The 137,908-nt window shown below is 54.9% G+C and overlaps 6 protein-coding genes and 1 long non-coding RNA gene across 11 annotated transcripts; 3 read left to right on the top strand and 4 right to left on the bottom strand.

Annotated features, from left to right (window-relative positions):
• Positions 1–24,002: 24,002 nt before the first annotated feature.
• Positions 24,003–25,880, bottom strand: LOC144274617 (zinc finger protein RFP-like). The gene is made up of 3 exons (XM_077833599.1): positions 25,443–25,880; positions 24,992–25,087; positions 24,003–24,133 (listed from the first exon to the last, which is right to left on the bottom strand). The coding sequence occupies exons 1-3, from the start codon at positions 25,842–25,844 to the stop codon at positions 24,125–24,127; spliced, it is 507 nt and encodes a 168-aa protein (XP_077689725.1). The 5' UTR covers positions 25,845–25,880; the 3' UTR covers positions 24,003–24,124.
• A 2,459-nt stretch (positions 25,881–28,339) lies between these two features.
• Positions 28,340–43,587, bottom strand: VARS2 (valyl-tRNA synthetase 2, mitochondrial). Of its 4 annotated transcripts, XR_013347897.1 has the most exons (31): positions 43,528–43,568; positions 42,714–43,056; positions 42,063–42,144; positions 41,766–41,866; positions 41,291–41,412; positions 41,084–41,150; positions 40,537–40,634; positions 40,145–40,226; positions 39,884–40,003; positions 39,649–39,760; positions 39,244–39,332; positions 38,629–38,719; positions 38,381–38,508; positions 38,135–38,238; positions 37,862–37,943; positions 36,712–36,788; positions 36,255–36,342; positions 35,964–36,069; positions 35,383–35,453; positions 35,155–35,280; positions 34,919–35,023; positions 34,335–34,403; positions 34,159–34,237; positions 33,831–33,958; positions 33,336–33,488; positions 32,620–32,829; positions 31,773–31,884; positions 30,807–30,988; positions 29,935–30,084; positions 28,859–29,086; positions 28,340–28,535 (listed from the first exon to the last, which is right to left on the bottom strand). XR_013347897.1 is itself a non-coding variant. In XM_077833459.1 (30 exons), exons 2-30 carry the CDS (start codon positions 42,951–42,953, stop codon positions 28,982–28,984), a joined length of 3,279 nt encoding a protein of 1,092 aa, XP_077689585.1. In that variant the 5' UTR covers positions 42,954–43,056; positions 43,550–43,587; the 3' UTR covers positions 28,340–28,981. The 4 variants fall into 4 exon arrangements, 2 of the variants coding, with proteins under 2 accessions (XP_077689585.1, XP_077689584.1); XM_077833459.1 differs by having other exon boundaries at positions 28,340–29,086; positions 43,550–43,587; XM_077833458.1 differs by having other exon boundaries at positions 28,340–29,086.
• Positions 43,588–43,659: 72 nt separating this feature from the next.
• GTF2H4 (general transcription factor IIH subunit 4) lies at positions 43,660–56,651 on the top strand. Of its 2 annotated transcripts, none has more exons than XM_077833527.1 (14): positions 43,660–43,789; positions 48,130–48,263; positions 48,983–49,087; positions 49,611–49,742; positions 50,724–50,820; positions 51,290–51,378; positions 51,652–51,763; positions 52,009–52,077; positions 52,849–52,932; positions 53,182–53,314; positions 53,874–54,004; positions 54,503–54,550; positions 54,892–54,970; positions 55,549–56,651. In XM_077833527.1, the coding sequence occupies exons 2-14, from the start codon at positions 48,133–48,135 to the stop codon at positions 55,719–55,721; spliced, it is 1,383 nt and encodes a 460-aa protein (XP_077689653.1). In that variant the 5' UTR covers positions 43,660–43,789; positions 48,130–48,132; the 3' UTR covers positions 55,722–56,651. The 2 variants fall into 2 exon arrangements, with proteins under 2 accessions (XP_077689653.1, XP_077689654.1); XM_077833528.1 differs by having other exon boundaries at positions 51,655–51,763.
• Positions 56,652–60,546: 3,895 nt separating this feature from the next.
• LOC144274618 (uncharacterized) lies at positions 60,547–66,399 on the top strand. Its single transcript, XM_077833600.1, has 4 exons — positions 60,547–60,678; positions 63,215–63,517; positions 64,079–64,129; positions 66,089–66,399. The coding sequence occupies exons 1-4, from the start codon at positions 60,600–60,602 to the stop codon at positions 66,148–66,150; spliced, it is 495 nt and encodes a 164-aa protein (XP_077689726.1). The 5' UTR covers positions 60,547–60,599; the 3' UTR covers positions 66,151–66,399.
• An 8,169-nt stretch (positions 66,400–74,568) lies between these two features.
• LOC144274168 (protein S100-A16-like) lies at positions 74,569–84,092 on the bottom strand. The gene is made up of 3 exons (XM_077832802.1): positions 84,050–84,092; positions 83,115–83,284; positions 74,569–74,709 (listed from the first exon to the last, which is right to left on the bottom strand). Exons 1-3 carry the CDS (start codon positions 84,090–84,092, stop codon positions 74,569–74,571), a joined length of 354 nt encoding a protein of 117 aa, XP_077688928.1.
• Positions 84,093–113,113: 29,021 nt separating this feature from the next.
• On the top strand, positions 113,114–120,089 carry LOC144274630 (C-type lectin domain family 2 member B-like). The gene is made up of 6 exons (XM_077833617.1): positions 113,114–113,161; positions 113,552–113,810; positions 114,909–114,995; positions 116,088–116,275; positions 116,914–117,017; positions 119,738–120,089. The coding sequence occupies exons 2-6, from the start codon at positions 113,717–113,719 to the stop codon at positions 119,886–119,888; spliced, it is 624 nt and encodes a 207-aa protein (XP_077689743.1). The 5' UTR covers positions 113,114–113,161; positions 113,552–113,716; the 3' UTR covers positions 119,889–120,089.
• Positions 120,090–122,151: 2,062 nt separating this feature from the next.
• On the bottom strand, positions 122,152–127,155 carry LOC144274631 (uncharacterized). Its single transcript, XR_013347904.1, has 2 exons — positions 126,968–127,155; positions 122,152–122,347 (listed from the first exon to the last, which is right to left on the bottom strand). It is a non-coding gene; the product is annotated as an uncharacterized LOC144274631 (long non-coding RNA).
• Between the last annotated feature and the right edge of the window lie 10,753 nt (positions 127,156–137,908).

Consider the following 137,908-nt stretch of genomic DNA (forward strand, 5'->3'; position numbering starts at 1 on the left):
TGCTGGCGTCCCCACTGATGCACGCCCCTCCCCGCCACCGGGTCAGTGCCCTGCCGGCCCGGCTGGTCTCGGCTCTGCCCACTGGAGCTGTGTTTCCCCTTGTAGAAATACTGAAATCCGCCCCGGCTGGAGCATGGCTACCCGTACAGTGACTAGGCCACTCACCGCGGATGTGTGGAAAATCATCGGGAGGGCTCGATCTTCCGTCTGAGCATCTGAAACCCCCCTCCCCCTACGAGACCATGTTCTGGGTTCCCCCTTATGGCATCATCCCTTCATCTTAGCGTTACTGTCCAATGGTTAGAACAGGGGCAGGGTGGGTAGCCGGACTCCTGGGTTCTATTCTCTCCTGTGGGAAAGGAGTGGGGTCTAGTGGTTAGAGCAGGGGGGATTGGGAGTCAGGACTGGAGGGTTCTCTCCCAGCTCTGGGAGGGGAGTGGGATCTCGTGGGTAAGAGAAGGTGGGGCCAGGAATCAGGACTCCTGGGTTCTATCCCCAGCTCTGGGATGGGGGTGGGTCTGGTGGGTTAGAGCAGGGCTTGTGTGACTGTAGGCAGGACTCTCTGCCTATCTGTGACTCAATTTCTGTCTGTTGTAAGGGTTAACAGGGTTCTGCTGGGGCTCTGGGGCAAGCCCCACCGGCCAGGGGACAGTGCCCCCCGCTGAGCCCACTGCCCCATGCCCGGCAGTATGGCGCCGCCTAATGCCGCTCTGGAGCATTGGCACCAGCACTGACGGTGAGGGGAGGGCGCCCGTACCCTGCTCCCTGCAGCCGCCCATCTCCCCTCCCCACTCCCCTTCTTTCCTGTGTTCAGTATTGCACAGCTCCACTGTCCCGGCCTTGGACCCTGGGGCCAGCCCCAGGTTCCCATAAGGGTTCTGGTCTAGATTTCACAGCCTATAGGGGAGAAAACAGGGGATGACTGATGGCTGCTGCGTCTTTCACTGGAGCTCAGAGCCAGGCCCGGAGCTGCCATGAATAGCAAGGCAGGTTCTCTGCCAGGGCTGCTGGCCTTGGCTAACCCCCCCACTCCCACCCCGCCCCGGGTCTCCTCCCAGCCTGTGTCACCCCACATCGCCAAGGGATCCCTGACTCCTGCCCCGGAGCAGTCACGGTTGGGCCTATTATTAGTCTTGATTTGTATTATTATAGTCCCCCAGGAGCCCCCCTCACGGCCCAGGACCCCGGGGCACTAGGTACTGTCCAAACACTGCACATAAGGACAGTTCCCTGCCCCCAACCGCTTCCTACACTGGACACTAATTCTGGTCATAAATCCCTGGCGGTGTCCTGCTCTGTGAATCGCGCCTTGCACGGTTTCTGGGGTAATTGCGTGTACGGCTTTGCTGCCCTGGATGACGCTGTGTGATGATCTGTTTCTAACTGTCTTGGAGACAAACAGCTAAACAGCAGGCTGGGTGAGATTGACAGTCCTAGTTTCCTCCTAGAAAGAATAAAGGCAGGGCTGGTTTAGGGCAGGCTGATCTTATCTTTAAGGCAGTGGGACATAGGTGAGCCAGGTTTTAGTCCCAGTTCTGCCTGAGTGACCTCGGGGAAATCATGACATCACCCAAACAGAGATCAGGGCCCCGTTGTGCCGGGCGCTGCCCAGACACACAGGGAGAGACAGGCCCTGCCCCGGCTGAGATCAAGGCCCCGTTGTGCCGGGCGCTGCCCAGACACACAGGGAGAGACAGTCCCTGCCCCAGCTGAGATCAGGGCCCCGTTGTGCCGGGCGCTGCCCAGACACACAGTGAGAGTCTGGCCCTGCCCCAAAGATCTTACAAATTAAGTAGACCAGATATTTAATAATAATGGTAACAGACAAGGGAATTAATATTATCCCCATTTTACAGGTGGGGACAGACTCACAGAGAGATGCAGCGACTTGTCTGCCGTAAGTGCTCAGTATTAGCACAACGAGCTCCTGGTCCATGACTGGGGTTCCTCGGCTCTACCCAATAGGTGTCCTGCCTCTCACAGGCTGGGGAATTCCTCCCAGTGAGTCCAGCATGGAGCCCAGGGACCCGACTCCCGCCAGTACCATCTCATCAGCCAGCAGAGCCGTGATTTCCAGACTCTAAAAAGCTGAGCTCCCTGAGTCAAGGAAAGGAAAGCAGTCGGGTCCCCACTACAGACGCCATGTTTCTTAAAGACCCTGCTCAAAACGAGCTGCCACTCAGAGCAGACTGTGTAGGTCTTCCCGTTATCATCCTCTCTCTCCCTTCTGGCAAGAGCAGAGAAATAACGAGCAATGCTGAGATTTAAATGATCCTCCTTGGCATCCAAATCAGCAACCATTCAGATGCATGGGGCAGTCCCCCGCCCCCCAGAGCGATGGGCTCAGGCTCTCTGCAAACTCAGTCAGACGTCGGTTACACTCCGGCGTGTTTTCAAGGTTATCTCCCCAGCTATAACAGCTGGAGACTTCCTTTGTGTCTGAACTGAAAGCTGAAGACCCTGGCCAGCAAACGAGAGAGGTTCTGAACTTTGGGACACGCTGCCTTCGAATGTAAACAAAACCCACCCTTACCTGGGAAGTGTAGAACTAAAATCAGCACCGGCATTAGCCTGAGCACAGCCTGGGGTGAGTCTCACCACCACTGCATGCTGAACACTGTACTTAGCCGAATGCTTCAAATCCTCAGGCATCTTCCAGGCACGTCCCGGTTGCAGGCGGTTTAAGTATTGTCCTGCCTCGACCTATAAGTCACCCCGTCATGGAGGGAGATGACAGTTTATTATAGGATGCAGTGATGTAGCATTTCAGGTTCGAGGGTGAGGACTGGAACAACTCCCTCTGGAGCACTTTATTTTTGTCACGAAATGGCGAGGTTGGAGCCTCTGATCATGGACTTTCTCCGGCCACGCGGGTGCTTAGCGCAGGACAGGTTAGGACGGGGACACGGGGGAGTAACGAGGATGAGACAATGAGGGTGAATGTGATGGATGGGATAAAGGTGGAATGTAAGGTCCCAGTCTCCTTTCATCTACCCCGGTGTTACTCCACCAAGGTGGTCTAGTGGTTGGGGGGTGGGGGGGCTGGGAGTTAAGACTCCTGGGTTCAATTTTCAGCTCTGGGAGGGGAGTGGGGGTTAGTGGTTCGACCAGGGGGGCTGGGGGCCAGGAATCCTGGGTTCTCTTCCCAGCTCCGGGAGGGGAGTGGGGTCTAGGGGTTACAGTAGTGGGGCTGGGAGTCAGGACTCCTGGATTCTCTTCCCAGCTCTCGGGAGTGGTGGCTAGGTTGGGAGTCCTGGGTTCTATTGCTGAGTCTGTGAGGGGAGGTGGATAAATGGTGAGTGCTGTGATTGCAAATGCCTGTGTTCTGATTTGGCTCTGCTGCTGACTTGCCACGTCACCCCAGTGCTCTGGGCCTCGGTTTCCCCACCTGCAAAACCAAGATAACAACAACCACCCTCACCTCTCCCTGCGCTGAATTCCTATTTGTGAAGTGCTTTTGAGATTCCCTGCATGCAAGAGGCCACCAGCATGGGAAAGTCTTTGTTCGCAGAAGTCCTGGTGAACCTGTGGAACTCACTGCTACATGATTGCACTGAGGCCAAGCGCTTGGCAGGAGACAACAGTAAACGTGGACCTTGACACAGAGAATGAGAACAATTATGTGTGCCTACAAAAATACAAAAAATAAATCATATAAAATGATAATAATGAATTAACACCCCAGCCGCTAGTTATTAGGGGTCAGGAGGAAACGTCTCCCTTATGAGCTGGTTATTCCAGAAATTACCATGAGGGGGCATGTGGTGCCCCTTCCTCTTAAGCAACTGATGCTGGCGAGCTGTCCGAGAGGCGACTGGGCTACGTGGACCATGGGTCTGATCCCATCTGGGGCTTGCTATGAAAGTCCCACCGGGCGCGAGACAACGAGGGAGCGGGTGATGCTCCGTCCCCTCCTCCCAGGTTCTCCGCCAACGGCTCCAGGACACACGGCGTGGCTACCACGCCCAGTGCAATGGCCAGTGCATCGCAGGCTACCACCTGTGTGTCTGCCCTCTCCCTCCTGCATGCTACCCCCCGGGTGTCCTCTTATTCTGAGATGCAAGGAGGACGGTTGTGTTACCTTTGCTGCAGGGAGGGGGTAGGGGTGGGGCTCAGCAGGGGGCTCGCTCTCCCTTGGAAGTCAGCGTTGACCCCAACGCCCCGGTGCAGCACTAGGGGGCGCTGTGCTGCAGGAAGTGGGGTGGGGATGGCCCAGCATGGGGCTCACTCTCCCCTGGCAGTCAGCGTTGACCCCAATGCCCCGGTGCAGCACTAGGGGGCGCTGTGCTGCAGGAAGTGGGGTGGGGATGGCCCAGCATGGGGCTCACTCTCCCCTGGCAGTCAGCGTTGACCCCAACGCCCCGGTGCAGCACTAGGGGGCGCTGTGCTGCAGGAAGTGGGGTGGGGATGGCCCAGCATGGGGCTCACTCTCCCCTGGCAGTCAGCGTTGACCCCAACGCCCCGGTGCAGCACTAGGGGGCGCTGTGCTGCAGGAAGTGGGGTGGGGATGGCCCAGCATGGGGCTCACTCTCCCCTGGCAGTCAGCGTTGACCCCAACGCCCCGGTGCAGCACTAGGGGGCGCTGTGCTGCAGGAAGTGGGGTGGGGATGGCCCAGCATGGGGCTCACTCTCCCCTGGCAGTCAGCGTTGACCCCAACGCCCCGGTGCGGCACTAGGGGGCGCTGTGCTGCAGGAAGTGGGGTGGGGATGGCCCAGCATGGGGCTCACTCTCCCCTGGCAGTCAGCGTTGACCCCAACGCCCCGGTGCAGCACTAGGGGGCGCTGTGCTGCAGGAAGTGGGGTGGGGATGGCCCAGCATGAGGCTCACTCTCCCCTGGCAGTCAGCGTTGACCCCAACGCCCCGGTGCAGCACTAGGGGGCGCTGTGCTGCCAGAAGCAGGGTGGGGCTCAGCAGGGGGCGCTCTGCCCTCACAGTTGGTGCTTATTGCAGTGTCCCAGTTCGGTGCTAGGGGGAGCTGTGCTGAAAGGGTGGGGGGTCCAGAGAAGGCACTTTGCCCTCACAGTCAGCGCTGACCCCAGTGCTCCATTGTGGCGCTAGGGGGCGCTGACCTGCACGGAGCCGGCTCATTATGGGGTGCTCTTCCCTGGCAATCAGCGCTGAGCCCGACGCCCCCGTACAGTGCTAGGGGGCTCTGTGCTGCGTGGAGCAGGATCAGTAGGGGGCGCTCTCCCCCGGCAGTCAGTGCTAACCCCTCCCCCGCTACACATCACACAGAGTCAAGGCAGGAAAAGACACTTTGTCCCTTAACTGTTAATGATGCTGGCTCCTGCCAGGCACAGTCACTGGTTTAATTACAGGCCAGGTACTAACCGGAGGAACTTGCAAAGGGAACGGCACGCTTTTTATAACCCCTCTGTGATCTCAGCCAGTGCGGAAGCAAAAATCTGGATGGTTCGGTTGCATTCCTAAACAGAGAGTCCGGCTTCTGGAGGGAGTCACAAAGGAGCGATGCTTTAATCAGGACTCTGGGAATCGTTCCAAGACTGGCCATTCACAGCCGCTTGAGTTCGTTTTCTTTTCGCACCTTGTGTGATTTTTAAACTCGGAAATAAACCAGGGAATGGAACCCAGGTATCCTGGCTCCTAGGCCCTAGCGGCTCTAACCACTAGCCCCCACTCCCCTCCCAGAGCTGGGGATAGAACCCAGGAGTCCTGGCTCCCAGCCCTCCTGGTCTAACCACTAGCCCCCACTCCCCTCCCAGAGCTGGGGATAGAACCCAGGAGTCCTGGCTCCCAGCCCCCGGGTCTAACCACTAGCCCCCACTCCCCTCCCAGAGCTGGGGATAGAACCCAGGAGTCCTGGCTCCCAGCCCTCCTGGTCTAACCACTAGCCCCCACTCCCCTCCCAGAGCTGGGGATAGAACCCAGGAGTCCTGGCTCCCAGCCCCCGGGTCTAACCACTAGCCCCCACTCCCCTCCCAGAGCTGGGGATAGAACCCAGGAGTCCTGGCTCCCAGCCCCTCCTGCTCTAACCACTAGCCCTCATTCTGGCCAGCCTTGTTCCCAGTGTCTATGCAAATGCACTGAAAACCCTGGAGCTGCTTCTGGGCTTCCAGCTGGTCTCATTCCAACCTAATACCGCAGAGCTCGCTTCAGGGGATCTCAGAGGCTCCCTTCTTCTAGTGGGCAGAAGTGGGCATAAAACTCATACCCTGACGTCTAACGCCTTTAGCCTTAAACCTTGGCAGCCCAGAGGAAACCTCTTTCTTATAAGCGTTAGGAGAACAGAGAGACGAGGGTTTTTGGGTGCTGTGATGATTTGTATTATGCAAGAAGCAGCCAGCTAACAGAACCATAGTTCCCTAGGGGAACTGGTAAGGAAAGAACGTCTTCTTATTGATTATTTACAACGACGGGGTTCAGCTCAAAAGTTTGACAAACTGTCATGAAGCCCGCGTGCCTACTGCTGAATTGTGGCTGCTTCTGGGGTGGGACAGCTGGGTAACACCCACACAGTGAGGCAGCACGGGGCTTGCTTGCCCGGTGCTTAACTGCAGCCACCTCTGGGGTGGGTTCGTGGAAGCCAATTAACAGCCACAAAGCAATGCTGCACATCAGGTATAGGACTCGCTGCACTGATAGTCTGCTCTGGCAGAGGCAGGACGCAGACCTGGGCTAGAGGGGGCCCGTTATTCCAAACCAATGAAGGATGAACCCATCGGTCCGCTCCCATATATGCGCCAGAGGTGGCATTAGCTGGGCCGTTAATCTAAACTGGCAAGGGCAGATGATGGGACCCCATTGCTCCGATTCTGTATGGACCAGAGGTGGCATTTGAGATTAGATAGACCGGTCCCATATACTTTCCAATCTCCTTCGTCCAGTTCCTGACACACTGCAATGCTGCGGTCTTCCCAAGGACAGTGCCCTCTGGAAACTGATTACCTCCGCTATTAAAGAGGGAAGCGTCTAGATGAGTGTCTTCCTCATACTCCCTTGCAGCCTATATGGGCATCTCACCCCGAGTCTCCTGCCTCCCTCCCGAGGTGGCACACTGGGGATCTGGGGGTACCCACCACAGAGAAGGACCTCAAGGGAATGAACTTGCCACTGACTCCGTTAAGGTGGCAGAGCTGATGGTAATGACCTTCACATAGCAGACAACCTGGAAGAGATACAATGATGTCAGTGGTACAGCCTGGGTAATCAAGACTAGACTCCACTTCCCTCCCAGAGCTGGGGATAGAACCCAGGAGTCCTGACTCCCAGCCCCTCCCCCCCCCACACTCTAACCACTAGACCTCACTCCCCTCCCAGTCCAGAGCTGGAGAGAGAACCCAGGAGTCTTGACACCCAGCGCCCCTGCTCTAACCACTAGACCCCACTCCCCTCTCAGAGCTGGGGATACAACCTAGGAGTCCTGAGTCAGCAGTAAGCATGGGAGCTGGGGTAGGGAAAGGGGCTCAGACAGGGCATTCCCCAGATCCAGACACTGAGGGCCAGGTTGGCTTCCAAGGCATCAAGTGGCCCCGCGTGGCCCTTACCGCGACAATCCCGCTGAGCAGGCCCACGGTGACGAAGAGACAGAGCAAGCTGATGAGCCCCATGGACCGGTATGGCCAGGGGGTCCGGGGCGCTGCAGAAGGAGACAGCAGAATGGGTGAGAGGTTCCTTCCCCAGATGGGTGGAAGCCGAGGTATCAGCGCCCTGGCCAGGGGCTGGGCTGCCCTTGGGCTCATGCGAGGCTTCCCCGCCCAGCTAAATCCCTACAGTGATGCCCGCCACCATAGCAACAGGGTATCTCCCAGGAGACAGTAGCTATCATGGCACTGGGGCAGGGAGGCAATTGATTTCCCTCCCTCTCTCCCCCTAGGGCAGCCGGCTTGTGGGCTTTGCGGCTACTTACTGGGGGTGGTGGACTCTGCAGGGGCGCTGGTGTCTCCTGGGCCGACACGGTCATCTCCAGGGGCGATGGCCCCTCCCGGGCCGTTGGTGGTGGTGTCTCCGAGGACCGTGGGGGTGTCTCCATGGGCGACTCCAGGAACTGTGGTATCTACAGGGGCAGTGGTGATGGCGGTGTCTTCAGGCGTGTCAGCAGAGTCATTGTCATATCCAGGGGCATCAGTGTCTCCAGATATGGTCGTGGCGGTGATGTTTCCAGGGTCAGTGGGGGTGGTGATGACTCTAGGAACCGCAGAGTCTCCGGACTCAGCGGAGGTGGTAGCATCTCCAGAGTCTGTGCTGTCTCGAGGGGTGGCCATGGTGGGGGTGGTGTCTCCAGGGACCGCTGCATCTCCAGCGGTGGTGGTTACGGAGGTGGCATCTCCAGGGGCAGCAGTGGTGGTGTCTCCAGGGACTGCAGCGTCTCCAGGGGCAGCGGTGACGGTGTCTCCAGGGGCAGCGTTGATGGTGATGATGGGGTCTCCAGAGACTGCCGCATCTTCAGCAGTGGCGGTGATGGTGATGGCGTCTCCAGGGGTGGCGGTGGTGGTGGTGTCTCCGGGGACTGCCGCATCTCCAGGGGTGACGGTGGTGGTGTCTCCAGGGACTGCAGTGTCTCCCGGAGTGGTGGTGTCTCCAGGGACTGCTGCATCTCCAGGGGTGACGGTGGTGGTGGTGTCTCCAGGGACTGCAGTGTCTCCCGGGGCAGCAGTGACGGTAACGGTGATGATGTCTCCAGGGGCAGCGGTGACGGTGTCTCCAGGGGCAGTGTTGGTGGTGATGATGTGGTCTCCAAAGACTGCCGCATCTTCAGCAGTGGCAGTGATGGTGATGGCGTCTCCAGGGGCAGTTGCATCTCCAGGGGTGGTGGTGGTGTCTCCAGGGACTGCCGCATCTCCAGGGGTGGCGGTGGTGGTGGTGTCTCCAGGGACTGCCGCATCTCCAGGGGCAGTGTTGGTGGTGATGATGGGGTCTCCAGAGACTGCCGCATCTTCAGCAGTGGCAGTGACGGTGATGGCATCTCCTGGGGCAGTTGCATCTCCAGGGGTGGCGGTGGTGTCTCCAGGGACTGCCGCATCTCCAGGGGTGGCGGTGGTGGTGGTGTCTCCAGGGACTGCAGTGTCTCCCAGGGTGGTGGTGTCTCCAGGGACTGCCGCATCTCCAGGGGTGACGGTGGTGGTGTCTCCAGGGACTGCAGTGTCTCCCGGGGTTGTGGTGTCTCCAGGGATTGCCGCATCTCCAGGGGCGAGAGTGGTGGTGGTGTCTCCAGGGACTGCCGCATCTCCAGGGGTGGCGGTGGTGGTGGTGTCTCCAGGGACTGCCGCATCTCCAAGGGCAGCGGTGATGGTGATGGTGACGGTGTCTCCAGGGGCAGTGTTGGTGGTGATGATGGGGTCTCCAGAGACTGCCGCATCTTCAGCAGTGGAAGTGATGGTGATGGCGTCTCCAGGGGCAGTTGCATCTCCAGGGGTGGCGGTGGTGTCTCCAGGGACTGCCGCATTTCCAGGGGTGACGGTGGTGGTGGTGTCTCCAGGGATAGCCGCATCTCCAGGGGCAGCAGTGACGGTGATGGTGATGATGTCTCCAGGGGCAGCGGTGACGGTGTCTCCAGGGGCAGTGTTGGTGGTGATGATGTGGTCTCCAGAGACTGCCGCATCTTCAGCAGTGGCAGTGATGGTGATGGCGTCTCCAGGGGCAGTTGCATCTCCAGGGGTGGTGGTGGTGTCTCCAGGGACTGCCGCATCTCCAGGGGTGGCGGTGGTGGTGGAGTCTCCAGGGACTGCCGCATCTCCAAGGGCAGCGGTGATGGTGATGGTGACGGTGTCTCCAGGGGCAGTGTTGGTGGTGATGATGGGGTCTCCAGAGACTGCCGCATCTTCAGCAGTGGCAGTGACGGTGATGGCATCTCCTGGGGCAGTTGCATCTCCAGGGGTGGCGGTGGTGTCTCCAGGGACTGCCGCATCTCCAGGTGTGGCAGTGGTGGTGGTGTCTCCAGGGACTGCAGTGTCTCCCAGGGTGGTGGTGTCTCCAGGGACTGCCGCATCTCCAGGAGTGACGGTGGTGGTGGTGTCTCCAGGGACTGCTGCATCTCCAGGGGTGATGGTGGTGGTGTCTCCAGGGACTGCAGTGTCTCCCGGGGTTGTGGTGTCTCCAGGGATTGCCGCATCTCCAGGGGCGAGAGTGGTGGTGGTGTCTCCAGGGACTGCCACATCTCCAAGGGCAGCGGTGATGGTGATGGTGACGGTGTCTCCAGGGGCAGTGTTGGTGGTGATGATGGGGTCTCCAGAGATTGCCGCATCTTCAGCAGTGGCAGTGATGGTGATGGCGTCTCCAGGGGCAGTTGCATCTCCAGGGGTGGCGGTGGTGTCTCCAGGGACTGCCGCATCTCCAGGGGTGACGGTGGTGGTGGTGTCTCCAGGGACTGCAGTGTCTCCCGGGGCAGCAGTGACGGTGATGGTGATGATGTCTCCAGGGGCAGCGGTGACGGTGTCTCCAGGGGCAGTGTTGGTGGTGATGATGTGGTCTCCAGAGACTGCCGCATCTTCAGCAGTGGCAGTGATGGTGATGGCGTCTCCAGGGGCAGTTGCATCTCCAGGGGTGGTGGTGGTGTCTCCAGGGACTGCCGCATCTCCAGGGGTGGCGGTGGTGGTGGTGTCTCCAGGGACTGCCGCATCTCCAAGGGCAGCGGTGATGGTGATGGTGACGGTGTCTCCAGGGGCAGTGTTAGTGGTGATGATGGGGTCTCCAGAGACTGCCGCATCTTCAGCAGTGGCAGTGATGGTGATGGCGTCTCCAGGAGCAGTTGCATCTCCTGGGGTGGCGGTGGTGTCTCCAGGGACTGCCGCATCTCCAGGGGTGACGGTGGTGGTGGTGTCTCCAGGGACTGCAGTGTCTCCCAGGGTGGTGGTGTCTCCAGGGACTGCCGCATCTCCAGGGGTGACGGTGGTGGTGCCTCCAGGGACTGCAGTGTCTCCCAGGGTTGTGGTGTCTCCAGGGTTTGCCGCATCTCCAGGGGTGGTGGTGGTGTCTCCAGGGACTGCCGCATCTCCAAGGGCAGCGGTGATGGTGATGGTGACGGTGTCTCCAGGGGCAGTGTTGGTGGTGATGATGGGGTCTCCAGAGACTGCCGCATCTTCAGCAGTGGCAGTGACGGTGATGGCGTCTCCAGGGGCAGTTGCATCTCCAGGGGTGGCGGTGGTGTCTCCAGGGACTGCCGCATCTCCAGGGGTGACGGTGGTGGTGGTGTCTCCAGGGACTGCAGTGTCTCCCGGGGCAGCAGTGATGGTGATGGTTACGATGTCTCCAGGGGCAGCGGTGACGGTGTCTCCAGGGGCAGTGTTGGTGGTGATGATGTGGTCTCCAGAGACTGCCACATCTTCAGCAGTGGCAGTGATGGTGATGGAGTCTCCAGGGGCAGTTGCATCTCCAGGGGTGGCGGTGGTGTCTCCAGGGATTGCCGCATCTCCAGGGGTGGCGGTGGTGGTGGTGTCTCCAGGGACTGCAGTGTCTCCCGGGGCAGCAGTGATGGTGATGGTGACGGTGTCTCCAGGGGCAGTGTTGGTGGTGATGATGGGGTCTCCAGAGACTGCCGCATCTTCAGCAGTGGCAGTGATGGTGATGGCGTCTCCAGGGGCAGGTGCATCTCCAGGGGTGGCGGTGGTGTCTCCAGGGATTGCCGCATCTCCAGGGGCAGCAGTGACGGTGATGGTGATGATGTCTCCAGGGGCAGCGGTGACGGTGTCTCCAGGGGCAGTGTTGGTGGTGATGATGGAGTCTCCAGAGACTGCCGCATCTTCAGCAGTGGCGGTGATGGTGTCTCTAGGGCCTGCCGTGTCTCCAGGGGTGGCGGTGGTGGTGGTGTCCCCAGGGTGTATGGTGTCTCCAGGGGCGGTGGTGTCTCCAGGGGAAGCGGTAGTGGCAGTCGTATCTCCAGGGTGTGTGGTGCCTCCACAGGTGGTGGTTGTGGTTTCTCCAGGGACTTTGAAGTCTTCAGGGACTTCGGCATCTCCAGGGGTGGCAGTGGTGGTATCTCCAGAGACTGTAGCATCTCCGGGGGCAGTGCTGGTGGCAGTGATGGGGTCTCTAGGGACGGTAGCATCTCCAGGGTTCGTGGTGTTGACCGTGACGTCTCCAGGGACTATGCTGTCTTCAGGGGTGATGGTGTCTCGAGGGGCAGCAGTATCGGTGTCTCCAGAGGCGGTGGTGTCCTCGGGGGTGGCAATGGAGGTGTTGGCGTCTCCAGAGGCGGTGGTGTCCTCGGGGGTAGCAATGGAGGTGTTGGCGTCTCCAGAGGCGGTGGTGTCCTCGGGGGTGGCAATGGAGGTGTTGGCGTCTCCAGAGGCGGTGGTGTCCTCGGGGGTAGCAATGGAGGTGTTGGCGTCTCCAGAGGCGGTGGTGTCCTCAGGGGTGGCAATGGAGGTGTTGCCGTCTCCAGAGGCGGTGGTGTCCTCGGGGGTGGCAATGGAGGTGTTGCCGTCTCCAGAGGCGGTGGTGTCCTCGGGGGTGGCAACGGAGGTGTTGGCGTCTCTAGGGGCAGAGGCAGTGATGTCCGCGTCTCCAGGGGTACGGGTGTAGGTGCAAGTGTCTCCAGGGGCAGTGGTGTTTCCTGGAGATTCGGAAATGTCTCCAGGAGCATTGGTGGCATCTCTGGGGGCATTAGCGGCATCTCCAGGGCAGGCAGCGATGGTGTCGGCGTCTCCTCCAGGAACGGTGATGTTGTCTCCAAGGGTGGCGGAAGCAACGGTGTCTTTTGAGATACAGGTGACAGCCATGGTGTCTCCGGTGCCGGTCTCTCTGGAAACACTGAGGCTCCCTTGAGTGCCCTCAGCTGCTGAGGCGGTGCCCCGGCCTGGGGTCTCTGTGCCCCCAAAGGGAGTGGTCCGACCATGGGTCGCGCTGGCCTCAGGGCTGATGGCCACAGCGGAGGTGGTGGTCTTCCTGGGGATGCTGCTGTCCCTAGGGGTGCCAGGCTGCCCCAGAGGACTGGGCTGGCTGGGAGCAGTTGGCTTGGATGGGGTATTGCTGCTCCAAAAGAGGTCAGCCATACAAGGGGTTGCTGTCTGGATAAGGATGCTGGTCTCACTGGGGACAGTGGTCTCACTAGAGATAACCGTCCCTCCAGGCGTAGGGGTGGCCTCAGAGGGAGAGGTGACGGTGTCTCCAGGAGCTGCAGCACCGGTGAGGTCTCCAGTGATGGTGTCCCTCAGAGCGGCGGTGACATCTCCAGGGGCAGCGTCTCTGGGGCCGGGGCTGGTGTCTCCGGGGACAGTGACATTATCACCTCCAGGGGCAACAGTGGCATCTCCGGGGGCAACAGTGGCATCTCCGGGGGCGATGGTGGAATCTTCAGGAGCAACGGTGACATCTCCAGAGGCGATGGCTATGTCTCCGGGGGCGATGGCTGTGTCTCCGGGGGCGATGGCTGTGTCTCCGGGGATGACAGCGGCATCTCCAGGGGTGACGGTGGCATCTCCAGGGGCAATGGTTGTGTCTCCGGGGTCGACGGCTGTGACTCTGTTGTTGGGAGTGGCACCATCGTCTCCAGGGATGGGACTGATGCTTCCGTTGGTGCTGGAGCTGTCATCGTCTCCGGGGGCGACGGTGGCATCTCCATCTCCGAGGACAGGGCTGATGTGTCCATCTCCAGAGGCAGAGTCATCGTCTCCAGGGATGGAGCTGATGCGTCCGTCGGTGCTGGCGCTGTCATCATCTCCGGGGGTGACGGTGATGGTGACATTGTCTTCAGTGGCACTGGAAGCATCATTGTCTTCAGGTTGGAGCATGGCAGCGTCTGCATCTCCAGGTATGATTGTACCATCCCCAGGAGCTGTGGGGTCCCCATGGGAGGTGGTCTCCCTGGGCTTAGGAGTGGGATCCCCGAGGTCGGTGGTCCCATCAGCCGTAGCGCCGTCCCCAAAGCTCACTGCCCCGTTCACACCATGAGGAACACTGTCTCTCCCAGCACGGACGTACCTCCCCAATCTACCAGCTGCGTCCATGGTCCTGTGAGTCAGACCTTGCTCAGCAGCGATGGACTGCAGTGGAACAATAACAAAATGCAGAAGAAGTCAGGTCATGGTGGGAAACATTCTTGTACCATATCCCAGCCTTGGGCACTGGTTAGTCCTGCCAGCGTTGGGGTTGGCCTCAGCTCAAGAGCTGGTTAGGAAACATAAAAAGAAACGGAGGACTTGTGGCACCTTAGAGACTAACCAATTTATTTGAGTATGAGCTTTCGTGAGCTACAGCTGTGCTCACGAAAGCTCATACTCAAATAAATTGGTTAGTCTCTAAGGTGCCACAAGTCCTCCTTTTCTTTTTGTGAATACAGACTAACACGGCTGTTACTCTGAAACCTGTCTTAGGAAACATACCCACTTTTCGGTACAAATTCAAATACCAAAATATTACAGTTTTGGGGCCAAAATCTTTCAGTTTTCAGAAGTTTGGTATTTTTGGTGAAAAATCTGAACTCTGCAGAAAAAAAGACACTTTTGGCCAAAAAATCTATTCATTTAATCGAAAACTCCGTTTTCAAAACTTTGCCTCAGCGGAGCACTAATAATTGCTAAAAGACTCGAGCTACAAAAATGGAAATCCACAAAGCAACCAACAGTTACAAATCGGAGCATAGACATCTTGAGCTTAACCACCACGGAAAGAACTGTAACAGAAACACCCAAGAAAAGTCTCAAACCATTCATATTGTATTGAATCAACCGTTTCAAATACAGTGAAAGTTAGGCAGCAAACAGTTAACACATTAGGAGAAGTTTAGGTAAAGTTTGTTTGCGTTTGTTTACACATGTATCTATAAAAAATGTAATAAAAAGTTAAAACTCAATTTTCTATTTAAAACACAGTTCAGCTGGAAAATTTGTGACCAGGAATTGAATTAACAGGCGCCTAACTTCTAGGGCTAGGAAACAAATAAAAATAAAAAATGACTTTCATTGCCATTTTGATGTCTTGAATTTGTCCCTGAAAAAGTTTCAACATGGACCAGTTTTTCCTTTGAGTACATTATTAAATGGTTTCAGAATAGGCCATTTTTTCAGCTGATCACCGGTTTTAAAAGGGCTCTTACGGATAGCTGATGACTGATGCTGTTTTCTTTCAAATTTTTCGAGAAAACGTTTTTGGTTTTTTAAAAAAAAAAAGAATTTTGTCCTAGTGAAAAACAAAGTGTCGAAGATTTTGTGCGAAAAATTTTGTTTACAAAAGGAGCACTCTTTAGATCACAAAAAGATCTTTTTAAATGAAATATTTCGACTGGTCCTACTCATTTCAAACCACCAATAATGAAGAGTTGTAGGAACGTATGAAGGGTAAAATGCCTGTGTCACACAGAACTCTGCATAGAGCTGTGTAGCTCTTTCTCGCTGATTCAGCCTGGTATCAGACCAGGGGCATTCTATTATTTATCAATTCATTACCTCCCAGCAGGAATATAACAACAGGATTGGAAGGACTCTCTCTGGCATAGGGAAATCTAGGGGCACTGGCAGAGCAGCCCAGCAAGGAAAAACAAATAAAAGCCCAGGAACAGACAATTCCAGTAAATGGGAGGAGATTTATGTTATTTAAATTAGCAAGAATGGTGAATCCCAGAAAAGGGGAAAGTTTCGCCCCATAACAGTATGTCTTAAGAGCAGGTGCACATACACAGATACAGAGAGAAAGAGTTGGATTATATACTTCGATTTGTAATTTTAAATAATAAGGAAGTGCCCAGACATTACAGTGATAGATAGAGATAGATAGATAGATAGATAGAAAGGGGGTGTATGGGGATAGATAGATAGATAGAAAGGGGGTGTATGGGGATAGATAGATGGGGCATGGGGGATAGATAGATAGAAAGGGGGTGTATGGGGATAGATAGATGGGGTGTAGGGGATAGATAGATAGATAGATAGATAGATAGATGGTGTATGGTGATAGATAGATGGGGCATGGGGGATAGCTACCTAGCTAGCTAGTTAGATAGATAGATAGATGGGGTGTATGGGGATAGATAGATGGGGCTTGGGGGGTAGATAGACAGATAGAAAGAAAGGGGGTGTATAGGGATAGATAATAGATAGATAGATGGGGTGTGGAGATAGATAGATAGATAGATAGATAGATAGATAGATAGAATCAAAGTGGAATGAAAAGATGGAAAGCTAGCTAACTAGCTTGATTAAATTAGGATCCAGGGGGAATGGACAGACAGACACAAGTATATTAGGATCCAGGGGGAGGTGGGGTTAGACAGACAGACAGACAGACCAGAGTATATTAGGATCTAGGGGGACAGACAACCAGACAAAGTATATTCAGATCCAGGGGAGATCAGACAGACAACAGTATATTTGGATCCAGGGTGATTAGACAGACAGACAGGAGTCTAGCAGGGCCTAGAGGACTTGGACAGACAAATGGATAGGAACAGAGGGGGGATACATAGAGGGGGGATACATAGATGGAGGGACAGTGACAGATAACATTAAGATCTGGCGATAGATACTTTCCGTTTCCCTCTGGCGTTCAGTCCAGCGGAGCTGGGGAAGTAGGGCAGTCTCTGGGCTGTGTCACTAGGAGCTAGTCGATTATGCCTGCCTCGTTACTATTTAAATCAAACTTGCTCGTCAGGGGGACGTTAAACCAATTATCTCCAGGATCCTGCTTTTTGTCCCAATGTCCCTGTCAAGGACGGAAGAAATAACCCTCTCCTTTTTGGAGCGAATGATATTGGGGATGGGGCCAGCTGAAGTGATAGCCAGCCCTGGGGGCTGTCGGTACCTGGCAAGGAGAGGGAGTAGATTGTAGGGGTGGGGGCTCTATCCCTGTTCTGAAATGGGAGTGGGGTCTACTGGTTATAGCTGGGGGGTGGTGCTCGGGAGCTGTGGATGGCTGGATGGAGGGACTGAGCTATGGTAGATGGATGGAGGGATGAATGGCTAGAGGGATGAATGGATGGAAGAGCAGTGGTCGATGGATGGAGGGAACTAGGGATGGATGAATTGATAGAGGGATGGATGGATAGAGGGAGGAGCTATGGGTAGATGGATGGAGGGAGCTATGGATAAAGGGAGCTGTGGCGTGGATAGATAGACAGAGGGCGCTCTGGCTGGATGGCTGGAGCTGTGATTCATGGCAGATTCAATGGTGTTGCCCCAGACAGAGCAAGAGCAGAATCCGCCTGTCTACACAAACCCCGACGAATGGCATCCCCCCGACAGCCCTGCAGGGGAGCAATTTGACACCCTTCTCCCCCTTCACAGGTGGGGAAAGCAAGAGCGGCTGCCCCAGACCCGGCTGGATCCCTGGCCTCTGCACACCAATAGGCAGCTTTCTATTGAGTTCCCTGGGCTCTGGGTCAGGGCCAGTCCTTCCAGACACTTAGCACAGGGGACTCAGTGTCTCTCGAAGGTGCAGGACCATCAGGAGAATTGGACTGTGCGGCTCGCTGTACTTTTTGCCTGCTGCTGACTCCTGGAGAGAGAACGACTTGACTAAAGATTTTATAGGATGGAGGAAATTTTGGCCACGCCACACAGGTGTGTCCCTGCTAAAAATTGATACACTGGGGTAGTTACACATAAACCAACCAGGTGATGCTGGAAGGCGAGCAAAATGTCCCCAACGAAGCAAACAAATTAAAATGCCGTTTCCCTCCCTGATGGGGTGGAAACCTGCCTGAGACATGAAGGCAGAATAAGCTGGTGCTTGTCTGGTGGCTCTTTATAGTTTCAGGTTTGAATCGATGCTTTTTCTGTCATCTCATTGCAGAAATGCAGCTGTCTCTGGGGTGTGGCGCTGCTTAACAGCCGCACTACACAGCGATCACTCGCCCACTGCCAAGAGGCAGCCACCTCTGGGATAGGACGCAGCTGCTGTTGAACAGCTGCACTCCACAGAGATCGCTCAGCCAGCGCTGAGATGCGGCCACCTCTGGTGTGGGACAGCAATTTAGCAGTTGCACAGCGATGCTGCTCAGGCTCATCTGACAGTCATTGAAATGCAGCCACCTCTGGGGGCAGGGCAGCTGGGTAACAGCCGGACAGCAACACTGCAGAGGAATCCCGCACTGGACCCTGAGATGCAGCCACTTCTGGGGTGGGGCACAGCACTTAATTCATCGCTGCACAGCAAAAGTATGGCTAATCCAGCCACTTCTGGCGTGAGCTGCAAGTTTACCAGCTGCACCGCAATGCTGCTCTCGTCCTGTCGGTGCTGAGAACTTGCAGCTCATGTCACACAGGTCACCCAACCTTCCCGCAGCAGCTAGTTTCCAAATTGGAGCTGGCGCCCTCTAGAGGAGAAAAGCCCCATCTCTCATTCCCCACCCCCGCTAAGCTCTCTGGGCCCTGTGATATGGGGCTAGATCAGAGTTCGCACCCTCGCAAGGCTGAAGACCCTGTATCCCATTCCCTACCCTCCTGAGCCAGCCAATACCCATCTGGGGCAGGAGCAGACCCGGTGCCCCCTGGAAGGGAAAGCCCCATATCCCATTCCCTACCCAGCAAAGTCCGTCATCACGCTGTTATCCAGGATATTTGTGGTTGCCATTGGCATTAATCTTCCTGTAGCAGTAAAAATGAAATAAACCCACGCTGCTGCTGCCCTGACTAATCCCTTAATTGGCAATTACCATCATCACCAAGGCTCTTATTAACAAAGGCGGCCTCCCCTTCCCTCCGCGGCAATTGCTTCCTCCTCTCAGCCAAGCACTACCAGGCCTGTTTGAAGCTTGGATGGGAGACCCAGGGGTTTACAGCGTGTTGGGCCTGGGGAGTCGTGTTCATTTCAGAGCAGCTCCCCAGTTGCTGTGAGTCCCTCCTGAGGTCCCTCCCACCCCTGATATTCGGTGATATTCTATTAATACTGCGGTGGCAGGACTCACAGACTTTAAGGCCAGACGAGACCATCGTGATCATCCAGTCGAACCTCCCGGCCCATCCCAGGCCACAGAATCGCGCCCAGCTACTCCTGTGATAGACCCCTAACCTCTGGCTGAGTTACTGGTCCTTGAATCATGATTTAAAGACCTCAAAGTACAGAGAACCCACCGCTGACACTGGTTTAAACTTGCAAGTGACCCGTGCTCCATGCTGTAGAGGGAGACAGGAAAAAAACCCCAACAACCATGGTCTCTGCCAATCTGACGTGGGGAAAATTCCTTCCTGAGCCCAAATGTGGTGAACAGTTAGTCCCTGAGCACATGGGCGAGACCCACCAGCCAGACGCCCGGGAAAGAATTCTCTGTAGTAATCCAGAGCCTTCCCCAGCTAGCATCCCATCACCGGCCATTGGGGGATATTTGCTGCTAGCAGACACAGATCGGCTACATGCATGGGGATGGTCATTGCTTGGCTGCTGCTTTTAACCATAGGTCGAGGGGTGCACAGTTCTGTGCCCCCACTGATTGGAGGCCCCCCCTTTGCCCATGCCCCTACCATAGGTGCTGGAATTAGGGGTGCAGCTGCACCCCCAGCTTGAAGTGGTTTCCATCACATCCAGGGTTTGCAGTTTGGTTCAGTGGTGCTCAGCACCCCGCACTGTACAAATTGTTCCTGCCCCCCCCCTCCCAGCTTTTAGCTCGGGTGTCCTGGCCAAATACTGGCTCTGATAGATACAGGCGTAAATGCTGGGTGACTGTAACCCACATGTGAGAGCGTCTCCCCCTGGTGGTGGTCCCCGCAACTACAAGATTGCTTTTGAAAGTCCTCTAGGGCAGTGAAGAAAATTGTTGATGCCCGTGACCCACGGAGCTGGGGATGAGGGGTTTGGGATGTGGGAGGGGCTCTGGGCTGGAGCAGGTTGTTGTGTTGCAGGAGGGGGCCAGGGCTCTGGGCTGGGGGTGAAGGCTCTGGCATGGGGCCAGGGATGAGGGGTTTGGGGTGCAGAAAGGGGCTCTGGATTTGGGGGTGGGGGGCTCAGGGCTGGGACAGGGGCTTGGGGCTTGGGGTTAGGGCACAGGCTTACCTTGGGCGGCTCTGGGTCAGTGGCACAGCGGGAGTGCTAAGGCAGGCTTCCCAGCCAATGGGAGTGCAGCGCCGGTGCTCAGGGTGAGGGCAGCGCGTGGAGACCTGTGGTCCCTCCGCCTAGGAGATGGACCTGCTGCTGGCTGCTTCCGGGGCGCAGAGTGGTGTCAGAACAGCTAGGGACTAGCCTGCCTTAGCCAGACAGCACCACCAATGGGACTTTTAATGGCCCATTCTGCAGTGCTGACCAGAGCCACCGTGACCCAGTGCCTTACATTCCACAATCCAGTACTGGCTCAAGACCCGCACTTTGAAAACCACTGCTCTAGGGGACATCTGCATCTTTAGGTGCCTAAATAGCTTTGGAAATCCAGCCCTTATTATATTCTTGTCACTCAAGCAATAGGGGATTGTGCTAAAGGTCGGAGGTTCGAATCCTGCTGGTGAACGTACTGCATGTGTGCAGACATGGTCCCAAGTGCATTAACATAGTGCCGTCGTGTCCTACTCCAGAAGCAGCTGCACTTCGTTACCAAGACTACATGCCATGCTGCTGTGTGGCCGTTATCCAGCTGCCACACCCCAGAGGTGGCTGCATCTCAGTGTTAGGTAAGTGATCCCCATGCAGCATTGCTGTACGGCTGTTGTCCACCTGCCCCATTCCAGAGGTGGTGACATGTCAGGGGTGGCTGACTGTGCTGTTACCCCAGAGGTGGCTGCATTTCAGCCCTGCCTGAGCGATCCCTCAGCAGCCTCGCTGTGCGGCTCTTACCCAGCTAAGTCACCCCCTGAGGTGGCTGCATTTCATTGCCAGGACAGCAGTCTCTGTGCAGCTGTTACCCAGTTGCCCCACCCCAGAGGCTGCTGCATCTCAGCGCTGGGCGAGCAATCTCTGTGTGGCTGGCATCCAGTTGCAGCCACCTCTGGGCTGGGGCATCTGAGCACTGGGCAAATGAGTCCTGTAAAGCTGTACCCAGTCCACCCCAGTCTGGGTCAGGGCCTTTTTGGCAACAAGCTGTAATACAGGAAAGCCGCGATTTCCTTGCCACGGGCTCTTCCCCTTTCCCGGGGCTCACTGAGCCCAGATCAAGCTGCCTTTATTATTAATGGACTTTGCAGTATGGAATAACCATTCCCAGCTCCCTGCTGCCACGCAGCAAAGGGGCCCAGTCCCTGTCCATGCATGAGGGGTTAAATTCCCTGCCATACGCCCTAGAGGGCATTACCACCTCCTAATGCTGCCACCGGCAGAATTTCCATTGAGGTCCCAGCCCCAGGCCAGTCGAAGCACTTTGCTTAGTGCTGCCACCTGCAGGACGGACTGGGAAATGCACGCAGCTGTTTGCCATAAGCTCTATACTGCAAAGAGCTGAGGTGGGGCTTCCCGCTGAATGCAAGTGTCTTTGGGAAATGAAAGCTGGGAGACAGAATTCCCGGGTTCTGCTCTAGGCTCTGGAAGGGGAGTGGGGTCTCCAGCTTACAGCAGGGTGAGGAGGGGCTAGGAGTCAGGACTCCTGGGGTCTCTTCCCACAGCTGGGTGCGGAGAGTTCTCTCACGGTGCTGGGACTCAGGATCCCTGAACTCCAATCCCAGCTTTGCCACCGACTCCCTCTGTGACCATGGGCAAGTCACTGGATCTCTCCGGGACTCAGTTTCCCCACCTAAAAATGGTGGTGATAATCCATCATTTGTCTATTTACACTTGAGTAGTTTGGAGAAGGGACTCTCTCTCCCTGTGTGTCTGGGCAGCGCCCCACACAACGGGGCCCTGATCTCAGCTGGGGCAGGGACAGTCTCTGCCTGTGTGTCTGGGCAGCGCCCGGCCCAACGGGGCCTTGATCTCCGATAGGTCATATAGGTGCTATGGTAACATAAACAGTAATAATAACGAGGCGATCAATTACTACAGCGACAGGCATGGAGATGGAAGAACTAGGATATCTCTAGGGGTTTGTTGACACAGATTTCTGCAGCAGTCCCGCTGCAGTGCTTAGCGAAGATCTACCTACACCGCTGGGAGGGCTTCTCCCGCCTCCTCGCTGAGAGGCACCTCTCCCTGAGAGAAGCCCTCCCCTCGACACGGCGCTGTCTACGCCAGGGGTTAGGCCTATATAAGGGTTGAGTTTGGTCACAGTAGAAGCAAGGGGAGGTTGGAAGGGGAAACAGCGGGTGGAAAGGAGCCCATATAAAAAAAAAACAGCCCCTGGCCCCTGCCGCCTAGACTTCAATTGCGTTAGCCAGGAGGGGTCTCTTGGGGGTCGTCTTCCACCCAAGTTCTCCCAGTGTTTAACAGCCCAGCCAGCTGGGACCCTCCCTTGGGGGGGGGGAGGACGCCGTGTGTGTCTCTGTCCCCCTTGCGGCTGTCTTTCTTCCCGGCCGGTCCCTCTCGCTCAGAGCCACGTGCAGGTTACACGCAGACCGACCGACAGCCAAACCAATTTCTCTCAGGTGGGCAGCGTTTGTCAGCTTCTGGTGGCCGCCTGCCCCACTTCCCAGCCCTAGAGAAGGGGATGTCATGGGTGGCGCATGACCCTCCTGTTTGGGGAGGCTAGCCCCCGGCCCCGCGCCTTCTGCCCGAGACCCCGCCGGAGCCCTGGGAGCCCCCACTGCGGCCAGAGGAGCCCCTGCCCCAGCCGCCCAGAGCCCCAGCCTGCCGGACAGCCCCAGCCACCAGCCTCCCTGCCCCAGCTGGGCTGCTTGACAACCCCCAGCCCTGGAAGGCTGGGTCGCCCCAGCGCCGGGCAGCCCGAGGACTGGCCCCAGCCGCTCCGAGTCCCGGGCTGCTGGCCGGCCCGCCCTAGCCCCAGCCCCAGCCCCTGGCTGCTTTGGGGAAGAGAAACAGCCCTGGCTGGGGCCACAAAGGAAGAGTGGGAAGCAGGAGGGGGGCTCGGGGTGGAGCGTGGGAAGGGCCACGCCTGGCTCTTTGGGGAGGCTCAGCAGCCCATGGCCTGCGATACCTGCTGCTCATGGGGGATGTCCAGGTTGCATCCACAGCTCCTGCTGTGTGAGCCGTCCAGGTGTCTCTCGGTGCTTACGAGGAGCAGTGTGACGCTGGCTTCCTGTAGATACCTTACATGGCACCTTTTGGCGAGCTAGGATAGAGAGAGCAGACCCATGGCGGCCTGGGAACTCGTACGGGTCACAGATAGGGCTGGGGTTATGGGCTGTGTCCCTGTTACCGGGTGGGGTCAAGTATGGGGGATTTGTAACCCATTAGTTCCTTTTATTATCCATTTATTGTTGTGGTGTGTGATGTTATGTTTTATACACTGTTACATATAATTAATGTATGCTAAGTAGATTTAAGTTGTAAGGTCACAGAGATATAAGTCTGATTAGGATTTAGGAGTGATAAGCATGCAGAAGTACATTACACAAGAATGAGGGGTCACCCAATGAAATTAACAGGCAGCAGCAGGGTCAAAACAAACAAAAGGAAGTATTTCGTCACACAACGCCCAGTTAACCTGTGGAACTCTTTGCCACAGGATGTTGTGAAGGCCAAGACTATAACAGGGTTCCAATAAGAACTTTATGGAAGATAGGTCCATCAATGCCTATTAGCCAGGATGGGCAGGAATACAAAACCATGCTCTGAAGTGTCCCTAGCCCATTGCCCAACAACCAGACTGGGTTTACAGTCTGTATCCCCCTCGCCTAGCAACCTGACTGGTGGGGCCAGGTGTATGGGATGCATCCCTGTTATCTAGCACTCAGGCCGTGGTCCTGGCAGGGTGGGTTTTCTGTCTCCCTCAGGGGCACAGAGTGATGCGGGTGCTGGGGGCCCAGAGCCAGAAGAAGGGGAAGAGCATCTCGGAGAAGGAGGCCGTGAAAGTGAACAGTAGGGTCAGGTTCTCAGCGTCGTAGAATGCCACCCGCCCCCCTTCATAGTCCAGACAAACCTGGATCCTGGGGGGCCTTTGGCTCGGGGCTGGTGACCATCGGAACAGGGGACAGAGCACGTACCGTCCCAGCTCCACAGCCCACACCCCGTGCTGGGGCTGCAGCTCCGTGGGGTCCCTCCTGCTCACAGACTCCCTCACCACCCCCACCGCCCAGCCATCCTTGCCCCCCACCTCCACCTCCCAGCGGTGCCAGCCGGAGGAGAAGCCCTCAGAGCCCAGGATGCAGGGGGCCGGGAAGAATCTGCGGTGGTCGCTGGGCGGGCAGCCCCAGCTGTTCCCATGCCACACGCTGTGCCGGTCTGGGGCCACCACCAGGCCAGGGTGAGCAGAGGCGGCATCCAGGGTCAGGATCTCTGCAGGGGCAGGGGAGAATTGAAGTAAGTCCATACACAACACAACAGCCCCCTTTCCTTTCAGAGCCAGTCTATATACAGAACAACAGTCCCCTTCCCTTCAGACCCAGTCCATATACAGCATAACAGCCCTCATGCCATTTAGAGCCAGTCCATATACAGCAGAGCTGCCCCCTTCCCCTTCAGACCCAGTCCATATACAGCATAACAGCCCCCTCCTCCTTCAGAGCTAGTCCACGGACAGCACAATGGCTCCTTCCCCTTCATAGCCAATCCGTTGACAGCACAACACCCCCACTTCCCCTTCAGAGCCCGTCCCCATCCAGTAGAACAGTCCTGATGCCATTCAGAATCAGTCCACACCCTAGGAAGTGGCCAGAACTGGAATTCCTGTTGCACGAGAAATTCCAAAATTAAAAAAGAAAATTATTTCCAAATCAAAACAAAAACTGGTGTTCTGAAATTCCCCACAGAATGGGGGATTCCCAAACGCTGCTTTGAACAAGCCAAAGTGACATTGCGGCTCCACTAATTAGGTGGGTGGCCCTTCATTCTCTCGTGTGCGGCTTCCCAGGTGTGCACCTTAGAGGAAAACTATCCACGGACCACCTGAATGGAGCTCGTGGACCACTGGTGGTCCACAGAACACAGTTGAGAACTTCTGGCATGAATAAATAGTTATTGGGCCAGAAAGAGAGAGACTGACTCTGTAGCTCTGGCCGTAGTACCGATAAGCAGTAGTAGGTTATTGCCTTCTATGAGGACCAGCCACTAGAGGGGGACATGAGATGGTGTTGCATCAGCAAAGTGCATGGGGAACCCCAAGGGAAGCCCAGGGGATGGGGAAAAAGAACTTACCAGCAGCATATCCAGCCTTCTCCCTTCGCTGATGGTGAAGGCCTCCTGGCTGAAGCTCTCATCTTTCAGAATCTGCAGGTGCCTTTGAAATTGGCCCTATCAACAACGGCAAAAGGATGGCTTGTTGTGGAGGGGTAAGCTGGGAGTAGGAAATCAGGGTTTGGCTCACGGAGAGAGGATTCAGGACTCCTCTGGGAGGGGAGTGGGGTCTAGTGGGTTAGAGCAGTGGGGACTGGGAGTCAGGACTCCTGGGTTCTAGCCCCAGCTCCTGGACAGGGGTGGGGTTGTGCTTAGAGCAGAAAAAGGACAACTCTTTGGCTCTATTACTGGTTCCAGGCTGTGGGAGCCAGGATTCCTGGGTTCTACCCCCGCACTCCCCTCCCTGCCATTCATGGAGGCCTCTCCCCTCCCAGCCCCACTGCTCCAAGTGCCCTGTGTTCGAGCCCGTTACCTTGTACTCCTGGGCGGCCTCCTCGAGGGGAGCCACCCTGTGAGCCCTGTGCTCCTTCGATCTGTCACACACCATGCGGATCAGGGCCTGATCCTCCTCACAGTACAGCTTGAGCCTCTCCTTGTGCCTCTGGCACATGCTGCCCTCTGCCCCCCACCTCAGCTTCCTGGCTTTCTCCACCACCTTCCCCAACTGGGGGTTTGGGTGCCAATGCCTCTCCTGGAATCTCTTCCCGCACTTGGGACAGGAGACGTTTTCTTCCAGTCCTTTCCAGACCTGGGTGATGCAGGCCTGGCAGAAATTGTGCCCGCAGGTCAGGAGTACGGGGTCTTGGAAGGAATCCAAGCAGATGGGACAGGCCAGGTCATCTTCCAGAGCTTCCACGGGGTGAACAACTGCCATGGCGCACAAGAGAAACAGAAACTTGCAAGAGGGCTGAGCTCCTTCAGGCCCAGCCACTTCCTGGAATCTTGCAGGTGGAGTTACGTCTGCAAATCAGCCTGTTTAGATTAATAAAGATAAACCAAGAGCGGCAGTGCGGGGTGAGGGGGTGTCCAGGACTCCTGGGTTCTAACCCCAGCTCTGGGAGGGGAGTGAGGTCTAGTGGCTAGCGCACCTGGGCTGGGCATCAGGACTCCTGGGTTCCACCCCTGGCTCTGGGAGGGGAGTGGTTAGAGCAGTGGTTCTCAACCCGAGGCCCAGTGAGCACACAGCTGCAGCCCAGCTCTGTGCTAAAGGCTGCCAGCCGGCCCAGCAGGGTCGGGGGCTGCCACAGGGCTTCCCTAGGTCCAGGGTCAGGGCTGCTGCTCGGTCCCGCATGGCAGGTTCCGGGTTTCCTGCTGCCCGGTCCCCTGCCCAGGGCTCTGCTCCTGGCCTCACGCTGTGGAGGAGTCTCTGGGTGGGAGGTGCTGGGCATAGGGGTCTGTGGGGCAGGTTGAGGGGAGCACGCTGTGGTTCTCAACCTGTGGTCCAGGTAACACATGCAGCCCACAATGATAAACAGGTTGAGAACCACTGGGTTACAGCATCAGTGTGTTTGTGGGTATTGTAATGGTTGCATTAGTAGGAGTTTGAGCACTGTAATTATTCCAGTATAAAATGATTTTTATTCCAGATTACTGCCGACTCAGGGAGCTGCTCCAGAATAGATATCCAGGTCAATTTCTCCGGTCTACTGATCAGTTTCAAACACGATCATTAGCAACTCTGCTTCCCACCACGTCATAAGCCAGTGGCCTGATCTCATAACCCTCAAGTCCCCTGCCCTAACCCAGTAGCCCCCACTCCCCTCTGAGTGGAGCCCAGGAGTCCTGAATCCCCTGTGAATCTGGCTGTTGCCCTTCTAATTAACTCATTGCCTTTCTAAGTGCCAAGAGCCGACCTCCAGATGAGCAACCCCGAGTATATTCCCAGAGCCGAGTCAGCCCCCACAACACTCCCTGCCAAGGGGCCTTGGATCTGGTCTGGAAAGAGCCATTGCTAGGAGGATATACTGTGTTGAATCAGTTTCATCCAATATTCTTATGTGTATTATGGTAGCACCCAGAGGTCCCAGCTGAAATCAGGGCACCGGTGTGCCGGGCGCTGCCCAGAGACAAATAGCGCGAGACAGTCCCTGCCACAAAGAGGCAGGGGAAATTCAGGCACAGAGCAATGCAGTGACTCAGACACACACACTGCCAAAGGTGGGAATTGAACCCAGATCTTCTGAATCCCACTCAGGTGCCTTAACTCCAAACCCATCCTTGTCCTATTAGCCCACTGACACTTATATTACTTCTCCAGCTCACACCTATTTACCCAGTGCAGTTGCCCTGCTAGGCTGAGACTCCAGAGACCCAGGTTCAATCCCCAGCTCTTCCACCGACTCCCTGTGTGACCATGGGCATGTCCTTTAGCCACTCTGTGCCTCACTTTCCCCATCTGTAACAACCTTGGACTGGGGAGCCAGGATTAGAATCCTGATGCTTCCCAGCCAGAACTCCCACATCTCTGTTTGACCTAATGGGGATCCTCTCCTAGTGGTGGGTCTAGTATGCTGTACACAGGGGCAGCGGCTAGGTGACAACACATAAGGAGACACACCCCCTTTCATACACAACAATAGTTATATCGTGCTGCTGTCTGAAGAGGTAGCGCCCCCCCGCACTGTAGCCTGCAGGTCTCGGCATAAAAACGGCCACAGTGGGTCAGACCAAAGGTCCATCTAGCCCAGGATCCTGTCTTCCAACAGGGCCAATGCCAGGTGCCCCGGAGGGAATGAACAGAATAGGGAATCATCAAGTGATCCATCCCCTGTCGGCCACTCTCAGTCTCTGGCGAACAGAGGCTAGGGCCACCATCCCTGCCCATCCTGGCTAATAGCCATCGATGGACCTGTTCTCCATGAACTTATCTAGTTCTTTTTTGAACCATGTTAAAGTCTTGGCCTTCACAACATCCTCTGGCAAGGAGTTCCACAGGTTGACTGTGCGTTGTGTGAAGAAATACTTCCTTTTGTTTGTTTTAAACCTGCTGCCTATTAATGTCATTAGGTGACCCCTTGTTCTTGTGTTATGAGAAGGAGTAAATAACACTTCCTTATTTACTTTCTCCACATGAGTCACGATTTTATTAACCTCAGTCATATCCCCCCCCTTAGTCATTTCTTTCCCAAGCTAAAAAGTCCAAGTCTTATTAATCTCTCCTCTGATGGAAGCTGTTCCATACCCCTAATCATTTTTGTTGCCCCTTCTCTGTACCTTTTCCAGTTCCAATATATTTTTTTTGAAATGGGGCGATCACATCAATATAATACATACACAATCAAAAGCCCAGGTGACAACCACAACACACACACACACAGGCTTGTGTCTTCAGGCTACGCTATAAAAGAAGCTCAGACCTCAGAGAGCAGATTAGTTCCCCATCAGTTTTAATGGGTGACCCAACTTCCCCACCGATCCGCTGGCTTATTTTCCCAGAAGCCCGAGGGGCCCCGCCTCATTTCCATAAAAGCCAGAGCCATTAGAGATGAATGTGCTATAGATCCGTGACATCTGCCCACCGGGATGCGCCTGGTTTGACAAACAGAAGCTGATTCTGGGGTGGATCCTGTGGGAAATCCAAGCCCAGAGGTCATTCAGTCTGAATTGCCCTGGGGGGGGGGGGGGGGGAGCAGCAGAGCCTGAGGGTCACGGCACCCCCTAGAGGTAAGTGAGCCCTGCCCTGAGGTTAGAGGGGGACAAGGGATGTTCCAGCACCCAGACAGGTCAGTTTCCTCTGCCCCTTAGAAATTGGCTTGTTTGCACCATCCGTGGCACGAGTGTGACCCCTGGTGGCCAGGGGAGAGCAGTCTGCACCTGTGCTCTGGTACTTCGCACCCACAGTCCTGCTCTGCAGCACGAGTGACCCCCTGCAGCTGGCCCCCTACATGCCTTCAAGACTCTTCGCATCTCAGCCACGTTGATCCTCAGCATTGGAGCCCGGCCTCTGGCTGCCCGATCGCCTGGGTCCCTTCCACATCCAGCAGCGATGGATCCAGTTTGCCCAGAGGTGACTCATTCAACAGCCGCTGATGGAGGTGTTCCCAACCCTGCTGCCATGCGGCCGAAGCTCTCCAGGGCCTGATTCAGCTGCGCCAGCTCAGTCCGGAGAGAGGAAATCTACCGGGGGGAGGGAGAGGGGAATCCAGATCTGATCAACGTAGTCACGTCCTCCATCGCTGACACCCACCCCCCCAAACCCTGACACCCCCCCACCTCCAAATTCACTCTTCATGGGGATCAACACACACACATACACCCATATCCACCCTACCTCCAAATTCACCTGTTATTTGTACATGGGCGCATGGACACCCTTCCAAATTCTCTCTCAAGGTCACCCCCCAGTGGCTAAAATAGGATCACACACTCCCCTCTAGTGCTGGAATGGAAAATACACTTACGCATACACACGGTAAAATATGTACACACGTATACACACACAGAGGAATATATGCGCTCGCAACACACCCCCCAACAGCTGGATCAAGCCTCTCTCTCTCTCTCATACATACAGAAGAAAAACGGTTGCCTAAGAAATTTTGAAAATTCAAAAATGGTTTTTCTTGCCCTTTTTGCCTGGTTTAAAATCGAATGTGTTCGTTTCTCATTTCCTAAGAAATCTCTCAAATGGTTTCTTTTATTCATCTGAGTCCGTTGAAATCACAGGGTGGGGTTAAAAAAAAATCCACTGGAAATATTTAAAACAAATGGGTATCGAAAAAAAATTGTTACTTTTGAAACTTGGGGAAAGCAAAGAGAAAGTTTTGATTAAAGATAAGCAAAATTTTCAGGAAAAATGTTTTGCTTTAAAAAATTCAACTCCCCCGCCCCCCCAATAGTCATAAAATAATAATCAAAAAGGTGAAAATGTGAATGTAGGAAAAAGGCTTTTTTTCCCCATTGAATAAATATTTTAAAAGCATTTCAACCAGACATAAACCCCACCAGCCACTGCCATCCATCACCTTCTGCTGACACTCTGCCAGGGCTCTCAGCGAGACCTTCTCCTGGTAGCCAGATGCCTGGGTCCGTGCTGTGAGCTCCAAGATCTGGTGCTCCAGCTTCTTCTTACGGGACGCTAGCCTGGGGAGCTCTGCCTCGGGGTCAACCAGCCCCTGGGATTGTCGGGAAAGGATGATAAGAAACGGCCAGGTGTAGAGTAATACAAGCGTTAAACGTGCGTGATCATGTCACCCTCTAGTGGTGACACTGGGTATAACGGACCCTTCCAGGAATAGGACGGACACCCTGGTTAATGTGTGACCATGTCATCCTCTAGAGGTGACAGTGGGTATAGCATCCTGCTGCCAACACCACAGTTTAGTGGTGCGCGGGGAGGAGTCCTTTAGCAGAAGGGCTTGAGGATGGATTTTTCAGATCCCAGGTTCAATCTCAGAGTATACCCATTACGGCAATTAGCCACAGTCCCACTAGGGAAATAATTTCCTCGAGGGATGTGGTGCAACCTCAAGCCAAGAGCCTAGTTAACCCCCTAGGCAATGGGAACTGGAGCCTGAGTTGTCTCACCATCAGGACATTCCTGACCAGCTCTGTGCCTTCTCCCCAACGGGCCCCTGATCTCTGAACACTGCTCCCCGGCCTCCTCTAACCCATCACCAAACGCAAGGTCCCAGGGACCCATCTAGCCTGGGATCCTTCCCTGCCACCCCAGATTAGAGCCACGGGCCCATCTAGCCCAGTATCCCACCTGTTGCAATGGCCAGAGGAAGCCATAACCTCTCCCACAATGCATCTCACTGAGCAACACTATCCAGTCCTGACCCCCTGCCCTCCATCCCACCTGCCCTGATGCCTGAAGTTTGTGTCTGGCTCTTACCTGCAGGTCCATATAGATCTCAGTGTGGTCGTTCACTCTCCCCCGCACCCAGCCTACAGGAGGCTCCGCCCCCTTGGAGGAGGGGCGAAGCTCCAGAGAGCCAGCCAGGGACAGGGTTTGCAGGGGCTCCCTATATTCCTCGTACACCCTGTGGGCAGCTGGCTCTGAGCACACCAGGTAGACTGCAGGGACAGAGAGAGAGAGAGCCCATCAGCCAATGGGGCAGGGCAGCCCTCCCAAGGCATGCTGGGAATTGTAGTCCTGATTGGCCATACCCACCGCGTTGGAGGGACCAAACAGGGCTAGAGCCAGGTTGGGGGCCAATGTGGAAAGGTTGCTCTCCCAGTGCATGCTGGGGAATTGCAGTCTCCCACAGTGGGGCACAGCCACCATCTTACCCATATGGGGCAATCACACAAGATAAGGCTAGAACCAATGAAGCTAAGGCTCTCCTCCCAGTGCATTCTGGGAATTGTAGTCCCCCCACAGGCCACACCCATCCCATCTGGTGGACATGATGGTGCTAGGGCAGTAGTCCTCAAACGTTTGTACTGGTGACCCCTTTCACACAGCAAACCTCTGAGTGCGACCCCCCTCATAAATTAAACACACTTTTTTATATATTCAACACCATTATCAATGCTGGATGCAAAGCGGGCTTTAGGGTGGAGGAGGACAGCTCGCAACCCCCCCATGCAATGAGAACTCCTGTGCTAGAGCCAGGGTGGCAGCCAATGGGATGAGGCTGTTCTCCCAGTGCATGCTGGGAATTGAAGTCCCCTATGGGCTGCACCCCAACACACCCCCACCCCCGTGTCCTGTAGGGACGAGGCAATTTAGCCAGGTTCCTAAACACCCACCCAGCCCAGGTGGCACTAACCAGTGCCTGTCATTGGCAAGCTCAGCCAGAGGCCATGGGGCATGAACTCCCTCCTGCCCCTATGGGCAGGGATCCCCCCTGCTCACCGGGCGGCCGGGCTCTCGTCAGCCGGTAGGTCACCCTCAGGGCGCGCGCCACCCGCACCACTTCCTGCGCCAGCAGGAAGTCGTCCTCATCCGCGGGGCGACACCAATGGGCCTGCAGCGAAGAGAAGGGAATTCAGTGGTTTCCGACATGCCCCACCAGGAAGCAGCGCTGCCTAAGGCTGCTTCCCACAAGTCCTACTGGAGTCCAGGGCTGGCTGTTCATGAGCAACCCTACAGTAACAAACCAGCACCTCTCACCCCCAAAGGGCTCTCTCCTGCTCTTAAAGTCCAGGAGATTATGGTCAACCCTACAATAACAAACCAGCATTGGCTCCTTCTTCTCCGGATCTACACGTGCCTGGCAACTTTACAATAACCAACCGGTGCCAGCTCATAGCTCTGTGGATCTACTGATAGTAAATATCAAGTGTTATAAGCAACCCCACAAAAACAAACCAGTGTTTCGCCCCCACGCCCAAACACCCCAACCTCTTTGTACCTATTGCTAGCAAAGACCATGGGTTGTGCCGGGCACTGCCCAGACACACAGTAAGAGACAGTCCCTGCCCCAGCTGAGATCAGGACCCCGTTGGGCCAGGCGCTGGCCAGACACACAGGGAGAGACAGTCCCTGCCCCAGCTGAGATCAGGACCCCGTTGGGCCGGGCGCTGGCCAGACACACAGGGAGAGACAGTCCCTGCCCCAGCTGAGATCAGGACCCCGTTGGGCCGGGCGCTGGCCAGACACACAGGGAGAGACAGTCCCTGGAACTGAACTCAGAACCCCCAGGTCCCAACCCCTCTCCACTGAGCCACCCCTTCCCGTTCGGCGCCCAGAGCTCACCCACCAGCTGCTCAGCACTGGGGTATCTGGCCACGCAGATGCTGGGAGCAGAGTCCGCAACCGGCTTGGGGAGCCGTTGCCACAGCTCCTCCGCCAGGTAGGGCATGAAGGGCAAGAGGAGGCGCAGGCCCAGGTCGGCGCAGCTGAGGAGCGTCTGGTGGGTCTGCAGGATCCGGGATTGATCCTTGCTCCGCAACACGGGCTTCACCGACTCCTGCCAAGGGAGGGAGAGGCCGTATATCAGGGTGGTGATAGCTTAGGCGGTAGGGTGGATAGGTTGTGTTGGATGGATGGGTTAGATAGGTGGGACAGGTGGTTGGACATGATGGGTTGGCCTGTGTTGGACGGATGGTCAGATGGCTACGTTGGGTTGGACGGACGGTCGGATGGCTACATTGGGGTGGGTATGTTAGAAAGTTGGGTGGAAGACTGGATGATGGGTGAGATAGGTAGGTTGGAAGGATAAACAAAGGATCTCATAGATGGGACCAAGACACTGGGACATCTCATTTGGTATCCCCCCACCCCGGTCTACCTGTACCCCTCAATCCTGACCCACAGGCCTCCCAGGCCCCTCAATCCTGATCTGCTTCTTTTTGAGCATATATTTTTATAAACAGGCAGAAACAGGGGCTAGGGCGAGATTGAACAAAACTCCCTACGCAGAGCCGGGCAGGCAGGATTCCCATCCAGACCAGAGGAGAACAGACACTCACTCACCAAGTAGACATCGCAGAAGTTGTGCAGCCAGAAGTGGTGGATGGTGGATGTGACCAAATGCAGCTCGTACTCCCCGAACCTCTGGCCGCAGTCCACTGCAGTGTGGTAGAGACGGCTAAGGATCCATCGGTCCATGGGGGAGCTGGGGCTGACCTGGCAGGGATAGAGGATTGACTCCAGCCCGAGTTACAGAAATCTCTGGGGCTCATTGCTGCCTCCCTGCAATACCACCCACGCCCAGCAGAGGGCACCACACAGACCCAGTATTTCCCCACCTCCCTGCCATGCACCTTGTACCCAGCAGACCGTGCCAGATACATCCATGTTCACCCGTTATACTACCCCCTGCAATACCACATGTGCCCAGCAGAAGGAGCCATTGGTACCCTGTGCCCCCTCCTCCCCATTATACTGACCCCTGGAGTTCCACCCACAGCCAGCAGAGGGAACCAATGCTGCTTGTAACTCCTCCCCACCCCCGAAACACCCCATTACCTCCTCCGGGGTCCGTGGGGCAAACCCTTCTCCCAGGGCCCCCAGAGTAAATCGAACGGCGTTCCACACCTTGTTGCAGAAGTGCCGGGAGCTCAGCACCGTGGCCACGTCCAGGTTAATGTCGTCCCCTGGGGGCAACATAGAGAAGTAGGGAAAAGCCCTGATCCCAGGCCCCGATCCAGCCAGTGCCCTGCCCTGGGGCTGGATCAGAGCCAGTGCTCCCTAGAGGAGAAAGGCCCCATGTCCCATTCTCTGAGCAAGCCAGTCCCCCAACCCGAGGCAGTGTCAGAGCTAGCGCCCCCTAGAGGGGAAAGGCACCTGCCCTCACCTTGGACTCGATGGGAGCACAGCGCGAATCTCAAGGCGTCAGTGCCGCATTCGGGGATCCCCTGGGGGAAGTCTCGTCTCTGGAATGGAAGGGTGATGATATGAAGGGGAGGAGTTGACTGACGGGAACGGGGGAAGGGGGTCAGTGGGGCAGGACGATGGAGGGGAAGGACCCACCTGTCCCTCCACAGCGATGGCCACCTCTCGGGGGTCCAGGTTCCCATCTCGCAGCCTCCCCTGCAAATCCTGCAACGAGGAGAGAGCCTCATCAGGGGCAGGCGTGACGGGGAGGGATGTGTTTTTGTAGGGTCTCTGGTGAGTGTAGGTCAGTTTGTTACTGTAGGGTCTCCTGGAGGGGCTGGGAGAGCCAGTTTGGTATTATAGGGGTGCCTGGAGCACGGATGTTGTGTTGTTTGGTTTTTTCTGAATGGTAGGGGTGGTGGAGAGAGATATGCAGAGGCCAGTTACTGTAGGGTCTCTCTTGGCGGGAGGGTGTGGGGGGCGGGTAAATGCAGGGCCCTGTTTTTCATTGCAGGGTCTCTCTGGGGGTGGAATGCAGGGTCCAGTTTGTTATAGTAGGGTCTCTCTTGAGGGGGGCGGGAAATGCAGGTTCTTGTTTGTTATTGTAGGGTCTCTTGGGGTGGGGGACGAGATGCAGGGCCCAGTTTGTCATCACAGGGTCTCTCTGGGGCTCTGTTGGCATGCTGCAGGGGTCAGTTTGTTGTTGTAGGGCCTCTCGGGGAGGGAGGCGGGTGCGGTACCTGCAGGGAGGCCCCGTGAATGACGTCCAGTGGGTCTACAACATTCCCCAACGATTTACTCATCTTCCGGCCATGGGCATCGCGCACTAGGGAGTGCAGGAAAACCTGGAAAGAGAGAGAACCGCAGACCCCATTATCCCAGGCATGGGTTCCCCCCATAGCTCTGCCGGCGCTCCTTGATCCCAACCCACGGCCCCCCTGTTATCTCAGCCCTGGGCTGTCCCTGCCCCGCATACCTGGGAGAACGGCAGCTCTCCGGTCAGCTGCTCCCCCAGCATCACCATCCGAGCCACCCAGAAGAAGAGCAGGTCGCTGCCCGTCTCCAAGAGGCTGCTGGGGTAGAATTCCTGGAGGTCTCCAACCTGCGGGGGGAGGAAGAGAAGGAGTGAGCCAACCCTGAGCAGAGCAATGGGCCCATCGAGCCCGGCATCCCACCTGTCCCCTTTGCTCTCTGTGTTGCTCACCTTACGGGGCCAGCCCAGGGCCGCGAAGGGGAAGAGAGCAGAAGAGAACCAGGTATCCAGGACATCAGCATCTGGAGACACAAACACAGAGCATCGGCCAATGAGCGACTTGGTAGGTTAGCAAAGGAAGCAGCACCCTGGGGACCCTACAATAACAAACGACTTCCTCAGTATTGGGTAGTTTCCTTTATCTCTGCATGGTCTCGCCTGCCTCCCTTAGGGTAGGGCACTACCCCAATTTCTCTGGGTATGAAACAAGTTGGGGTCACTACAGGAAACAACTCCGGGTTTATCTGCCCTCAGGAGCACCCCCAAAATTACAGGGCATTCCCCCCATTCCAGAATGGGGACACCAAGGCCTGCTCTGGAATAAGCCAAGCATTCTGGATAACAGCCTATGCAAATGGTTGAAATTTTGTGTATCCCACTGCAACCACCAAAAGAAGGTCCTGAAGCAGACAGGGGTGAAAAGTGAGTGCACGGGGGAAGTGAGAAGCTCTGGGGCTTTGCCCCATTTGTCACTTGAGGCTTTACCCCCTCCTTCCTTGCCAGAGTCATCCCCTAGAGGCCCTTCTCTTCACCTCTCACCAGCTCCATTTCCTCTTCTGGTTTCTTCAAAATCCCTGATGCTTTTCTGCGGGCTTCCGCCTCTGTCCTGCCCACTACCCACAATGCATCACTCCCATCCTGTTAATAAATGCGTGACAAGAGATGCAAGTAAGTTAGCTAAAGTCCCCCCTGTTGAGTAACCAGGAGCTTCCCCCGTCCCTCCCCGACTCCCCACAGCGCCCCCTGCTGGGAGAGGCTGGGGCTGGCATAGCCAGGAGCTTCCCCCCACAGCCAATAACATGCCAGATAAGCAAATATCTCACCTTGCCTAAGTCACATGACCCTGAGACAGAGACCTGATAGGCTGGAATCTGATGGCCCCACCACAGCTGTCGGGAAATGCACCAATCGCTACAATAAAGCAAATAACAAAGCCAATAAGGTTGTTTTGTTTAATGCCAGTTCCCCAGTTGGCCACAAGGGGTGATAGAGAGCCATTCCAGATTGAGCTAAGGAGCCAGCCTTCCCCTTGAATTATTGACAAGCCAGTTTGTGAGCAACCCTACAATAACAAACTAGACAAACATGGATCCTGCTCCAGAAAGGAGAGGCGCGGAGCCTGGGAATCAGGACTCCTGGGTTCTATCCCCACTTTGGGAGAGGAATGGGGTCTAGTGGGTAACAGCAGGTAGGGGTGGACACCAGGACTCCTGGGTTCTATCTGCAGCTCTGGAGGGGGAGGAGGGTCTAATGATTAGAGTGGGGCAGAACTCCCCTCACCTGATGTTGGACAGCCACGTCCTCCAGTTCTTCTCATGAAATTTCGGGGTGAGTTTCAGACGCCCTGACTCCACAGCCTGAAGGGCGAGACAGAGACGGATGAGCTAACCCAGGGGTGGGCAAACTACGGCCCGCGAGCTGGATCCGGCCCCTCGGGGCTTTGGATCCAGCCCGTGGGATTGCCACCCCCGTGGCGCTGTGCCGCTCTGGGAAGTGGCCACACCACGTCCCTGCAGCCCCTGGGGGTGGGGCGGCAAAGCGCTCCGCACGCTGCTCTTGCCTGTGAGTACCTCCCCCAAAGTTCTCATTGGCCAGGAACAGATTACCATGGCCAATGGGAGCTTCGGGGGAGGTACCCACAGGAGAGGGAAACACGCGAAGCCCTCTGCACCCTGCCACCCCCAGGGGCCGCGCAGGGACGTGGTGCCGGCCGCTTCCCGGAGCGGTGCGGTGCCGGGGCCGGGGCCAGCAGGCAGGGAGCCTGCCCTGGGCCCGGTGGGCACTGCTGCCACCCCGGAGCAGCTCCCGGTAAGCGGCGCCGAGCCGGAGCCTGAACCCCTTCTGCACCCCAACTCCCTGCCCTGAGCCCCCTGCTGCACCCCCACTCCCTGTCCTGAGCCCCCTGCTGCACCCCAAACCCCTGCCCTGAGCCCCCTGCTGCACCCCCACACCCCTCCTCTTCCCCAACCCCTTGCCCTGAGCCCCTTCCTGCACACCACACCCCCTCCCACACCCCGCACTCCGCCCCCCTGCCCCGGCCCTGCAAGCAATTTCCCCACCCAGATGTGGCCCTCGGGCCAAAAAATTTGCCCACCCCTGAGCTAACCTGTCTTGGACAGCAGAACCTCCAAGAGGGCAGACAGACCAAGCTGCACTACAGCCCCCAGAACTAGGGAAGTTAGAAGATAGAATCCTGTATCCCACTACTGCCACCAAACACCATCAGGAGATTCTTCTGTAAATCCCATCCAGAGCAAGATTAACTCTTACAGCCTATGCCTCAGGGGTTTGTGCAGTCCAATAAGAAGGCACCATCACGGCTTAAATCAAGGTCAGGTGAACTAGTGGTTAGAGCAGGGGAGGGCTGGGAGTCAGGACTCCCTGTGCTAAGTGGTGGCCATGCGGGAGCGGCCATTAGGGGACCCCTCACCTCCAGGGCTCTCTGGGCCATTCCCTCACAACGGAGAAACCACTGGCTCTTCAGCAGGTTCTCAATCACATCCCCGGAGCGACTGTAGGATGGAAAAAGAGAAATAGATCCATTTGTAATATCCTGGTACTTCCTACCCCCTCCCTGCAGCACAGCGCCCCCAAGCGCCACACTGGGGCATTGGGGATAACACTGACAGCAAGGGGAGGGCATCCCCTACGGAACCCCCTCCACTCTCCCGCACCATGCTCCATCGGTAAGGGGGTGTACTACCTGCAGAGGGGCAGCACCATGGCATGATCCTTCATACCCCGGTACAGGCCTCTCTCCTTCAAGGCAGACACCACTTTCTCGCGAGCCACGAAGCGATTCAGGCCCTGGAAAGGAACAGAGCAGTAGGGGTAAAACAGAGGGGCTGTGGTTTGGGACTGAGGGGCACAAGTAGAAATGAGGGGGTGGGAGGGAGTCCAGGGCTGGGACAGCAGGGGGCTGTGGGTCAGGATTGAGGGGTGTCATTACCTGGAGCCAGTCTCCACACTCAGCTGTCATGGCCCCATCCTCCCCGATCACAGAGACCAGGGGCAGCCCATGCTGCTTGCCCAGCTCGTAGTCGGCATGGCTGTGAGCCGGTGTCACCTTCACGGCTCCTGCAAAGGGCACAGTGGAGAGCCTCTGAGACCTGGATCCCACTGCTGACACCAATATAGCCACCTTCCAGCCAGTGCACAACTCGGAGACCTGATAAGGCTGAGGGGCCTGGTGCTTACCTGTGCCCACGTCTCGCTCCACCAGGGGGTCCGTGATGATGGCCAGGAGGCGCCCAGTGAATGGGTGCCGGAGCCACTTGCCGTGCAGGTGCTGTCAAAATAAAAAGGGAGAATCAAAGCCAAGATCCATTATGCCCCGACACTTCCAGTGATCCCCCACTTTAAACTCCATGGATACCCCACCCCCCCAACTCCACGGCAATGACCCTCCCTTCTCCTCCTGAGAGCCTGCCCCGACTCCAGAGACGACAGTCTCCATGATGAAGAACTTCATCTCCATAGTGATGACTCTGCCTTCCTCCCCATGAGACCACACCCTCTGCTCCACAGCCATGAGCTCCCTTCTCCTCCCAAAGAGACCCTGCCCCTGTCTCTCAGGAGACACCAGTCTGTCTCCATGGAGATGACTTTTCATCCGTCTGCCCCATGAGACCCACTCCCTGTCACCATGGAGAGGATGCCGCCTTCCCCCCAAACCCTACCCCCTTTCTCCAAGGAGACAACTTACTCTCCTCTGCCCCAAAGTGGCTCCACCCTGTCTCCATGGAGATGACCTCTCACCTGCGAGACACCCTGCCCCCTTCATCCCCGACACCCCCCCTCTCCACCCCTTACCATGAACCGTGGGTCGTCGGGATGGACGGCCACGGCCACGTCCCCCAGCATCGTCTCTGGGCGGGTGGTGGCCACGGGGAGCTCCTCGTCTTCCCCGGACACGGAGTCAGGGCAAGGGAGAGACAGAAAGAGGGTGACCGTATGGGGCTGGATTATTACCATGAAAAAAAACCACAGCCACCTCTGGGGTGGGGCCGCTGCGGAAGAGTCACACAGCAACACAGCACAGGGATCGCTCACCCACCGGCACTGAGATGCAGCCACCTCTGGGGCGGGGCTGCTGAGGAACCCACACAGCAACACTGCACAGGGATCGCTCACCCAGCGCTGAAATGCAGCCACCTCTGGGGTGGGGCAGCTGGGGAACACCTGCCATACCCACCTGTATTGAGCTTGGAAACTCACCCTCCTGTCCATCCACTTTGTAGGAAAAGGTGAACATCAATCCAAAGGGCACCGGGGCTGAGCAGCCGGGCACAGGGAGCAGAGTCCGACCCCGGAGCTGCCGGGTCTCCACCTGCCGGGGAGAGACTGCGTCACGAGACTCGTGGTGGGACCATACTGGTCTCCTCCAACTACAGCCCTCCAAGATACAACTCACCCCCAATCCCCAGCACTGCCCCCCAGACCACGCACTCACCTCCACGTCGGAGATGGCGGAGTGCAGGGCGCACGACCAGTTCACCAGGCGCTGCTCGCGGTACACCAGCCCGTCCTCGTGCAATCGCACGAACGCCTCTGCCACAGCCGCTGAGAACCCCTGGGTGGGCGAAGGGAATTGCATTCGCGTGGGCATGTCTCGGGACCAACCAGAGAGACCCCACTCCCCTCCCAGAGCCGGGGAGAGAACCCCGGAGTCCTGGATCATGAACAGTGGCATCTTTGCACATCAGACACTCACAGCGTCCATGGTGAAGCAGACTCGGTCCCAGTCCAGAGACGCCCCCAGAGCCTTGAGCTGTCGGAAGATCTCGTCCCCTTTCCTGATCAGAGAAAGAAACACTGATTTACAGCACTGACTGCCAAGGGAAAGTGCCAGCCCGCTCTCTGCAGCACAGCGCCCCCTAGTGCCGCACTCGGTCATTGGGGTCAGCACTAGCTGCCAGGGGAGAGCGCCCCCTCCTGAGCCCCAGCCCTGCTCCCTGCAGCACAGCGCCCCCTAGCGCCACACAGGGGCACTGGGGCCAGCACCCCCCACCGAGCCCCTGTCTCGCTCTCTGAAGCCCAGCGCCCCCTATTGCCCCCGCCAAGCCCAGCACGGACTCAGGCCGGCGACGCCATAGCCGTACTCACTCCTCTTTCCATTTCCAGACCTCGGCGAGGAATTCCCCTCGCGTCAGGTCCTGCCGTAGGGCGCCCCGCTCCTTCCAGAGCTTGCGCTCCACCACCGCCTGCCGGGCGAGAAGGGAGCGTCACCAGAGAGAGGGAGACACACACAGAGCAGGAACACACACAGCACGAGACCCTCAGCTGCCCTACCCCAGAGGTGGCTGCATGTCAGTGCTACAAGAGCAATCCCTGTGCAGTGTTGCTGGGGGCTGTTCCCCCCCCCGTTGCCTCACCCCAGAGGTGGCTGCATTTCAGCACCATGCACAGCGTTGATTCCCTCCAGCACACACCCACCATAACCCGACCTACAATTTTGGCTGACTTAGCTCCATCATTCAGGGGTGTGAAAATCCCACGCCCTGGAGCACTGTAGCTCTGCCGACCTGACCCCTCATGCCGACGCAGCCATGCCGGTGGACTAATGCTTCCATTGCCCTCTCTGCGGCTGCTCGGGGAGGCGCTAGACCCCAGCAATGTAGACGCGCCCGGTCCCTTTCCCCTCTGGTCTCACCTGAGTGGCAATTCCAGCATGATCCGATCCCGGCACCCACAGCACCCGGCAGCCCTGCATCCTGCGCCTGCAACACAAGTAGGCGAGCCACCAGCCGGGCCCTGTGTGCCGCAACCCACCCCTCCCCGGGCCAGCCAGCGCCCCGCCCCGGGGCCAGAGGGGAAAGGCCCCATAGCCCATTCCCCACCCCTCTGAGCCCCTACTCACCATCGCACCAGCGAGTCCTCGATGGCTACCGTGAGGGCATGGCCCAGGTGCAGGGACCCCGTGACATTGGGTGGGGGGATGCAGAGGGAGAAGGTTTCTGGTTTCCTATGGGGCTGCCGGCTCTGAGACACAGAGAGAGGGTGTTTTAACCAGCACAGCGCCCCCGACTGCACAGCTGGGGCCAGCGCTGTGAGGGGGGACCCCACCCTGCTGAGCCCCCCGCCCTGCTCCCTGTAGCACAACACCCCCTAGTGCTGCCCTGGGGTCAGCACTGCGAGGGGGGAGCGCCCCCTGCTGAGCCCCCCTACCCCGCTCCGTGCAGCACAGCGCCCCCTAGCGCACCGTTGACGCCAGCACTGTGACGGGAGAGCGCCCCCTGCCCCGCTCCCTGCAGCACAGCGCCCCCTGGTGCAGCTTTGAGCCCTGTCACCACTCATGTCAAGGGTGGGACTCTGATTCCGTGGGACGTTTTTACCTGATATTCTGGTTTGAAGAATCCTTCCTTCTCCCACCACCCGTACCACGCGGCTTCCACGTAGCGGGGGCTGTAAGCAGCCGGCAGGGGCACGGAAGTGTCTAGGGAGAGACCCAGCATACGGTTAGCCACGAACAGAGAGGCCCCTAACAAAGTCTCTATGGGGCAGGGGCAGTGTCTGGTCTAAGGAATGGAGAGACACAGCGAGGCTGCGGACGGATGGACCCTGCACAGAACGCTCTCACGCCAGCTGTGGGGCAGAGGGGGTCCATGAGGGGTTACATTTTCCCATCATACCTTTCTTCTGACCGGCGGCCGTCGGGATGTCATACAGAACCACGTCTTTCGGAGCCCACGCCTTAGCCTGCCCCTGAGGTACCTGGGGAAAAACCAAATACACCCAAGAGGATGCTGGGGTATGAACCAGGTTCCATACTAGGGATGATTGCATAGATCTGGCTTTGCCGCGCTACAGAATAACATTTATCACAGAGGAGACTTATAGGGGAGGTCGCTCTGAACTGAAATGCAGCTATCTCTTGGGTGGGGCAGCTGGGGAACAGCCCCCAGCAACACTGCACAGGGGTTGATCTTGTAGCACTGAAATGCAGCCGCCTCTGGGGTAGAGCTGCCAGGGGAAAACAGTCCACAGCAACACTGTGCAGGTATTGCGCTCATAGTGCTGAAATGCAGCCACTTCTGGGGTGGGGCAGCTGCATAGAAGGCGCCCAGCAACTCTGCAAAGCAGGGTCACAGAAAAGGAAAAACAATGTCCTCTCCTGGAGTTAAAAGGGGGTCTTTAGTTTCACCCAAGACAGGGCATTGGGGTCAGCACCGACTGAGAGGGGAAAGTGCGCCCTACTGAGCCCCCCCCCATTCCCTGCAGCACAGCGCCCCCTAGCACTGCACTGGGGCCAGCACTGACTGCCAGGGGAGAGCATCCCCTACCTCCTGCCTCCGGGCCACTCCGGCTTCAATGGACTCCAGCCTCTCCCGCTGTCTCCTCCGCTTCTCTGCCTTGTTCTTGAGCTGGGTCCTTTTCCACCCCAGCCCCTCGGGGTCGGATTTGCTAGCCTGGGAGGAGGTTCTCCGCCCGCAGGGGACGTGCCGGGGCCCAGCCTGGAGGAGCAGCTGGCGGAGGGAGCTCAGAGTCCGACCGGTGCCAGATCCAATCCAGTTTGGTGCCATGTCTGGGCATGGGTGATTCTGACTGCCTGCACAATAATGGGGGAGTCCCCGTCTCCTGGCGGCTCACACCCCACACCGGTGCTGGCATGGCGGTGGCATGGTGCTGGGGAGGGCAAAGATAAGGGGACAGGACTTGAGACACAGGGACTGGTGCTATCTGCCTCCAGTGACCTGAATCCCCCACTCCCCTCCCAGAACTGGGGAGAATCCAGGAGTCCTGGCTGCCAGCCCCTTCTGCTCTAACCCACTAGACCCCACTCCCCTTCCCTGCCCGAGCTGGAGAAAGAACCCAGGAGTCCTAGCTCCCAGGCTCCCCCTCCGCTCTAACCACTAGACCCCCCCCCCCCACCTGCCTGCCTGCCTGCCTGAGCCGGGGAGAACCCAGGAGTCCTGGCTCCCAGCCCGCCCCTGCTCTAACCCACCAGACCCCCCCTTCCCTCCCAGAACTGGGGAAAGAACCCAGGAGTCCTGGCTCCCAGCCCACCAGCCCCCCCGCCCCCCAGAGCTGCGGAGGGAACCCAGGAGTCCTGACCCCATTCCCCCCGCCCCCGGCGCTCTCCCCCCTCGTCCTCACGTCGCAACTTCGAGCCCCGTACCCGGCCATTGTGACCTCACCCGCGCCCGCCAATCAGCGGAGAAAGGCGGAGCCCAGGCGCTTTGCTCATTTCCTACCCGCCCCTCCACCACATGATGGGGGGGGGGGGGGGTGAGATGCATGATGGGAATTTGGAGGACTGAGTTTGGGGGCGGGTGGCTGCGCATGGGGCCGCGGGCACGGCACTGGAGGGAGCCCGCGGCCTCTTATTCCCGGGGCAGCGGCCCAGGCGTGAGAGAAGGTGGGTTCCCCCTGGCTGGGGGGGCAGAGAGGGGAGCCTGGGGGGGCGGAGGTGGGGGGGTAGAGAGGAGAACCCTGAGGGGGGCTGAGAGGGGAGCCCTCGGGGGGGAGGGGAAGGTTGGGGGGGCTGAGAGGGGAGCCCTCGGGGGGGAGGGGAAGGTTGGGGGGGCTGAGAGGGGAGCCCTCGGGGGGGAGGGGAAGGTTGGGGGTAGCAGAGAGGGGAGCCCTCGGGGGGGACGGAGAGGTTGGGAGGAGCAGAGGGGGAGCCCTGGGGGGAGGTTGGGGGCAGAGGGGAAGCCCTTGGGGGGGAGGGGGAGATTGGGGGGGCAGAGAGGGGAGCCCTCACGGTGGGGGGGAAGGTTGGGGCAGAGAGGGGAGCCCTTGTTGGGGAGGTTGGGGGGAGCAGAGAGGGGAGCCCTCACGGTGGGGGGGGAGGTTGGGGGGAGCAGAGAGGGGAGCCCTCACGGTGGGGGGGGAGGTTGGGGGGAGCAGAGAGGGGAGCCCTCACGGTGGGGGGGGAGGTTGGGGGGAGCAGAGAGGGGAGCCCTCGGGGGGAGGGCAGACCTTAGGGATATAGGTAGGGGCAGAAAGGAATCCCCTCTAGTAGCAGGGTGGGGCAGTGGGGAGATTGCTAGGGAACTGAGGGAGGCAGAATGGGGAACCTGTGAGGTGGATGGGGGCATTGCTAGGTAATGGGGGCCCAATGGGGGGATACCTGGGGGGTGGATCAGCAGCAGCCTCCCTCCCAGTTGTGGTGTGTTGGGGGGTGGATGGCTGGAAAATTGGGGGGTAGGGGGCAGGGGTGAATTGGGGGGTTGGTAAGATATTTGTGGGGGGGCAGAGGGGGCCACTTTGCAGTAGAAGGTGGGAATTAGGGGACATGGGGGGGGATCCCTTATGCAGATCTCAAGGCCTTGAACAAAGGAGGTCAGTATCTTTGGGGGTGGGGCTGGATGAGCTCTTGAAGTTCCTTCCTGCCCTACATTTCTATGACTCTACGACAATCCCCATTTTCCTGGTTGGGGGGGAAACTGAGGCACAAAGCGGTGACTTGCCCAAGGTCCCTTAGCAGGCTAGTGACAGAGCCTGGACTTGAACTTAGTTCTCTGGAGTGTCTGTCCATTAAGTCTTGCTGCCTCGCCTCCAAAGTCGTTCACGCCCTAGCCTCCTGTTTCTCAAATGCGGCCACCTGGAGCTTTTCTCGTGGCCACAGCTTGCTGGGCAGTGACTGGGGGGTGCAAAGCGTTGGGCCCTGCCCCAGGGCCACCAGCAGGGATTGGGCTGTGCCCCTCTCTGGAACCACAAATGTCAGAGGAGCAGGCTGCCAGTGAATTCCCCACCTTCCCAGGGGCGGTGAGGCTCAGGCTTCGGGCTTCAGCCCTGAGGTGGCGGGCAGCAGGCTCCGGCCCTGGACCCCGGCTGCACGACAGCAAGTGCTAGCTCTTGGCTCAACCCCTGCTGCCTTTCCAGCCCCCCATCCATCTCCCCTGGCCCCCCGCTGCCCACCTCCCCATCCAGGGCTTAATTTGTCCCCTGGCTTGCCAGGGCTGAGTAAGTCTGCTGCGAGAATTGATATTTGTATGTTTGTTAATATCGCTTTTCACAGCCTCCTGGCTAGCTAGCAAGTCTGCCGCTCCGAAGAGGGGTATTAACAAGCATCACTTTTTCACAGGAACAGACTTACTACCTAGCAGATCTTTTTTTTAAAAAAAAAAAAGCACCCAAAAAAAGCCAAAGAAACACCAGCACAAAAAGACAAGAATGTGCAAAGCACCTTATTTGTGTTTCTATTCTGTGTAGGTCCAGTAAAGAATAGAGACAACTGGACGTTACTTTTATTATTACGTCTGCAAAAAACCCCCCCAAAAACCCAGCATAAATAAATGAGTCCTGTGGCGCCTTATAGACTAACAAACATGTTGGAGCCTAAGCTTTCGTGGGCGAATACCCATTTCGTCAGATGCCTGTAGTAGAACTTTCCAGAGGCAGGTGTAAATATGCAAGCAAGAATCAGGCTAGGGGTAGCGAGGTTAGTTCAGTCAGGGAGGATGAGGCCCTCCTCTCGCAGCTGAGGTGTGAACACCAATATCTGTGCATATTTATTTGTTTTTCCTAAAGTTAATTAAGTATTTTAGGAAACGTTGTCAGAGTGGCCACCAGCAAGAGTTGGTGGCCGCATTCTGAGGCCAGCGAAAAATGTGTTGTGAGAACCCCTGGCTTGGCCCCACCCAATCATCTCTTATTCCCCATGGAGATCTCAGCTCTTGCCTCCCGTCAGCCCTCAATCCCAGCCTCCATCGCTTTGGTACATTTTCGGACAGGCCCCTTTGTGCTTTCTCCCCCGCTGCCCCAACCATGTCCACAGAGCTCCCCCGTCGTCGTCCTTCACGCTCTCCTTGGTCATGGCCCCTGCTGCCGCGGATCCACCATGTCAGTGCCCCCAGCTTTTACCCAGGCCCTTGGGGGAACCCTGTCAGTGGGCCAGACCCCCAAGGGGTCCCACTCTTCCTCCGAGACTGACCCTCTGGGCTCCAGCCCTCCTGCTTCATCCTGTGAGCTCTGCCCAACTAGACTCCTGTAGAGACTTGTACCCTCTTTAGGGACCAGTGCAAACCAGCCTGTGTTTGCAGGGACACCTGGCAGCCTTTTTGAAGCGGAGCAGGGTTTAGTAATTGACTAGAAGTCCTTAGGTTAGAACTGGCGCAATGAAGGTTAAGACATAATCCATCTGGCCAGGCTGCTGTGAACTCCAATCTAGTCCTTCTCCCAGTCCCAGGTGAGAGCAGCCCGGCCTCTCCTGAAAGCCGGCTCCTCATCCCCCTCCCCGTCACGGCTTCCATCATCGTCTTGGGTTTTCCACTGGTACGGGTCAGCCTTTAACAACCCCTTCAGTCTGCCCCAGAAAGCCAGACAACACACGTTCCATGTGTGTCCTGTTCTGCCCCAAGAGCAGACGTAACTCTTTTGCCCCCAATCAGCAGCAATGAAGAGTACAGAGGGAAACTGAGGCACGGTCGTTGGCTTAATCAAAACCGTGGAATATGCCCACTTCGTCACACCTGTAATTGTTTGGCTGCTGGTGTGTTACAGCTGCCGAGCGACGCTGTCTCATTCTTCCCATGTGCTCCCTGCCCGTCTGTTTCTTGTCTTAATGCTTAGATTGTCAGCTCTGTGGGGCAGAGACCGTCTTTTTCTTCTATGTTGGTGCAGTGCCTGTCACTGTAGGGCTTGGTCTATGTCTGGGCTCCTAGGTGCTACTGGACTACAGATAATAAATAATAACAATAAACCAGTGACCCTAGCTGGAGATTTTCAGCTCTTTGGAGCTGCAGCTGCCTTGCATGTGTGTACAGCACCTAACGCAATTGGGCTTCGCCTGTCTGGACGCTACCGTAATGCATATAATAACACTCCTTTTAGAAATCAGGCCTAGGAGCTTATCAGCTGAAGCTCCCAACATCAAGTGCCAGTGCTAAATATCCACTCATACCTGGTGCAGATTAGCCTCTATTCACAAATCACAAGGGAGTGGAGCCAAACTAATGTCGCACCCCAGCTAGAGGGCAGATCCCAGACCACAGAGGTGCTGGGGGAGTCGGAAACCTCACTGGGGTTCTGCCACTAGAGGGAGAAGGAGTACACGGTAGGTAAAGGTGGGTTACCTGGCACAGATCCCCTTCGTCATGATCAAGGATCCTAGTTTTCCGTAATAAAAACCCCAACGTTCTCCAATTAAAAAAAAACAACCAAACCATAAAAATCTGTTTTTCCGGGATTACAATGGAACGCTGAACTTCACTTTCCCGAGCCAGAGTATATCTCGGTATCCGTTGAACACAGCATTTTACTGATATATTTACAGTAGTGAAACCCTGAAACGATCCACTCAGTTTATTGTTCCTTTCCCGTTGTCGATGGCCTGGCTGGTTCACCCCCGTTTTTGTTCCTTTTCTTTCCGTTTACGTTCAGCGCTTTCTACGTGTTCTACGGTAGTCGGCCTTCGAACGCCATCTGCAGCCTTGCCATTTCCATCACCGTGAAATTTGTCCTTTCCGAGCTCAGTGGCACGGTCTTTAGGGGGGATTTTTTAAATTTTCTGGCGTCTTTTCAGAACTTTAATTCCTCACAGCGGGAGGCTGAAGTGGAATTTGAGCTGCAGGAAAACCCGAACCCCTGTATGCCCTTGGGTAACCTCTCGACACCGGAGGCAGTTTCTCGGAGTCTGTTTAGCTGTGTCTGTTCAAAAATCAACCACCAGAGAAGGTGCTGGTGCATTTTTTCCCCTGGCCAATACGTTTCTAGGCTCCCTGCTCATGCCTGATCTGCCCTGCTGCCTTCCAGGGGATGGACTCCGTGATGAAGCTGCAGAGGGTGCAGCTGAAATGCAAGAACCTACACGAATTCCTGCGGGGGCTGAGCCCGGGAATCCTGGATCGTCTCTACAACCACCCCGCCACCTGCCTGGCTGTGTTCCGGTGCGTGGGCTGGCCCCTCCTGCCGGCGGGACAGCTGGGTCTGAGCCGGGGAAGGGACAGACTGGGAGGACTGTTCCAGCACTGTCCACTAGGGGGTGTCTTGGCCCTGAGAGAGGAGTTTGGGCTGGAGGGGCTCTGTTCTAGCCTGGGGTTCCCATATAGGGATGGGGATTGGGGCCGTTTCTTAGGTCGGGTATCAAGAATCGTTGGCTAATTCTGAGAGATGGAGGAATTGTTGGCCTGGATCTAGCCTGATATCCTATCACCCTGCACCCGGCCCATGGGCCCATAGAATCATAGACTATCAGGGTTGGAAGGGACCTCAGGAGGTCATCTAGTCCAACCCCCTGCTCAAAGCAGGACCAATCCCCAGTTTTTGCCCCAGATCCCAAATGGCCCCCTCAAGGATTGAACTCACAACCTTGGGTTTAGCAGGCCAATGCTCAAACCACTGAGCTATCCCTCCCCCGCCATCTAGCCTGGTATCCCGCCTGCTCCCCAACCACTACAGATCAGACCCCTGGGCCCATCTAGCCCAGTATCCTGCCTGCTCTCTACTATTCCAGATCAGGCCCATGGGCCCATCTAGTCTGGTATCCTGCCTTCCTGCCATGCCAGATGAGGTTGGACCCATGGGCTTGTCTAGCCCGGGCCTGCCCAAGTCGAGCTGTGCTGTTGAGTGCCCCTGGGGGCCTGTCCTTGTGCTTTGTGTTTCACAGTGAGCTGCCAGGACTGGCGAAGAACTACGTGATGCGGATGCTCTTCCTGGAGCAGCCCCTCCCCCAGGCGGCTGTGGCGTTGTGGGTAAAGAAGGAATACGTCAAGTGAGTCCGGGGGCTGGAGGGCCTTAGAGGTGGCCTGGGTGGGATAGCTGGAACTTTGAATACGGATCTGGGGTCACCACCACCCAGTCCCCCAAGCCAGCCAGTCCCCCTGGCCAGGAGCTGGATCAGGGTTGGCGCCCCCTAGAGGGGAAAGGCCCATTCCCCACCTCCCTGAGCCAGCCAGTCCCCCTGCCCTGGATTGGAGTCAGCACCCCCTAGAGGGGAAAGGCCCCATGTCCTACTCCCTGCCCTCCAAGCCAGCCAGTCCTCTGCCCTGGAGCAGGATCGGAGCCAGCGCCCCCTAGAGGAGAACGGCCCCGTATCCTATGAGTCAGCCAGTTCCCCAGTCGCGAGACCAGCACCAGAGGAGGTCATAAACTTCCCATAATGCACCTCATTGTGCACAGTCACCCCATGGTCCCAGATCCCTTCCTGACCCCACCGGCTGGGGTCCCAGCCCTTTCCCTGCAGCCTGGAGGTGGCCGCAGGCTCTCGGCTCACTCGCGCTTTGGTCTTGCCACAGGGAGCAGGAGGAGAGCTCTGACGTCCTGCTGGGGCTGCGGCTCTGGCACACCCAGCTGCTCCCGGGGGGCCTGCAGGGGCTGGTCCTGAACCCCATCTTCAAGGAGAACCTGCGCATCGCCTTGCTGGGCGGGTGAGAACCTGAGGATGGGGGGTGGGGAGCCGCTGCATGGATGCCCAGGCACCCTGCGCAGGAGGGCTGGGAGTTCCTGAGGGAGTTAGGTGCCTTCTTTCTATTGACTGACCCCCTTGGACTGCCGGTGCTGGATACCTGATTCCTTTAGGTCCCCCTGGAAACCCCAGCCGTGAGCAGTGCAGCGCCCCCACAAGGCAGTCGCTAGCCTCACTGCCCAGAGGGGGAAACTGAGGCACAGAGAGGGGACCGGATCCGCTCATGACAATACAAATCATTATCAGGACTGGGAATAGAACCCAGGAGTCCTGACTCCCAGCCTCTTTCCCTCTCCCCCTCCAACCCACTAGACACCACTTGCCTCCCACAACTGGGGAAAGAACCCAGGTGTCCTGCGTCCTAGCCCAGAGTTGGGGATAGAACCCAGGTGTCCTGATGGATCACTGAGATCAGAATACTTAATTACTTGGATCTGGTCTCTATGCCAATTAGACTTATTTAGTAGTGTAGTCCAGTAGGTAGGGTGGGGGGGAAGGGTGGGGAACCAGGACTTCTGGGTTCTCTGCATACCTTGGATTGGGCGTAGTGGGGTCTAGTTGGTTAGAGCGGCGAGGCTGGGAGTCAGGACTCCTGGGTTCTGTTCCCAGCTCTGGGAGGGAAGTGTGGTCTAGTAGGTTAGAGCAGGTGGGGCTGGGAGTCAGGACTCCTGGGTTCTATCCTCATCTGTACCACCCGCCTTGCTGGGTAACCTGGGGCGAGTTGCCATAAAAAGGCACCTGCAGTTCGCACCTGCAGTTCACACCTGTGGCCACCTAGTGGCGCTGCTGCTCAGCGAAGTCAGCAGAAGGCTTCTGTTCATGCCAGGCTGGGTAACTCCAAGGGCGCGGTGCGGGTTTAAAGAGCCAGTGCCCATTGGATCACAGGTCCAACCGGTGGCCTGTTCTGACCCTGATCCATTTTGTGTCTCGCCCCTGGCTTTAGGGGCAAGGCCTGGTCCGATGACACCAGCCAGCTGGGACCAGACAAGCACGCGCGGGACGTCCCGTCACTGGATAAATACGCCGAGGAGAGATGGGAGGTGAGTGCTGGTAAACCCCTGCGCTGACCCCAAGAGGATCCAGGAGTCCAGGCTCCCAGCCACCACCCTGTTCTTAGCACTAGACCCCACTCCCCTCCCGGAGCTGGGGATAGAACCCAGGAGTCCTGGCTCCCAGCACCCCCTGCTCTAACCACTAGACCCCAATTGACTCAACTGGGTGGACACTTCTGTACTAAGATAACGCCATAAACATTTCCCAAACACCTCCAGTACAAATATCCCAAAGCACTTTGCATGCTTCACATCCTTTCACCCACACACTGAGATGCAGCCACCTCTGGGGCGGGGCGGGGCGGCTGGGTTCCAGGAGGGATTTTTGCCACTGACTAGGGGAACAGGGTTGAGAGGCCCTCTGGTGGCAGAAAAGGGCAGCACCTGCAAATGGGGTGCGTGTCTGGAGCGTTCCGGGTTGCTGACCTGTCCATATGTCCATCTCCTGCTGGCCCAGGTGATCCTGCATTTCATGGTGGGCTCCCCCAGCGCCGCCGTCAGCCAGGATCTAGCCCAGCTCCTCATCCAAGCCGGGCTCATGAAGAGGTGAGTGGGGACACGGGGCCTTTCCGTCTAGGGGGCTCCGGCTCCGATCCAGCCCCAGGGCCGGGGACTGGCTGGCTTGGTGGGGAGACTGGGATGTGGGGCCTTTCCCCTGCAACCAGCCCCCGTCTCCGGTCACCTAAGGAGGAAGACCGAGGGCTGGACAGGCCGGGGACCCCCAGCTCCTCTCTGCCTCCTAGTGGCTGCTGTAGTAACCCAGCCTGCAGTTGCCGGGCGTGCTGAGTCCTGATCCCTGTCTCCCCCAAACCCCTTCAGCAGTGAACCCGGAGAGCCCCCCTGCATCACCTCCGCCGGCTTCCAGTTCCTGCTGCTGGACACGTCCTCCCAGCTCTGGTACTTCATGCTGCAGTACCTGCAGTCCGCAGAGGTGAGATCTCCTCCCCAACCCCTAGTGCCTCCCCCCTTTCTCTCTTCCCCCTCAGGCCATAGAGTCCCCCCACTGCCTCCCCCCTCTGTCTGCTGTTGGAGTAGTCCCCTTCCCCCCACTATTCTCCCTCCCGCACTGTCTGCCCCCCCCCCAAACTACCTCCCCACTTCCCAGAAGCTCCGCCTCTTGCATCCCAGCCTCCCACCCCCCGGGGCTGTTTTAACCCCTCGTTATCTCCCCTGCAGACCCGAGGCATGGACCTAGTGGAGATCCTGTCCTTCCTCTTCCAGCTCAGCTTCTCCACCCTTGGCAAGGTATGGCTGGGAACCTCCTGCTCTAACTACTGGACCGCACTCCCCTCCCAGAGCCAAGGCTAGAACCCAGGAGTCCTGGCTCCCAGCCCTCCTCCCGCTCCAACCCACTAGATCCCACTCCCCTCCCAGAGCTGGGGATAGAACCCAGGAATCCTGGCTCCCAGCCCCCACTCTTGAACAAATTGATTTAACTGGGTTTGGATCAGCTGTACAAGGCAGGAAGGCAAACACAGTAAGTTCTATCATGAACCTCTCCATGGGAGACCGGCTGGCTGTTCGTTCCCTTTACAATCATAGCATCGGAGAGCCTCACAGGGAAAGGGTATTGCACCCATTGCGCAGTTGGGGAAACTGAGGCACGGAGCAATGAAGCAGCTTGCTCCAGATCACGCAGGGAGTCAGGGAATTGAGACCAGATCTCCTGAGCTCCAGAGCAGAGCTCAAACCACTAGACCCTCCTTCCTTTTGCTCCTGCAACACATGGTAGAAAACATCTACAGGGACATGGCTGCTGCTGAGAGGAGAGGAGGGAGGTTAAGGGGGGAGCTGCGTGAAATTGACCCTACTGGTCAATTTCAGGCTGTGGGGAGAGAATTGTGTTGGGTGTTCGCCCCCCAGGGGGCAGGGCTGGGAGCCCCCTGGCTGGGAACATGTGGGATCAGACAGGGCAGAGCTATGGGGAGCGATTCTGAGGGGACTGAAAATATGGGAGCCGCACTGGGGCTTCCTTATGTCTGGAAACAAAGCGTCTTTGCTTTCGCCCCCTCCCAGGATTACTCGGTGGAGGGCATGAGTGACTCGCTGCTCAATTTTCTTCAACACCTTCGGGAATTTGGTCTGGTCTTCCAGAGAAAGGTAAGTGGAGAAGGACTGCGGGGGGGGCATTGGCAGAGCCTGGGTGGGGGGAGCTCAGGGCTGGGCTAGCAGGAGGCTGCGGATCGGGGTTGAGGGGCACCGGCGGAGCTGGGGGCTGCGGGTCGGGGTTGAGGGGCACCGGCGGAGTTGGGGGGAGCTGGGGGCTGCGGGTCGGGGTTGAGGGGCACCGGCGGAGCTACGTGTGGGATGAGGGTCTCCGCAGACACCCCGTGTTTCCCCCCCTTGCAGAGGAAGTCGCGGCGCTATTACCCCACCCGCCTGGCCATTAACTTGTCCTCAGGAATCTCCGGCACCACCACGGACACCCACAACCAGGGCTTCATCATCGTAGAGACCAATTACAGGGTCTATGCGTACACAGGTCAGAGGTCAAGGGCCAGGGGTCGCCCACATGGCTAGTCTCCAGTCCCCTATCCCCTCCTCGCTGCGGCCCCGGCACATGGGGAGTGCAGGAGTAAATGAGAGCAGCAACTGCTGCCTAACAGGCCAGAATCATGGGACCCAGGGGGGAGGGGGGAGAGTCAGGACTCCTGGGTTCTATACTCTGCTCTGGAAGGGGAGTAGGATGTTGTGGTTAGAGGAGGGGGGATGGGTTCTATCTCCAGCTCTGGGAGGAGAGTGGGGTCTAATGGGTCAGAGCAGACAGGGGCTGGGAGTCAGGACTCTTGGGTTCCATTTCCAGATCTCTGTGCCTCGGTTTCCCCCTCTGACACAGGGTCGGTGATCCTGACCCCTGTGTGTACAGGCAGGGAGATCTATGGGTGGGATCCCCCATACGCTGCAAAGGATGGTGACTCTCTGGGGGATACTGATTCCATGGGATGGTGCTGGTCATGCCTCCAGGGGGTGGGGCTTCCTTAGATAAGGCCACAACCTGATTGTTTGTCTCCTATCCACTGCCCCCCCCCGCCCCGCCCCAGACTCGGAGCTGCAGATCGCGCTCATCGCACTCTTCTCCGAGATGCAGTATCGCTTCCCCAACCTGGTGGTGGCCCACGTGACCCGCGAGAGCGTCCAGCAGGCCATCGCGAACGGCATCACAGCAGAGCAGGTGAGAGCCAGGGGACAGGGGCCATGGGATCACAGAGACCCCGTGAGGGCTCCCACCTGGGACGGGATCGCCCCTGATCCCAAGCAGTGGGGCTCCCAGCCTGCCCCTTGCGGGGAGAAACAAATCAAACATTTCCTGCTTTGGATAACCCAGTCCCCTTCTCTGCACCCCCACCAGGAGGCAAGACTCCTAAGTTCTATTCCCAGTTCTGGCAGGTGAGTGGGGTCTAGTGGGTTAGAGCAGGGGGCGCTGGGAGCCAGGACTCCTGGGTTTTGTCCCCAGCTCTGGGAGGGGAGTGGGGTCTAGTGGTTAGAGCGGGGGGGGGGGGGGGTTGTCTCTGAGGCATCATATGGACCCGCACTCACCCCCCGAGGGGACAGTCTGGTTACGGGACGGATCATCCAAGGTGGGGTTGTACCCGCAGCCCTGGGGGGAGGGACAGGCTGTGGGTGGCTGCTAGGGGGCGCCGGCTGGTTACAATGTCCTCTTTGCCTGCAGATCATCCACTTCCTACGGACCAGAGCGCACCCCGTGATGCTGAGACAGGTGAGGAGCTGGGGGGCTGGGAGCCAGGACTCCTGGGTCCCCAATCTGTATAGCATTGATGACAGTATTTCTCTAACTCCTCGGGACTGGAGTGAACTAGCCAGGGCAGAGATGAAAGGGGCTGGGCTAGAAGAAAAGCTGATCACTGACGGTGCAGGGCCGGTGAAGGAGGCAGGTTCGAGATGGGGGAGGTTCCAGAGACCCAGTGGGCAGAGGGGAGGGGGCAGGTACCATAGAGATCAGGGCCCTATGGGTGCCGAGATGGTCTCCATCCTTGGGAGCTGTGGGTGGGTCGTGGGGCTGGTAGCTGCTGAGTGACTCCTCGTCTGCTCCCCCCGCAGACCCCTGTGCTGCCCCCGACCATCACGGATCAGATCCGGCTCTGGGAGCTGGAGCGCGACCGGCTGCGCTTCTCCGAGGGTGAGTGTCTTGGGGGGAGGGCTGGATGCTGGGGGGGGGGGGCGCAGCAGGGGAGGGGATGGTGCCCTGATGGAGCCTGATGGGTTTTTTCCTCCCTCTCTGCCCCATTCGCCTCTCTGTTCCCTCCCTCCATTCCACTTACCCATCTCTCCATCCATCCTCTATCCATCTCTCTCCTCCATCCCACTTATCCATCATTCATCTCCCTTGCCTCATTCTCCCTCCATCCTTCCCTTCTACTTATCCATCTGTTTTGGCCTCCTCTTCCTCCTCCATCCATCTCTGACATCTCCATTCCTCCACACATCTTTTCATCCCTCTCTCCATCCCCCACTCTGCCCCTTCCCCTCTATTCATCCATCCATCCTTCATTCCCCTTTTCTGCCCCATTCCCTCTCCTTCCATCTCTCCCACTTTTCCATCCTTCTATCAATCCATCCTTCCTCTCCCTCTCCTTCTATCTCTCATGTCTCCCCCTTTTCTTTCCATCCATCCTTCCTTCCCCTCTGCCCCATTCCATCTCTCCACGTCTCCTACTTTTCCTTCCATCCATCCATCCCTCCCTTTCCCCCGTGCAGGCGTGCTGTACAACCAGTTCCTGTCCCAGGTGGACTTTGAGTTGCTGCGGAACCATGCCCGGGACCTGGGCGTGCTGGTCTTCGAGAACCCGGCCAAGCGCCTCATGGTGGTGACGCCTGCCGGCCACTCCGATGTCAAGCGCTTCTGGAAGAGGCAGAAGCAGAGCTCCTGAGGGGACCCCGTGCCCAGCCCCGAGGAGTGGACTGCTGCTCCCCACCATCCGATGTGGGGGGAGAGCCCACTGCACTGAGTGTCCAGCAGTTATATCAGGAAGCTCAGTGGATCTCCAGCAGGGAAGGGGTTAAATTGCAGCACCTCCTTCCCCCGAACTGGATCTCTCCTTTGGCAGATTTCTTTCCAGCAGCAAAGAGGTTACATGATGACACGCTCCCCTTCCCTCCTGTGGTGGAGGGGGGGCTAACTGGTCCTGTCCCTCTGCATCAGTTTTTGAGGGGCTACTTTGCTGATTACCCTGGAACCCCTGGCTGGGGGTGGAGTTGGATGCACCTTCCAAGATGCGACTTAAGGTTGCGATCATGTTAGAAGCATTTTGGGGGGTAGGTGTGTGTGGGTCTGCACCCTGACGGCTGTGGGGTGATCCAGGGCTGGGTTATACTCCTCAGCCCCCCCTGCCCCCAACCCTGGCTTGATGCTTTCCAGCAGCTGGAGGAGGAGATTCTTCTGGGGCCTTTCTCCTCTAGGGGGCGCCAGCTCCTATCCTGCCCTAGGCCAGGGGACAGAGACAAAGTGACTTGAGCCTGCTTTTCCTGTTGGGTGTAAATGAGTAACCCCACTGGCCTTAGTGCGGCTGATTCCCCTCTCATCTGGTGTAAATCAGGAGTCACACCTGATCTGAACCGGTGGCAACTCCATGAACGGAATTGGAGTGACCTAATTCACACTGGCCAACCAGATCAGAATCCAGCCTTGACTCTGTCATTGATGGGCTACTCTGGATTGATACTGCACTCAGCTTCCAGGCCTGGCTCCATGGGTGTCTCTGGATTTACACGAGGGGAACAGGAGAATCCAACACCTGTAAATAGGCTTTTCTAACTGTTTTAGAGAGGACTGAATAAAGCTCCCATTGGAAAGTTTTGTATTTGCTGGCTGGCTGTTGTCATTCCTGGCTGACACAGGGTAGCCCCTGCAGGCGAGCGTGTTGTAGCAGGGGAGCCCTGACTTGACTTTCCCTGCACCCAGGGGGATATCAACAAGTCCATTATGTTAGACGCTAAAGGGCACCCCCTGGTGGAGGGGCTCGGGCCACGGAAAAGCCAACGCAGAATGTAAAACTTTCACCCCAACAAACATCTCAGCTTGGGGAGCCTGTTCTTAGTCCCTCTGTCCCCCACCGGAGGCCAGCGCTCGCCTCAGGTCTAAAAAGCGACTTTTGTGGCCGGGAAAAGGAGAAAGTTTGGTGAGAGGATGGGAATGCTGACAAGGCTGCTGTCTGCCCCCCTTAGGGAAGGGAGGTTTGGGGTGAAGGCACAGGACTCCTGGGTTCTAGTCCCTCCTCGGTGCTGTCCCTGTGCCTCTCTGCACTTCTGTTTAGCCAGCTGTAAACCAGCAATATAATTGATCACAAGGGTGCAATCGAAATCCCTTACTACTTTTGAGGTCCTCAGCTGAATGCCATAGAAATGCCTACGACTAAATACCATGTGAAAAACCAGAGGGGCTGGAAGTCCAGGAAACTAGCTTACATGGCTAAGAGCCCATCAGGGCCCCTTCTTTGTAAAGTAAGTAACGACTTGTCCATGGGGCTCCTGTTGATGTCGGGATGGTGTACTAAAGCCGTCTAGAAATGGAAGGTGTGCCAACAATGGAACCCACCGACCGACGGAGCCTACTAAAGGAGACACTAATTGTGTAAAGTCTATGGCCAGTTCCCGTGAAATGTTAAGGACGTCCTTATTTCCTTGTCCCGTCATGCTGACCGAGACAGCTGTACATAGAGGCCTCAGTTGGACCTGTTTTTGGAAAGCAGGCCTTCTATTATGGGTATGTGGACTAATTACATACACATTGTGCCTGGACTGCACAAAACTTTTTCAGACAAGTCAAGGCCCTAGTGATTGGGAGGACTTCCAGGCACGGACTCCTGGAATCCTACCATCCTTTCCCTGACAGCTCATGGCAGAACATGGATGAAGGAAAGGATACTCACCCTAAAGGGATGCAAAGGAGTGATCTTCTTCTGTTACTCAGTGTCTGTCGCTTACCTTTTGCTTTTCTTGTGGTCTAACTTGTGGGCCTAACAGTGTCAATGGGGACTGGTGAGAAATTTTCCACCCTAACATTTTTTTGACTGGAAAATTAGGTTGTCAGTAAAATTAATTTTATCCTCAGCCATTTGCTTTCTGTGGGAAATTTTGATTTGTTTGGTCAAAAATCCCAGATACCCGAAAAACAAAATATTGCCGTTTTAAAGCTTATGTGAATTCTTTAAGCTTAACAGGCTTTAGTTTTCAGCAGCATCCCCACCAAAGCCACACAGGCCTGGTCTAGCTTAGAAAGATTTGCCAGTTTACACTGGTGCAGACGCAGTTCTAGTCATTTAAAAGTGCCTATGGCTGGTGCGTCTATTCTTTACGCTGGAAGGGAAATAAGTTTTATTGGTATGAGGCACCGTTATCCTGGTACAGCTTCATCCAGATTGGGGCTGTGGTGTATAACTGTATTGGTGGGGGGAAATCACACCCCTGGCCACCATAGCTATAGCAGTATAATTAGTGTAGATCAGACCCTAACTGGGGTCTGTAGACACTCGTATGCAAATATCTCTAATGGGAAAGGAGCCTTGGTAGCCACGAGAGTAGCAGTGTCAGGGTTAATCCCTTAAAATTAATTGTGCTTTAGCATCAGAGTCATAGCTTCAGGCTGCAGGAGTCAGGCTTTTGGTGTAATCTGGTTGCTTTGTGCTGATTTCAATCAAATCTGGGGATTGAAAAATGCAACTGACACTGAAGTAAAGGAACTCATGAATATTAGTCACTGAGGATGTCTGTAGCCTGTGTTCCATACTGTGGAAGTGTGCTACTGTGAACAGAATTGATCTGGATTGGAATTATGGGCCTTTTTTTTTTACTATGGTAGAGGAATAGAATTTGCTTTGACACTAATGCAAACGAGTAACTTTTTTATTAAAATCTTTATTGGCTTTGTTAGAGAAAAGGACACTTATCAGAATGAAGGACACCTTTTATAAATGTCTGAACAAAAACACTTAGCACTGAGAAAACGTTAAGAAAATAAACTATCCAATTAGAAATCAACATTGCAGTAGAAAAAAATCTTTTTGGTCCCTGTTTGTACAGCACCAAGCACAGTGGCCATGACTTGGGGCTCTTCGGTACTAATATCATACATACAATCAAGAAAAAGAATTGAGGAGAAACGTGCTTCAGTGTTTGCAGGATGGGGAAATTCGCTAAAGAAGTGATAAGGAGGAGGAGTTTCTATGTAAAGGATAAACAAGATTACTTATCACTGGAAGTCCAAACTGGTAAAAATATTATAGGAATATACTGACATTGGGGGAGATAGGGATTCTTTGGTAGAAGCAACAGTGAATCAATTATTCTAATGCTGCCTTGTAAACTAAAGCCTTTATCCAGGAAAAAAAAAAATTGAACAAGTGCTTACCTTAAGCTATGTGACTATTCCCACTGATATCAATGGCATGTGTGTCTAAGTGGACAAATGCACACATCTGTGTTTTGTAAAAATTCCAGCAGGGTGGAATTTCAAAGAAGATAGTATGGTAACCTGCGTGAATTTTTGGGACGCAAGCTGTGCTCGTCGGTGGGGACGTGAAGAAAGCACTGACGTGCAGGAGTGAGAGGCAAAATGCTCCACCAAGGAGAAGTTGTGCTGACAAGCCAAGAAACCAGAAATCCTTCAGGTCACAAGACAACAAAGGAGCTCATGCTATAGGAGAAAAAAAAAAAAACAACCCAAACATTTAGAAATAGAATATTATAAATGAAAGCAGTGATAACTTAGACTGAGGTGCGAGCTGCAAGTGCCTCTTTAATGTATCTCCTGTGACTTTTTGCAGCACATGATATTAAAACACTGTGTGATTTAATTAACCAATCTGTTATTAACCAATCAGGATGCTTGTACTATGTTATTAACCAATTAACTTATTTGCTGTGAGAATAATTTAAAAACTAAATATTCCCCTGCCTGTGGCTCTTTTGGGTGATGCTGGTGGCTAATTGGGCTCCGGAACCACTGAGCTCTGAGTCTCCGTGAGTTAGAGAATCACAATAAGCCTAGTTCTATACAAGCAAACACAGAGCTGGGGGCTGCTGAGCTATTAGCGGGGGGGGGGGGGGGGGGTTAGAGGCTCTTCACTGATTTATTTGGATTCAGTAGCGCAGCAGGGTCAGGCTGAGGTTAAAGGTGCTCAACACCAATGCTCCTTTTTAAGCTTTTTTAAACTGTTATTGATATAAATGTTCCCCGCTGCAGGGATTATCAGGAGGGGGGCTCCACAGTGAGAGGGGTTTGGATAAGCCTGTTGCTGGGGGGGGGATACTCTGCAAGGAGGGTGGTGGTCCAGGGCTGGTCACAGCAAGGGGGTGCCTGGGTTTCTGTTGGGAAGTGGGGACAGGGCTGTTGCAAGGGGTGGCTGGGGGAGGATGCCGGGTGGGGGCCTGTGCTGGGGGCTCTATGGACCGGGGCTCCGTGGTACTGGGCTCAGGGCTGTTGCAAGGCGGATGCTGGGTGGCCATGCGGGCACAGGGACAGCGGGGGGGAGGAGGGGGCTGTGGCAAAACAACAGCTTGCGATTGATTGGCCCGCCCCATCGCCATTTTGCCGCAGGGCCTAACGGGAGTTGTAGTTCACTGGTGACCAGCCGCTGCGCGACGGCCGCGCCCGGCTCAGGCGGCCTCTCCCACTCGGGGGGCTGCCTGGTGGAGCCGGCGGCGAAGCTCCCTGGGAGATGTAGTCCAGCGAGCGCGGCCCATGGGAGAGACGGAGAGGCGGAGAGACGAACCCGGAAGCGTGCCCGGCCCACGCTCTTCAGACGCAAACCATGGGGCCCCAGGCAGCGGGGTTCGCTCTCGCCCTGTGCTTGCTGGCGGCGGCCCCCTCGGAGACCCAGGCCGAGGCTGGTAAGGGGCGGGGGGGCTTGTTGCTACCCCCAGGGATGGGGGGGGCCTCTCGCGGCTGCCTCCCCCCCCCCGGACCTGGGGCAACTGTCCGGTTCCGACACGGGGGAGGCCGGACCGGAGTGGGGGGTGGCTGCGGACAGAAGGCCGGGCCTGGCCTTTGCGGGGGGGCGCGGCGCGGTGCTCGAGGTGTAACCCCGGGGGTGTGCGGCGAGGGAGGAACTGGGGGAGGGGAAGAACAGTGGGGGGGGGCGTTGGGGCCATTTGGGGGGGGACTGGGAGCCCCAGGTCTGACCAAGTGGGATGCTGAGGCTGTAGGAGTGGGGGCCTGGTGGATCTCAGACTTGTCTGGTGGGCTTTGGGGAGGGGGGGCTCCATAGCAAGTGGGGCCCTGGGGTGCCAAAGCCAGTTTCCAGGGGGCAAGGTCTGGGATCCAGTGGTCGCTGCGAGGTTGCCCCACGACTATAGTGACTGGAAGTGGGCTGGATGGCAGCACCACAGCCCTTGAGGAGGGACTGTGAATGGGGACACTAAAGACTAATATGGGGGATGAGCTGGATGACACCATGGCCATTGCAAGGGGAAAAAAATTTGGGGGGGGGCATGGCATTGAGAGTCTGAGGGGGTTGTTGCTCAGGGAGTTGCTGTGGGTGAGGGGTTGCTAAGAGGGATCCCCCACCTTCTACAGCCATTGCAGGGGAGCTTGCAGTGGTGACCATAGGGTGCAGGCTTGTGCTGAGGTGATTGTAGCCAGAGTGGGGGGACTGGGGCTGCAAGGATTGGAGCAAGGGGGGCTGGGGCAGTGTTATGGGGAGGGCACTACAGCCATGGGGGGGGAAGGGAGGGACCTGGAGTCCACAGTGAGGGGGGCAAAGGGGTGTAGAGTCTGTAGCAAGTGTGGGCATGGGGTTCCTTAGGTCAGTAGCGAGAAGTGAGGTCAGGGAGTGAGAGTGAGGCTTGTGCTATCCCTAGTGAGAGGTTGAGGGGAGGTGATTTGTAGGAGACATGGGGTGGCAGTATGGAGTTTGGGTGTGGGGAGCAGCCCTGAGGTGAGGATGGCTCTGCTGATAATGGGGTGGGGGGAAGAAAACGCAGGTTTAAAAGCTGATTTATATTACAGTAGTGCACCTTTATCCTGCAGACAACCTTAGGGGTCTCAATGACAAGAAAAATATTTATAAATAGGAAAATGAGATTGAAACTACAAAGATTAGCAGTGGGATGCTGTGTGTAAGGCCTGAAACTTATTGTGTGATTCCCAGGCTCAGCTTTAGATCCCTTAGTACAAATAGCAATAAATGCTCTTTTACAATCTACAACCAAAGACCATCTGAAGCTCTGGGCAGCCCTTCACAAACTGTTTAAAAAAAAATACTTCAACAGAAACTCTAGACTAGAGTCTACCTGATCAGAATACCAACAAAACTGTTCATTTACCCCACTCAGCGGAATCCCCACTACGAGTCAGCCTGACCCACTCCCCACAGGCAGGGAGAACAGGGTGCGCCCTAGAGCATGCCCTAAAAAGGAACAGAGTTGGGCTGTCAGAGACCAGGATGTGGGGGGCGAAAAGAGAATTCTCAAGGCTTGCAGCTAACAAAACACTGCGGACAGTCCCCTGATTTACGCTCAAGGGACTCCAGCGTAGGTGCCCCCAGACTACATGATAGCAATACAGCAGAGAGAGAGAGGTTCTTAGGCAGGTCCCAGGCCATTTAGGTCTTTATAGGTCAAAACCAACACCTTAATCAACCTGGAAGCTGATAGGCAGCTAGTGCAGACTGTAGAGCCTGAGTTTTAAGGTATCCCCCATTCCCCCCCTCCCCAAAAAAAAAACAAACAAAGAAGCTTGCCAAGTGGGCTTAGCTGCTAAATTCTACACCATCTTAAATTTCCAAATGGTTTTATGGCCCCCAGCAGAGCATGTTGGGATGGTCTAGCTGCAAGGTGACCATGGCATAGAGGATAAAGAAACAGTTGTAAAATCGTGGCTGTACATCACTAATAGAGCCAACTTTACTCTTCCTGCCACCTGATCTTCAGCAAGCAGCTGGGTGTCTGACAAGATACCCCCCTCCTCAGATTGCATACTTAAGCATCAAATGGCACACTGACCCTGACACTTCCAGAGGCTTCCCTCAACCATCACCACCTCAGTCTCATCCAGGTTAAGTCACAGGCAGTCAGCTCTCTTATCCATGCTGCAATCTCGTCCAAACAATGACCAGTACAAGTGACTGTTCTGGTTGGATATAAGGCTATGAGTCATCAACACCACAACCTATGTCTCTGCTAGTCTTTTCAACAGCCTCATATGCTCACAACAAGAGGAGTGGACACGGGATCCATCTTGAGAGCTTCCTCAGAGGGTGGTAGAGTGTGAGGGACAGGAAGGCAAAACGAATAGCTATGTCACAAATATGGTGTGCGGTCCAGGTACCCTGAACACTACTAGCTGCCACCCCTTCTCATCAGTTTCTTCGGTCTGACATGAACAGGCCTCCCTGAGCCAAACTAAATCTATTCTGTTGTTCTTTAGATTTCAAAGACTGTTTCAATATCTCCAAATTAGCAACTGAAGGACACGAGGTGGATGTTCCACTCAACACATCAGCGCAGATGAAGGTGGAGAAATGGAATTCTGCCAATTCCAGTTGGGAATTGGTTCTTTTTATCAACAATGGAAAGTGTCATCTTTTGAATAGCAAGTTCACAGATCAGTTCACTGTATCCCAGGGGTATTTCATAGTGAAGAACGCAAGCAGAGTTTTACAAGGACTTTACAGTGTTACCTGGTCCCTGTCTACAGGATGTGTGGTTCTTATAAATCTGACAGTGCAGGGTAAGTTCCACATTGATCCCCTGATAACCCCAATTGACTCTAGGGCAGTGGTCCCCAGATTTTTGATTGCACCCCCCTTACCTGATCCAAGCTCTCTCTCTCTCCCCCCGCCCTGGGTGGAGGGGTGAGTGGGGAAGAATGGGGGAGGGGCACAATCAAAGTTTGGGGACCACTGCCCTAGAGCCCTATCTTCATGTGTCACATTAGTGATTGTGAGGCACTTTGCAGATGAAGAGCCATGAACGCCACGGCTTAGCAGTGGGTATGAAGGTTTGCTTTGATGAAGTAATGGACCAGCTAGCATGTGCTAGCAAATGACAAATCTCCAGCTGCACCACACTCCCACCCCTGGGATGGGGCAGAATGTCGTGCATTTCCAAGGCCTCCTGAGGGGGGATGGCTAAGAGCAGTGATCAGTTGAGGGGCTGCACTGTATTGAGAATAGCTGCCCACTGTATGGACACTCCTGGAAGAAGCCTTGTGGCAAGTGGGAGAGTCTGCAGCATTTCCCTTTCCTGCAAGGTGCTTTAAATCCTCACCCTGATCTCCTCTATCTTCCAGCTGAAGCAGCACCTCCATCGGTTATAGCTGGGAACCAAGCTCCTGCCGCACGTAAGCACTCATTCTTCTCCTAAAGCTCAGCTCCAGCACTGCACACACTGGTACTTCGGTCAGTGAAATTTATGTCCGTTGGGGTGGTGTTTTTCACACCCCTGACTGACAAAAATGTGCTCGCGTAGTCATAGCCTTCGTTACCAGTGGTACAGTGGCCAGTCAGGGCACACTGGTGACAGAGTTCTGGGACTGCAGCCAGGGGAAGGTAGGGAAAGAGAGAGGGGTCGGGGAGCTCAGCTTAGGGCTAGTGGAAATGGACTGACGTTGGGAAGGGGAACCTGGTAGCAGGTGTGCCTTCAGCCCAGCAGTCTTCCCTGCTGTGCATGCACCTTAGGGTCTGGAGGAGTGTGTGTGGGAGGGGAGGCTGGAGGATTGGGAATTGAGTGTTTCCCCCTTCTGTTGTATGTGTGCTGAGATCTGGAGGTTCCAGCTGTGGGGCCTGACAGTTATCCCTGGCTCCCTCACGTAAGCCAGGATCTGGAGCAGTCCTTCCCCCTGGATAATGTGCTGAGTATCAACAGGCATGCTGGGAGCATGCAGCAAGAACACACCACTGACACTGGGGAGAGGCGCTGAGGATGGGCGTGCTTGATGCCTATCACAGGTCTCCAACACTGGGGAGAGGGAGATGGGAACACCCAGGGGGCAGTTAGTCTCCGAGCTGTTGTTTCAGGCTGTATTCTCCTCCCTGGGGTGTTCTCATTCAGCTGAATGTGTCATATTGAGATCAGCCCCTTCTCCCCATCCTACCTCTATCCTTCCTAATATGTCTCCCTTTCAGCATCATCCTGTGCTGGGGATCTGGATAGAACAAAGCAGTTGGTGATGATTAATCTAATACAGTATTATAATGGAACGCCAGCTCTGGTACAGTTAAGAGTGAGAAGACTTTGCTGTTTAAAGGAAGATTCCTCTTAGTGCTCTAAAATCCACATGCATACCTGGATCTTCTTAAAATTTGGTGTGCTGGGCAGGGTTAGTGATTCAAATTTGAAGTCCTTTTGGAGTCACAGGCAATCTTGCAAACACATGAAGGATTTTTTTAAAATCCCTTCAGGCATGCTCACTGCTCATTTTTGCACAGCTCCTGTCAGCAAGTCCCTCATGGCCCACCTACCAGCAAATAATTACTCAGGTGGATATTGATCTACTGTAATGTCAAACTGCTCATTTTGCAGTACATTTTTTTTTTTTAAAAAAAAGCAACCTGTGGAACTTGTCACAGAGTGTGGGGGAGTCAGGGCCCTGCATCCCCCACTTCCTGCGATTCAATGTGACTCTCAGCCAGCCAATAAAACAGAAGGTTTATTAGATGACAGGAACACAATCCTAAACAGAGCGTTGTAGGTACAGACAACAGGACCCTGTCAGTCATCTTGGGAGCAGGGAGCCTAGACCCCAGTCCTGGGCCTCCCTCCGTTTCCCCAGCCAGGTCCAAAACTGAAAAAACCCCTCCAGCAGTCTCAGCCAGCCACACACCCTGGCTATTCCAGCCTTTGTCCAGTTTCCCCAGGCAGAAGGTGTCACCTGGCCCCAGCCCCATCCTGGGCTCAGATTATATGCTCAGGTATCATCCCTCAAGTGAAGTCACACCCTGATATCCCACTACCAATGCAGACAGTCCCAGTAAAACTCCCACACAACATTCCCAGGTCAATGCTCCTCAAGCAACTACCTTGGATTCAAAGGTCTTATCTGAAGTGCAGTGACATCAGCTAAATTTAAGTGCTGACTCCAGAGTCAAGGCCCATTACTAGCTAACTGAAAATCCAGCAGGAAATCCTCCCTGTCCCCGTAATATTGCACAAGAAGATTAGTTATGGAGCCATGTTAACCCACATGAATACTGGTATTTTGCAGCCTTCCAACCAAATGAAGGCAGAGGTGGCTGTGTGTATATAAACCTGTTCTCTAAATGGCTTAACCTGACTCCTGTTCTGTTTGGCTTGATTTCAGATCCAGTTTGGTGGGCTCTGTTACTCATTCCGATTGTTTTAACAGTCATTACTTGGCTGTAAAAAGTTGTTGTCCAGGAAGAGATGGATGAAGAGCCAGTATATCCTATACTCAATCTTCATGAAAAGAAGAAGGAATTTAAGATGTTTCCCTTTATACACTGAAGCAACCAAATAAAATATTCACAAAAAGAAAAGGAGTACTTGTGGCACCCTAGAGACTAACCAATTTAAACAACCATTTTTTCATGGTCTGTGTGTATAAAAACATCCTCACTGTATTTTCCACTTTATGCATCCGATGAAGTGAGCTGTAGCTCACGAAAGCTTATGCTCAAATAAATTGGTTAGTCTCTAAGGTGCCACAAGTCCTCCTTTTCTTTTTGCGAATACAGACTAACACGGCTGCTACTCTGAAATACATAATTCTTCAGTTTACAATATTTTAACTCTGGTCCCTGTTGCTGCTGCCCCATTCTGTAGCCCTTGGTCCCATTTTTACTCTTTTCTTATTAACTCCTCTGGGTTAGTCTGTAGGATGAGCTCATGGGCAATACTGAGCCAACTGGGCTTGCCTGAAGAACAGCTGGAGCTCTGTAAGGTATGTGCAACCCTAGCTCCATTCTCAGGGCCTACAGCTGGCCAGTACAGCCCATTAACTACATTGAAGGCTTGCTCTTCCTGCTTATTTCCTCTCCAGTTAGCTTTTCTTGATGGCAGGAGTGACATCTGGTCTGTACTGCCTTGGCCCTCATCACTCTGCTGCAATGCTGTAAAACTCCACTAGGTGTCAGCATTACATTCCCTTCTTGTTAATCAAGGCCAGAATTAGCTTTTTATATAACTTCATCTGAGGAGTGCCAATGGCTTTACAACACTAATAGATTATCTCTACTTTCACTTAAACAGAACCATGTTGAGATGTCTGGATAACGTGAGCATGCTTTCATCCATTTCCCAGAGGGTGAAATTAAGGTAGAAGCAGTAACCAACCCCCTGCCATCTTCACATAATTAATGCAGTAACAGACATTGGAGTGGTTTCAGAGTAACAGCCATGTTAGTCTGTATTCGCAAAAAGAAAAGGAGTACTTGTGGCACCTTAGAGACTAACCAATTTATTTGAACATGAGCTTTCGTGAGCTACAGCTCACTTCATCGGATGCATACCGTGGAAACTGCAGCAGACTTTATATACACACAGAGATCATAAAACAATACCTCCTCCCACCCCACTGTCCTGCTGGTAATAGCTTATCGAAAGTGATCATCAAGTTGGGCCATTTCCAGCACAAATCCAGGTTCTCTCACCCTCCACCCCCCCACACACAAACTCACTCTCCTGCTGGTAATAGCCCATCCAAAGTGACAACTCTCTACACAGTGTGCATGATAATCAAGGTGGGCCATTTCCTGCACAAATCCAGGTTCTCTCACCCCCCTCCAAAAAATACACACACAAACTCACTCTCCTGCTGGTAATAGCTCATCCAAAGTGACCACTCTCCCTACAATGTGCATGGTAATCAAGGTGGGCCATGTCCAGCACAAACCTTGGACTAGAACTTGAGATCCTCACTCATCCTCTACTTTAACCATTGTAGAACGCCCCAAACCTGAGCTGGGCATAAAGTATGTGCTCCAACCGCTACACCTCATGCCCATCCCAGGAACCAGAACAGAGCCCAAGTCCTCACTCTCACTGTGGAGACCCATATGTCATTTAAATCACCTGAAGTGAAACAGCAACTCTGCCTCACTGACAATCAAGCAACTACTTGAGCAGAAGTCAAATTATTTTAGTTTGCTCTCCTCTATCTTTCCCCAGGGGAAAAGGAAAATATAAACACTGCTCCTTCAGGCTTATCTTCCCCATGTCATCTCACAGAAAATATAATTTGAGTGATTCCCCCTCCAGAAACTTAAATGTAGTGAAAAAAGGGATTGAGTAGGGATACCTTGGCCACTAATAAGACAGAAAGAGGTATAGCTCCAGAAGTCCTCCCCCCTCCTCCAAAAAATCCCAAATCCATGGTTTTAATGCCCTCCCCCCACCCCAGTCACATCTTCCACTAAAATTAAAGGAAGATAAGTGCTGTCATAAATATAAAGGGAAGGGTAAACACCTTTAAAATCCCTCCTGGCCAGAGGAAAACTCCTTTCACCTGTAAAGGGTTAAGAAGCTAGGATAACCTCACTGGCACCTGACCAAGGAGGAGACAAGATACTTTCAAAAGCTGGGAGGAGGAGAACTTCAAAGGGTCTGTGCCTGTCTGTGTGATGCTTTTTGGGGACAGAACAGGAATGGAGTCTTAGAATTTAGTAAGTAATCTAGCTAGATATGCGTTAGATTATGATTTCTTTAAATGGCTGAGAAAAGAAGTTGTGCTGAATAGAATGAATATTCCTGTCTGTGTCTCTTTTTTGTAACCTAAGGTTTTGCCTAGAGGGATTCTCTATGTTTTGAATCTAATTACCCTGTAAGGTATTTACCATCCTGATCTTACAGAGGTGATCCTTTTCTTTTTACTGTTTCTTCTATTAAAATGTTTCTTTTCAAGAACTGAATGCTTTTTTCATTGTTCTAAGATCCAAGGGCTTGGGTCTGTGGTCACCTATGCAAATTGGCGAGGATTTTTACCAAACCTTTCCCAGGAAGTGGGGTGCAAGGGTTGGGAGGATTTTTTGGGGGAAAGACGTTTCCAAACAACGTTTTCTCAGGAACCCAGAGAAATGTTTGGTGGTGGCAGTGGAAAACCAAGGGCAAGGGGTAAAATAGTTTGTACCTTGGGGAAGTTTTAACCTAAGCTGGTAAAAGTAAGTTTAGGAGGTTTTCATGCAGGTCCCCACATTTGTACCTTAGAGTTCAAAGTGGGGAAGGAACCTTGAAAAGTGCACAAGAGGGCCCTCATCTCAGCTGGAACATCTAGGCCAGTGATTCGCAAGTGCTGCTACCAGAGACTTCACAAGCAGCCACCACAACATTTGAGATCCCAGAGCTCCTTCCCACAGTCTCTGCCCCAGGGAGCCTAGGGATGTTTCACTGAGCGTAGCAAGGTTGCTGGTGCTTCTGGATGTGGGACAGAATGAGCCCTCTCTCCATGTCCGCCTTATCTTGATTCATAAGGGGCACTAGCAGCAGGGCCCTGATTAGCCTGACCCCCCTGTTTCCCTGCTCACCTCCATTGGAGGAGGGCAGTGTCACTCATCAAGGGAGCCCATGGCTCTAAGCTAATCAGCTTTCAGGGGGAGCAGCCAGCCAGAAGCAGGTGCCTGTTACCCAGTGGAGGATTCTGCTCTGCTGTTGCTTCATCATACAGCATGAGAAGAGGAAGCAGAAGCAGGAAGATGCTAGCAGGGAGAGGCTATAGGTCACTGCTGAGCCCCAAAAGCAGCTCCAGGGCTGGCTGGCACGGCAGTGACTGCATGGGTCCAACAGGGAGAGGATACAGGCTGTTACTGCTGCAGGGCCAGGGCCAGCCAGAACAGCAGCATAACACACAGAGCACCCTGGTGTATGGGCACTAGCAGTCTCCCCAAAGGTTCCAGTTGGGAGGAACCCACTAGCAAGGGCAGCCCGCACCACAAGAGTTGCTTCACATTTTGCGTGCACTACAATGGATAGACAAAACTTTTTTGCTAAAAAAGAGGCACGGAAAGTGACCAGCTTACACCAGACTCAATAAGAGTGACCCAAGGAACTCCGGCTTGTCAGCACTACCTTTTGCAAAGCACAGCAGTGACTTACACGATAAAGAGGGTAAGTTAGTGTGTGGGAAGAGAAGTCCTTAGTTTTGTTGGAATCAAATTTAACAGGAAGCACTGAAATTTATGCTTTACACTGAAATGATTGTATTTGCATGACACTTCCAAATAACCATGTGACTAAACTGTCAGTGTAATATTTTAACTGTTCAAACTGTGGCCACTTTGAATTTGCTATGACTGCGTGGGCAGACAGAGCAAAAATTCATTTGAGAACTGCTAATCTAGGCATTTCTTCAATTCAGATAATTACGCATCACTAAATGACTGCTTGGAAAGTCTCAGCCTCCATATTGCCACCATGTGATTTTATCATAGGTCTCATGGTATTTGAGGTTTCCAAGAGCCCACTCTTGGTGCTGACATCCAATGGCTATATGAGAACTTCAGCTTTCATTTAAAAAAAATTAAATTGAGTTTCTAGCCCTAGTGGATGCAGAGGATTGAAAATGTGACCTCATTCCTCCTGAAAGGTTCAGAAACCAAACAGCAAAGAGTGCCTCTTACATCAGGGTTTGGGGGACCCTGGGGAAGATGCTGGTAGCTCGGTCCCCAGCCGAGTGGGGAACCCCAGAAATTATCCTGAGACCTGCAGGATCTGCCTCCACCCCACCCCCATGTACTTGGAGTGAGTCAGTTTCCCTGTCACCAACGTGGCACCCCCCCCCCCACCATGTGTCCCTTCTCTTCTCAGTTCCTTGCAACCCACCCCATTTCCCCTGCACCCCAGGCTGGGTCACTGCTAGCCCCCCCTTCTCTGCTCCTGACCCCAACATCTCCCTGTCCCTTGCGGGTCTATGGGACTGGATCTCCCTCCTCCCCCCGAAACATCCCCTGCCTCTGGGGGTGGGGATCTCCTTCCCCGATCCAATCCCATGCTCCCCACTATCCCCCTGCCCCCCGGGGGTCTCTGGGGCTGGGTCTCCCCCTGGCCCCCACTATCCCCCGGCCACCCCCCCGGGTGTCTATGGGGCTGGGTCTCCCCCTGCCCCCCACTATCCCCCCGCCACCCCCCCCGGGTGTCTATGGGGCTGGGTCTCCCCCTGCCCCCACTATCCCCCCGCCACCCCCCCGGGTATCTATGGGGCTGGGTCTCCCCCTGCCCCCCACTATCCCCCCGCCACCCCCCCGGGTGTCTATGGGGCTGGGTCTCCCCCTGCCCCCCACTATCCCCCCGCCACCCCCCCGGGTGTCTATGGGGCTGGGTCTCCCCCTGGCCCCCACTATCCCCCCGCCACCCCCCCGGGTGTCTATGGGGCTGGGTCTCCCCCTGCCCCCCACTATCCCCCGGCCACCCCCCCGGGTGTCTATGGGGCTGGGTCTCCCCCTGCCCCCCACTATCCCCCCGCCACCCCCCCCGGGTGTCTATGGGGCTGGGTCTCCCCCTGCCCCCCACTATCCCCCCGCCACCCCCCCGGGTATCTATGGGGCTGGGTCTCCCCCTGCCCCCCACTATCCCCCCGCCACCCCCCCCGGGGTCTCTGGGGCTGGGTCTCTCCCCTCGGACCCGCGCACCCCTTGCCCCCGCCGGGGGGTAACAGACACTCACCGTCCTGCCGCTCGGGCGGCGGTTGCGTAAGATGGACGACAGCCAAAATGGCGACAGAAGCTTAACCACAAACCCACCTAGGGCGCGGTTGGAGCAGTGGCGGCCTGGGATTGGCTGACAGGGCCGGCGGGGGCGGGGCCGGGGGGGGTGACGGGCAGGAGGCGGCTGGGACGGGGACGGGGACGGGGCCGGCTCGAGGGGGGCTCCGGCGACCCTCGCTGCGTTCTGCTGGCAGGAGCCCGGCCCGCTCCCCAGCGTCGCCCCAGCGCGGACCCCCTCAGCGACCCCCCCCGCACACCGGGCTGCCCAGCGCCCCGGGGAGACCAGACGCAGCGCACGTGTCGGTGGGGTCCGCGTGGGCTCTGCCCCGGCCCCTGGCGCGGAGCTGTGGGAGGGGACTGATCGCCTTGGCTGGGGCACACGCCCCCCGCCCGCCGCGGTGGGGCTGCTTGCCCAAGGGTCACGTTGGCTGCTGCGGGGATCCCCCCCGGTCTCTCTGTTATTGGGGGCAGGAGTAACAAAGGGTTGGTAGCCTGGTTCTGTGAATCAAGGGCAGCGGGGGGGGGGGTGACTTGAGCGGTGGGCACCCTCCCCCCGGGGGCACCTTCATAGAATATCAGGGTTGGAAGGGACCTCAGGAGATCATGTAGTCCAACCCCCTGCTCAAAGCAGGACCAATCCTCAATTTTTCTCCCAGATCCGTAAATGGCTCCCTCAAGGATTGAACTCACAACCCTGGGTTTAGCAGGCCAATGCTCAAACTACTGAGCTATCCCTCCCCCCGAATACCTTCCTCCTGATACCGCCTTGTAGAGAGCAGAGTTACCGAGAGCTTTGGGTTTGACAGGACCGCCGGTAACAGGCAGGCAGAAGCTTTTCCCTTGAAGGTTTCCGGGGGCGGGGGGGGGGGGTGGGGAGAGATCCAGATGGAGGAGGATCCTGTAGTGGGAGTCCAGGAGGCAGGTTCTTCCTCCACTGGAAGGTTTGGGGGATTCTATCCATTGAGGTAAACGACTGGGCTGGGGTGGTTCAGGGACGGAAGGGGATCGAAACGGGAAGAGGTCCAGGGTGTTCTACTGGGGGAATCAGGGAAGCAAGGGGCCTGGGCGTGCAGTGACTCCTGTATTGGCGGGGATATGGGGGGGATCTAGGCAGGAGGTGTCTCCTTTTTGGACTACGAATCCTCGGTGAATCTCAGGCTGTTTCCCCAAGCTCTTCACAGAGCAGGATGTCACGTACCCTGGAGAGAGGTGGAATGGCAGGAAAGGGAATCTCTCCGCTCCTTGCCACAAGCACAGAATGATCAACGTCTATTCTGGCTGAACATCAGTGACTTCTCTAGTCATGATGCTCAGGTGATTTTTTGGCCACTGATCTAATCTGCTGGTTCACATGATTTATTCACTGGAATCTAGCTCCCCTGCAGGCTGGAGAACTGTCCGGTTTGAATCCATGAGAGGGAGCTTTGTCGGCCACCCCAACAGGAGAGGGAAGCAGAGAGAGACAAGGAACCCCCTATTTAATTTTCCAGTGAGGGGCTGTGACAGTAGAGCACAGCATTAACACCTGGAAAGACAAAGAGAACTGACAAGGGGTGGGTGGATGGAACTGGGTGGGGGGTGGAAAGAACGGAGTATGCGTAGATTAATGGGGGGGGTGAGGAATGGAGGAGAGAAGTCCCTCCATTGGGAGCTCAAAAAGGGGGGGGGGCTCTGAGCAGGGAGGGAGGGATATTTTTCCACGGGGAGGGAGGGGGTATTCAGGCAGGAGAGTAGTTTTGTGAACTAGTTACATGCCAATTTAGTGACTGTTTGGAAATTTGAATTGAAATTGAAACATTAATACACACTTATTAATTCTCACTTATCCTTCAGCTCTGAGAAAACTTGCTTTCCATGGGCCACAGGGACTGATCCATGTGCAAAAGGAGTGATGGATTCTCCTTTCCCCAGCTCCCAAAGCAAAGACTTGTGATATGGCCATTACCGGTCGGCAATCAGGAAAAGACATTTCAAAAAGTATGCAGGATTTTTAAAGGGCCAGGGGCGGGGGGGGTGGGGTTTCCTGTCTGCATGACCCCTGGGCAGTGGAGTTCACAGTTGTGACCAGAGTGGTCCCTGTCAGGCATTGTGGGACAGCTGCTGGAGGACGGACATAGGTCACAGAGGGTCTACACTTGCACTGCATCAATCTCAGTAGGTTGGGAAGGTCCCGGAGCACGTGGGAAGGTCACAGAGTAGGTGTGGGTGGCAGACAAGTTGGGAAGGTCAGAGAGCGGGTGGAGACAGCAGAGCGGGTGGAGACGGCAGGACAGGGGAGGGATAGCTCAGTGGTTTGAGCATTGGCCTGCTAAACCCAGGGTTGTGAGTTCAATCCTTGAGGGGGCTATTTAGGGATCTGGGGCAAAAATTGGGGATTGGTCCTGCTTTGAGCAGGGGGTTGGACTAGATGACCTCCTGAGGTCCCTTCCAACCCTGATATTCTATGATTCTATGAGGGAGGATGGCAGGGCGGGTGCTGGGAGGGTGGCAGGGCAGCTGAGAAGGTCCCAGAACCTTTCATCAGAACTTGGCCTGTCCACAGCGTGACAATGATGTGCCCAGCCTGGGAGCGCCCCACTGCCCTCTGCTGGCTGTGCGCTGTCCTGCGCGTCCACGCATCGGAACCGACCCATTCAGTCCGGGCTGCAGTAAGAGGAGAGGCGCGGCCGGAGCTCAGAGCGGGCTCTTTATTCAAGCTGTGTTACCAAGTGACAGCGGGGCGGTGGGTGGCGCGGGGAGAACAGGCCATAGGGGGTGGGGGAGAGATCCCAGTGATGGGGCCGGGATCGGCGGGGGAGCCCAGCTGATGGAGAGCTGGGTAGTGTGGGGCTCCCATGCCAGGGCTGGAGGGGAGATGGGTGACATGGGGAGCACAAGCCAGGGCGGATTCGGGGTGTACAGGGTGGCTCCCAGCAGTGGGGGTGAGGGGGAGCAAAGGCCAAGGGGTGATCAGGATGGGGACGGGGATGGGGGGTGGGCAGACAGATTAAGGTCGCTGGGTTTAGCAGGGGTGTGGTGTGGTGGGGGAGGTGCAGGTTTGCTTTGAGTGCTTCAGGCAAAGGGTTTGGGGGCATTTCCCAATGAGGCGCGTGCCTCAGTTTCCCCACCAGACACCGCTTCCCGGTCGCTACTCGTTATAAGTGCTGCGCCGGATCACGCGGCAAATCTCTACAATGAGATCCCAGTACTCGTCGAAGGAGATCTTCTGATCGTTGTTGGCATCCACCTTCTTAAACAGGTCCAGCGCTGCCTGCTGGTCCTCGGTGCTCTAAAATGCACCCGGGAGATAGCAAGTCACTGCTGGGGAACCATCGGGCACCTGGATCAGGAAGGGGCTTTGCTGCCCTTTGTGTGTCTGTGTGAGTGTGTGCACACTGCTGCCCCCTGCTGCAGGGGGTCAGACTAGCAGGGCTCCCCACACACAAACATACGTGAGGGTGTGTGAAGGAGAAGTGAGATACAAGTCAAGCTCGAGGCCCATTGGCAGAGCTGTGAGGGCTGTCGGGACCCACTGCTGGCATCGCGGGGGGTCTGTGGGTCAGGATTTAGTGGCACTGGCAGAGCTAGCTCCTGGGAGAGCAGGGGGATGTGGATCGGGACTGAGGGGTGCCAGGGATAGGCTAATTGGGGTCTCTGAATGGGGAGTGAGGGGCACCGGCAGAGTTGTGGGGGGAGCCCAGGGCTGGGAGAGCAGGGGGCTGTGGGTTGCTATTGAGGGGCCCCAGTGGAGTTGGCGGGGAGCCTAGGGCTGGGACAGAAGGGCACTGGAGGGCAGGGTTGAGGGTCACAGACAGACCCCCCTTTGCTAGGAGCCAGTGGTTGATGTCTCCAGTTGCCTTGGGGGGCCAGTAGCCGGGTCTCACCGTGAGCTGATGGCTCAGCTCATTGCTGAGCAACGTCTGGAAAGCCGCCTGGTCCAGCTCCTTAGCTCCCTCGGAGCCCTCGGTGTATCTGTAGAAGCTGCCCACGATGGCATGGAGGCCCCGTTCCAGCTCAGAGCCCTCCCCCTCCATCTCGGCCGGCTTCCTCCCACCTCCAAAGCAAAGGCAGACGGTGTCACTGTGGGCCCACCAGCCCCAGAGACCTCAGCTAGGAGCCCATGTCCTGGGAAGGCTGGGGAATACCTGCTGCTGGGGACACCAGACCTACTGCAGTCTGGGAGTGGGGTGGATGGCGGTGTGTGTGGGGCTAGCGAGACAGATGGGGCCCAGCTCTGCTACGATGATGATTGTGGGGAAAGGGGGCGGGTGTTGAGAAAATGTTGCATTAAATTGAAGAGAGACCCTAGGACTTGGGCCATTATTATTGGCTGGTGTGGTGAAGGCTCCATGCAGAACTTCAGCGAACCAGTTCCCCAGGGCCCAGAATGGTGAGATTCGTTAACGACGCGTCTCTTACCGCTCCTGTCCCCGGACGGCTCCGGCTGCAAACTCTGCCCCATGGGCCCGCAGGGGAAAGTGCTCCTGGTTTGCTATAGAGACGAGAATTGGGTGTGAGCACCCTGACGACTGCTCGGCAAACCTGTAAGGCTCAGGCCGAGACTGTAGCCTTGAAAAGTAGTAAGTTAGAAATGGACAGTATGCAAACTATGGCCATGACTGTTAAATGGTTAAGACGACACGCCGGGGGCTAGTAACAAGAACAGAAAAAGAGTTAAAAGAAACAAGAGAAAGAGCAGAGGCTGGGAAGCAGGCAATGCAGAGACATGATACCTTAAGGCAAGCACCAAAACAGCCTACAAGGGTGGAAACAGCTGTAGAGAAACTGCGAAAGAGAGACCTGCCGCCCCCTGGTCTGAGTGTTGCTGGGCAGCAACACACTTTGGGCTCTTTTGTAGAGCCTGAACAATGGGGACAGAAAGGGAACGTGGTGGCCAGAGCAGAATTAAAAGCTGGAACATGGAATGATTGGAATGGGTGCTGCAATGGGGACATTGGGAATGACCCAAACCGGCCACCTAACAAGCCACGGGCAGGGGTCACCCGTAGGATAAGAGCCAGGTTCCTGTAAAACCTGAACCAAGACCTAGATCGAACGGGAGCAGTAAGTGCCCAGGAGGGAGAAGTAGCAAACAATACTGCCACTGGGTTGGTAAATCAGATGAAGTTAAAAATGGACCAGGTGACAGAGCACCTGAGGAGACAGGAGCTGTGATTTGATCGCAGGGGAGTGATAAAAAAGAACTTCCAAGTGAAAACCCGAGAGTGAGTGGGTTAACACCTGGGATTGCTGCATTGACGCCTGGAGGTGCCCAGGAACAGTTAACTGCAGCTGGCAAGGGCCCTCCTGCAATCCAGTTGGCAGGCAGACAAAAGCAACAGACACTGGGGGAACAAACTCAAGTTTTTCAAGAGCAGGCGACAACCCCCACTCTCCGCTGAGAGCCAGGATCTAAACCAGGGGTGCGGGTTCCCGACGTATTTCACCCCCGGAGCCTCATTCCTCGCTCACAGCTCATAATGTAATCTTTATTCTCAAAGATTTTACCATACTGGTTAAGTTTTCCTTTATGTCCTCTCTCCGTTTGCTAAACTCACTGCTGCTGCCTGTACTTTAAGACAACGTGACAGAGTTCACTAATTGCCCTTGGCTCAGGTCTCCCTCCCTTCCTAGGTCGCTTCTCAGCCCGTTCCCCCCGCCTCCCCTCACTTCTGCCCTCTCCTCCTTTTAAAAGTGAAAAGTTACAGTTATTACAGAACCCTCCCTCGCTGAAAAAGACGAAGCAACTGAAAACAAAACAACAAACGAACAAAGAAAATAAGCTAAAAACTTTCTTTTTAATAAGTACATAAGAACAGCTATACTGGGTCAGACCAAATGTATATCAAGCCCAGTATCCTGTCCTCTGACAGTGGCCAGTGGCAGGGGCCCCAAAGGGAATGAACAGACAGGTTATCATCAAGTGATCCATCCTTTGTTATCCAATCCCAGCTTCTGGCAAACAGATGCTACAGACACCATTCCTGCCCATCCTGGCTCATAGCCATCGATGGACCTATCCTCCATGAATCTACCTAGCTCCCTTTTGAACCCCGTTATAGTCTTGGCCTTCACAATCCCTCTGGCAAGGAGTTCCAGAGGTTGACAGTGCGTTGCATGAAAAAATACTTTCTTATGTTTGTTTTAAACCTGCTACCTATTTCATTTGGTGGCCCCTTGTTCTTGTATTATGAGAAGGAGTAAATAACACTTCCTTATTTACTTTCTCTATACCACGCATGACTTTATAGACCTCTATCATATTCCCCCTTAGTCACTTCTTTTCCAAGCTGAAAAGTCCCAATCTAATTAATCTCTCCTCATAGGGAAGCTGTTCTATACCCCTAATAATTTTTGTTGCCCTTTTCTGAACCTTTTCCAGTTCCAAGATTCCTTTTTTGAGATGGGGCGACCACATCTGCATGCCGTATTCAAGGTGTATAAGCACAGGGAATTAATTATTTTAACCCTTCAGGAATGCAGCAGCTGGAATTACTCCTAACTTTTGTGAAGATAGGGCTGCCAAGCAACAGAAATGCAGACCCTGCTTCTAATCCTAAACACGGACTGAGATTTGTAACATGATCTTGTCTTATTTCCGTGTAATAGCATTTTTAAAAACGATTGCAAGTTCATTTTGCATGTTGTATATATTATCCTGTGTTGTATGTTGTTTGTGTCATATGACTATTAATAAAAAAACGTGTTGCAACAAGTCAGTTTTATACTTTTTGTAACAGACGTGGTACCGCTCTGTTTGGCATATAATTATTATCATACCTATTCATTTGTTTGCAAAGCGCAAAAAGGCCTGAGTGATAAATAGATGTGTATATATTTTTGCCTCAACAAGTCATGTAATTGCAAACAAAAAGAATTCTCTTTTTTATTAATCACAGCTTTTTTATTCAAAGGAAACCATGTAAGGGGAAACCTCAGTGTTGATGTAAAGGTAACAAGAGCAAAATGTCAATTTCGGGGGGGCAGGGGTTATTTTATTAGGGCTGTCAAACGCTTAACAAAATGAATCGCGATCAATCGCAGCTTTCATCGCATTGTTCAGCAATAATTGAATACCATTCATGTGCTCCTTCATGCTTCGGCCACCATTCCAGAGGGCACGCTGCGGATGCTTGTTTAAAAAATGCCTTAATTTGTGGCTCAACTCCTTCGGGGAGAAGTGTATGTCTCCTGCTCCGTGGTTTTATCCGCATTCTGACGTATATATTTCATGTTCTAGCAGTCTCAGATGACGACCCAGCACATGTTGTTCAATTTAAGAACACTTTCATTGCAGATTTGACCAAACTCAAAGAAAGTACCAATGAAAGATTTGGAAAGGGGTGAGGTATAGCTCAGTGGTTTGAGCATTGGCCTGCTAAACCCAGGGTTTGAGTTCAATCCTTGAGGGGGCCATTTAGGGATGTGGGGCAAAAATTGGGAATTGGTTCTCCTTTGAGCAGGGGGTTGGACTAGATGACCTCCTGAGGTCCCTTCCAACCCTGATATTCTATGATTCTATGAAAGCAAGCTACAGCACTAGGTTCAAGGATCTGAAGTGCCTTCCAAAATCTGAGAGGAACGAGGTGTGGAGCATGCTGTCAAGAGTCTTAAAAAAGTAACACTCCAATTAGAGAACTACAGAACCCAAATCCCCCAAAAAGAAAATCAACCCTCTGCTGGTGGCATCTGACTCAGGTGATGAAAGTGAACATGCCTCAGTCCACTCTGCTTTGGATCGTTATCGAGCAGAACCTGTCATCAGCATGGACGCATGTCCTCTGGAATGGTGTTCGAAGCATGAAGGGGCACATGAATGTTGAGCATATCTGGCACGTAAATACCTTGCAACGCTGGCTACAACAGTGCCATGTGCATACCTGTTCTCACTTCCAGGTGACATTGTAAATAAGAAGGGGGCAGCAGTATCTCCCGCAAATGTAAACAAACTTGTTTGTCTTAGCGATTGGCTGAACGAGAAGTAGGACTGAGTGGACTTGTAGGCTCTAAAGTTTTTGAGTGCAGTTATGTAAAAAACAAATAATTCTACATTTGTAGAATTTGTAAGTTACACTTTCACGATAAAGAGATTGCACTACAGTACTTGTATTAGGTGAATTGAAAAATACTATTTCTTTTGTTTCTTTTTACAGTGCAAATATTTGTAATCAAAACTAAGATAAAGTGAGCACTTTACTCTTTGTATTCTGTGTTGTAACAGAAATCAATATATTTGAAAATGTAGAAAACATCCAAAAATATTTATAAGACGTTTAAATTGGTATTCTATTATTGTTTAACAGTGTGATTAAAACTGAGATTAATCATGATTCATTTTTTAAATCTAGTTAATTAGTTTTGAGTTAATTGCATGAGTTAACTGTGATTAATTGACAGCCCTTGTTTTTATAAACTTGTTTGCACCTTCAAATATAATTATAAGAAATTTATAGCAAAGATGTCAAAAGTATAACAATATATACTATGCCTGCTTATGCAAAATGTTAGTTAACCAAACAGTAGCTTTTACACTGTAGCCACATTTATCCTCATTTCAGTGATAAAGATTTAAAACCACAGCCATGGGAACTCACTTTGCTGAGTAATATACATCTTTAAACACCAGTTAGACCTGGCCCAGCAAGTGGTTTCTAGCTGAAATATGGATACATTTGGCTACAGTGTAAAAGGCACTGTATGATTGCTGTAAACATCTCTGTGACGTGATCTACTAGCCCCTTATCAGAACTGTGCCCAGGCCAAAGGGGCTGGGTAAGAGACTATTCCACAGTCTGGGATCTCTCCAAGTAGCAGACTCCAAAGTCTAGATGGGATGATGGGTTACATTTCGAGATGATCCGGATCTGAAGGCCTATTGGAAACAGGCTAATAGGAAAAATATATGTATGTAACAGAACATTCACTATTGTGACCAGCAAGGGCGAAATTCACTAAGCCTGGAATTCCCGGCATTAAGGGCTGGCTGCTGGGGAAGCCGTACCCCTCTTACAGTGTGCGTGACATCGCTGAACTGTTTCACCAAACGCAAGCAAAAATTAACCAACTCACTGCTGCAAACCACATAAAGGCAAGGGGGGAAAGAAACTATTTGTACTGCTGAGGGCAGTGCCATAGTGACGAGAAATCGTGTGGACACATCCCCCCTTAGCCCCAGTCCCAGTCTGGGGTCAATGACACTGCCTCCAAACAGACGCGTGTTCCTCAAAACGCTCGTGTTCAGTGTCTGGGTACCAATATTAAATCCTGAGATCGCAATGCCTGATAAATCGGTCACTGTCCATTCAGTAGGTTCTCTGGCAGGCAGCATCTGCAAGAAAACAGCTGGATCTACGTCAATTGCTGGTGTACCATGCAGCAGGGCAATGCCATTCCAGGGGTGTCAGTTTTGTCTGCGTGTCTGTCTGCCCTCTCTGTCTGCCGCGCCAGACCTCCGTCGACCTGCCCTGAACGGCCACACGCTCGGTTCAGCGGTGAAGGTGTCTGGCCAGGTTTATTGCCGACAGAGCACGGTACGAGTGGCCCGTACCGTGCTCGGGTGCTCTAAGGCGTGTCTGCCCGTGGCAAACGGTCAGCGGCGGGACTTTCCACTGCCGCCTATGCCAGGCAAAGATCCCCCTCCTCTGGATCTCTTCGGTCCCCAGATCCAAACAAGTGGCACAGCAGAACCCACGTGACGTGGTTAGTTACTCCCCTGCGCCTTGTACCCGTGGCCAGCCCCATCCATCACCCTGGCCTCCTCTTTCCTTGGGGTCGTGTGCATCTGTACCAGCTGTCAGGATTGTGCTTCTGCCCTAGCTTTGTGCTGGGCCTGTCCTAGCCTCTGGAGCGTGTGCCGACGAACACCCAGCACCTCGTGCGGCTGAGGGGCGCCTGTGTTTTAGCAGCACTCGCGATACTGCTGCCCAGTTCCTGTACCGGATACTGAACTTGTAGGCACCTGCTTCGACACAGGGCCTGAGTTTGGTTCGCAGCAGGGCCTCGGGTCTTAGCCCAGGCCCTGCGCTCCAGGCTCTCTCCACGACGACGGCGTTGCCAGCAGGAGTTGCGTGCACCCTAGGAGCACTTTGCTGGCACGACGCACCAGGCAAGTGCTTCTGGTGTAGACGCGGCCCCTCCCGCTCTGACTCTGTTTGCTGCACCGATCTGCCCCATGCCCCGCCACATAACAGCCTGGCCAGCCCCTGGGTCCCTCCTGGGGCGGGCAGCCCCGATCCTGCTGCTGGGACCCAGAGGATGGCAGGGGGGAGGAGGCCAGGGCGGCTGAGAAGGTCCCAGAACTTTTCATCAGAACTTGGCCTGTCCCCGTCCTCCCTGCAGTGTGACAATGATGTGCCCAGCCCGGGAGCGCCCCACTGCCCTCTGCTGGCTGTGCGCTGTCCTGCGCGTCCACGCATCGGAACCGACCCGTCGGATCTGGGCTGCAGTAAGAACAGAGGCGTGGCCGGAGCTCAGAGCCGGCTCTTTATTCAAGCCGTGTTACCGAGTGACAGCGGGGCGGTGGGTGGCGCTGGGAGAGCAGGCCGTAGGGGGTGGGGGAGAGATCCCAGCGACGGGGCAGGGATTGGCGTGGGAGCCCAGCTGATGGAGAGATGGGCGGGGTGCAGGTCCCGTGCCAGGGCTGGAGGGGGCGTTTAATGGCGAGGGATCCTGGCAGCAGGGGAGGTGGGTGACATGGGGAGCACAGGCCAGGGTGGATTCGGGGTGTACAGGGTGAATCCCAGCAGTGGGGGAGATGGGCAGCATGGAGAGCAAAGGCCGAGGGGTGTTCAGGGTGGGATCCTGGCAGAGGGTGATGGGGGCAGCATGAGACGTGCAGAACGGGGGTGGGGGCGGGGGCATCCCAGCAGGCAGATAGATTAAGGGCACTGGGTTTACAAGCGCGGGGAAGGTGCAGGTTTGCTTTGAGTCTTTAAGGCAAAGGATTTGGAGGCATTTCCCGATGAGGTGCGTGCCTCGGTTTCCCCACCAGCCACAGCTCCCTGGTCACTACTCGTTATAATCGCGGCGCCGGATCACTTGGCAAATCCAGGCGATGAGCTGCCAGTACTCGTCGAAGGAGATCTTCTGATCTTTGTTGGCATCTAACTTCTCAAAGGTGCGCATCACGGCCGCCTCGACCTCTGTGTTCTAAAACACACCGAAGAAACAGCGAGTCACCGCTCGGGGCAGCGTCCGGCACGTGGATCAGCAACGGGCTCTACTGCCGGGGTGGAAGCGATACCACCCCCTGCTGGAGAGGATCCACCTGGCAGGGCTCCCCCCCCATACATGTGTGTGTATGAAGGAGAGGTGAGATACAAGCTCAAGGCCCATTGGCAGAGCTGTGAGGGCTGTGGGGAGCCAGAGCTGGCATAGCAGGGGTCAGTGGATTAGGATTTAGTGGCAATGGCAGAGCTGTGGGAAGGGGAGCCAAGTCCTGGGCTAGCAGGGGTCTCTGGGTCAGGACTGAGGGGAACCAACAGAGCTCGGGGACAGGGTGGGGAGAGTCCAGGGCTGGGATAACAGGGGGATGCAGATCGGGATTGAGGCACACTGGCAGAGCTCGGGGGAGGCTCAGGGCTTGTATAGCAGGAGGCCGGAGGGCAGGGCTGAGGGGTATCAGCAGATCCCCTTTGCTAGCCGTCCGTGGCTTATGGCTCTGGTTGCCTCGGGGAGCCAGTAGCCGGGTCTCACCGTGAGCTGATGGCTCAGCTCATTGCTGAGCAGGTTCTGGAAAGCCACCTGGTCCAGCGCCTTCGCTCCAGGCGGGCCCTCGGCATATCTGTAGAAGCTGTCCACAATCACACAGAGGCCCCGTTCCAGCTCAGACCCCTCCCCAGCCGTCTCAGCCGGCTTCCTTCCACCTCCAAAGCAAAGGCAGACGATGTCAGTGTGGGCCCGCCAGCCCCAGTGACCTCAGCTAGGAACCCATGTGCTGGGAGGCTGGGGAGTATCTGCTGTTGGGGCCACCAGACCTGCTGTGGTCTGGGGGAGGGATGGATGGCTGTGGGAGGGGGGGCAGATAGATGGATGGGACCCAGCTCTGCTATGGTGATGGTTGAGCATCACCTTGTGATTAAAGGTCAGTGACTCTACGTGCTCTAACATCGACCTGCAAACTCACATTGTCTTGACATTTTCCCACCCAGCTCCACATCTGGACCTTCATCTCCTTAGCCCTCAGTAACCCAGCTGTGAAATGGGGAAAACAGACCTCCCCTTGTCTAATTAGATTGTAAACTCCTTGGGGCAGTGACTCGCTCTCTCTCCCTGTGTGTCTGGGCAGCGCCCGGCACAACGGGGCCCTGATCTCAGCTGGGGCAGGGACGGTCTCTCCCTGTGTGTCTGGGCAGTGCCCGGCACAACGGGGCCCTGGTCTCAGTGGGGTCACCTACCTGTTTCTCTAATACAAATATAGCAAGTGGTAGGTGAGGGTGCCGGGTGGAGTTGATGGGTTCTGGGTGAGTCTGACGGATTCAGGGAAGAAAGGGGGAGGGTGTGGAGAAAAAAATGCATTAAATTGAAGAGAGACCCTAGGATGTGAGCCATTGTTACTGGCTGATGTAGAGAAGGCTCCATGCAGAACCAGGGCCCAGAATGGTCAGGTTCGTTAATGCCGTGTCTCTTACCACTCCTCTCCCCGGAGGGCTCCGGCTGCAAACTCTGCCCCATAGGCCCGCAGGGGAAAGTGCTTCTGGGTTGCTAGAGAGACCAGAATCATCAGTGAATGACGATTGCTCAGCAAAGAGCTCTCTGCTGCTCCCGACTCAGAGCGGGGATGGGACGGGAATAAGGTGACCAGATAGCAAATGTGAAAGATTGGGGCGGGAGTGGGGGGTATAGGGGTGTCCCTATATAAGACAAAGCCCCAACTAACGGGACTGTCCCTATAAAATCGGGACATCTGGTCACCCTAGACGGGAAAGAGAAGTGCAGCGGGGCTGAATTTCAATGGGAGGGGATCAGTCATTGGTTAGACGGTACCAGGTGGGCATCCTCTTCCCCGGCAAGTTACGACAGCCCAAGGCTGGAGCCCCCTTCAAATCCCATTTGCACCCCAACGCAGGTGCATGGGATGGCTAGACAAGGTGCATCATAGCCACCCTTCCAGCCCAGGCCCCAGCCTGCATCCAAAGGACTGCCCTGTGCCCCCGCAATGCTCAAGGGGCTGGTAAAATAGGCTCTGTCTCTTCCCACTGTCATCAAACAGCCCGGGGTCCTAGTGGCTGGGGTCCCAGTTGGGCTGGGAAATGTAAAACCAAACAGGCTGCTCACTCACCTGGGGTGGGGGCTGCTGCTCCCAGGTATCGGGAAAGCCCGAGATCCGAGCAAGCCGCAAACGGAGGCCGGGTGTGGGACAGGGCGCTGGGGGCTATTTCTGGGCCGGTGCCTCATCTGGGACGAGACAGCTGGTCATGGAGTGGCAGGTGGCAGAGTGACGGGGACTGGGCTGGCGGGGAGGGATATGGGCACTGACACAGGAACAGAGACCGAGGCCTGCTCTGACAGAGCTAAAGCTGGGGGATGGTGGGCTGGTCCAAACCCTGCCCTCCCAGCAGGGTCCGTGATCAGTGTACAGTAGGAAGAGAGCTGGGGAATCGAAGGAAGCCTACTGGGACACAAGCGTAGCCAGAGGGATGCCTTAATCACAACAGAGCCTCTGGGGGTATGTCTACACTGCATTGTAAACCCGGATCTAGTCTGTCGGACCCGGCCTGGAGCATCCATGCTGCATTGTAAACCCAGATCTGGTCTGTGGGATCCGGCCTTGAGCATCCACACTGCATTGTAAACCCAGATCTGGTCTGTGGGACCCAGCCTTGAGCATCCACACTGCATTGTAAACCCAGATCTGGTCTGTGGGATCCAGCCTTGAGCAGCCACACCGCATTGTAAACCCAGATCTGGTCTGTGGGACCCAGCCTTGAGCAGCCACACTGCATTGTAAACCCAGATCTAGTCTGTGGGACCCAGCCTTGTGGACATGGTGTTTCCAAGCCCATGCTTTAGCATCCCCACTGCATTGTAAACTGGCTCTGGTCTGTGGGACCCGAATTTGAGCGTCCACACTGCATTGTAAACCCAGATCTGGTCTGTAGGCCCCGGCCTTGTGGACATGGTGTTTCCAAGCCTGTGCTTGCAGTGTAAACCTGTGCTGACAACTGCTAGCCAGTCTGTACCGCACCACACAGACCTTCTGACTCCTGTCTGTGGCTTGAACTGCGTCCACACTGCAAAAATGACAGGGGCTCGGGCACCCTTGAACAAAGAACATTGGCCACGCTGACAGGACAGGGGACTTTATCCTGGGAAGCAGTGACAGATAATTGTGGCAGATAACGTGCTGGACATGAGCTCCCAGAGTGATGCTGTGACCAGAAGAGCTAATGTGATCCTGGGATGTATAAACAGGGGGATCTCGAGCCAGGCGGTTATTTTACCTCTGGATTTCGCCCTGCTGTGACCGCAGCTGGGATTCTGTCCTGGTGCCCGTGGTTCCAGAAGGATGCTGATAAATTGCAGAGGGCTCAGAGAAGGGCCACGAGAATGATAAAAAGATTAGAAAACCTGCCTTATAGTGATAGACTCCAGGAGCTCAAACTATTTAGCTTAACAAAGAGAAGGTGAAGGAGTGAGTTGATCACAGTCTGTCAGTACCTACATGGGGAACAAATATTTAACAATGGGCTCTTAAATTGAGCTCACCTGACCTCTGTGGGACCTGAGAGAGGGCAGCTGGTCCCAGAGGGGAACAGGGAGAGGAAGCTGTGGCAGGGGCTGCAGAGAGCAGGAGGTTCTTGACCAAGAAGTTGGGCTGGAAACATGGAGCGAGAGGATGGAGCAGCAGGGGAGTTTGGTCAGGGAACACAGAGCCAGAGGGCAGAGCAGCAGGGGGAATGGGCCAGGAAGATGTAGCCAGAGGGCAGAGCAGCAGGGGGGTTGGGTTGGGAACATGGAGCCAGAGGGCAGAGCAGCAGGGGGGTTGGGCCAGGAACACGGAGCCAGAGGGCGGAGCAGCAGGGGGGTTGGGCCAGGAACACGGAGCCAGAGGGCGGAGCAGCAGGGGGGTTGGGCCGGGAACATGGAGCCAGAGGACGGAGCAGCAGGGGGGTTGGGCCGGATACACGGAGCCAGAGGGCGGAGCAGCAGGGGGGTTGGGCCGGGAACATGGAGCCAGAGGACGGAGCAGCAGGGGGGTTGGGCCGGATACACGGAGCCAGAGGGCGGAGCAGCAGGGGGGTTGGGCCGGGAACACGGAGCCAGAGGGCGGAGCAGTGGGGGGGTTGGGCCGGGAACACGGAGCCAGAGGGCGGAGCAGCAGGGGGGTTGGGCCGGGAACACGGAGCCAGAGGGCGGAGCAGTGGGGGGGTTGGGCCGGGAACACGGAGCCAGAGGGTGGAGCAGCAGGGGGGTTGGGCCGGGAACACGGAGCCAGAGGGCGGAGCAGTGGGGGGGTTGGGCCGGGAACACGGAGCCAGAGGGCGGAGCAGCAGGGGGGATGGGCCAGGAAGATGGAGCCAGAGGGCTGAGCCCCAGGGGGTTGGGGTGGGAACACGGAGCCAGAGGGTGGAGCGCTAGGGGAGCAGCATAGGGCTTGCCTGCTGCCTCTCAAAGCCAGAGACTAGTTGGCCCTGGGAGAGAGCTGGATCCTGTCCTGGAGAAGAAAGGGCACCAGGTAGAAAGATGGGGGTGTTCTCTGCTGGGAAGAGCCGGCCCATCCACTTGGGTACTAGTATAGACCAAATGCATCAGTGTGTATCTGGTGTTTAAACATCATGAAAACGAAGGGGATGCTGCATGCACTGGGTTCACTTATCTGCATCCCGAGAGGACTGCAACGGCCAACATTCGCACTGTGTCTACCCCTCTCATGAAATAACCCATCACACGAGACAGACGCCGTGTGGCGCGCAAATGAAGAACTCGAACAGCGACAGTGCGAATTTCAAAGCAAGTCATGGTTGTGGGTGATGATGGGAGATCAAAGACTCTAAACGCAGTCCTCTCTCTTAGCCCTCAAAGAAAGACTCCACGCGGGTAGGGACCCTGTCGGCTTGTTTTCCGTGAGAAGAAGCTGTAAGTACGGACACGAGTTACAATTCTTCATCTCTGGGCTGTTTGGATTCCAGAGGGCCGAATAACTGAACGGAAAGACGGAGATCCCCCGCGTTCCTCTGGGGAGCCCTGAGAGGGTTTGAGAAAGTGCCCGAGGGCGACATCTCTGCTACCATTTGGATTTATAGACCGTGACTCACCTCTACATATATTTTTACTTGCTTTAACCGCTCAGTGACTCTCATTCCTTTTACTTGGCTAATAAACCTTGAGTTAGTTATGCTACTGGGTACCAGCGTTGTCTTTGGTGTGAGATCTGAGATGCAAATCGAGCTGGGGGAGTGAGTGGTCTCTTGGGACTGGGAGTAACCTGGAATATTTTGTGATTTTCAGTGTAAGCAACCGTTGATCACACAGTCCAGCTTGCCCGGGTGGGAGGATAGCCTGGCGTGTCGAAGGAGGCTGTCTGCGACTCCCTTGTAAGACAATTGTCGAACTTTGGGAGTTCACCTTCGGCACTGGGTTGGTGAAATTGAATCACAGAACGTACCACCAGTGTGGGGTCTCTGCCCTGCTTTTGACAGTCTGCCCTGAGGTTGACACTCAAGGTCGTGAGGCACTCCAGAGAGTGGGAAAATCTGTGCTGCCGGCCGAGTACATCTGTGCTGTAACTAAAAAGGGTTTCTTTTATCAGACCGCAAGCAGCTGCCGTCTCTACCTGGGCGGCACTTCCGCGTAGGGCGGCCAGGTGTCTGGTTTTCGACTGGAAAGTCCAGTTGAAAAGGGGACCTGATGGTATCCGGTCAGAGCTACTGACCGGACACCCAAAGTCCAGTTACTGCGGGTGGGGGAGGCACCTGCACCAGCCCCTACTCAGCCGGGGCTGCTTCCTACCTGCCTTGGCCGGCTGCAACTCCCAGCCCCGGCTCCACAGGCAAGTCCCTCCTGACGCAGGGGGTGGGGAGGGGAGGGAGGAGAGGGGAAAAGCAGTGAGTGACAGGGGGAGGGGGGAAGAGGAGCAAATGGGGGCGGAGACTTGGGGAGAAGAGGCGGGGCAGGGGCGGGGCCTATAGGGGATGAGGCAGGGCAGGGGCGAGGCAGGAGAGGTTCTGGCATTCCGGCTGGAATGTCCGGTTTTTAAATATTACATAGTTGGCAGCCCTACTTCCGTGCCCCTCTGGCCCTGAATACATTCTGCCGTCCCCTCCTACCAGCGGGCCAGGGAGTCCTTCGCCCAGCGCCCCCGGCGGGTCCCGAAGCAGTCTGGACTAAGGCAGGCTGGTGGGCATGTGGGCCGAGTCCCTGGCAGAGACTGGGCCCCATGCAGGGGGCAGAGACTGCAGCGGGAGTCAGACCCTTTCTCAGCTGAGCACCACTGGCCCGGGCACACTCGGGTTCGGGGCTCCAGGAGAGTCAGAGCAGGAGCGATGGTGAAAACAATGGCCCAATTTGTCATTTAATAACAGGAGCCATTTCACCACGTGCTTGGGCAGCAGCTTTGGACTCCGGTCCCCCAGCCACTGCAGCTGCCCCAGGTGCCCTCGCGGCCTCGTCTCTTCCAGGCTACTGGCCTAGCTGCGCTTCTGGGATTCCTGCCGCACGGAGATGCCGAGACGCAGCTTTGATGGTTCCATCATCGCTCTGGCAGGGGTGGTCCCAGCCCTCTCCCCCCCCACCCCGGCTCCATGTGTACCATCCCCCCACCTCTGTCCGACTCATGTTCGCTCCCCCCCACCCCCAGCTTCTCTGGATCAGTGCTTCGGTCATAAACTATTTATAGAGGAGGTGGTGTCCAAACTTCCCCTCTGTCTCTGGTTACAGCTGAGTCACTAACCCCTGTTGCTGCCTGGGGTTTCTCTGCTGAGCCCCTTGCCTGGCCTGGTAGGGGTGCCTCTTTAAACAACAAGTGCACCGAGTTAAAGCCATCCTCAGAGCTGGTCACTCCCATCTCTGGGGCCACTGTGTGGACATCTCTGGCTCCTGCTTCACTGGTAACAAAACCTTTGCCCATCCTGTCATTGCTCTAGCGTGGGTGTTTGCTGTTGGGCCCCTGCTCCTCTCTGCCCAGGATCTAAGCTCAAACATCGAATGTGGCTGGACAGGGGCAGGACATCAGCACTGCAGGGGAGGGGTGGGTGTGGCAGTGACATCACAAGGGCCTTTGGCAGGACCTCAGCCTATTGGACAAAGGTGGTGGGGAGGCGATGACCTCACAGAGAGATCTTGACATCAGCCAGGCAGGACAGGGGTGCAGGACAGGGGCCACCTCGGAGATCCCTGTGGCTTTGCTTCAGCACGTCTCCTTCTCGAGGTCTCTCCTGGAGGACTGAGAGAGCATTCACTTTCACGTACGCGAGCACAAGGAGGACCCTCTTCGGAGTTTTCTCCTTTTCTTTCAGTGGTTTTGCTCGAAAACAGACGTCCCTGTATAGAAGGTAAGAGCCTCGGAGAGGTTTGGAACCTGTTCAGTCTGATCCATCAGGTGCTGGCTGATTTCTAGGAATGGAAAACACTGGATTGTGGGGGCAGCATTTTATTTCCGACCTAGGATTTTGTCCCTTAGAATTACTGGGGACATTGGGATTTCTCCTTTTTGTTTTCCCTTTTCCTGTCTCTCCCTCCTTTCTCGTCTTCTCTTGCATCTTTGTCCTTTTCCCCTGCTTTCCTTTCACCACCAGGACCTATCTGTGCGTGTGGAGTTGGGGATGGAGAGGGGGCGGGGATGGGGGGTTGCACTCCAACTCTCATTGCGGGAGGCCCTCCCAAAGACATGTGGCTGGAATGGTGCTCTAAGAGTGACTCCCTCCGGTGGTGACCCGGGTCATCTGGTGAGAACTCTCAGCTTTCTGCGTCTCAGAGTCTCAATGCTGACTGGGGGGAGCTTGGGGCTATTGTGAGGGAGGAGGCTCAGGTCCTTGTTACCCTCTTTGAAGACCAAGGAAATAGGCCGTAACCAAACATGTATTTGATTGCTCTTGCCGCTTTTCTCCATTCATTGTCTTTGAGTAATTCACGATTCTCTCTCTAATGGGCTAGTTCTTCTAAAATACTTACTAAATAATTAGGTTTTAATAAAGCCAAATGCAACCCCATACCTCCAGTAACAAAGGAGTCAGGCGGCACCCTGCAGAATTGGGGACAATCCGCTGGAAAGCAGTGACCCTGAAAAGGATTTTGGGGCCATAGTGGACAAGCTGCTCAACATGATCTGTCAATGTGAAACTGTGTTAAAAAAGGTTCAAGCCATTCTTGGCTGGATAGAGTAGTGAGGATGGAAAGAGAAGTGAAACAGCATTGGTGAGACTGATGTTGGAATGTTGAATCCAGTTCTTGTGTCCACATTTTGAATATAATGTTAAAACAACTAGAGAGGGTGCAGAAAAGAGTCATAACTGAGTGATGGGGATGATGCCCTATAATGAGACATGGAAAAAGCTCAATCTGTTTAGTATATACAAGAGAAGAATGAGAAGTGAGTTGCTTGACTTCATGGAGAGAAAATGTTGAGTATAAAAGGGCTCTTTTATGTCGCAGAGAAAGGCATGACAAGACCCCATGGATGGAAGCAGAAATCAGAAAAAGTATAATGACAATAAGACCCAGATTTGTAAGAGGGTGGTTTGTCATTGGCACAAAGTACCAAGAGAAATGATGGCTTCTCCATCTCTTGATCTCTTTGAATAAAGACTAGATGCCTTTCTGGAAAATGTTTGAGTAAAAGAAAAGCCCAGCTCTTCTGACATACAGGAGGCCTTAGGATACGCAGGGGATCAGATTAAATGCTCAAACAGTTCCTTCTGGCCATAAAGTCGACTAACTTGTGAAAATCTAATTGCGGCCTGGGGAAGAACCTCTGTGTTCTACTATGTAGTCGGTGTCACCCCACAAGGAAGAGTCATTGAGTGGGGTGATCCAGGGGAAGCAGCTCAAACATCCAATGTGGCTGGACAGGGGCAGGACATCAGCACTGCAGGGGAGGAGTGGGTGTGGCAGTGACATCACAAGGGCCTTTGGCAGGACCTCAGCCTATTGGACAAAGGTGGTGGGGAGGTGATGACCTCACAGAGAGATCTTGACATCAGCCAGGCAGGACAGGGGTGCAGGACAGGGGCCACCTCGGAGATCCCTGTGGCTTTGCTTCAGCACGTCTCCTTCTCGAGGTCTCTCCTGGAGGACTGAGAGAGCATTCACTTTCACGTACGCGAGCGCAAGGAGGACCCTCTTTGGAGTTTTCTCCTTTTCTTTTAGTGGTTTTGCTCGAAAACAGACGTCCCTGTAGAGAAGGTAAGAGCCTCGGAGAGGTTTGGAACCTGTTCAGTCTGATCCATCAGGTGCCGGCTGATTTTTAGGAAAGGAAAACATTAGATTGTGGGGGCAGTATTTTATTTCTGACCTAGGACTTTGTCCCTTAGAATTACTGGGGACATTGGGGTTTCTCCTTTTTGTTTTCCCTTTTCCTCTGTCCCTCCTACCTTTCTCTTCTTGCTTCCTTTGTCCTTTTCCTCTGCTCTCCTCCCACCACCAGGAGTTCTGTGGGTGGAGCGGAGGCCGGGGGGGGCTGTGGGAGGCCCTCACAGAGAGGTGAGGCTGGACTAGTGCTCCGAGAGTGATCCCCTCGGTGGTGACCAGGGCCATTCTTTGGGCTATTTGATGAGAACCCTTAGCCTCCCACCCCTCAAAGTCCCAACCTTGATTGGCTGAGGAGGGGGCTTTTGACAGGGAGGAAACTCTGGTCTTTGTTGTTCTCTTTTCTGACCAAGCAAATAAGTCACAACCAGTTAGATGTTTGACCAATGTTGACGCTGCTCTCCATTCATTGTCTCGGAGCAGTTCATGATCCTCTCGAACATTCGTATTCTTCTGAAATAATTCCTGAATAATTACTATGAACAATTGTTGGTCTGTAGCTCATTTGAGAGCAACTCTGCTACTGCTGGCTGCATCAGCTAAGACAAGTCCCTGCTCCTTTCTAGCCTTCGTTTCTCCTTCTGTCAAGTACGAATAACAATCCTCTCCCACCTACCTCGCCATGGGTGGATGCTGGGGATCCACTGAAGAGCGTCACTCGGAGCAGTGCAGACTAGGGGGTGTCCGATCACACTGAGCCATAGCAGATTATGACCTAATATTCGATTTCATTTGTATTTTATTGTTTTGAAATTGTGAAAATCAGCAACTGCTTAGCTCAGACTGAAGCATCTCATCTAATTTTCTAGAGCACAGTGTCTCCCCTTTGTGTACGACGAGACAGTTTAATGCACTGTGACGGACAGGAGATGCTCTTGTTTTGCAAACAAATATTTTTGCAAAGAATTTTCATCCTACTTGTTACGATTTCAAGAAACAAAGTGGTTTCGTCTGAATGGATTTTCTGACAGAAAACGGTTTCCATGCAAATGTTCACACCTTATTTCCTGGGCTTTATCCCTGCCTCCGGGGGGTTGTTGTCTGTTAGTTAGAACAGGAGTCAGGACTGTTGTCTTCTCTTTCTGTCTCTGTCACCGCTTCGCTGTGTGACACCTTGGGTAGGTCCAATGGGAACAGGGTCAATTCTCTAACTCCAGGCAGCAGGGAGCCTGGGTGAGATAAGGGATGTTAAGGCCGTCTGCGAAGGAGAAAGGGATGTTTCCAGGTGCTGAATGTCAAGAACTGCATCTGATGAAGTGAGCTGTAGCTCACGAAAGCTCATGCTCAAATAAATTGGTTAGTCTCTAAGGTGCCACAAGTACTCCTTTTCTTTTTGCGAATACAGACTAACACGGCTGTTACTCTGAAACCTAAAAGAACTCTAAACTTTGCTAAAATGGCTAGTCTCAAGAAACAAGAACGAGTTGGGGCCAAACTTTAACCATTGTCTTTTTTAAAGCCCATTCAGGGATGTGAGTCCCAGAGAGCCATAGAGAGGGGGAGCAACTTGCCCAAAGTCCCACAGATCAATAGAAGCAGGAGTGACCATCCCTCTCAAAGGCAGGGGGACCAGACATTAGGGCCTGGTTGCAATTGCCAGCTGTGGGAGGGGGAGTGTGCGGCAGTGGTTAGTGAAGGGGTCCATCCATGGCTCTGACACTCGGTGTGACCCTGAGCTGGTAGCTGAGGCCCGTTTGCCGTCAGTAGGGTTGGGGTCCCATCGCTCCAGCCCAGTGGGGTTGGGATGCTCCAGGAAGGTGTGTAAAGTGCGGGGATGTCAGGATCCTGGAGGCGCTGTCACCTCCGCCCTAGGGCCGTGTTCTGCACCCCCCTGCTGCTGGCTGAGTTTCTCCGTCCCTTGGCAATAAGACAGACTCTTGTTTTTACAGCCAGTCGATCGCCCTCGTGTCATCACCCTGCCTGCTGGCTGGGCAGGGTAACTCCTGAGGTCACCACCCTCTCCAGCCTGCCTTGGGCTTGGAGAGTGAGGAGGAGGGCGAGGGACGTCTGCTGACCCTGAACATCCGCCATCCATTGTACTATCACTGAGAGCAAGTGAGTGGCATTCGGGTTCCTCCGTGTCTTCCCCTGTCTGTCTGGGGAGAGGAGAAACAGGGGGAGAGACTATCTCCAAAGGGGGATTTCCTTTGCAAACAGCCCCCAAGAGCCCCTCACTCTTAGGCCAGGCAGGGGCTTCTCCAGAGGGGTCTCCAGTGTGTTTGGAAAGGTTCCAGCAATGGGGCTCCCAGCCCTTCCCTTGTGGGACACTGTTCCCCAGGCTGAGTCTCTGAGCTGGGCCAGACCCTGTGAGCTGCTGAGCCTGGAAATCAATGGGGAACGAGGAGGGCCCTGGTCTTCCTGTGCCTGGGGTCTTTGTGACTTTGACATGGAGAATGGTTTCGCAGGAGAAGTCCGGGCTCCTGGGTTCTGTTTCTTCTCTAGCCTGGGTGGGAGAGTGGCCTGGGATGACAGGAGGGGGCTGCTTGTCCAGAGTAACCGATGGTCTTTGGGTCTGACCCCATTGCTGGAAAAGGATGAGACTTCCTGGCTATTGCAGCAGCAGGGATTACGAGGGGGAACGTTGGGAGCAGATGATGCAACGAACTCCTGCCCGTGTGTGGAGATGGCTCTCCCTGCACTCCTGTGGGGGCAGAGGGGGCGGCTGTGGTTGGAGCAGGGAGGAGGAGGGCCGGAAAAGGGCCAGGAGTGAAAGGCTGCCTTGAGCCCAGACTCACCCCTGCTCCCCGCTCGGTTCCAGGATGGCCAGGCTCCTGCGGATGTTGCGGAGGAAGGCTCTGCAGGTGGCCCCAGAGCCTGAGGGAAGCAGCTGCCGCCTTCCCGAGGGGCAGAGCAAGCCCTGCGTCCCCGCTGGCGGGGAAGCAGCTCCCGTCCAGGCCAGACGGCGGAAGTGCCCGGCCTTCTGGAAAAGGACCCCGGCTCCCGGCGCAGGCGCCGAGCTGGAAGCGGCCCCGACCAGGCCCCGGTGGAGCTGGCCCAGGCTGCGGTTTTGCAGACAGGACCCAGCCCAGGAGGGGCGCCGGGCAGGGTGGCTCTGGGGCTGGTTGTGTGGGCAGCAGCGGCCCCAGGAGCCCAGCCCTCCTTCCCATCAGGAGGCATCGCCCTGCCCGGTCTCTGAGGACCTTCCAGCCCCCGCCGGCCAGGAGGGGGAAGGTCCCTGGCCCAGCACCGGCAGCTCAGCCTGGGACCGCGGCAGCACCTGGGCCTCTGGCAGCAGCCAGGCCGACGGGCGCCACGGCTTTGTGCCAGGTGAGGGGCCAGGCTGGGCTCCGGGAGGGCTGAGGACGGGATGTGAACCCCCTGGGCCCAGACGCTCTCCCAGGGATACGGGGGGGGGTCCCCAGCCCAGGTGTCTGGCCTGAGCCCCGCGAACCCCACGAACAGCAGCAGCCGTCACACAGCTGCCCCTTCGCACGGGGACCTGGGGGTGGGGGCGTGAGGAGCTGCTGCCACCTTGGTCCTTGCTGCTCCGGGCGGGGGGAACAGGCACCTCCCATGGGGTCCTGGGCAGGGGAGGGGGGCTCTGCTCTGGGCTTCGGCAGCTGTTGGGGGCTGAAGGCATCCCTGAGAGGGAGGTCTGGGGCCCCATCTGCCCTGGGTGCCTGAGGTGGGAAGGGGGCTCTTGAATCCTGCTCTGCCCACCACGCCCCTGTCCTTCCCTCCCTGGTGCAGGGAGCCCCCTGGATTCGGAGCAGGAGGAAGGGGTGGACGTGGCCAAAGATGAAGCTGCTCTCAAGGCCATCCGAGAGCAGCTCCAGTGCAGAGATAAGGTACAAATGTTCCCCACCTGGGCTGGAACCAAGATTGCCCTGTCCCTTCCCAGCATCCCCACCCCCTGCCGAGGGTCTTGTCCCTCCTAATCCACCACCCCTAATGGGGCCCTTTTACATCATGATGTGGGACCCCCAGATGGGGGTGTTTGTCCCACAACAGCCGAGGTCGTCTCCCCCCACAGGCACTGTCCCAGTTCCTGATCCTGCTTGCGTAGGAGTGGTGGGGGATTTGGACAATCGGCGGGTCCCCACAATCTCCCATTGAGGCCTGAGCCCTGGAGCTGGTGTGGGTGGGGCAGGAAGGTCCCTCGCTAACAGGTTCTCTCTCGCTATACCCCACTCCCGGTGGGTCCAGGACGAGGGGCAGCAGCTCCTGTTCCTTCAGGCCATCTACCCCGCATGTCTGGCTGCACGGGAGAGAGGGGAGGACACGCTGGAGCCGCGCTGCTGCAAGGCGGCTGTGGTGAAGAGGATCGTGGTGAGTGAGACACGCCATACGGCAGCTGGTGGGAGGAGAGAGACATGGGGTTGGCAGGGGTATGGCCAGGCTAATGGGTGGGGGCTGGGTACTGTTGGAGGGGGCAGCAGAGGGCAGGGATTGCTGTCGCTGAAGACTTGGGAGAAGAGAAGGGAGAAATTCTGAGATTGGTGGGTAGTGGGCAGGGGGGAAATTGTGGGGCTGGAGGGCAGCTGAGAGTGGGGGACAAGGAATCACATGGTCCCAGATCGGTCATCGGGATGGGGCTGTATGGGGGCAGTTTTGACAGGGAGGAGGAGAGAAGGGGGTTGGGAGTGAGCTGGGCAGGAATCCGGGAAGGGGGACAAGTCGGATGGGCAGGAAGGAATCGGAGGAACGGGAGGTGGTGGGGGATCCTGCTGGCCATGTGGGGCACTGGCTGTGTCATCTCCTCACTGGGAGGTGTCAGCCGGGCCTGAATCTTACACTCTCCTTTGTCTCCTTCGCGTCTCACAGGAGCTCATCGAGGAGCTTCCCGATGACTCGTCACCCAGCGCCATCCTCGCCCACTCCCTGGCTGCAGTGGGCAACCTCTGGTACCGAGACAGCCCCACCCCCCACCCCGCCGGCTCCCCTCACCCCAGTGCTGCTCAGGCCCAAGGCTGGGAGTCACCGTCACTGTCCCGCCCAGGTCACCTCCCAAGAGTGGCATCTCTGGCAGAGATGGTGGGGAGGGAAACGTCACTCTCTCCTGGCAGGGCTCTTCTTTTCACTCCCATAACATGACAGGGGCCTTGGGGAGGGGCTCACTCCCGGGCTCAGATACAGGAGGGGCAGCAGGCTCCAGGGAACAGGAGCTATTCCTGTCCTGCCACTGTCTGTCTGGGACGCCTTGGCCTTGTCATTCCCTAGCTAAGTGCCTCAGTTTCCATTCTCACCAGCCTGTGCCTCTATCCCTGTGGGTTGGTGTCCGTGTTGGCGACAGTCCCACCCCCGTACTGCACAGTCTAATACCAGCTCCTCTCTCTTGCCAGCACCATGAAACCTGCCCTGGAGCCAGCCCTAGAGACCCACCTCTTGCGAGCTGCCCTTCACTCCGTCTTCACCCTGGGCACGGAGAAGGACACCACCGACATCCAGGTACCTCCTCCTCCTCCATCCTCTTACTTTTCCAGAGTGGTCCTTGGTCCCTGCTCCCTTGATTCGCTGGAGCTCCAGATTTAGGGGTGGAGTAACGGAGTTGGAACAAGCTGCAGGGTTGGATCCTTCCCTGCAGCAGGGAAGAGATTACCCCTCCCTGGGGCATTTCTTTCTTTCTTTCTTTCTTTCTTTCTTTCTTTCTTTCTTTCTTTCTTTCTTTCATAAGCCGTGTTTTGCCCAGAAGCCCAGCTTCCATCCATAGCAACTTGGCTGTTTCATACTCTTCTGCCTACAAGGCCCTCTGCAGAGACCTGCTAAGCTCATGGATCAAAGGTCCAGGGGTCATCAATTCTTGCGAATTGCCTGCAGTGGAATGTGAAGGAGAGAGGCCAGGATATGTGTTTGGAGTCTCCCCAGTGCTTCCCAGAGACCCCTCTTCCCATCCTGTGGCAGGTGTAGGCCCAGGTTCCCTAACTCTGACCCATGCTTTGCAGGCTCTGCACAAAGTCATCCCAGAGGTCCTGGATGCCATGCTGGGGAACCTGCTGGCAGAGTCCCCAGACACAGACAGACTCCACTTCATCTTGGAGGTGAGCCCCATTTCACCTGAACTCTTTGGGGGACTGGTAAGGAGAGACTGGAAGATCCATTTTCCACTCTGTCCTCCTAGCTGGGTCCCCAGTGGGCCATCCTTGGTTGGGGAGGTCAGTGCAATGCAGTGTCAGGTCCTTCCTTCTTGAGGGACAGAGGAAGGAGCTGGGACTTCAAGCCAGAGCTCTGCCTGGTTCTGCTGAGCACGAACCACAGGGCTCCTGGCTGTCTTGGGGAGTGAGAGTCTGAAAACCCACCCTTCCCCCACCCCTCCAACACACACACCCCATGAGATTCGGGAGATGGTTCTCAGAGAAGAGGCACACGCTTCTTCCTAGAGAAACAGGAGGACCCCAGGGAATCAGCCCTTCCCTCTGATCTGCTCTGAAATTCCTGGGGGAATTGTGTTCTCAGTCACTCCCTACACCCCCCCAAGGATTTCCATAGCAGGGAAGGGCCGAGGGTTCAGTCTCCTTTCTGGTGAACTGTTCAGGAATCAGGAGTTCTGGGAGGATGGGACCAGCCCCGACCCCGAACATTGTCCCAATCGAGAGAGACGCTGACAAGTTGTGACCTGCAGGGTACAAGCTGTGTCCTGGGGGAAAGAATCCCCTTCTAAAGCTCTGCCATCAAGGCCTCAGATATTCCCCCCTGCTCAGAATGTCTCAGGCCCCTGGGGCTGAGGGCGTGGGGGGCTCATTTGCAAAGCAGGTGCACCTGGCCACTGAGTCTGACCTGCCTCCTTTCCCCACAGGATATCAACTTGTGGGTCGTGTCCAGGGTGTCGCAGGAGCGAGCCAGGGCCATCAGGAGCAGCACAGCCCTGCTGAGATACACAGTCACCCTCCCTGAGTTTGACGTAAGTGACCTCCGACCCCAGCTTGCTGGCTCCCGGCGGAGGCAGGCTGGCTCCAGCAGGCTGCAGGACCTGCTGCTTCCGGGGCTGTGGCTTAGGAGGGTTCTTCATGGGGAGGCAGAGGCAGAGCAGGGAGTGAGCTAGGCTTGAGTCAAGTTCTTCTTGTCCCGGTTCAGTGTTGTCCCTGGGCCTTTACGGGGACCAAGCTCCACCCCTGCTTGGCATCCCAAAGCAGGTCCGGGCTCCCTTGGCAGCAGAGCAAATGAAGGGTCGATCTCAAGCTCCTCTCCCCCAGCATCTCCTGCAGAGGGGCTAAGGGGAAGGAGCCCTCTGGCCCAGGGGGGACAGGGAGCTGACAGGAAAATGCTGATGGAGTCCCCTCTCCTCTCCCTTCCATTAGATCTCAGCCGAGTTCCCTAAGATGGGGCACCATGTGGCCCAGCTGGCTCTATTTGTCAGCGATCCAGACAAGGACATCAGCCGGCAGGCCAGGGAGGGGACTTACCGGCTCTACCAGCTGCTGCTCCGACAGAGGGGTAAGGAACCCAGCTGGGACACGGAACCCAATAGGGGACTGAGAGTGACCACAGGTGGATAATGGGACCCCAGACCATTTCTCTCAGACTGACCCCAGCTGGAGGACAAGTCTCTCTCTGCCTCTGGTCTTCTCCACTCCACTGTGGAGCCACCAATGGGATTGGAAGGACACAGAAACTGCAACCAGAATGAGAAAAGTGTCTCTCTCTCTCTCTCTCTCTTCCAGGCCTGACCATACATGACGCGGAAGATCTCTGGTGCTATGACTGGCACCAGGACAGAAGGCTCTTGGGCTACAAGAATACAGCCAGAGTGGGGGAGGTAAGGGCACTGTGCCAGGGCATGACACAGCCCGGGGAGTGGGGCTGGCTGGGTTCCCTGCAGTGGATGCCTCCTGGAGACAGGAAAAGAGCCCACTCCTTATTTCCAGCTCAGAGCTCCTCATCCAGCAACCAGTGGGACAGGCTGGTGCTAAAGGTCCCACACTGGAACCTCGCTAGTTGCCGTGATTTGAGTGTCTTACGTGGCTGCATTGCTACGTAGCATAAGGAGGATCCCCGGGTGGGTGAGTTAATATAGGATTATGGCTCTGGGTGTCTCTCTGCTCCTTGTCCCCCTGGCTGATCCTCAAGTGTCTGAGAGGAGAGCCCTGAGTCAGTCAGTCACGATTGCTTGATCAGACCCTTGTTTAATTCCCTGCACCCTGTAGAAGCGGAGAAAGGAGGTGGGCTTTGCCCAATTCCATTGCCGGTCAGGAAGCAGAATGCCCCAACCTGGGAACTGGGTAGGGGACATAGTGCGCTCCAGAGCCAATATGGATCACATGCGCCCCCCTCATGTCTCCAGCCCTGGCCAGGGAATGGCAGAGTATCTGGACCTCAGCCACTGTTCCAGAGAAGCACATTGTCACTGACCCAAGTTGCGGCTACTTGCTGCACAAGTAGAAAATCAAAGACACCCCCCCGCGCCCACCACAACTGTGGTGAGAATATCCAAACCTTCGAACACACCGTAACACAGTGCCCCCAGCCTGGAGTCAAAGGTGAAATGGGTGATTTCCACAACATCACAGAGGAGGCCCTGGAGCGGCTCCTGGATCGACAAGGGCATCGACAGAACGCTGCTCCACAGACGCCCCGTGAGAGAGACTGTGTGAGGTTGTCCCGCCTCACACAAGCTGAATTGCTGCAGCGGAAGAACATCAGTCTCCGAGGAGCGTCTGGGATGGGGACTGGGCCATGAGTCTCCTTGTCCTTGTGAGGCTGCAGGTTGGATTCCCCTTGAAGAAACCAAGGAGATGCAGAGGCCATTCCCAGCAATGAGAGAAATCACTAAGCTGGGGTGAAGAGACCTTTGGTCTGTCAGCTCCAACCCCCTCGCCCCCCACAACACACACACACTCCTCTAGCCGCTGAGGTGCAGGAGATCTCTCTGCTGGAAGCAACACAGGGTCCCCTGTCGTCTCTGTGCCCTGCACAGCAGAGTGGGTCTGTTCACACACATTAGAGATCCATTTGCAGCCCATCCTGGCCCCTGCCAGAAATTGCCCTCCCGAAAGAGCCACTGGAGGCTTTGGTCCCTCAGCATCTGCGACCTTTTAATAAAGGGGCTTCCCTGAGCCCTGGGACCCTGAAAGCCTCCTGGGAAATGAACTGCCTTGGCCACAGCAGCTCTCTTCCCCGCCCTTTGGGGCACTAGACAGTGATGCCATTGTACCGCCAGGACTTGGAGGCTGGCTCTGGCCAATCTGCTCGAGCCTCGTGTCCTCTTGATTCTAGGTCTTTGGAAAATTCTTCTCCATCGGTCAGAAAAGATCCTTCCTTCAGACAGCAGTGCTGGCTATCCACGACCCCGTGCTACGAGTCAGCCAGGCTGGGCTGGTGCTCGTCTACTCCCTCCTGGGGGAAGCCCAGCAACTGATGGGGGTCACGGTAAGCAGCTGCAATCGACTCAGGAGCTTGGGGTGGGGGCCAGGGCCTCATTCCCATCCTATCGCCATTCGCTGGCCTGGTGGCAAGGAGCCTAGTGGGGACTTCTGGACTTCATGGACTTCTGTTCTTAGGATGTGGTGCTCTGCTATCACTCCTGGAAAGGACAGGAGAGTCCCCTAAGAGCCCTCTGGGAACCTTTCCTGCCCCACAGAGCTGCACCCATTTCCCCATAGCCTAGTGTCCATGTCACCTGAGCCACCATCGAGAGTTGCTCCCTTCCCCGGCAGCCTGGGAGGCCAAGGACTGACTGGTGATGGCGACTGAGCAGGAAGGGCTAAGGCACATGGGCGTGGGAAGCTGGTCTTGCTGCTGGTAGGGCTGGACCCGCTCTCGAGAGATTGGGAGGATTCAGTCAGCAGGGGCTGCTGACCTGCCCCCTTCACCAGGGCTGCCATCCTGTGGCTTCAGCTTTTGTCACTAGGGTGACTTGGGGAAAGGTCTCAACCTCTCCCCATCCCACTTCACTGCTGCCAGAATCCCTCCTGCCCCCCGCCACCCTGCTACAGCCCCCTCCCTGCCCTACCTGGGTGGGGATGGAGGTAGGGGTGGAGGAGAGGGTTCTACGAACTTGAGCGGTGTCCCCAGGTAGGTTGGAGGTGGAACAGCTGTCAGGGGCACGGATGGGGAGGTGGCAGGAGCTCACCCGACAAGGAGGCGGGTTGGCACTGGAGGTCACTAGAGAGGACAGCAAGCCTCCATCCTGGGGGTCGGGAGGCTGAATCCACCACTCAGACATGAGCAGCTGCTGGGTGGAAATGATGGTGCTGGTTCCAGGTGCCCTTAATCCTCCCTGATTCCTGGGGAGCGTCTCCGTCTCTGACATGTTCTCGTTCCCCTGCAGCACGAGGATGTCACAGCCAAGGTCATGGGCCAGCTTCACATCATCCGGCACTTGCACCAGATGCCCGAGGCGCTGCAAGGGCTGTGGCTCGTCTGATGCTCTGAAAGGTTCCCCTCCCTGTTCAGCAAGTCCCCTCCCTGCTGCAGGTACTGCTCTGTCTCACTGCAAATGCGGGGCTAGTGGAAGCGGAAATGGAGGCCCCTGGCACTCACAGAAACTCTCTCCCCTCTCTGTGGAGCCGGGTCCTTCCCTCGGCCCCCCAAATTCCTTCATCTGGGGCAGGAGCTCTTTCCCTCCCACCCATACCCCTCCCGTCTTTCCTTGGTCTCACCCCCATCCCATTTCCCGTGCTCCCAGGCAGAGATCTTCCTGCCCCATATGGCGCAGAAGGATCTTTGGGTCAGGGCTACAGACTGTCTGCCCTACTGAAGCTCAGGAAGCTCCACATTTGAGGAGGTGAGGATGGGACAGAGGATCAGGGCTAGCTTCATCTCCTGCCCTTTATTCTTCCTTTGGCCCCTCTATGGGCTCTCAGAGTCTGACATGAAGAGGAGCCTCCTCCGCCCGTGTCTTCTAGGCCCTGGAGCGTCTGACAGCCTCCCAGATGGGTGTAGTCGGAAGCTGAACCACCTCAGGGAGCAGTGGGGGCAGGTCCCTTGTCCGAGGAAACCAAGCAGTGGTAGTTCTCAAAGAGGCTGAGAGGGAAGACCCCGCTCCCTCATGGAGGTAAGAGCCATTGACTTCTTTGGGCATATGGGTTTCTTGGGGGAGAAATGGGATCCCTGCTGCATAGCCTGGCTGGGTGCTTCCCCCATCCCTGGGACAGAGACATCTCCATCAATGTGCCACCCTTGTTTTTTTCCTAGCAAGAGGCTCCCCAGAGAACTCCTCAAACCTGTTCTCCTGGGAGCGTTTCTGGGAGGAGGCTCCCGTCCCTCAGTCTCCAACTCCATCATGCAGTCTCTTTCACCTAACATCTCTGCTCTCCAGCTCCACTTCCCGCAGCAGGACAAACGGACCTTCAGCTCCTAGAGAAAAGACTCTGACCTCCTTCTGATCAGCAATGGGGTTTCACCATCCCCTCAGCAAACCTGTCAGCCGGGCTGGACCGGATTTGAAGGAGGAGAATATCTAACAGGGTGGCTTGGCCTATGGCTGCCTAGCCTGGGGCTAGGCCAAATTGATGACCAAGTTAGCCCCATCTGAGAGGAAACAAGGGGAAACAGCAGCAAAAGTACAGAAGCAGAGGGAACTGTTCAGTTGACGGCCTTGGGCCAAAACCTGGAGTCCAGGGTAGGACTGGGTTCTCTCACCGTCCCTAAGGAAGGGGACACAGAAGACCATAGAAACCCAAGAAGGGCAGGCCGAGCCAAAATCAGGCTGAGGAAGAACTCCCCACGAGGGTGGAAGGCCTTGTTTCTGTTCAAGACATTTTTGGACTTTGTTTGGAAGGAGCACGACCCAGGAAGGAGTGGAGTAAAGGCCAGTCACCTGGTTGGAGGGCTGAGTTCCCAGACAACAAACTGCAAGAGTGAGTATCAGCGGGGTTGCTAGACCAGCGAGAAAGTGGTGACACGAGGCCTGGCCAGCATCTAGCGGTGAGTGAACTCTGGTACGCACCTGCTTCCATTCTGGAAACAGCCTGGTATTGGAGAGTGGGTGGGGAGAGCAGGGAGGTGGGAGGGGTTCCTGAGGCTGGGGAGGGGAGGAAGCTGTGGGGCTGGGAGGGGAAGGACATAGCCCAGCTTGTGGGAGGGATCCTGCTGGCTGTGTCTGGAGCCCAGTGTGGCCTCTTCTGTGGGAAGTTCCCATGGGTCAGTGGGGCCTGAATCTCTCCAGCTCCTTTGGTCTCTTTGGGCTTCACAGGAGATGTCTGGTGAACTGCCCTTGGACTCTGGGCCCTGCACCGCTCAGAAATTATTCGCTACCTTCAGAGAGACAGGGCACAGCTCAGCCTATTGGGTAGGCTGGAGACTCACACTTCACTCCAACACACAACGCTGAGGTGCTTTGGGAAGCACAGTAACAAAGAAGAGATTTAAGTGAAACTAAGCAAGAGAAAGAGACAAATTTCAAACAGACAAAGAAAACACAACACACTTTGTAGTGACTTAAACTGAACCTTAACAAGTCACAATCTTTGCCTTAGCAGTTTCCAGACTAACATCTCAGCTTTCCTAACACACCTTCTTTGAGGTCCCTGTAGGGTACAAAACCTCTCTCTCAAATCCGCTGATTTGATTGCTTCGTCTTCTGGTTTCAGACCCTCTGTTCTCCTTCTGGGCTGCCTGGACCCTGACTGTAACATCTCTCTGGCCCAGCCTCTTACACAGATGCGTGCTGCAGCCAGCCTAGCGCAGGGAGCAGTGGGGACAGATGGTCTAATCCTGTCAGACCAAGCAACAGGGGTCCCAGTGAGGCTTAGATGGAAGATCCCAGGCATCTCCTGGAGGTAAAAACCGTCCACTCTTCTGGGCACTTGGGGCTGTTGCAACAAAGAGGGGGCTCCTGTTCCATAGCCTATTTGTCCTCATGACTGTGTTTTTTTATTCTCAGAGGATGCGTCTGGGACCCTGGAGACTGTTTCGCGCAGGCGGTTTGAGCGGGGAGAGATCACTCACTGTCATGACCCATGGGTCATTAACCCGGGTGTGCAGGGTTCCTGGGTTCAGCCACCCTCCAGGACGCCACCTGGAAGCCTATGAAAAACTGCTTACCTAGGACTGACGAAGTCCAGACCCAGTTTGAGGCTCCATCCCTGAGGTCCATTGGCAGAGTCCCAGAGCAGCTAATCAGCCCCCGGGACCTCCTTAAACCAGCAGCAGGAACAAGAAGCTGTCTGAACACCCGAGCTCCCACCCGCCCCCTCTGGACCGTGTGTTGGCTCTTCCTGCTCCCCAGGCTTGATTTCCTGGCATCCGGACTCGGGGTGACTCATCTGACTTGAGGTGCTGAACACAATTTGGTCTTTTGCTTCTGCTCTTCCCGTGTCCTGACCCAGCTGACTCTCAACTCCTGTCTTGTGAGTGTGGACTCTGCCTCTGACCACTAGGTCTGGTTGCCCATGACCTGGCCATCACACTGACTTTTCTACAATTCCTCCAGTGCCCTTTTCTGCTCTCCAGCTCTGCTCTCCCAGCAAGACACCCCGATCCCTGGCTCCCAGAGTCCTGCTTGCCTGCTAGTCAAGGGCTCAGGGGGAGAGCTTGTCTTGCCCCCTCCCCTACCACAGCTGCTTTCCCTCGGGGACTCTCCCTAGCGCAGAGGAGAATCCGTCCTGGCAGCAATTCAGGAAGTCACGGAAGGGACGGTCTGCTCAGCTCCCTCTGCAATGCCACTGCCCGAGACCATCACGAGTGGGTGCCCAGTGACTGCGCCGGCAGCTCCTTGAGAGACTCCTGGGGCAGGGCAGTCGTGTTTCCCGGTGACCGGGGGAAGCCATGCAAAGAGTGCGGCATTGAGGAGACTCTCCTGCTGTCCCAAAGGGTTTCTGTTCTCCTGCACGGTCAGACCGTGGGCCCGGCTGGCAGAATGGGGAAGAGCTGGTTGGTGATGAGTCGGAGGAATCACCATAGAGGTGGCAGCAGCTGCAGATCCTGGAGGCCCTGTGGTCGGGTTACCATGCGTCCGGATTTTCCCAGACATGTCCGGCTTTTGGGTTTTAAATCACCCTCGGGGAGGAATTTGTAAAACTCTCCAAAGGGCCAGGATTTCCCTCCCAATGCAGCACTCTGGGGGCAGGGGGTGGGGAGCTGTGTGCTCTGCGGGGGAGCGCGGCACTGTGTCTGGCTCCGCACCTCAGACACACTGCTCTGAGCAGCAGAGTAAGGGGGCCGGGGGGCTGGAGAAGGGGCATGGGGTCCCAAGGGACAGTCAGGGGACAGGGAGCAGGAGGGGTTGGATGGGTCAGGGGTTCTGGGGGGAGCCTGTCAGGGGGTGGGCATATGGAAAGGGGTCGGTGGAGACAAGGGACAGGGAGCAGGGGGAGTTGGATGGGGCGGAGGTTTGGGGGCAAAGTCAGGGGCAGGGAGCAGGGGGGGTTAGATGGGTCGGGGGTTCAGCGGGGGCAGTCAGGGGACAGGGAGTGGTTGGATAGGTGTGGGAGACCTGGGGGTCTGTCAGGGGGTGGGGGTGCGGATAGGGGGCGGGGCAGTCAGGAGACAGGTGCGGGGGGAAGTTCTAGGGGGGCAGTTAGGGTGGGGAGGTCTAAGGAGGAGGTAGTTGGAGACAGGGAGAAGGAAGGCTTAGACAGAGGGCGGGGTCCTGGGGGGGGCGATCAGGGGACAAAGAGCTGCCGGGGTTGGATGGGTTAGGAGTTCTGTGGGGGGCAGTCAGGGGGCAGGAAGTAGGAGAGAGTAGATAGGGGGCAGGGCTACCACTCCCCCCCCCTCCCCCGAGTGTCCTCTTTTTTGAAAGTTCAAATATGGTAACCCTACCCTATGGGCCAAGCCTCCACTCCTGAGAGTTGAGGCGAACCTGCCCCTCTTCTCAGGGAGTCTTTGGCTTTGGCGGCTGGGCCTGCCTGCCGAGACAGAGGACTCAGTGTTTCCATCAGGCTGCTCAGCTGCAAATGCAGCCACCCAAAGAGGTGAAGAATGGAAGCGAAAGAGCAAAGCTGGACCCTCCGCTGAGCTCCTGCAATCAAGTGAGCCCAGCCTGGGAGAGACGAGGGAAAGCTCCAAGGTGGCTGGTGGCTGCAGGAATCCAGGGGAGGAGAAATAAATAGTTCATGATGAATCCTACGGGCTTTGTCTTGTGTGGTGAAGGGTTTAAAATGGGTCTAGTTACTATCACATTCAACTTTACAATGGCTGTGTCTGATTGAAGGGCAGGTCTGGAAAGGTCAGAGGTCACTCGACGAGCTTCAAGTCTCCAATTCTGTCCCTATTGCCTGCTTTGACCAGCTGATCTCAGCCCAACACATCCCTCAGGTGGTCACAGTGGTGAACTCTTTCCCTCTTTTTCTGGATTAGCTGCCAGCATGGGGACGGGATACATGTGGCCAAGGAAATGGAGAGGTGTGGGGGTCACTGGCAGAGGCATGCAGAGAACTTGCAGAGTTTCCTGTTAATGCATCTCCTCTTGCCAGACTGCTTTCCGGGGAAGACAGCTATAAGCATGGATCCAGGGAATGGTTCTGTATCTCTGAGCTGTTTGGACACTTTCAGCGAACATTCCAGGTGCAAGACAGAGATCCCCAAAGTTATCCTGGGTAACCCTGAGAGACTTATGGAAAACTAGCAGATACCACATCTCTGCTGTCACTTTGCACTGACAAACTTGGACTGTCCGAACCTGTTCATGTATTTTACCTGCTTTAAGCTCTCAAGAACTTTCACAAATAAAAGAAAGAAAATTAAATAAATGACGTAGTTACACCGATATAGGGCCATAGCATAAACCCGACCTCAGAGTTGTCCCATTGAAATGGAATTATTTACAGCAGTCATTAAAGTTAAACATGCACGTAAGTGTTTCCAGGGCCGAGATTAAGGCCACAGCTTATGAGAGGGGCAGATGCAAGAAGAGAAGATCTGTGCAAAAACTGAAATACCACTTGCAACTTGGCCCAAACAATGCAGCATGAAAAATAAACTCATCTTGTTATACAGTAATAGAGCTGGTTCAAAATGGTTTTACACTCACAATGCAACCTTTTAACTAGAAATGCCACTTTGGATTACATTGATCATTTGAAAAGAGTTCCCTTTTTAAAAAAAACATTTTGGATTTCTCTGCCCACTTGAGAGAGAACGTGGAGTTTTTCCCACCAAAACTAAACAAAACTTTGATCATTAAAAACATTTGCAAATAAGTTTGAAGAATATCGCAGGGCGGGGGGGGAAGAGTGGTTTCTTCTTCAATTTTCATGACCCTCCCCACCCCCGCTATTTTTGACCAGTTCTAATTATGAATAAATGTCTGTCTGTCCATGAATGATAAATATGTCTGCTCCTGAAACATTTACAAACAATGGCTCTCAGCAGGAGCACTGAGGTCACATTACGCAGGGAAACGGCCAGGCCTGCAGGGTTCACATTCTCAGAGACATAAACTGCCCCAGGACGGGAATGTCACACACAACACAGCGTGACTGGCCCGGGTTGGTTAGGTGCGTGTTTTGCTGTTGCTGGCGAATTGTGCTTTTTTGAGGTGGGGGGGAGTTATATTTGAAATGAGTTCTTCATCCTCTCCCCCTCTTATCCATGGGAGACCAGGGCCCACCACTTTTTACTGGCCATAAGTGTGAGCGACTGGATGAGGGGGGAGAGAAAGGAGCGGGGGGGGGTGTTTTGGGGGCAAGGGGCAGCATGAAATGGGAGCTCAGGGAGAAAGGCGGCGTGAGAGGGGGGCTTCAGGGAAAGGGGCAGTTTGAGGGGGCAGGATCTTGAGGAGAAGGGCTGGCACAGGGGCTGGGCCACAGTTTGGGTGCCAGCAGCCCCCCCACTTTTAGGAAGCTTTTGCCCATCCTGCCCTCATCCCAAATACATTTGTTACAGTAAGAAAACTTTGAGCAACAAGGAGACTCAGAGACCCACAATATAACCACTAAAATCCTCACCCGCCCCTAGAGCAGGTTGAATAAAACTAAAATTTTTCCAAGTTTTTGATGAACCGAAAAGCTTTAAAAAAAAAAAGACCCAGGAACATTTCAAGGGTTGTAACTTTTTGAATTTTTAAAATAAAACTGAAGGACATTTTTAAACAAAAAATTATTTCAAGCTGAAAAATCAAAATGGTTTGTTTGGAAAGTGTCTAAACGAAATGCTTCGACTTTTTAAGAACTGGGGGGAGGGGCTGGACGTGAACAATTCAGCAGACCAGACATGAATTCGCAAACTGCTGAATTGGCATTTTTCATCTAAAAAAGGCATTTTTCACCTAAAACTGGCCCTTGATACAGACCAAGGAGGGAACTGGAGCCAAGGCCGTGCAATAGCGCTGTCTGCAGTGTCTTGAGAGAGTGGCGCCAGCCTCAGGGCAGACTGCTGGGAACCAGGGCACAAATCCAAACTGGCTGAGAATTCTAGACCTAGATTTCACCAACCAAACATGCAGGGTAACCTCCTCCGGCATCCTAACAGCCTAGCCATGCAGTCCCCTTGGGTTCTCCGATCTGTCTCGCAACCCAGGTGAGCCTGTCTCTGAGAGACAGATGGTCTCTCACACTCAGAATCACAACAGTATTCAGGTTACTCCCAGTCCCACAGGTCCAGGCACCCCAGGTGAACTGCACCTTAGACGTCACACCAAAGACCGCGCATGTAGCCAGTCTGATTATAGGACAATTTATTAAAAAGGAAATAAGATTTATTTACAAGGCTAAAGCGGGTGAACATACACACACAACTAAGCTACAAAGTTTCAAAAGGTAACAGAAGCATCTATTGCAGTGATGCTCCGAGCTCAGTGGTTCAGGAGCGAAATTAGTGATCAGCCGTACCCAAAAGAGCCACAGTAGCGGGAATTCATTGTTTCATTTACTATAGCATTACTCCTATTTAAACAGAAGGGCAGGGGAAATATTTAGGTTTTTATATAAATGCTCGCAGCAAATAACTTAGTGGCTAATAACATAGTAAAAGCATCCTGACTGGTTAACAATTAAATCACAGTGCTTTAATATCAGGTGCTACGAAGAGTGGCAGGAGACACATTAAAGAGTCACTTGCAGCTCGTGAGCCGCAGTCTGTGTATCACTGGTCCATAATAAACTCTGTGTCCTTTAGGGCTAACCCAGGCTAAGCAGCTGGGGATCTCTTGCTTATGCCTAGAAAACCCTGCCCCCAGCATCAACAAGCTAGATTCAGTTCCTTCTTGTATCCCACCTCCTCCCCTGTGCTCTGAGCTGCTGGAGATCAGCACTTCACACTCCTGAATGCCTTAATTCACTCTCCTCTCTGGTGATTTACACAGTCACAGAGGCTCCCAAAACAAACGCTCCAATATTACCTTACAATGTGGGATACAGAAATTAGAAGAAATGAGATTAATGCTGCAGCAGCTCACAAGCGTTCAATAAAGGCTCAACACATTCTTATAACGCTAATACCTATCTTAACACACAGGTGAGCCAGCCTAATCTGTGGGGGAATGTCAGGGCAGTGAAAGCGGAGGCTGGTGCCTTGGCTCAGTTAGGCAGAGTTCCGGGTCCAGCTGAGGTAGGCTGGAAAGGCTGGATTTGAGCCGTTCCACTGGCGGAAAAAGAGACGGCACGGGTGGGGGGACAAGATGTGCAAATAGCATCTCTGGTTTTCACCTGAGTCCACAGTGCTCTGCCCAGTGATGCTCAGAGCATTCCCCGATATTCCGGAATTGCTCAGATGTGATCTTGTAAAGAGATCAGTCCGGCTTTTCCGGGACTAATTCCACAGTACTCTCCTTACGAGCCTCCTACCATGGCAGCCTCCTGTGCCTGTGTAAATGCATCGGGTTTGGTGCAGATCCAGGGTCTCTCACTGGTGCATCACAAGCTGCTGACCCCATTCACATCCTTCAGATACGCACAGTCTCCTCCTCCTCCGATCGGAAACCTGAAAGAAAGAGCTGGTGTCAGGTAGGAGTTGGACATTTCCCATCAGTCACAGGCAGGGAGAGATGCTCTCGCACAGTGCAGGGAGCTGCTGCATTCATGACTCCCCTTCCTGCACCTGCCACAGGCCCCAGCTAGAACGGGGGCAGTGGGGCAGCAAGGCCAGGAAAGGTTCGAAGATCAATTGACCTCCATGGAGCATTTATGCCGGGTGGGTACTAACCCAGTTCCTACTCACCCTCCGCACACCCAGCTGGGTCTGGATGGGCCCCTGCAGGCCCAACCCACCCAAACGGCCCCGGGCGCAGGTTCCAGGTGACTCTCAGCGTGGCGAGGAGCAGCAGTAACGCCGCACAGAAGAGCTGGGTCCAGGGCTCCCTGGACAGTTTCCATCAGCTCCCAGGCCAGAGGCCTGTCAGGACAGGCTGTATTGCAGGGGGCGGCTGGGGTGAAATGCCAGCAGCGCAAACCCAGCGGCCATGGGGTGACCCCAGCCACTCACACAGAGCTTCCCGTGAGAGCTGGAGGCCAGCGCTTCCCACCTGGGAACAGGGTGGGGTCCAGGCCCACAGGCAAATCCTCCCCCATGGTCCCATCCTGGCTACTCACAGTAGGCATGTGCTGGGCTGGGAGGAGGCCCAGTATTACTCTTTGGGCAGGCCGGGGTCTCCCTGCCCTCAGGCCACCAGCCTCTGGCTCGGGGTGAGATCTGTCCCAGAGAAGGGAGAACCCAGCTCACAGCCACCTGTGAGCATCTCCCCCACCAGCATCACCCCAGACGAGCTCTGAGGGGATGGCAATGATGCACCCAGAGCCTTCTGCTGGGGTGGGCGCCCGCAGGGTGGCAGATTTCAGGGTTAACACCCCACTGAGATGCCTGTTTACCCAGTTCGGGTAAATTGGCATCACATTAGCTATCCTCCAGTCATCGGGTACAGAAGCGGATTGAAATGATAGGTTACAGACTACAGTTAGTAGTCCTGCCATTTCACATTTGAGTTCCTGGGGTCCTGGTGACTTGTTACTGTTTAGTATCTCAATTTGTTCCAAAACCTCCTCGAATGACACCTCCATCTGGGACAGTTCCTCAGATCTGTCACCTAAAAAGAACGGCTCAGGTTTGGGAATCTCCCTCACATGCTCAGCCATGAGGACTGCTGCAAAGCATTCATTTAGTTTCTCTGCAATGGCGTGGTGCCAGCTGCCGCGTAGACTAACCCCAAACAGGCCTGCTAACAGATGGGCTCAGGATGCAATCACAGAGACAGACTGCTGCCGACATCAGGGCATCCTTGCTGGAATATGTGAAAATATCTGACCCGGATCAAACAACAGGTCATCAACTGACTTGTTTTCTAAGCCTCCTCTGGGCACATTTTCCAGCTTCCCATCAATCGCAAAGGGCTTTTTTAAAAATGCCATTCAGCTGTAAGTACCTAAGACTGGCCACATGGGTCAGACCAATGGTCCATCTAGCCCAGTGTCCTTTCCTCCGATACTGGCCAGCAGTAGGTGCTTCCGAGGGAATGAACAGAACAGGGTCAATATCGAGTGATCCATCCCATTCACACCCAGCTTCTGGCAGTCAGATGTTTATGGACACTCAGAGCATGGGGCTGCATCCCTGACCTTCCTGGCTGATAGGAACGGTAGAGCTATCCTCGGTGAACTTATCTACTTCTTGTCTGAACAGAGTTATACTATTGGCCTTCACAACATCCCCTGGCAACAAGCTCCACAGGTTGACTGTGTGTTGTGTGAATAAATACTTCCTTTTGTTTGTGTCAGACCTGCTGCCTATTCATTTAATTGTGTGACCGCTAGGTCTTGTGTTACGTGAAGGAGTAAACAACACTTCCCTCTGCACTTTCTCGACCCCACTCATGATTTTATAGACCTCCTATATCCCCCCCTTAGTCGTCTCCCCTCATATGGAAGCTGTTCCATATCTCTCATCATTTTCGTTGCCTGCCTCTGTACCATTTCCAATTCTAATAGATCCTTTTTGAGATGGGGCAACCAGATCTGCACACAGTGTTCAAGGAGCCCGGGGAGGGGGGCGTGCCCCCGCACCGCCAAGCAGCCTGTGGAGGGGGAGAGGGAGGGGGCGCGCCCCCCCGCGCCCGCAAGGAGCCAGGGGAGGGGGGACCCCGCCTGGGCGACTCGCTGCGGGAAGCGCAGGGAGGGGCAGAGGAGGCTGAAGGCTCCCAGGTCAGACCCAGGAAGGTGGAGCCGGGGGAGCTGGGTGCCCTGCAGACAGGCTGCTCCGAGAGAGGAGACTGCCCCAGAGTCCTGCCTGGCTTCATGGGGAGCAGTTCCAGAGCATCCCCGGGGACTCTGTGACACCCCCCAGCCCGGAAATGGGGACAGGGAGGGAGAGGGGGCGGGACAGAGAACTCCCCGCAGCCCGGGAGTTTTTTTTGCTAACCAACACTTCCTAAAAGTGTGGGGGGGTGGAGTCAGCGCGAGGCTTTCAAAGGCCCCAGTCGAAACCCAGAGACGCTGCGGAGGCTTCCGGCGCAGACGGTCGCTGCTGAGCTGGTGAGAAACCTGCCGGGCGTGCTGGAGACTGGGGGGGACAGGGGCTGGACCCCCCCCCCCCCCGCCTGAACCCCGACTCCCATCGTCTCTGTCCTCCTCCCGCTCGCCGGGCTGGGAGGGGGGGCTCTATTTTTCCCCCTTCCTTCTCCTCTGGGGGCAGGGCCTGTTCTAGGTGTCTGGTGGCTCTCCCCACTCCCCTGGTGGGTCGGGTCCGTAGCAGATCAGGTCTCTGAAGCCCTGGGGTTTGAGGGGCCGATGGCGTTTAAGGGGGTTCAATCATCATGGCACCGCCTCTGGCAGGGGGTTGGGCTGCTGGGCAGGGAACGAGAAACCACAAATCGTGCCCCACCCCCCACTGACCTGTCCTGCTGGGTCCGTCTCGACTTTCAGATCGGCTGGAGAGTCCGGAGCAGGGTGTGCGGGGAGCCAGGGCCAGGACCCCCGCCCCAGCTCGGCTTCGCTGCTGCTGAATCTCAGACCCAGTCACAGAGAGGAGCCGACCCCAGCCCAGCGTCTCCAGCAGCGTGTGCGGCCCGAGTGTCGCTGAGAGAGACGATGGGGCCAGCAGCTGGACCTGCTGGGGGCGAAGAGCCGCGGCAGGAGTGGCCTGTTGAGGGCAAGGGACACCTGGAGACTGGAGGGGAGCCAGGTAATGGGGTGTCGCTGCCTGGGAACAGGCTGGAGAGAGACACTGAGGCTGCCCCACATGGGGCCAGGCTCTCAGTGGCAGCAGCCAGTGCCCAGCAACCCCCCGTCTGTGGGCAGCAGGGACTGGATCACCCCCAGGGGCTCTCAGGGCACCGATCCCTGGCTCACACCTGCTGTCTGACGCACACAGCGGGGGCCGTGCAGGGCCCTCCTGGGCTGGGTGTGTCAGACCCCCTGTGACTGCCCTGGCCCATCTCTGCCTGGTTCGTTCTCCCCCCTTCTGCTGTGTATGGCCAGTGTGAGACCCCAGTGTGCGGGGACAGGGGCACTCGGCAGTGTGGGCCCAGCCAGCGCTCGGCAGGGGGCAGAATGGGGGTGGGGATGGTGCGGGGGGGCAGTTTGAGCAACTGCCACCAGGACATGCGGGTCCTTATCTCTGTGCCCCTGAGCTCACCAGGCCTCCTGGCACCCTGGCTGGGAGTGCCCAGGGGAGGGTACTGGGCTGAGAGGAAGGAGGGGCTGTTCTGCCAGCCGCAGCCGGCCTGACCCTCCGGGCTCCTCTCCCAGAGCGTCTGAGGGAAGGAGCAATCGGCAGAACGGTGCATGTTCGAGTCCAGTGGTTCTCAGCCTTTCCAGAGGACTGTCGCCCTGTCAGGAGGCTGATTTGTCTTGCGTTCTCCTAAGTTTCATCTCGCTTAAAAACCACTTGCTTCCAAAATCGGACATAAAAATACAAAAGTGTCACAGCCACTATTCCTGAAAAATTGCTGACTCTCTCTGATTGTTGCGTATTTAATTATGAAATAGATCGATTGGACTATCAACGCTGTACCTTTCCGTGTATTGTCTATCGAGCAGTATAAACGAGTCATTGTCTGTAGAAAATTTTAGCTTGTACTGATTTAGTGCTTTTTATGTAGCCTGTTGTAACCCAAGGCAAATCTCTCGATGAGTTGATGTGCCCCGTGGAAGACCTCTGCTTACCCCCAGGGGTACACGAACCGGTGGGTGAGAACCACTGTTCTAAGGCAGCTCCAGCCCTGGTGCCGCCAGGGAGACGTGTCCTCGCGGCCCTGCCTGACGGGTCTTTCTGTTTCAGACCCTCGTTGTAACTACAAGAAATGTACAATTGTGCTCGCAGTCGCCCTCGCAATCATGTTCTTAGTTCTCATCATTGTCCTGGCAGGTGAGTTCTCACCCTTCCCTTCCCCCTCTCTGCACATCCCATTCCCCCTGGAGCCACCACAGTCAGTCTCTCCTCCTGGCCTGTCTGGCTTGTGCCCCTGGGACAGAGGATTCCTGGGGGATGTTCCTCCAAGACTCCCCTCCTGCTCCCTCCCAGACCCCTGCACCTGGGCACTCTCTGTGTTGGGACTGAAATTAGCTCCCCCCAGCCCATCTCTGAGCACTTTGGGTCCAAGTCACTGTTGCCGGGCCCCAGGCACGGTCACGGATACCTGTGCAGAGTGGGGGTGATTGACGGTGCAGGGCAGCAATGAGCTGGGCCCTCTGCCTGCAGCGTGTCGCCCTGAGGTGCCAGCCTGGCCTTCCTGCATCGCCGGGTCGTGCCCAGTGCTGGGCAGGTGCTGGCGTGTCACTGAAAGGAGCCGTGGAACGCAGTACCGACAGCCCCGTTAACGCAGTGTGAAACCCACCCATTGGTGACCTCGGCAGGGCAGGGTCTCGTCGCGCTGTTGACGTCCCCGCCCGCACAGACAGCGTGTGCGAGCGCAGATGGCAGCTGTTTGTGGTGACCGTGAAGCTGGCTGGCTGCGCTGGACAGGCCGGGCAGCGGGCGTTCGGTCTCCTGAAGGGAAGGGAGTTTGTTCCCATCTTCATCTCAACCTGCCTCTCCAGGGAAGCAAAGCGCAGAGCAGGGGGAGGGGGCAGCAGTCCAGGCTAGCAGAACTCCTTGGGGTACTAGATCTGGCAAATCATGTTGAAGTTAATCTCCTACCCATTAATTATTGCCCCCCTGCTGGCCCCCTGGTAACTGTCCCCTCCCTCTGCAGCTCTCTGCCCACCCCGTGTTGTAACACTGAGCTTGGGCCCAGCTCTCTGTCCTGGGCTTCACGGCATGAGCGGTTTGTCAGCTGCATCCCTGTTGAATGTGAACCCAAGAGAGGGAGAGCAGAGTCAGATAACCCCCCTCTGGGGCTGGATTCCCAACATCCTCCTGGCTCCCTCACGGCCTTTCAGTACCCACCCTGGTTCGATCTCCCCAGGTTCTCCTCTTGGCGGGTCTCGCTCACACCACGTATCACTGTCTCATTCTCAGTGTGGAGACCTAAGCTTCCGTCAGCTGATCTGGGCCCCCTTGCTGGCCCCGCGTGCCCAGACGGCTGGATTGGATACCGAGGGAAATGCTACTATTTCTCTGAGGCTGAAAGGAACTGGACCTACAGCCTGACCTACTGCTCTGTGCTCAGCGCCTCCCTGGCTGAGATCAACAGTGAGCAGGAAATGGTGAGAGATGCTCCAATTGCAACCTTCTGGTCTTGGCTCAGCAGCTGCTGCAGGAGAACCTGGGCTCGAGGAGCAGCTCTGAGTAAATGAGCTTCCAGTTGCTGAATGCCAGGCCTGGCTGGCTGGCCCGGGGCACCTCTAGTGTCCGTGTCTGACTGCAGGGATCACTCGCTGTCAGCCCTCTCAAAAGGAGACCGACCCTCTCTTGGGCTAGGCTGGCTTGAGTGTCTTCTGGGTGGCATGGGGCCAAAGGGGTACTGAGATCCCAGATTGACTTGAAGAGCCAGTGCTCTTGGGGAGCCAGATGAGGATGGGGGGGCTCCTCTTAGCCCTGGCCCCTTCTGGCTGAGGATTTGGCGGCTCTTCTCTCATCCCTGGCACTTCCCAGCATCCCTTATTGAGCTCAGCTGGGCTCTTTCCTTCCCCTTCCCCTGTGATGGGGAGGGGAGCTCAGCTGTTCTGTAAGGCGAGGCGAGGTTTGGGATGGGAAAGTTAATACTGAATTACCCAGAGCTGGGCAAGAGGGAGGTGAAAATCCCCAGCTGTTCTCTGAAAACAGAGCCCTTCAGTGTATACCTGTGATTCTCTGGTGCACAGAGCCTGTGCTCTGACCCCACCTCTCTCTCTGCTGTTTTTAGGCTTTCCTGCTGCACTATAAAGGCAGATTTGACCACTGGATTGGCCTCCGGAGGGACCCTGGGCAGCTCTGGAAATGGGCCAGTGGCACCAAATTCAACAACCTGTAAGTTCTCTGTGAATCCCCTGGGCTTTGGGTCCCTGGTGTCTGAGATAGCGAGTTCAGGCTGACTCACCAGTCAGTGCTATGTACTCTGTGTATTAGTGGTGGGTGGAAGCAAGTGTTGTCTTCTGGGAGACTGGCCAAAGCTTTCAGATCTGTCTGGCTTTAGTGGGGCCATGTGCATTAAAGATGCCTGATAGTCACAAATGCTGAGTGCCTGGGGCTGCCATGAGAACTGGGGTACAGTAGAGATGGTCCAGACAACATCCCAAGAGGGATTTCAGTGGGATCTGGGTGGGATCAAATAACCAAACCCCAGTTGAGCCGATAGCAGGGTTTGACCCTGGACCATCAGGACTGAAAGAACGGCAGAGTAGGTCATGCTGGCGGGGGAGTGGCACTATATGTCCAGGAAAGCATAGAGTAAAGTACAGTAAAAATCTTAAACGAATCCAACTGATCCTAGCATCTCTAAGAATAGAAATTCCAAACTTGAAGAATAAATCTAGCAGCAAGAATATACTACTGACCAGGATGGTGACTGTGAAATTCACAGATTAGAGAGGCTACAAAAGCAGAAAACCCAATAATAATGGGGGTTTTCAAGTATCATAAAATATCATAACATTACGGTATAAATCCATGCACACCCACACCTTGAACACTGTGTGCAGATCTGGTTGCCGCATCTATTAGAATTGGAAATGGTACAGAGACAGGCAACGAAAATGATTAGATATGTAACAGCTTCCATGTGAGGGGAGATGACTAAGCGGGGGATATAGGAGGTCTATAAAATCATGAGTGGGGTCGAGAAAGTGAAGAGGGAAGTGTTGTTTACTCCTTCACGTAACGCAAGACCTAGCGGTCACACAATTAAAAAAATAGGCAGCGGGTTTGACACAAACAAAAGGAAGTATTTCTTCACACAACACACAGTCAACCTGTGGAGCTTGTTGCCAGGGGATCTTGTGAAGGCCAGTAGTATAACTGTTCAAACAAGAAGTAGATAAGTTCACAGAGGATAGCTCGACCAGTTCTTATTAGCCAGGATGGTCAGGGATGCAACCCCATGCCCTGAGTGTCCGTAAACATCTGACTGCCAGAAGCTGGGTGTGAATGGGATGGATCACTCGATACTGACCCTGTTCTGTTCATTCCCTCGGAAGCACCTACTGCTTTCCAGTATCGGAGAACAGGACACTGGGCTAGATGGACCATTGGTCTGACCCAATGTAGACAGTCTTATGTACTTACAGCTGAATCTCATTTTTAAAAAAGCCCTTTGCGATTGATGGGAAGCTGGAAAATGTGCCCAGAAGAGGCTTAGAAAACAAGTCAGTTGATGACCTGTTGTTTGATCCCAGCCAGATATTTTCACATATTCCAGCAAGGATGCCCTGATGTCGGCAGCAGTCTGTCTCTGTGATTGCATCATGAGCCTATCTGTTAGCAGGCCTGTTTGGGGTCTGTCTACATGGCAGCTGGCACCAGGCCATTGCAGAGAAACTAAATGAATTCTTTGCAGCAGTCCTCATGGCTGAGCATGTGAGGGAGACTCCCAAACCTGAGCCATCCTTTTTAGGTGAAAAATCTCAGGAACTGTCCCCGATTGAGGTGTCATTCGAGGAGGTTTTGGAAGAAATTGAGAAACTAAACAGTAACAAGTCACCAGGACCAGGAACTCAAATGTGCAATTGCAGGACTACGAACTGTAGTCTGTAACCTATCATTTCAATCTGCTTCTGTACCCGATGACTGGAGGATAGCTAATGTGACGCCAATTTACCGGAACTGGGTAAACAGGCATCTCAGTGGGGTGTTAACCCTGAAATCTGCCACCCTGCGGGCGCCCACCCCAGCAGAAGGCTCTGGGTGCATCATTGCAATCCCCTCAGAGCTCTTCCGGGGTGATGCTGGTGGGGGAGCCATCCACAGCCATCTGCTCAGGTGGCTGTGAGCTGGGTTCTCCCTTCTCTGGGACAGATCTCACCCCAAGCCAGAGGCTGGTGGCCTGAGGGCAGGGAGATCCCGGCCTGCCCAAAGAGTAGTGCTGGACCTCCTCCCAGCCCAGCACATGACAGCTGTGAGTAGCCAGGATGGGATCATGGGGGAGGATGTGCCTGTGGGCCTGGATCCCACCCTGTTCCCAGGTGAGAAGCGCTGGCCTCCAGCTCTCACGGGAAGCTCTGTGTGAGTGGCTGGGGTCACCCCATGGCCGCTGGGTTTGTGCTGCTGGCATTTCACCCCAGCCGCCCCCTGCAATACAGCCTGTCCTGACAGGCCTCTGGCCTGGGAGCTGATGGAAACTGTCCAGGGAGCCCTGGACCCAGCTCTTCTGTGCAGCGTTACTGCTGCTCCTCGCCACACTGAGAGTCACCTGGAACCTGCGCCCGGGGCCGTTTGGGTGGGTTGGGCCTGCAGGGGCCCATCCAGACCCAGCTGGGTGTGGGGGGGGGTGCGGGGGAGAGAGTAGAACTGGGTTAGTACCCACCCAGCATAAATGCTCCATGGAGGTCTGTTGATCTTCGAACCTTTCCTGGCCTTGCTGCCCCACTGCCTCCTTTCTAGCTGGGGCCTGTGGCAGGTGCAGGAAGGGTAGTCATGAGGGGCTGTGAGTGCAGCAGCTCCCTGCACTGTGCGAGAGCATCTCTCCCTGCCTGTGACTGACAGGAAACACCCAACTCCTACCTGACACCAGCTCCCTGGCTTCTGTCTTGCAGGTTTGTGATAAGAGGAGGAGGAGAGTGCGCATATCTGAATGATGAGAATGGGGTCAGCAGCTTGCGATGCACCAGTGAGAGACACTGGATCTGCACCAAACCCGATGCATTTACACAGGCACAGGAGGCTGCCGTGGTAGGGGGCTCGTAAGGAGAGTACTGTGGAATTAGTCCCGGAAAAGCCGGACTGATCTCTTTACAAAATCACATCTGAGCAATTCCGGAATATCGGGGAATGCTCTGCGCATCACTGGGCAGAGCACTGTGGACTCAGGTGAAAACCAGAGATGCTATTTGCACATCTTGGCCCCCCACCCATGCCGTCTCTTTTTCCGCCAATGGAACGGCTGAAATCCACCTCTTAGGAGGAGCCTCTCGCCACTGAGCTAGGGGACAGTCTGAGGTGGTGGTCGGGGGGGGGGGGGTCCCTTATTCTCTCCTGTTAACCCTGTTCCAGACTCGGGATAAAGAGTGATTGGAGCAGACAGACTGTCACCTCGGGGCATCATGCAGAGAGATGATTTCTAGCCCCCACCAGTGACTGCTGCTTGGAGAAGTGGGCCCTGGCCCCCGCAAGGGGAGAGGCAATTCCTGATTTAGTCCTCAGTGGAGCACAGGATCTGCTCCAAGAGGTGCAGGGAGCTGAACTGCCCAGCAATAGTGCCCACAGTGTCATGACATTTAGTATCCCTGGAGGGGACGGAATACCAGACCAGCCCACAGCAGTAACATTTCACTTCTAAAAGGGGAACCACAAAACCATGCGGATACTTGTTGGATGGAAATTGCACAGAGCCGTCACGAGGGTCAAATGTCTCCTAGCAGCACGGACACTCCTTAAAAACAGCATGAGGCTCGGACGAGGGGCTTGTCTCCACTCACAGCGCTGCAGGGAAGACGCTACCTACGCTGAGCAGAGAGCTTCTCCCTCAGCGGAGCCAATCCCCCTCCCCAAGGGCGGTAGCTATGGGGACAGGAGAAGGGCTCCCCTCAACGTGGTGCTGTCTGCACTGGGGGTGAGGTCAGGATACCGGCATCGCTTGTGGGGTGGATTTTTCACACCCTTGAGCAACATCGTTATACCGTCATAAGTCTGTAATGTCGACCGGGTCTAAGGGCAGGTCTCCACTACCTGCCGGAAACGCAGGTAGCGATCTATCTATTGGGGGTCAATTTATCGCGTCTAGTCTAGACGCGATAAATTGAACCCCGAGCGCTCTCCCGTCGACTCCGGTACTCCAGCACCGCGAGAGGTGCAGGCGGAGTGGAGGGGGGAGCCCCGGGAAGATGCCAAGGGAAGTCGACCTGGATACGTCCACTTCAGCCATGCTAGTCTCATAGCTGAAGTTGCATATCTTAGGTTAGATCCCCCCCCCACACACACACCCAGTGTAGACCAGGGCTAAGGGTGTACCCCAAATAAAAAAAGACAGGAGGAGGACCAAAAAAATGCTATCCTGGCTAAACGGCAGAATAATGGAGGCAATTAGAGGCAAAAAGCATCCTTGAAAAACTGGAAGTCTAAACCTAATGAGGAAACTAGGACGGAGCAAAACTCCAGCAAGTAAATTGTAAAGTATAAGGAGGCAGGCCAAGGAAGAGTTTGAGAAGCAGCTTCCTAAAGATGCAAAACCTAAAAAAATTAAGTACATTATCCACTGGATCTAATGGGGAACCGTCCACCCAGGTCTATTTCCCCCCGGGGGTGTCACTTTAAGGCCAATCCAGATGCCGTTTGCATCTTGTACAACATCTTGCATGAAACCCTGTGATGTGCAAAGCAGAGGGGGTGGGGAGGAGTGTCCTGTAACATGCCAGAATTCCCGTAGTGATCCCATGAAGTGCCTGCTCTCTCCTTCAGCAGCTCTGCCCATAATGCCAGCAGGAGACCCCACCAGCCCCTGAGTTAGTTCACCCTCTCCCCTGGGCGGGCAGGGTCCCAGTGCAGGTAAACGTGGCTCTCTCTATGCAGACATGGTAACACCAGTACCCGTCCTTGGTGGCACAGGGTGAGCTGGCCCTTTAAGGGAGTCCTGGGTTGAGCCTCACCTGTGACTAGGTGCCCCTGGACTCAGAGGCAAAGGTGATGGGATCAGGTGACCAGGAGCCAGGCCTGGTGGGGCTACAAGGGCAGCCAGTCTGGGCAGGGAGAGATTTGATGAGGTAGGAGCTTTGTGTGAGTAGCTCTATGCAGAAGGACTCTGCTGAGCTCTCAGACAGAGGGCCTGGGAGTGAAACACCTGCAGGAGCCAGCTGGGCAGTCTGGGGTGGGAAAGCTGTGGGGTTCTTGTTCTGAACTGTATGTTAATAAGCCAGACCCCCAGAAGGGGAGAAAACACCCCAGTGTGGAGTTTGATTCGGGGGCGGGGGGAAAGAGTCAGGCTACACTGGGATTGTAACTAGTGACACACGTCTTTCTCCAGCTGGAGTTGGATGAGCCTGTATTTTCTGTTACCATCTCCTCCCGGTTCTGGATCACGAGCATGCGAGAGCTCTTCCCCGAGCAGTCGTCACGGCTCCCAGTCCAGACTTTACGCTCCTTAGACAGCCAGTAGCACTTGTCCCCATGCAGCAGCCAGTCCCTGGGGCAGAGTTTGCACTCGGATCCCTCTGGAGGGAGAGATGGAAACCGAGGTGTCATTAATTCTGAACCTTCAGACTACAGCTGGATGAAAACTCTTGTTCAAAGTTGTTTTTTAATGGAAAATGCCATTTTGACCCAAATGAAAGGTTTTATTTTGATTGCCATTTTTCATTTTTGGATGGGGGGAATGGACTTAAAATGGAAATACTGGCTTTGAGGGTGGGAGGGAGGATTTCATTCAGTTTTGGAGGGGAAAGAAACATTTACTCTTAACATTTCCCTCCATTTGAAAAGTGGGGGAGGACTTTCACTTTTCTACTTCCTTCAAAGGACATCAAACTGTCATTTCTTTTCATATTTTTCATGAACTAGGCTTACAATGTATCAGCTCTAGTTCTAGACATTGCTGACGTTTCCCCTACAGTTGTGTAAAAAGCAGGGCTGTCAATTAATCGCCGTTAACTCACGTGATTAACTGAAAAAATTAACTGTGATTACAAAAATTAATCGTGATTAATCACACTGTTAAACAATAGAATACCAATTGAAATTGATTAAATATTTTTGGATGTTTTTCTACATTTGCAAATATATTGATTCCTATTACAATACAGAATACAAAGGGCACAGTGCTCACTTTACATGATTATTTTTGATTACAAATATTAGCACTGTAAAAATGATAAAAGAAATAGTATTTTTCAATTCACCTCATACAAGTCCTGTAGTGCAATCTCTTTATCGTGAAAGTGTAACTTACAGATGTGGATTTTTTTCTTACATAACTGCACTCAAAAATGAAACAATGTAAAACTTTAGAGCCTACAAGTCCACTCAGTCCTACTTCTTGTTCAGCCAATTGCTAAGACAAACAAGTTCTGTTTACATTGACAGGAGATACTGCTGCCTCCTTCTTATTTACAATGTCACCTGAAAGTGAGAACAGGCATTCGCATGGCACTTTTGTAGCCGGCATTGCAAGGTATTTATGTGCCAGATATGCTCAACATTCATCTGCCCCTTCATGCTTCGGCCACCATTCCAAAGGACATGCTTCCATGCTGATAATGCTTGTTAAAAAAAATAAATGCGTTAATTAAATTTGTGATTGAACTCCTTGGCGTAGAATTGTATGTCTCCTGTTCTGTTTTACCCACATTCTGCCCTATATTTCATGCTATAGCAGTCTCGGATGATGACCCAACACATGTTCATTTTAAGAACACTTTCACAGCAGATTTGACAAAATGCAAAGAAGGCACCAGTGTGAGATTTCTAAGGATAGATTCAGCACTCAACCCAAGGTTTAAGAATCTGAAGTACCTTCCAAAATCTGATCGGGACGGAGCGTGGAGCATGCTGTCAGATGCCTTAAAAGAGCAACACTCTGATACGGAAACTACAGAACCCAAACCACCAAAAAAGAAAATCAACCTTTTGCTGGTGGCATCTGACTCAGATGATGAAAATGAACATGCCTTGGTCCGCTCTGCCATGGATCGTTATCGAGCATGGACGCATGGCCTCTGGAATGGTGGTTTAAGCATGGAGGGATATATGAATCTTTAGCACATCTGGCACATAAATATCCTGTGCAGTGCCATGCGAATGTCTGTTCCCACTTTCAGGTCATATTGTAAATAAGAAGTGGGCAAGATTATCTGCTGCAAATTGTAACCAAACTTGTTTGTCTGAGCGATTGGCTGAAGTAGGACTGAGTGGACTTGTAGGCTTGAAAGTTTTACATTGTTTTATTTTTGAATGCAGTTATTTTTTATACATAATTCTACATTTGTAAGTTCAACTTTCATGATAAAGAGATTGCACTCCAGTACTTGTATTAGGTGAATTGAAATATTCTTTTTCTTTTGATTTTTAGAGTGCAAATATTTGTAACCAAAAATATAAAGTGAGCACCATACTCTTTGTATTCTGTTCTAATTGAAATCAATATATTTGAAAATGTAGAAAACATCCAAAAATATTTAACTAAATAATAGTCTCTTATGGTTTAACAGTGCGATTAAGCGTGATTATTTTTTTTAATCACTTGCCAGCCCTAGTAAAAAGCTTTCAGGCTCAATGTACGAGTGAGGGCTTTTCTCAGGGTCAGCACTCAAACAGCCGGGCACTCTGTAGGTCAGGAAAGCAAGGTGCTGGGAGGCCAGAGAGGAGAGAATTCACTCCAAGTCTTTACACGGAGTTGCTCTCTTACGAATCATCTGCTCTAACTCTGTCACAAGTTCTGGGCTCGATGTAGAAATCACTGGCTGGGAGGAATCTCTGGCTTGGTGCATTCAAATGTAATTCCTTGAGGTTTGCCCGTGTGAGCTTATAAAAGCTGAACAGAGACAGACCCAGGCTGTTTCCCAATGGGAAACCTCAAGGGAAACTAAGTGTTGAAACAAATAAGATGGATGACACCCCTGACTAAGGCAGAACTGAACCCAGAGACTCAACCTGGCAGCTGGGGGCGCTGTTACCTCTGCTGGTGTCAGGATTCAGCTGGGAGTTAAAAGCAAGGTCCCATTATGGTCATTACAAATCCTATGGCTCTTCTTTAACGGGGGAGACCTGAGTCGGTTCAAATGACAGTTCAGGGGAATACAATTTGCCTCCCTCAAAAGCCCTGTGAAATTCCAATAGGTGACAGGTTTCAGAGTAACAGCCGTGTTAGTCTGTATTCGCAAAAAGAAAAGGAGTACTTGTGGCACCTTAGAGACTAACCAATTTATTTGAGCATGAGCTTTCGTGAGCTACAGTCTCTAAGGTGCCACAAGTACTCCTTTTCTTTTTCCAATAGGTGAGTGGATTCTGCTTCAACCATTCCCCTAAGACATCGTCTGCCCGTGTTGTGTGCTGCTGAACAGTTGTGGAGTTTCACCCCAGAGGTGGCTGCATGTCAGTAGTGGGAGGAAAGGATTCCCATAAGTACGGCGTGGTTGGTAAAGCACTTTGGGATCCAAGCTCTCCAGCAGTTGTATTCTTTATTACACTATTGTTATGACTGTCTGTGCTCCAGCAATGGGAATTCCTCTTCCCACTAGAGGTCACTGCTGCTCCTCTGCACAAGCGGCTGAGAATTACTTATTGTGCTTCGCCTGCACACTCCCTGGGGAAAGGATTGTCTTTTTGTGATGTGTTTTTTATGGCATCTGGCACAATGGGGCCTCCATCCCTGAGACAGGACTGCAGTGGAAAGAAATAGGGTAGAGCTGAGAGGTTCCTGTCCTGGATCGGGTTAGGGGTTGGTCTGGGGATGCTGCGCACAGAGAGTAAGACAATCTCTGCCACAAAGAGCTCCCAGCCTGAACATCTGATGTGAAACGGGTGGCGAGAAAGAGGAGGACGGCAACAAGGCAAGAGAGAGACCAGCCGGGTAATTCCTGTTCCTGGACTAACTTCCATTGGTGGAAGATACAAACTGGGAGCTCCACAGAGCTCGTCTTCAGGGCTGGGGGAGGACATCAGAGGAAACCCGAAGAAGAGCTCTGTGGAGCTCCAGAGTTTGTACCTTTCACCACCAGAAGTTGGTCTAAGAAAAGCTACCAGCTCCCCGCCTTGCCTCTCTCACATTCTGGGACCAGCCCGGCCACAACACCCCTGCCCCCGAGGAGGGAGAGGAGCCCGGCCATCGGGGTACAGACAAAGGCAGCCACAGCCTGGGTCTTGCACCCACCCCCTGGGATAGATGAAGTGAAAGAAGACAGAGTCGCTGGGGGTGACAGCGCATCACAAGGGCACCCAGAGCATTCAAGCAGATTTAAAGGTGTCTCTCCCCCCGCCCCCCCCCACAACTTAAACATCACCCTGGTGGCGGAACATTGTTCTCCCGCGAGCCCGCCCGCCCCAGCCAGGCCAAGGCAGGGTCAGACACCGTCTGCCCTTCACCCGGAGAGCTCCCCGCCTCGCGGCCTGTTTCCGGCTCCTGCTCGCAGCCCCCGAGGGGCGAGCGCAGCGGTCGGGTTGCTCGGGTGTGAGCTTCTCTCGCGAAGGCTCCTGCAAAGACCCCGGCTGCCCTGTCCCGCAGGAGCCTGCCCCCCCGCAGATGCCGTAACACCCCTCCCCCCCCCAGCCACGAGCATGGGACCCCAGAGGTTGGAGGGGCCGGGGCAGGAGGCCAAGCGATGCGCGCCACGCTCCGGGCCAGGCTCCTCGGGAAGGGATAAGTGGCATCTGCACACGGGGTTGATTTGTCCCCCGAAGGGAGGATTTGCCAGAGAACAGGAGCCCTTTCTGAAAGGCGGGATGTCTCGCCGACTTGGGAGCAATTCTGGGTTTTTTACTGGGTTTTCTGGCACGTCTAAAAGCTACTGTTCATTTCCTGGAAACCCCCCCGCCCCCCCAGTCTCCCCTTAACCCAACGCCTCACTTTGGGGGAAAAGAAAATATTCCATCTCAATTTGTGGCCGAAGAATGGACACACAATTCAACAGCGGCTGCAGTACACATCGTACGTCATTCACAGACACTGCGAGGCCCTGCAGCCTGCCTGTGGGGGCTGTAAAAATAATCACAGGGCTGTGATGACACTGGGATCTTCAGAATAACCCCCCGTCTCCACCCTAACCCCAGTCCCTCCATTGCAGAGCCGGGGTGGGAGTCAGGTTCCCAGGGCACTGCTCTGGAGGAAGATCACAGCTTACCTCCTCCAGGGACTCCATGGCTGCAGCAGCCTTTGCAAGGCAGGTCCCTGCTCCATCTCCCCCTCTCTGTGCATTAGCTGAGTGGGGAGCCCCAAGTCCCCTCTTCACACACATCATGTCTTCCCCCATGGCTCCTGCAAGGCAAAGCGAGCAGAAAAAGCCAGCCGCGAGGAGAATGAAACTACACAGCACGGGGGAGATCATATGCCTTATTAGCATATTGCTTCTGATTGGACAAGGGGCGGGAGCCCCGGAGCGGGAGGAGGGTCCACTTGCTCTGGCCCAGGGCCCCAGGAAACCCTCGTCCGCCTCTGCGCGTCTCGCTATTGGCCTAGTTTTACAAGGGGCTGCCTAAAAGCACTGGTGACCTCAGTGCAAACCAACATTCCTGACAGTGACGTCTTCATCTTGCTCTATGGAGTGTACACCGACATGTACATTTCCAGCTGATTTCTTTTATAATTATATGGAAACAACAAGAGAGTCAGCAATTTTTCCGTAATAGTGGCTGTGTGACACTTTTGTATTTTTATGTCCGGCTTTGTAAGCGAATAGTTTTTAAGTGAGGTGCAACTTGGGGTCTGGAAATCAGACTCCTGAAAGGGGTACAGTCGTATGGAAAAGTTGAGAGCCACTGCAATCCTTGGGCGAGCAGGGGCAGAGACTGGTGGGACGGGGGGAGAAGGGGCAAAGAAGGGCCTCTCTGCCCTGGGCACAGACTGGTTTTTGAAGTCTTTTTGTTGTAATATAGCAACTTTTAGGTCTGAGATCGAGTGACCAGAGAGATTGTAGTGTTCTCCAACTGGTTTATGAACGTTATAATTCTTGACATCTGATTTGTGTCCATTTATTCTTTTACGTAGAGACTGTCCGGTGTGACCAATGTACATGGCAGGGGGCATTCCTGGCACATGATGGCATATATCATATTGGTAGATGTGCAGGTGAACGAGCCTCTCATAGTGTGGCTGATGTGATTAGGCCCTATGATGGTGTCCCCTGAATAGATATGTGGACACAGTTGGCAACGGGCTTTGTTGCAAGGAGAAGTTCCTGGGTTAGTGGTTCTGTTGTGTGGTGTGTGGTTGCTGGTGAGTATTTGCTTCAGGTTGGGGGGCTGTCTGTAGGCAAGGACTGGCCTGTCTCCCAAGATCTGTGAGAGTGAAATGGCCCACCTTGATTACCACTACAAAAGGTTTTCTTTTCCCCCCCTCCCCTCTCCTGCTGGTAATAGCTCATCGGAAGTGAGTGTGTATGGTAACACCCATTTTTTCACTTTCTGTGCGTATATAAATCTCCTCACTGTATTTTCCACTGAATGCATCCGATGAAGTGAGCTGTAGCTCACAAAAGCTTATGCTCAACTAAATTGGTTAGTCTCTAAGGTGTCACAAGTCCTCCTTTTCTTTTTGCGGATACAGACTAACACGGATGCTACTCGGAAACCTGTCATTATGCAAGTCACTGCATTTAGCCGTATGGAGTGGAAATCTATCAACTTCATGAAAAAACTCGTACAGATACAGACAGACATCATCTTCCTCTGCAAATGTAAACAGATGGACATTGTACCAAAAGGACTGAAGGTAAAAAATCCATTACAATCTACATACCACACAGACTATGCTGACAGCTTGTGCCACACGCTCTCAAAGAAACTGCAGAACCACCTGATCAACATCCTCTACAGCAAACAGGGAAAGATTAAGAATGAGCTCTCAGAACTGGATCCTCTCATAAAAAACCAGCCTTCCACACAAACCTCCTTGTGGCTGGACTTTACAAAAACGAGACAGGCCATTTACAACACACACTTTGCTTCTCTACAAAAGAAAAAGGACACTAAACGATCTAAACTACTACATGCCACAAAAGGCCACAGCAATGGTTCCCTTAACCCACCCAGCAATATTGTTAATCTGTCCAACTATACTCTTAGCCCAGCAGAAGAATCTGTCCTGTCTCGGGGCCTCTCCTTCTGCCCCTGCACTTATTCCCTTCACCTTGGGATAGGTTCAGTTGAGCTACTACCCCTTTCATGGCCATGTCACCCTGGGACAGCCTGAAACTGGAAACCTGGGCTCGAACAGTAACTGTTTGCTAGGAAAGGTGCTGAAGACACAATGGAAGAGGAAATCCTTTGGACTGGATTGAAATTATTCCAAAGGAAAGTAAATGAGAGAAAATGTCCAGTGTTACCCTCCTAGCGAAAGAAAAAAATGAAGGTCAGAAAGGACCATTCTGTCCATCTGCTGTGTAACACAGGCCCTAGAACGTCACCGAGCGCTTCCTCCAGAAAACCCAGGACATGGGACTGAGCCAGAGCACGTCTTCTGGAAAGACATCTCCATGCATTAGAGCCAGCTGGTCAGAAACAATCTTTCTTCTGCAGTGACGTGAAGTTAAAGGACATGGAGACGAAGAAAACCTCGACTTGGGTTGTCGCTGGAGCTGAAGCAGAGAGGCCAGGACAAACAGGGCTAGGGCCCAGGATTGACTATCAGCAGATCTGCCATTTTCTATTCCTGGCTTTTTGACCATGAGCGAATCTCTTTGCTTCTCTGTGCCTCAGTTTCCACGACTATAAAATGAAGCTAATCAAGGTTATGTTTTTTTCTCTCCTCTTTTTCAAGGCGGGACACTTAGATACATTTGGGGCCTGTCTACGCTACTGGACTAGAGTGTATTTGTAAGCTGGTGACCCCCCACATGTTGTTCAGAAGCTATGGATGACACAAGGTCCTAAGGTTGTTCTGTGCTTAGCCCCTATGGCACAGCTGGGCTGGACGGCCTTTTCTCGCTGTGCTGTGTGGAACAGGTTCTGGGCACTAGGGATATGAAGGGGCTCTCAGGGACTAATTCTTGAAAATAAATATCAATGAACTACAACCCAAATAAAAAATCACTGCTGCTAACATTGGTGGGTGATAAAATAGTAGCAAAGTGGTAATTAATGATGAGGAGAGGGCAGTGACACAGAGCAATCGGATCCCTTGATAAGCTGGACCCATTCAAAGAAAACAAGTTTGAAAAGAACCAAAGGAAGGGTCCTATAGCTAGCAACAAAGCATGCAGGCCACATCTACAGAATGGGGAAGTGTATCCAGGAAAGCACTGACTGTGAAGAGGATTTCGGGGCCATGCTGGGCAAGCCATTCAACATGAGCACCCAGGGTGATGCTGTGGTGAACGGGGCTAAAGCCATCATTAGATGTATGAAAAGAGCAGTGAGGAGCAGAGGGAGGTGACACACCATGCGGAAGACTGATCATGGAATACTGCATCCAGTTTTGGCGTCCACCTTTGAAAAAAGATTTGGAAATATTGGAGATGGGGCAGCAAAAAGCAATGAAACGTTTTGAGGGCTGGAGAGAAATGCCTGCGAATTGAGGCTATTGAAAGAGCTCAGCCTGTTTAGCTTGTAAAAAAGATCGGGAGGTGACGTCATTGAAGTGTTGAAGTGACTTCATGGAGAGAAAATATCGGGTATTAAAGGGCTCATTAATCTAGTAGAGAAAAGCATAACAAGACCCAGTGGCTGGAAACTCAAAAAAGACAAATTCGTATTCGAAAGAGGGCACACATATTCAACAGTGAGGATGAATCACCAAAGGAACAAACTAGAAAGGGAAGTGGTGGGAATTCCCCACCTCTTGATGTCTTCTAATGAAGACTAGTTTCAGAGTAACAGCCGTGTTAGTCTGTATTCGCAAAAAGAAAAGGAGTACTTGTGGCACCTTAGAGACTAACCAATTTATTTGAGTATGAGCTTTCGTGAGCTACAGCTCACTTCATCGGATGCATCCGATGAAGTGAGCTGTAGCTCACAAAAGCTCATGCTCAAATAAATTGGTTAGTCTCTAAGGTGCCACAAGTACTCCTTTTCTTTTTAATGAAGACTAGATGCCTTTCTGGAACGTGTGCAGTCAAAAACTAGCTCCTATGCTCTACAGAAAGCATGTGATATGCAGGGGGTCAGATGACATGCTCTAATTGTCTCTTCTGTCCATAAAGTCTGCTAATTTATGAAAAACTGAGCGTAGCATGGGGAGAAGCCTCTGATGTTTTACTGTGTTCGGCTTGAGCCCACAATGAACGCTCATTGAGAGGGGTGATCCAGGGGAAGCAGCTCAAACATCCCATGTAGCTGGACAGGGGCAGGACATCAGCACTGCAGGGGAGGGGTGGGTGTGGCAGTGACATCACAAGGGCCTTTGGCAGGACCTCAGCCTATTGGACAAAGGCGGTGGGGAGGCGATGACCTCACAGAGAGATCTTGACATCAGCCAGGCAGGACAGGGGTGCAGGACAGGGGCAACCTCGGAGATCCCTGTGGCTTTGCTTCAGCACGTCTCCTTCTCGAGGTCTCTCCTGGAGGACTGAGAGAGCATTCACTTGCACGTACGTGAGCGCAAGGTGGACCCTCTTTGGAGTTTTCTCCTTTTCTTTTAGTGGTTTTGCTCGAAAACAGACGTCCCTGTATAAAAGGTAAGAGCCTCGGAGAGGTTTGGAACCTGTTCAGTCTGATCCATCAGGTGCCGGCTGAATTCTAGGAATGGAAAACACTAGATTGTGGGGGCAGCATTTTATTTCCAACCTAGGACTTTGTCCCTTAGAATTACTGGGGACATTGGGGTTTCTCCTTTTTGTTTTCCCTTTTCCTGGCTCTCCCTCCTTTCTCAACTTCTCTTGCATCTTTGTCCTTTTCCCCTGCTTTCCTTTCACCACCAGGACCTGTCTGTGTGTGTGGGGTTGGGGATGGAGGGGGGGCGGGGATGGGGGGTTGCACTCCAACTCTCATTGCGAGAGGCCCTCCCAAAGACATGTGGCTGGAATGGTCCTCTAAGAGTGACTCCCTCCGGTGGTGACCCGGGACATCTGGTGAGAACTCTCAGCTTTCTGCTTCTCAGAGTCTCAATGCTGATTGGGGGAGCTTGGGGCTATTGTGAGGGAGGAGGCTCAGGTCCTTGTTACCCTCTTTGAAGACCAAGGAAATAGGCCGTAACCAAACATGTATTTGATTGCTCTTGCTGCTTTTCTCCATTCATTGTCTTTGAGTAATTCACGATTCTCTCTCTAATGGGCTAGTTCTTCTAAAATACTTACTAAATAATTAGGTTTTAATAAAGCCAAATGCAACCCCATACCTCCAGTAACAAAGGAGTCAGGCGGCACCCTGCAGAATTGGGGACAATCCGCTGGAAAGCAGTGACCCTGAAAAGGATTTTGGGGCCATAGTGGACAAGCTGCTCAACATGATCTGTCAATGTGAAACTGTGTTAAAAAAGGTTCAAGCCATTCTTGGCTGGATAGAGTAGTGAGGATGGAAAGAGAAGTGAAACAGCATTGGTGAGACTGATGTTGGAATGTTGAATCCAGTTCTTGTGTCCACATTTTGAATATAATGTTAAAACAACTGGAGAGGGTGCAGAAAAGAGTCATAACTGAGTGATGGGGATGATGCCCTATAATGAGACATTGAAAAAGCTCAATCTGTTTAGTATATACAAGAGAAGAATGAGAAGTGAGTTGCTTGACTTCATGGAGAGAAAATGTTGAGTATAAAAGGGCTCTTTTATGTCGCAGAGAAAGGCATGACAAGACCCCATGGATGGAAGCAGAAATCAGAAAAAGTATAATGACAATAAGACCCAGATTTGTAAGAGGGTGGTTTGTCATTGGCACAAAGTACCAAGAGAAATGATGGCTTCTCCATCTCTTGATCTCTTTGAATAAAGACTAGATGCCTTTCTGGAAAATGTTTGAGTAAAAGAAAAGCCCAGCTCTTCTGACATACAGGAGGCCTTAGGATACGCAGGGGATCAGATTAAATGCTCAAACAGTTCCTTCTGGCCATAAAGTCGACTAACTTGTGAAAACCTAATTGCGGCCTGGGGAAGAACCTCTGTGTTCTACTATGTAGTCGGTGTCACCCCACAAGGAAGAGTCATTGAGTGGGGTGATCCAGGGGAAGCAGCTCAAACATCCAATGTGGCTGGACAGGGGCAGGACATCAGCACTGCAGGGGAGGGGTGGGTGTGGCAGTGACATCACAAGGGCCTTTGGCAGGACCTCAGCCTATTGGACAAAGGTGGTGGGGAGGCGATGACCTCACAGAGAGATCTTGACATCAGCCAGGCAGGACAGGGGTGCAGGACAGGGGCCACCTCGGAGATCCCTGTGGCTTTGCTTCAGCACGTCTCCTTCTCGAGGTCTCTCCTGGAGGACTGAGAGAGCATTCACTTTCACGTACGCGAGCGCAAGGAGGACCCTCTTCGGAGTTTTCTCCTTTTCTTTTAGTGGTTTTGCTCGAAAACAGACGTCCCTGTACAGAAGGTAAGAGCCTCGGAGAGGTTTGGAACCTGTTCAGTCTGATCCATCAGGTGCCGGCTGATTTTTAGGAAAGGAAAACATTAGATTGTGGGGGCAGTATTTTATTTCCGACCTAGGACTTTGTCCCTTAGAATTACTGGGGACATTGGGGTTTCTCCTTTTTGTTTTCCCTTTTCCTCTGTCCCTCCTACCTTTCTCTTCTTGCTTCCTTTGTCCTTTTCCTCTGCTCTCCTCCCACCACCAGGAGCTCTGTGTGTGGAGCAGGGGCCGGGGGGCGGGGCGGGTTGTGGGAGGCCCTCACAGAGAGGTGAGACTGGACTAGTGCTCCGAGAGTGATCCCCTCGGTGGTGACCAGGGCCATTCTTTGGGCTATTTGGTGAGACCCCTTAGCCTCCCACCCCTCAAAGTCTCAACCTTGATTGGCTGAGGAGGGGGATATTGACAGGGAGGAAACTCTGGTCTTTGTTGTTCTCTTTTGTGACCAAGCAAATAAGTCACAACCAGTTAGATGTTTGACCAATGTTGATGCTGCTCTCCATTCATTGTCTCGGAGCAGTTCATGATCTTCTCGAACATTCCAATTCTTCTGAAATAATTCCTGAATAATGACTATGAACAATTGTTGGTCTGTAGCTTATTTGAGAGCAACTCTGCTACTGACTGGCTGCATCAGCTAAGACAAGTCACTGCTCCTTTCTAGCCTTCGTTTCTCCTTCTGTCATGTATGAATAACAATCCTCTCCCACCTACCTCGCTATGGGTGGATGCTGCGGATCCACTGAAGAGTGTCAGTCGGAGCAGTGCAGACTAGGGGGTGTCCTATCACACTGAGCCATAGCAGATTATGACCTAATATTCGATTTGATTTGTATTTTATTGTTTTGAAATTGTGAAAAGCAGCAACTACTTAGCTCAGACTGAAGCATCTCGTCTAATTTTCTAGAGCACAGTGTCTCCCCTTTGTGTACGACGAGACAGTTTAATGCGCTGTGACGGACAGGAGATGCTCTTGTTTTGCAAACAAATATTTTTGCAAAGAATTTTCATCCTACTTGTTATGATTTCAAGAAACAAAGTGGTTTCGTCTGAATGGATTTTCTGACAGAAAACGGTTTCCATGCAAATGTTCACACCTTATTTCCTGGGCTTTATCCCTGCCTCCGGGGGGTTGTTGTCTGTTAGTTAGAACAGGAGTCAGGACTGTTGTCTTCTCTTTCTGGCTCCGTCACTGCTTCGCTGTGTGACACATTGGGTAGGTCCAGTGGGAACAGGGTCAATTCTCTAACTCCAGGCAGCAGGGAGCCTGGGTGAGATAAGGGATGTTAAGGCCATCTGTGAAGAAGAAAGGGATGTTTCCAGGTGCTGAATGTCAAGAACTCTAAACTTTGCTAAAATGGCTAGTCTCGAGAAACAAGAACTAGTTGGGGCCAAACTTTAACCATTGTCTTTTTTAAAGCCCATTCAGGGATGTGAGTCCCAGAGAGCCATAGAGAGGGGGAGCAACTTGCCCAAAGTCCCACAAATGACGAGGCAGCAATGGAAGCAGGAGTGACCCTCCCTCTCCAAGGCAGGGGGACCAGACATTAGGGCCTGGTTGCAATTGCCAGCTGTGGGAGGGAGTGTGCGGCAGTGGTTAGTGAAGGGGTCCATCCATGGCTCTGACACTCGGTGTGACCCTGAGCTGGTAGCTGAGGCCCGTTTGCCATCAGTAGGGTTGGGGTCCCATCGCTCCAGCCCAGCGGGGTTGGGATGCTCCAGGAAGGTGTGTAAAGTGCGGGGATGTCAGGATCCTGGAGGCGCTGTCACCTCCGCCCTAGGGCCGTGTTCTGCACCCCCCTGCTGCTGGCTGAGTTTCTCCATCCCTTGGCAATAAGACAGACTCTTGTTTTCACAGCCAGTCGATCGCCCTCGTGTCATCACCCTGCCTGCTGGCTGGGCAGGGTAACTCCTGAGGTCACCACCCTCTCCAGCCTGCCTTGGGCTTGGAGAGTGAGGAGGAGGGCGAGGGACGTCTGCTCACCCTGAACATCCGCCATCCATCGTACCATCACTGAGAGCAAGTGAGTGGCATTCGGGTTCCTCGGTGTCTTCCCCTGTCTGTCTGGGGAGAGGCAGAAACAGGGGGAGAGACTATCTCCAAAGGGGGATTTCATTTGCAAACAGCCCCCAAGAGCCCCTCACTCTTAGACAGGGCAGGGGCTTCTCCAGAGGGGTCTCCAGTGTGTTTGGAAAGGTTCCAGCAATGGGGCTCCCAGCCCTTCCCTTGTGGGACACTGTTCCCCAGGCTGAGTCTCTGAGCTGGGCCAGACCCTGTGAGCTGCTAAGCCTGGAAATCAAGGGGGAACGAGGAGGGCCCTGATCTTCCTGTGCCTAGGGTTTTTGTGACTTTGACGTGGGGAATGGTTTCCCAGGAGAAGTCCGGACTCCTGGCTTCTCTTCCTTCTCTAGCCTGGGTGGGAGAGTGGCCTGGGACAAGAGGAGGGGGCTGCTTGTCCAGAGTAACCGATGGTCTTTGGGATTGACCCCATTGCTGGAAAAGGATGAGACTTCCTGGATATTGCAGCAGCAGGGATTAGGAGGGGGAACGTTGGGAGCAGATCATGCAACGAACTCCTGCCCGTGTGTGTAGATGGCTCTCCCTGCACTCCTGTGGGGGCAGAGGGGGCGGCTGTGGTTGGAGCAGGGAGGAGGAGGGCCGGAAAAGGGCCAGGAGTGAAAGGCTGCCTTGAGCCCAGACTCACCCCTGCTCCCCGCTCGGTTCCAGGATGGCCAGGCTCCTGCGGATGTTGCGGAGGAAGGCTCTGCAGGTGGCCCCAGAGCCTGAGGGAAGCAGCTGCCGCTTTCCCGAGGGGCAGAGCAAGCCCTGCGTCCCCGCTGGCGGGGAAGCAGCTCCCGTCCAGGCCAGACGGCGGAAGTGCCCGGCCTTCTGGAAAAGGACCCCGGCTCCCGGCGCAGGCGCCGAGCTGGGAGAGGCCCCGACCAGGCCCCGGTGGAGCTGGCCCAGGCTGCGGTTTGGCAGACAGGACCCAGCACAGGAGGGGCGCCGGGCAGGGTGGCTCTGGGGCTGGTTGTGTGGGCAGCAGCGGCCCCAGGAGCCCAGCCCTCCTTCCCATCAGGAGGCCTCGCCCTGCCCGGTCTCTGAGGCCCTTCCAGCCCCCGCCGGCCAGGAGGGGGAAGGTCCCTGGCCCAGCACCGGCAGCTCAGCCTGGGACCGCGGCAGCACCTGGGCCTCTGGCAGCAGCCAGGCCGACGGGCGCCACGGCTTTGTGCCAGGTGAGGAGCCAGGCTGGGCTCCGGGAGGGCTGAGGACGGGATGTGAACCCCCTGGGCCCAGACGCTCTCCCAGGGATACGGGGGGGGGGGTCCCCAGCCCAGGTGTCTGGCCTGAGCCCCGCGAACCCCACGGACAGCAGCAGCCGTCACACAGCTGCCCCTTCGCACGGGGACCTGGGGGTGGGGGCGTGAGGAGCTGCTGCCACCTTGGTCCTTGCTGCTCCGGGCGGGGGAACAGGCACCTCCCATGGGGTCCTGGGCAGGGGAGGGGGGCTCTGCTCTGGGCTTCGGCAGCTGTTGGGGGCTGAAGGCATCCCTGAGAGGGAGGTCTGGGGCCCCATCTGCCCTGGGTGCCTGAGGTGGGAAGGGGGCTCTTGAATCCTGCTCTGCCCACCACGCCCCTGTCCTTCCCTCCCTGGTGCAGGGACCCCCCTGGATTCGGAGCAGGAGGAAGGGGTGGACGTGGCCAAAGATGAAGCTGCTCTCAAGGTCATCCGAGAGCAGCTCCAGTGCAGAGATAAGGTACAAATGTTCCCCACCTGGGCTGGGACCAAGATGGCCCTGTCCCTTCCCAGCATCCCCACCCCCTGCCGAGGGTCTTGTCCCTCCTAATCCACCACCCCTAATGGGGCCCTTTTACATCATGATGTGGGACCCCCAGATGGGGGTGTTTGTCCCACAACAGCCGAGGTCGTCTCCCCCCACAGGCACTGTCCCAGTTCCTGATCCTGCTTGCGTAGGAGTGGCGGGGGATTTGGACAATCGGCGGGTCCCCACAATCTCCCATTGAGGCCTGAGCCCTGGAGCTGGTGTGGGTGGGGCAGGAAGGTCCCTCGCTAACACGTTCTCTCTCGCTATACCCCACTCCCGGTGGGTCCAGGACGAGGGGCAGCAGCTCCTGTTCCTTCAGGCCATCTACCCTGCATGTCTGGCTGCACGGGAGAGAGGGGAGGACACGCTGGAGCCGCGCTGCTGCAAGGCGGCTGTGGTGAAGAGGATCGTGGTGAGTGAGACACGCCATACGGCAGCTGGCGAGAGGAGAGAGACATGGGATTGGCAGGGGTATGGCCAGGCTAATGGGTGGGGGCTGGGTACTGTTGGAGGGGGCAGCAGAGGGCAGGGATTGCTGTCGCTGAAGACTTGGGAGAAGAGAAGGGAGAAATTCTGAGATTGGTGGGTAGTGGGCAGGGGGGGAATTGTGGGGCTGGAGGGCAGCTGAGAGTGGGGGACAAGGAATCACATGGTCCCAGATCGGTCATCGGGATGGGGCTGTATGGGGGCAGTTTTGACAGGGAGGAGGAGAGAAGGGGGTTGGGAGTGAGCTGGGCAGGAATC

This window comes from Eretmochelys imbricata, chromosome 14, assembly GCF_965152235.1.
Source record: "Eretmochelys imbricata isolate rEreImb1 chromosome 14, rEreImb1.hap1, whole genome shotgun sequence".
NCBI lineage: Eukaryota > Metazoa > Chordata > Testudines > Cheloniidae > Eretmochelys > Eretmochelys imbricata.

Excerpts from the sequence above, each read along its gene's own strand:
- LOC144274630 (XM_077833617.1), top strand. The coding sequence starts at position 113,717 with ATGGGGCCAGCAGCTGGACCTGCTGGGGGCGAAGAGCCGCGGCAGGAG. Across the intron at positions 114,996-116,087 it reads TCTCATCATTGTCCTGGCAG|TGTGGAGACCTAAGCTTCCG; the intron begins GTGAGTTCTCAC and ends TCTCATTCTCAG. Across the intron at positions 116,276-116,913 it reads TCAACAGTGAGCAGGAAATG|GCTTTCCTGCTGCACTATAA; the intron begins GTGAGAGATGCT and ends TGCTGTTTTTAG.
- LOC144274618 (XM_077833600.1), top strand. The coding sequence starts at position 60,600 with ATGGGGCCCCAGGCAGCGGGGTTCGCTCTCGCCCTGTGCTTGCTGGCG. Across the intron at positions 63,518-64,078 it reads TATAAATCTGACAGTGCAGG|CTGAAGCAGCACCTCCATCG; the intron begins GTAAGTTCCACA and ends TCTATCTTCCAG. Across the intron at positions 64,130-66,088 it reads GAACCAAGCTCCTGCCGCAC|ATCCAGTTTGGTGGGCTCTG; the intron begins GTAAGCACTCAT and ends GCTTGATTTCAG.
- VARS2 (XM_077833459.1), bottom strand. The coding sequence starts at position 42,953 with ATGGCACCAAACTGGATTGGATCTGGCACCGGTCGGACTCTGAGCTCC. Across the intron at positions 41,413-41,765 it reads TCTTCAAACCAGAATATCAG|AGCCGGCAGCCCCATAGGAA; the intron begins GTAAAAACGTCC and ends TCTGTGTCTCAG. Across the intron at positions 36,789-37,861 it reads TGGCCCAGAGAGCCCTGGAG|GCTGTGGAGTCAGGGCGTCT; the intron begins GTGAGGGGTCCC and ends CTCGCCCTTCAG.
- LOC144274617 (XM_077833599.1), bottom strand. The coding sequence starts at position 25,844 with ATGGCAGTTGTTCACCCCGTGGAAGCTCTGGAAGATGACCTGGCCTGT. Across the intron at positions 25,088-25,442 it reads AGGCCGCCCAGGAGTACAAG|GGCCAATTTCAAAGGCACCT; the intron begins GTAACGGGCTCG and ends CGTTGTTGATAG.
- LOC144274168 (XM_077832802.1), bottom strand. The coding sequence starts at position 84,092 with ATGGGGCAGAGTTTGCAGCCGGAGCCCTCCGGGGAGAGGAGTG. Across the intron at positions 83,285-84,049 it reads GCCCTCCGGGGAGAGGAGTG|GTGGAAGGAAGCCGGCTGAG; the intron begins GTAAGAGACACG and ends TTTGCTTTGGAG. Across the intron at positions 74,710-83,114 it reads AGCTGAGCCATCAGCTCACG|AGCACCGAGGACCAGCAGGC; the intron begins GTGAGACCCGGC and ends GGTGCATTTTAG.
- GTF2H4 (XM_077833527.1), top strand. The coding sequence starts at position 48,133 with ATGGACTCCGTGATGAAGCTGCAGAGGGTGCAGCTGAAATGCAAGAAC. Across the intron at positions 52,933-53,181 it reads GTCTGGTCTTCCAGAGAAAG|AGGAAGTCGCGGCGCTATTA; the intron begins GTAAGTGGAGAA and ends CCCCCCTTGCAG. Across the intron at positions 54,005-54,502 it reads ACGGCATCACAGCAGAGCAG|ATCATCCACTTCCTACGGAC; the intron begins GTGAGAGCCAGG and ends CTTTGCCTGCAG.